Source organism: Muscardinus avellanarius (assembly GCF_963383645.1).
Source record: "Muscardinus avellanarius genome assembly, chromosome: 3".
NCBI lineage: Eukaryota > Metazoa > Chordata > Mammalia > Rodentia > Gliridae > Muscardinus > Muscardinus avellanarius.
The window spans coordinates 151,428,665-151,572,843 of record NC_137788.1 but is presented as its reverse complement, the minus strand read 5'-3'; the positions used below and the strand labels follow the sequence as shown (position 1 = coordinate 151,572,843).

The window sequence follows — 144,179 nt, the reverse complement described above, 5'->3', positions numbered from 1 at the left end:
TAGGGATGGAACCCAGGGGCATTCTACCTTCGAGCTGTGCCCCCAGCCCTATTTTTTATTCCTTATTATGAAGCCGGGTCTCACTGAGTTGCAGAGGGCCTCACTAAGTAGCTGAGGCTGTCCGCGAACCACGATCCTCCGGTCTCAGCCTCCCAAATGCTGGGATGACAAGCGTGCTCCACCACGCCCGGCTTGTGATCCGTGGTCACCTACTATGCAGTAGAACCCCAGAGTTTATTTCCCCCGTGTAACTCTAACTTAGTACCAATTGACTCTCTCTTTCCTCTCCCCTCCCTGGCACCTTCCCAGCCTCTGGTGAGCATTGCTCCCCTCTCGACTTAGCCGAGTTAACTTACCTTCCACACGTGAGTGGGTCATGTGCCGGCATCCTTTTGGGCTTCCCAAGCCTTTATCCTGGACTTCTTACTCTGAAGTGTGGGTCATGAATTGAATGTGGATGTATATCGTCTCATTCCCCTGGCCTGCTTAGTTGATCTGTAAGTGTGGTCTGTGATCCATTTGGTACAAATTTCCAGTGTAGAAATAAATTCAGAACCGGACACAGTGGCCCGCTTTTGTAATCCCAGTACTTGGGAGGCCGAGACAGGAGGGTCGCAGGTTCAGACCAGCCTCGCAACTTAGCAAGACTTTCAGCAAGCTAGGGAGACCTTGTTGCAAAACAAGAATAGAACGAAAAAGGGCCAGGTGCGGTGGCACATGCAATCCCCGCGCTTGGGAGGCGGAGACAAGAGGATCGTGCGGGTTTGAAGCCAGCCCTCGCTGGCTTAAGAGACCCTGTTTCCAAATGAAAAATTTAGCCCGGAGGCAGAAGGGTTTCCAGGAAACCCCAGTACCACCAAAAGAATAACAACAACAACAACAACAACAACAACAACAACAACAACAACAACAGAAAAAGAAATGAAAAAGGGTCAGGGGCTATTTTGGACTCAATTTTTGTATTAAGTAGCAAAGCCTTATCCTGTTCTGTAAAATCTCGTTAACTTGGACCCTGTAATTTGTTTGAGCACCAGGGATAGAACCCAGAGGCATCCCACCTCCAGGCTACACCTTCAGCCTGATTTTCTTTCTTATGTGGAAACAGGGTCTCACTAGATTGCTGAGTGCTTCGATAAGTTGCCAAGACTGGCTTTGAACCTGTGATTTTCCTGTTTCAGCTTCCCAAGTACCGGGAATACAAGTGGGCACCACGACGCCCGGCTTGGACCCTGTAATTTAAATTTGTATTTTGGAGGCACATTGGGTAAAGTTAATCCTTAATAAAGGCCATTATTTACTATAATGCGCTAATTACACGTTTGAATCATTGTAGCAGGTCAGCTACAACTTCTTTTTGGTGTCTTATTGGCTCCTAGTTTTAGGTTATTATATCTTCATTAAAGTAGTTAAGATTTAAGCTCACTAACTTGCCGCTAAATTATCTTTCCCAAACAGTTAGAAATTAGTTGAAATTGTAAACCATAATTGCTGTTGTAATTGTAGTGAAGTGTATGCATATTTTCTCCGCATTTGCTGCAAGAGATTATGTGATTCAGAATCCTTCCCATCTAGGGAGTGTGAGTGATTCGAATCTTAGCGACTGTTGGTGGGTTTTCTTTCTTAAGAGCTGTATGTTGTATTTCACTAGACCAACCACATACAGAGGTGGACTGTCTTGGACGTCTTAGCCGTTCCCGCTCTTCCGCCCCAAGTAATACCGTGGTCTCTGTTGTGTTTCTGCTTTTTGTCCTGTCTTAACATGCCAGACAATTACTGGTTAGCCTTGTGCCTTTCATCCTAATCATTATACAGAGCCGCTAGCATCTGAATACTCACTACATATATCATGCGTCCTGCTTGATAGCCTGACATGCGTTACCTTACTATTTATAATAATAACTATGTGAGAAGTACGGTTTTTATCCGTGTGTGTGTGTGTGTGTGTGTGTGTGTGTGTATCTGTCTGTCTGTCTGTCTCTCTCTCTCTCTCACTGGGGATTGAACCCAGGGACATTCTACCTCCAAACTACACCCCCAGCCCTATTTTTATTCTTTATTTTGAAATAGGTTCTTGCTAAGTTGTGGCGCGCCTCACTAAATAGCTGAGGCTGTCCTTGAACCTGCAATCCTCCTCAGTCTCCCGATTCCTGGGATTACAAGCGTGCCCTACCACACCTGGCTTTTATCCGCATTTTGTAGGTGAAGACGTGGAGGCTTGGAGGCTTTATATACTTGTGTTAGGTCATAGAACTAACAGATTGAAAGGTCAGATTCAAATGATGTCTGCCATCAGAACTCATAAATATATATATATTTTTTCTGAGGTGCTAGGGTTGGAACCCAGGGGCATTCTACCTCTGAGCTATACCCCCAGCCCTAAATTTTTATTCTTTATTTTGAAACAGGGTCTCACTGAGTTGCCTCACCAAGTAGCTGAGGCTGGCCACGGACCTGTGATCCTCCTGTCTCAGCCTCCCAAATGCTGGGATCACACGTGTGTGCCACTGTGCCCGACTCAGAATTCATATCTTTTAATTTGCTGCACCAGGACTGGGTCAGACATTTATCGTCAATTTTCTAACCAAGTTGATAAGCACTTAAAAAAAAGCTTTTATTTTATTTATTTATTTCTGTGGTACTAGGGATTGAATGAAGGACATTTTACCTTTGAGTTACATCCCCAGCCCTGTTCTATTTTTTACTTTGAAACAAGGTCTCACTAAGTTGCTGGGGCTGTCCTTGAACCCCATGATCTTTTCTGTCTCACCCTCACAAGTACTTGGCTTTCAGGCACGCACCACCACGTCTGTAGTCGTATTAACTTCAGCGCTTACATAAAAACTTCGAGATGGAGGGATGGCTACTGATGAAATGATGTTTACTTTGCCTGTTATTGTTAAGCTGACTTGATTCGGTGGGCCTAAGGGGCAGCTATTTCAAGCCTGTAGGTAATCCTTTTGGGATACAAGTAAAAATGCCAGAATCGGAAATAGTTTAAACAAAATGTTCTGCTTGTAGGTAATAAGAAAATCAAGTAAATGGTAAAAAAAAAAAAAAATCGATTACTGGATTCTTTGAGCAATAAATCAAATGATAAGAGATTGGAAGATCTCTGTGATTGTGTTTGGTTGGGAGAATTCAGGCAAATGGAACAGTTACTGAGCCAGATGAAGCTGGGCGTGGTGGTGCACACTTGGAATCTTAGTGCTTGGGAGGCTGAGACAGGAGGATCATAGGTTCGTGGCCAGCCTCAGCTACTTAGTAAGACCTTCAGCAACTCAGTGAGGTCCTGTTTTAAAATAAAGAATAAGAACTAGGGCTCAAAGGTAAAATGCTCTTAGGTTCAATCCCCAGTACCGCTAAGTTAAGTTGGGCATGGCAATCTCAGTACTTGGGAGGCTGAGATAGGAGGGTCTCAGATTCAAGGCCAGCCTTAGCTATTTAGCCAGGCCCTCAGCAACATAGACCCTGTTTCATAATAAAAAATAAAAAGGGTTGGTGGTGTAGCTTGGAGGTAGAACACCACTGGATTCAATCTCCAGAAAACACACACAAAAGAAAAACCAAGCAAAAGACAGCAACACACACATAGTTGAGAGGATCAGATTATATATATATATATATATATATATATATATATATATATATACACACACACACACACAATTTTCTTTTTAAAAATGTAATACTGTGTTCCCATGTTCATGCTTTTTTTGAATACTGTCTTAATAGGTGGCATAATTCTTTTGGAGGTATCAAGTTTAACCAGTTCTCTATTTTTATCATTATTATATTTTGGGGATACTGGGGAATGAACCCAGGATATCCTACCTCAGAGCTAAGCCGCACCTCTTTTTATTTATTTATTTTTGTGTGGCCTAGGGACCTCACCTGGGGTCTTGCTAGGCTGCTGAGAGCCTTGCTAAGTTGCTGAGACTAGTCTTGAACTTGTGATCTTCCTGTCTCAGCCTCCCAAGTACTGGGATTGTTCCCCTGAATTCACACATTTCTTTGATAAAGTAAAATTGCTAGGTTAAAGTTTGAACACTTACAAGTAACTTTGTACTGTTAAGTGTGTTAAGTCTGATCTATAAGTGTGTGATCAGCTGAGTGTGTTAGTACTTTGCTCCATTTTTGCGAGCCGTGGCAGTTTGCTTTATCTTGATTTATAGGTGGAGTATAATACCACCTCAAATGCAATGAGGTTGTGCCTCTTAAAAATACCCCGAATGTCAAGCCAGTCCCCAGGCTCCTTGGACTTTCAGTTCTGGGGCCTTCCCAATTATCCCTTCATGCATTAACCAAGCTTCCTAAACGCATGGGTGTTTGTGTTAGACCAGTGCGGTTCCATTAAACCCAGGATGCCACTGAAAAACGAGGCAAAATGAGCTTGGAAATTCCCTGTAAAGGACAGAGAACCCCCAACCAAGCTATCCACGTTTATGGTGTTGGGTGAGCAGCCTTTATATATTTAGCAACTACTTTGGCGGAACCAGTTTGTGCATCCAGAAGAACCAGTCAGCGCCTCTGTGCCCTTCCTTCCATCACAGCAAACACCTTGGTCACCCCCTCCCCTTCGTCCTGTCTTTTGGCCATGACTAGCTGGTTCCCAGCTAGCTAATAGGTTACAGACTTTAGCTCCATGTATAAATTGGGCATATTTCTGTCTAGTAGATGAAAACTTTTGCTTACCTAAAATTTCTCTTTTCCTGGAATTTGTCATGTGTTCTGAAATGTCCCTGTTATGCTAACTAAATAAGTATGTTGTAAAATCATGGATTTTCCCCAGGAGGGACCTGACTTTGATACTCCTGAGTTGATGCAAAAATCTTAAACAGGCAGTCGTCCTGAGCGTGAAATGGCTTCTGTCTGTATTCATCAGCAGACGTTGCTTTGTTTGGCAGTGCGCAGGTGAATCAGTCTGTACTTAGTCTTCATTTGAGGTCACTCAGGTACCACAAAGGGCGGACACTCACAGTCCCAGGGACGTCAGCGGTGCCTACGTCGTCGTCACTCTCACGCTGCTTTCTTTCCTAGGAAAGCTGCCTTCCCAGAGCCTTTAGTTGTCCTTGCCATCTGTGTGAGTTTAGTTGTCTCTTGTCTCGGCCTCTACCAAAGTGTTGGCTATTTAAAAGCCAAGGATAAAGTTTGGAGATGACTTAATTTGGTGCAAATTTTAAATAAAATTCTAGAGTGGTTTAAACGATGTACGTGGGATTTTACCAAAGGGGCTGATACAGCAGTTGCAAGAACCAATAGTGTGACAGGAGGAGAAACTACAAGAAACATCTTAAGATCTCTTAAGCCGAACATTCTGGTGCCATTGGAAGATTTGAACATTTCTGCGCGGATGTTTTTGTGGCTATGTTTTCACATATGTACATACATAGGACGGGAATTCCTGGGTTTTTAAACTCTCTTTTCGTAGCAGCTGTGCATTTTACACTTCCAGCATTATAGGGGCATTCTAGTTTTATTTCCACATTGTTAGTACTTGGTACTGTGAGTTGGTATCATCATGGGCATCCTGGTGGGTGTGAATTGGTAATGTCTGGTAGTGGTCAACATTTTTCCTGTGCTTATTTTCCATTTGTCCAAACCTTTTGGCTAATAATATTTTCATTCTTAATGAGTTGCAAAAGTTCTTTCTGTATTCTGGACACAGGTTATTTATTTACATATTTATTTATATATTTATTTATGGCAGTACTGGGGATGGAACCCAGGGGCATCCTACCTCAGAACTATACCTCAGCCCTATTTTTTATTCTATATTTTGAAACCGGGTCTCACTGAGTTGCAGAGGGCCTCACTAAGTACCTGAGGCTGTCCGCGAACCGCGATCCTCCTGTCTCAGCCTCCCAGATGCTGGGATTACAAGCGTGCACCACTATGCCCGGCATAGGTCCTTTATTACAATAAATGATTTGAAGATATTTGTTCCATGGCTTGCTTTTCCATTTTTAAAAATTTTATCTTTTGAAAGCGCAAACATCTTAAAATTTTAAAACAATTCTGATAGTTTAGTATATCTTGTTTTCTTCTATAGATCATATATTTTGTTTCATAGCTAAGAGCACTTTGCTTTAGCCAAGATCATGAAGATTTGCCCTAAGTTTTCTTCAAAAAAATTGTATGGTTTTGATTCCTTGTTTATGTCTGTGATGTCTATCTGCGTTAATTTTTGTGAACTAAGTTGTCTGAGTTCATTTTTGTGAATACGTTTTTGAATCTCCTTTTTCTAGTGCCATTTCTTGAAAAGGCCCTTAAAATCTTTTTCCTTCAGGCTATATATGGGAGCAGAGCCTCACTTTTCTGACTGACTGGGAGAGGTGGGTGTAAGGGTCTTTTTTGGTGGGGGGGCTCTTGGCATTGTTGTAATCACTTTGCTTTGATGGTCTACTTTTTAAGAAGACAGCCACATGACATTTGTAATAATGGTTGGCTTTAGCGCTTTAGTTAAGAAGCGCTCTGTTTATTCTCCTCTTGAGGGCGATTATGAAATCTTATCTTAACACAGTCAGGGGTGGGTAAGCCTAATCGGAGTAGACACTAACCTCGTGAATGTTAGACACAATTTTTACATGAAAATGATGGGACCCTTCTTAAAATGTTGATTTTCTTTTTCTGGCAGTTGATTCTAGCTATATAAACATTAATATTTGTTATAGAAAAGTTTGGGCATTACCAAAAATAAGAAGAAGAACTTCTCCATCTCTGCCATCCTGCCTTTAGCGCGGCAGCATTTTAATTTCATATGATTGATGTAGGGACTGTGGACTGTCGTCCACCTCATTGGAACGATTCGGATCTACTGTTGGATTCAATTTTGTTTTCTTGTAGTTCTCAGAAAGGGGAAAGGGTAGGGGCTAGTACTTGGCATGTATCCATTGTGACTCGGGCCTTGTACTTCACAAAGCTCTATGAAGTGTTAAAATCACGTTAAAGTAGTATTATAGATTTATTCCCTCTCTACATTCGGTCTTCCTTCTTTTTAACGGACTTGGTTAATAAAGTACCCAGTGTCGTTCAGTTAGTGTGGGATAGATCTGCAAACCAGGGGCGCAATTCAAACATTTTCCAGTTAAAATCGTTGATCTATGTTTTCTTTTATGGTTTTAAAAGCTATTGAAGCTGGATATGGGGGCATGTGCCTATAATCCAGTACTTGGGAGGCTGAGACAGGAGGATCGCAGGTTCAGAGGCTGGCTGCAGCAATTTTAACAAGACCCTTAGAAACTTAGACACTGTTTTAATAAACAAATATAGCTGGGTTTAGCTTCGAGGTAGAATGTTCCTGGGTTCAATCCCCAGCATATATATCTAGAAAACAAAACAAAACCAAGAATGAAGCAATTCTCCTGTTCATCCTTTTCTGTGGCCTCTGCTTTTTTTCGGTTAGAATTAGAAGCGTCAAGATTCCCCTGAGACTTGCCTCTTTTCTGTGTTGTTTTCAAAGACCCTTAGTTTTTGTCTTTTGTTTTCAGTGCTGGGGGTTGAATCCAGGGATATTCTACCTCTGAGCTACACCCCCAGCCTTTTTAATTTTTTTGTTTTGTTTTGTTTTGAAACAGGGCTTCTCTAGGTTGCTGAGAGTATTGCTAAATTGCTGAGGCTGACCTTGAACCTGCGATCCTCCTGTCTCACTTTCCAAGTACTAGGATTACAGGTGTATGCCACCACACCCAACTATAAAACTTGAGTTTTTAATAAAAAATTACTTGAATTGGGTTGACTTTGTCAGCAATTTTAATTTATTAGGCATTAACTAATAATTAGCAGTGGATTCCCCAGGAAGCCACTCACTATATCTGTTACATGGATTGTCTCCTTCCCAGAAATATGTTTCTTGTGATAATAGTCAGAGTTTCGGCCACAGGGATGAGAGAGTGGAGGGGGTACTGAAGGATGAACCTAGAGGTCTTCTACCTCTAAGGTCTCAGCCTCCCCAATGCCGGGATTACAAGTGTGCTCCACCATGCCCGGCTATTAAAATTTTTAAGTATGAAATAGGATTTTGCTAAATTGCTGAGGGACCTCAATAAGTTGCTGAGGCTGGCCTTGAACCTGCAATTCTTGCTCAGCCTCCCAAGTACTGGGATTATGGGTGTGTGGCCGCCAGACCCAGAAGGGATGCGTTTGTAAAGTGCCTGTCTTGTCTTTGCCATATCCTTATGTCTCAACTCCTCACAGTTTATTTTTTGTGCTAACAGGCAAGAAACATCAATTTTAGTGTACTCCTCTTTTATGGGGCAAGGTAGATATTGATTTTATGATCTTGGAGCTTTGTATTTTCTTGGTTTAAAAGGAGCTATTTGAACTTTCGGGGCCTTCTTGATAGCCGGAACTTCCCATCGACACCCTTTTTCTATCAAATAGCACAGCATGTTATAATCTGTTGCTCATTCTGTTGCCATGGTACCCTTCCTGAAAACAGAAAGGTGGTTGATCTGTTTGTGCAGGAATTCGGGGTTTTCCCCTTCATTGACATTTGCTGGTAGAAATTTTTCACTTAGTGATTCAGGCAAAGGCTTCAGGCTGTAGTGAATACAGAGGGTTGTGGGATGTTTGGACTCTGGATAGTTTTAAAGCAGAATTCTTAATATTAACCCACTCTGTTAATCACTAAGCTATTGCATTTAGCGATATAGGGCTTTTCACTTAAACTAGTTACTGGTTCTCTGAACATCCTGGCAGGTATTATACGTGGGCTGGACATCAGAACACAGGCTGGCATGGAGCACCTGACTGCTCCCCCGGCTTGTTCAACAAACAAACGCGAAGGCAGCCGAAGGCCACAACTCTGCCCATGGCCTTGATAGAATATACATGGGCCCATGAATCCTGGTGAGGAAGGACGAAGGGTGTGCTTTATGGTGTGGAAACGCAACCCTACAGTAAAGGGAAAGGGCTGGGCTTTTACCTTTTTGTTCTGGTGCAAGTTGCTGGGGCCTCCTTTGACTTGATGGCAGAAGGTGTCCACACAGCAAGCAGTTGAGAAGAAAATCACTTTCACTCATTGCCAGTTTTGCTTATCGTGTGTTCAGCAAAGTTGGTAAGAAAGCTGTTATTGATTTAATACACGGCCAACCAACAGAGCGCACTCCCTTTTGGACCTTGAGGAGGGCTGCAGAGTCAACTGTATTCTTTCTCAGAAGACGCAGCCACAGAAGCTTCACGGAGATAGAATTACAATCCGGTTAAAACCGAGGAGGACTCCGGCTGCAGTTCCTGGGGCGCGGGCCGCTCACTGTGGCCGTCTACTGTTCTTTTTGGACCTTTTACTTCTCGGAGGCTTTCTCTGCCGGCCCCTCTGCCTTGGGGATTCTATTACCACCGAAGAAGTTAACTCTTCACATGGCGCGGTCATCATCGCCAGTTTGCAGTCTGTTTTACAGCTGAGAAGTTTCCCAGAGTCATGCATCTTGTTTCCCCATTTACTGTCTTGTTTTTCCTCAAGCTATGTAATACTTGAAATGAGCCCTTCTCTTTTTTTCCCCTTTATATACGTAATCAAAAAGCCCGCATCCTCTCATCTCTGATAAGTACTGGCAAGTTAGCTGATCGAAATAGTTCTTTGGAATGAACCTCCTTAGGGTTATTTGTTTTGTAATATGCTGGGGAATTCTGATGAACATTCACTTATCACAGTGTGTGGGCATTGTGTTTGCGACCCCCACAGTACCAAAGAAAATGGGGAGCCACTTGGCACCTTACTGCTGAACCAGGGCTTCGTTTTTGTGTGTGGTACTGGGGATTGAGCCCCAGGGGCCTTCTACTTCTAAACTACACCCCAGCCCCCTTTTTTAGTATTTGCTTTTGAAATGGTCTCACTAGGTTGCTAAGAACCTGCAGTCCTGTCTCAGCCTCCCAGGTATTGGGATTCCAGGGGTGCGCCAACGTGTCTGACTGAGGGGCTCTGTTTCTGAACCCATGTTTCTGGGTTCACAGTGAGCTGGAGGCTGTGGTGGCATTCCTGAGAGTGAGCCCAGAGAACACTGGCTGGTAGGTTCTAGTTTGAGAGAGAGAAAAAGAAAACTGATACATCTTAGGGTTTTCAGTAATGATTGGTGCAAAAGTAATTCAACGAGGAAATTTAGTTATGTAGGATATTTTATTTCTCCAAATGTCTTTGTAATTGTGTTTTCTTACGTGCCTGTCATATTATGGAAGTAGTTTATGTGTCAGTCTGCTCTGATGAGCATTTATTTAGTTACTTCTTCCCTGGGACTCCCATAGCACTGTGTCTTTGCTTTTATTATAATATTTACTTATAATATTGACTTGGGGAGAAAGATATCAACTACCTCTGGAAAAAAGTCTACCTGATAACCAAGTTAAGGCAGGAATGGAGAAAGCCGAGGATTTGTGTCATTGTCCTGGCGCTGTACCTGAAGCTCCTTCTGTTTGACCCAGTTGTCCAAGTGCCGTGCCTCGTGAGTGGCCGGGGATCGTTAGTTGTGTTGACAGCAGAAAATAAAGATACTAATTTGTGGATGGGGTTTGGCTGTACTGCAAAGAAAGCCAAGGGGTCTTTGGAAGGATTTGGCAAGAGAATTGACGCTCATACCCAACACGTGGTGGAGCTGAATGCGTGATGGAGGATGGACCCATGCTTCCAGAGGAGAACAGTGGGGAGGCTGTGTCCTGGGGAGGGGACGAGGGCCTGGGTAGTAGGGATGGCTAAGTAGCAACTGTAGAGGAAAATGACTAGGATTTGTCAAGGCACGACACAGGCAGTGAAGAAGAAAATAGTTACGTGAGAACTTGACATGAAACACAGTGATAAGGGTTTAGAAGTAGAGAAGACAGCCGGGCGTGGTGGCGCACGCTTGGAATCCCGGCATTCGGGAGGCTGAGACCAGAGAATCACGGTTCGCGGACAGCCTCAGTTACCTAGTGAGGCCCTCTGCAACTCAGTGAGACCCGGTTTCAAAAAAATGAAGAATAAAAAATAGGGCAGGGGGTGTAGCTCGGAGGTTGAATGCCCCTGGGTTCCACCCCCAGATCCGCAAAAAAAAAAAAAAAAAAAAAAAAAAGACAGACTGGGTGCAGAACATCCACGGGGGTCTGGAATGTCGAATGTCACCTGGTTGCAGTTCACCGTTAGGGTGTGCAGCTTGGGAAGAAATTTGGGCTAAGGAATCAGTATTAAGAACAGTCTGTATCCAAGCAGTGGTTGAAATGGAGGGAATGGGACGAAAGGGCATTTGTTGGATTGAGGGCAGTCTGGATTGAGGTGTACGGCCCAGGACCCATACCTGTTCTGTCTCTCCATTTTGCTCAGCTCTTCCTAAAGTCTCAGGCTTAGAGAGGACTACATATAAAATCTATCGTGTCATTAAACATTTGTATAAATAAATAGTGTGCCCATAAACACAGTATAAATATCTGGGCTTTGCTGGATGTATTGAGAGGCAAAGTAGCCTGTGACTAGAACCAGGATTCCTGGGTTCTAAGCCTTTCTCTGCTTGTTACCAGCCACCCCTTACTGGTTGGACGTCCTTGGACGTTGCTTTCCACGTGTCTGTTACCCCTTTGACTCTTCTGTAGAGTAGAAAGAACCCCTATGATGGCTGCGAGGACTAAATGATTTCTCACTGTAAAACCCTTTAACGGAACGTGGTCCATTAGCGGTCACCATCATGTGCTCTGAAAGCTGTTCAAAATAGTAATAGCAATCAAGTACATTTGAAGTTTAATCGCTTGTAATTAAAACTGCCTCAAAAGTTTTCATTTTGCTGCGAGAAACTTTAAAGCCAGTGAGCAAACATTCACTCAAGTTTCTTCCCTTTTTTTCTGGCTCTGGCTTGGGAAGCTGGAATCTCCTTTATGCTCTTCTTGGTTGTGGGTGAGGTAGGGAGTGTAGTGAAATGAATCCTGTGCTTTCTCCCTATCTCTCCTCATTGTGTCCATCTGTGTGTTGGCTGCTATGTGACCTGAACCGGGGTTAGGTGGCAACTTGTATTTCACCGAATTTTTTATATTTCTGCTCCTCCTAACTAGCTGCTATGATCATTAGCAATTTTCAGAACGGGCCAAAAAAGTACTATTTGATTTATTTATTTATTTATTTATTTATTTATTTATTTATTTATTTATTTATTGCGGGGGTGGTACTAGGGATTGACCCATGGGCATTCTCCTCCCAGCTACACCCAGCCCAATTTTTTTTTTTTAAATTTTGGAATAGAATCTTGCTAAGATGCTGAAGGTCTTTCTAAAATCCGACGATGATCTTCCTGTCTCAGCCTCCCAAATACTAGAGTTACAGGTGTGTGAAAAGTAATACTACTGTATTTTGGAAAAACCCGCCTTGGTGGTGGTAGGGGAGTGTGTAGCCAGGGCGTGAATCCAGTTTAATTCTGTCACTGAACAAGGTCACTTTTTTTCCTTTTCCATCAGGCCAGAGGAGACTGAAATTACATGATTAATATTTCTTTTTAGTGCCTATACTGCTTTTAGCAATAGGTCTCAAAAGGTAAATGTGTCCTAGCAACAAGTGTAGAAAACAGGGAAAGGCGTTTCAACATAAAGTAAATTAATTGACGTTTTAACATTTTTAAAATTATAGAGTATCATAGTAACTTAGTTAATTTAGTAGAGAAAGAGGATGGTTATTTTGGCCGGAAGCAAAAATCCAGCATATAACATTTGACCACCCTGATTTCTTTTGGGGAGCTGGGAGATACCTGGCATTTAGCATCGTGCCTTCCAAACTGGGGTATGTGATAGCTGTTCACTTCGAGCTGATTATCAGAGAAGTTTTCATGAAAGCAGGTTTTTCTTTTTCTCCCCAGCTAAGATTTTTTCCCCCCCAGAAAACTGACTCAAAGGGAAAGTCTGAGGTCATTTAGGTAGGGCTCTTGCCAGTGTGGATTGCTGGTTAATGAGTATTTGAGGACTCACTGTGCAGTCTCAGAGCTGTGAGCCTTGCTGGGAAAAAGCACACAGGAATTCACAATTCCTCCCCTCCCCTCCCCTCCCTCCCCTCCCCTCCCCTCCCCTCCCCTCCCCCTCCCTCCCTCCCTCCCTCCCAGGGTTGTTCTACCACTGAGCTACACCCCAGCCCTTTTAATTTTGAAATAGGGTCTTGCTAAACTATTGCACAGTGGCCTCAAACCTGGAATCCTTCTGCACTGGGATTACAGGCGTGTGCCCCCTCACCAGCCACCACCTTCTCTGCTCTACTCTTAGTGAAAGGTCCAACTCTTGGTTCCTTTCACGCAAGGCAGAAATTTCGAAATCGTCTGTGACGTTCCTTTTTTCTTACGCCATGCGCTTCAATGTGTCTTGCTGCTCTTGCTATTCTAGGTACCTACCGGTCGACCCCTTCTTCATCTCCAGCACTGCGGTCCTCGCCCAGCGCTTCTCTCTCCCCTGCTGCCCAGCTCCAGTAGCTGGGATCCCTGTATCTCATTCACTCTGGTTATGATAGAACCAAGTCACCCTTTCAAATGAGCGCCCGGCGCCCTTGCCCTTCAAGACCAAAGTGCGTGATGAGGTCCAGGTGGCCCTGAATGCTCTGGCACCTGTACTTCTCCGAGCAGCATTTCACAGCGCGCCCTCTGTGCTCTTTGCTGTTGCCGCGATTGTCTTTGCATCCTTCATCTTCACTCATTCTCTTCTGCGGTACCATCCTGTACCTGGAAGAGTCTTCCTTATTTCCTTTGCATGTCAGGCATTCCCTTTAGAGCAGTTCTCCCTCAATTTCTTTAGCCAGGTAATCTCTCCCTGTTAGTTCTTTGTAGGATGCCATGCCTTGCTTCAGTGAAATATTGTCACACTTTGGTATTTTATTTATTTATTTATTTATTATTTTATTTATTTATTTATTTATTTATTTATTTATTTATTGGTGGTACTGGGGTTCCTGGAAACCCTTCTACCTCCGGGCTACACTCCCAGACCTGTTTTTTAATATTTTAATTTGGAAACAGGGTCTCTTAAGCCAGCGAGGCTGGCTCCGAGCCTGCGCGATCCTCCTGTCTCCTCCTCCCAAGCGCGGGGATTACAAGCGTGCGCCACCACGCCCGGCACACTTAGGTATTTCTTGTATGGCCGTTTGATTTTTGTCCCTAGTGGACTGGAAGCCCTTTGAGAGGGCAGAGCAAGGCTTCTGAGGACTCAGCAGCTTCTCCAGAAGACCTGTCCAGTCTCCTGGCGTGTAGCGCAGACTCTGATGAGTTGAAGACCTTTATGTAACTAGGAGCATTCTAATAAGTCTAAAGTACAAACGTTTGTGGCCTGGATAGAAACAAGCACACTTATGTATTGAAAACCAAGAAGTATAGTTGGGGAATAGCATGGACTGATGTCAGGATAGAGGCCTTAAACTGCATCTCGAAGGATTTCGGATAATATCCCTTGGGCTCAGAAAGTTGGTCATGCCCACGATACTGCAAACCCGGTAAGCGAGGTTCCCTTTTTGGCTTGGAACAAAGTCTGTGCCAAATCAAACAACGCGTGGGAAGGCTGTGTCATAGATTCCATGACTTCACTGGGTTTTGGTGGGCTGCCTGGCAGGCCTTCATATTTCTCTTTTTTATGTGCGTGTGGTACTAGAGATTGAACTCTGAGGCATTCTGCCTCCGAGCTACACCCCCAGCCCTATTTTATGTTTTATTTTGAAACAGGATCTCACTAAGTTGGGGAGGGCCCCACAAGTTGCTGAGGCTGGTTGAGAACCTGCGCTCCTCCGGTCTCAGCCTCCCAAGTACTGGGATGACAAGTGTGCAGCACCACCCCCTGCTGGGTCTTCTTATTTCTTATCTTGCTTTCTGAACTTTATGTAAGGAAGAAATGGGAAAATGGATTAAACTACAAAAATTGAAGGCGTAGTCAAAATGATAGAACATTTTATTTGATTTTTAAAATAATACATATATTTTTGGTAGTACTAGGGATTAAGCCCAGGGGCTTTCTATCTCCAAGCTATACCCTTCCAGTCCTATTTTTATTCTTTATTTTCAAAGGGTCTCACCAAGTAGCTGAGGCTGTCCCTGAACCTCGATCCTCCTGTCTCAGCCTCCCAAATGCTGAGATTACAAGTGTGTGCTACCACTCCCAGCTAATTTTTTTGCCTTTTTTTTTTTTTGTGTGTGTGTGTGGTACTGGGGATGGAACCCAGGGGCATTCTACCTCAGAGCTACACCCCCAGTCCTATTTTTTATTCTTCATTTTGAAACAGAGTCTCACTGAGTTGCAAAGGGCCTCATTGAGTAGTAGCTGAGGCTGTCTTCGAACCGGGATTCTCCTGTCTCAGCCTCCCAAATGCTGGGATTACAAGCATGTGCCACCACACCCGGCTGCTTTTTTTTTTAATTTTTAAATTTTTTTATTTTTAAACATGGTCTCACTAGGTTGCTGAGAGCCTTGCTAGGTTGCTGAGGGTGCCCTTGAACCTGTGATCCTCCTTTCTTAGCCTCTTCTAAAATAATAGATTTATTTAAAAAAAAACCCTTCTAGCCAGGTGTAGAGGCTCACTCTTGAGAGGCTGAGACTGGAGGATCACAGGTTCAAGGCCAGCCTCTGCTACTTAGGCCCTCTGCAAAATAAAAAATAAAAAAAATTGGGCAGAAGGTATACCTCAGAAGTAGAATGCTCCTGGGTTCAATCCCTAGATAGAACCACATAAACAAAACAAAACAACCTTCAGTAAAATTGAAAAGATACGTTTGATTTTTTTTAAACTCTTAAAAAGTAGTTTTACTGAAATATAATTCACACACCATGTGATTCATCTATTTGAAGTGTGCTATTGTACAGTTAGCTCTGTGGCCTTTTGCAGATTGCATTCAGAGTTGTTCTATGATCAATTTTAGAATATTTTCATCACCTCAGAAAGAAACCCTGCACCCCCTGGCTGTCTTCCTGACCTAACATTTAATGAACTTTTATCTTGAATAACTCGCTCAAGCTCTCTGCAGCTAGTTCATTTTTTTTCTTGTTGAAATCCAGCCAGATTATCTGCTTTCTTGACTTGCCATCCTATTGACAGAGGAGAGTTTGTTGGCTACCAAAAGTCACAGATCTCTTTCTGTGTATGTTCCTTTAAGAGAGTTTTTATTTTTTCTGTCTATTTGTGGCTTTTTGATAAAGGTCTTGGATGTTTTAACAGAAGTGCAGGGTTTACATGCATCCATATTAAATTTCATCTGTGTATACTTGGCTTCTCATCTTTTCAGCCTTTTTGGTTTTTTTGGTGTTTTTTTTGTCTTCAAGCTTTTTTCTTTTTCTTTCTTGCTTCCTTCTTTCCTTTCCTTTCCTTTCCTTTCCTTTCCTTTCCTTTCCTTTCCTTTCCTTTCCTTTCCTTTCCTTTCCTTTTCTTTTTTGTGGTTCTGGGATCAGACCCAGGGCCTCATGCCTGCTAGGCAGAGGCTCTATCACTGAGCCCCACCCCCAGCTTTTCCTTTCCTGTGTTAGTGTTGTTAATGAACTTTCATAGTCTTAACCTATCAGAATTGGACAGAGGTAGGGTGAAGAAGGTACTGTTGCCTGTACAAAAATGTTTCTTTCTTGTAGATACCCATCAATGCTTTTTCATTATTCTTGTAGATACTCATCAATTATTTTTCATTATAAAACTATTACAGGGTTGAGGTTGGCCACAGGGGGATTGAAGATGTACTTCCCCCCTCCCCAGACAAAAGCATGTGCTGGGGGAAGGGGGGGGTGTTCAGTTGTACCAGACTTAAACTGGTCATCTTAAATCAGTTTTTTGTTTTTTTTTTTAGTTTTTAGTTTTTCCAAATAGGTGATTTGGATACAGGTTATACTGAAATTCAGAAAGTGTTTTTTTTTTTTAATTTCTCTTGGATAAAAAAAGCTATTAAACATCTGGCATGACTTATTTGTAGTCACTTTTTGCTGGGCTTTAGATTATTGCTGGGCTCTCCGCAGGGCTCACAAACTGTCCAAGTACGGGGGTTATAGGTGCCCCACAGTGCCGCTCTCCTCTTCTCTCCTGCTCCACACGGAACCCTGTATATTAATTATTTACTTATTTTGGTTCTGGGCTCAAACCCAGGGGCATCTTAGTTCAGAGCTACATGCCCAGCCCTATTTTATTTTTATTTTGAAACAGATTCCACCTAGGTGGGTGAGAGTCTCATTGCTTGCCACAGGTGTCCTCGAACCTGCAATTCTCCTGTCTCAGCCTCCCAAGTACTGGGATTACAGATGGATGCCACCATGCCTGGCGGAACCCTTATTATTTTGAAACAGCATCTTGCTGGGGTGCTGAGGGCCTTGCTAATTAGTTGAGGCTGGCCTTGAACCTGTGATCCTTCTGTGTTGGCTTTCCAAATACTGAGATGACAGGTGTGCACTACAGTGCCTCGAACCTGGATCCTCCTGACTCAGCTTCTCGAGTACTGGGATTATAGGCATGTGCCACCATGCCTTGCTCTTTTATATTTAATAATCTTCTTTCCGGATTCAAGAGAATTCTCTCCTGCCTGGGACAAGCTGCTCTCTGAAGTCAAAACACTTTGGCAGTGTCTCTGTGTATTGGACTGTTAACTCTATATATTTATTATATATTGTGTTCCTCGGAGTTCACTCTCGTAGAAAAGGAGGAAATATAGGCAGGTGTGGTAGCACGCATCTGTAATCCCAGTGTTTGGAAGGGTAAGGCAGCAGGATCACACGTTCAGGAGGCTTAGTGAGGCCTCCACAACTTAATGAGATCTTGTTTCAAAATAAAAAATAAAATAGGGCTGGAGGTATAGGTCAGAGGTAGAATGCTCCTGGGTTCAATCTCCAACACCACACACACATCAAAATAAATAAGTAGCCGGGCGTGGTGGCGCACGCTTGTAATCCCCGCGCTTGGGAGGCGGAGACAGGAGGATCGCGCAGGTTCGAAGCCAGCCGCGCGCGCTGGCTTAGGAGACCCTGTTTCCAAATACAAATGTAAAAATAGGTCTGGGAGCGTAGCCCGAAGGTAGAGGGGCTTCCAGGAACCCCAGTACCACCAAAAAAAAAAAAGTAAATGTTAAAAAGAAAAAGGAAATACAATGAAGACTCTTTCTGTACTTCCTTTTGTACACCACCACCCTCAGCGGTTGGTCTTAGATCTTCCTTATTTGTCTTGCCTCAAACATAGTTAGAAAAACAGAAAAGCACTGTTTGTAGTCTGTTTTATTTCTTTAAGATTCAACTCAATTTTGGAGGAAAGAATTATTGCCCTTTGTATTTTTTCATTCCGAACTCTGTGTTTGTCCTCCTGGTAAGCAAACCCCAAGGTGTCTAATTGTTTAGCCACGTGGATGTATGCAGTGGACATTTGAGTTAGACTTTTGTGTTTTGGTTTGGAGATAACTGTTGATAGAGTGTTGGACATGAATACTGATCCTGACCACTCTTTCTTAATCAGAATCGAAATCATAGAGCGAACAGTAAGGGCCTCAGACTCTCTAGGACACACACAGCCCTCACTTTTATCTTCTTACAGCTCAGATTGGCAGCTTTCTCCTCCACAGCGATTGTGCGCATCCCATGTCAGGTTGCTGGCTCTGAGTTCTTGTTCAGCTTAAAGGTCCCGTGAGCTTTTGGATCTGGGAAGGTATTGCTAACAGTAAAAGCCATAATCTCTCAACTCCGCACCAGACCTTGGCGGTGGCTGGGTAGCCTGCTTACACTTGTTTACTCCTGGCATCAGTGATTAAGAAAGGTGTGATCCCGTCTTTACCGACCAGGAACCTGGAGCGAGAGACCCAGAGCTCCTAGGAGAAATTCATTCAGTATTTGCGTTTTTGTCAGTTGTTAAAAGGAGTTTATCCTTTTAAATTCAATTTTAATGTACATCTATTTGACACTAATGCGCATGATTTTTCTCACTGCAGTGCCAGGAGCTTTGGAGGATTAAAAAGGAAAAAAAACCCAAACACATTCTTGGCCTTTACTGACTTTCTAGAAATCAGGATGGGAGCATGCAGTCAGAATTTGTTTTAGAAGATGTTACCTTTCTTTTGGGAAGCCGTGGGCTGGTTCTAGTCGGCATTGTACAGACGCAGAACCCCAGGAGAGGCGGGTGGAGGTCGTCTGTCCCTGCACCATGGCGCCGGGTTGTGGCACCTGACCCCTTACAATATGGCGCTCTGTGCTTGGACACAGCCGTTCCCTCGGGCCCCGCCTGTTCAGCAGGCCCGTGTGCTCTGTGCAAACCGAGCAGGCTAGGCGCTCTCATTTGCTGTCTGCTATAGAATTCCGCCTGTGGGGGGAGGATGACTGAGTTGTGATTACATTACTTAATTGTAATGGATGTTCTGTTTGGCCTTTCTAAAGCCAAGCTTCATGAAAAGAGATTGCGGTATTCGCCACAGAACTTGGCCCCTTCGTGGGGTGTGGCATGTACTGCCATAAAGTTTTAAATAAAACAGTAGCTTTTAAGTATCCTTTAAAAATAGGTATCTCATCCAGATACATGTAGTGGCACACGTTTGTAATTCCAGTACTTGGGAGGCTGAGACTGGAGGATCACAGATTTGTGGCCAGACTCATCAACCTAGTGAGACCCTGTTTCCAAATAAAAAAAAGTAGGGCTGAGGGCCCTGGCTTTAATTCTTAGTAAACACACACACACACACACACACACACACACACACACACACACACACCTTATTTTTCCTGATATTTAGAAATATATGCTTATAACAGAAATACTAGAATATGGGAACTGATGGGAATTTTATAATTATGTAGTAAAAAATAAAGTTACCTGTAATGGTACCTCTAAGAAATAATCACAATAGACATTTAAGCTTGTTCCTTTTTTCTTTTTCATTACTATTTTTACTTTGTACTAGAATGATACACATCTGTATTTGTTATCATTGTACATTAATTGTAATTAACATACATGCTTTATCATTTTTCTTTATCATTTTAATTTATACATCAAAATAACTACAGTCATTCTAACGTTACATAGATAATTTCTAAAGTTTTTTTTGTTTTGTTTTGTTTGTTTTTACGGGTCTGGGGCTAGAACCCAGAGACATTTGACCTCCAAGCTACACCCCATGCCCAATTTTTTATTCTTTATTTTGAAACAGGGTCTCACTGAGTTGCGGAGGGCCTCACTAAGTAGCTGAGGCTGCCCGCAAACCGCGATCCTCCGGTCTCAGCCTCCCGAATGCTGGGATTACAAGCGTGCGCCACCACTCCTGGTTCATTTCTAAGTTTTTAATGTCATAAAATCTTTACAATTAAAAAAAACTGGCCGGGCGTGGTGGCGCACACTTGTAATCCCCATGCTTGGGAGGCAGAGACAGGAGGATCGCGCAGGTTCAAAGCCAGCTGCGCGGGCTGGCTTAGGAGACCCTGTTTCCAAATAAAAATGTAAAAATAGGTCTGGGAGTGTAGCCTGAAGGTAGAGGGGCTTCCAGGAACCCCAGTACCACAAAAACAAAAAACAAAAAACTTTTTTTTACGTATGTGTTAAATAGATTTCTGTTCTTTTGAAATGTAGAGAAATCATTTGAATAGTTGGTAGTTTTCAGAATTGACACTTTTCTCCTCAAAACTCTTGTATTTTTTGCACTTTGGACAAACTTTTCTTAAAAGCATTAAGCACTTCAACAAATTACTTCAAAATAAACTTTCCATGGTGACTTGGAGCTGCCATTGTATTACGGGGTTTATCTGGCTGTGTCGCTGGCATAGGCTCTTGTTTGCGGTCATACCAACGTCTCCTGCTCCTCTCACTTCTCTGGCTCGCCCCTCCCTGCCCGCCCTCCCTCCTTCCCCATGGTGTATGCTTTATTTTTTTAAAATATATTTTGCTAAATATATTTTATTTTTATATTTAAATATATTAACATTTATATCAATCATATCATTTACATTAATATTTATATAAATATTAACAATCATATCACATATATTCTATTTTTATATTTATATTTATATAAATAGTTTTATATTTATATTTATATAAATTTATTATATTTTAAAAGATATTTTATTTTCATTAATGCTTTTCCCTGGCTGCTCTCTAAACATCTGCTTTCCGTAAAGTGTGACGCCGAGTCCTCCTTTGCCTCATGTTCTTGTCCAGGTGATCCCGTCTCTCTGTGGCGTCAGCTGCTGTCTGTGTGCTAGTGGGTCTCACAATAGTGATTGGAATAAAACCTTTCAGCAAGTCTGTCTGAATCGCTCATTGTCGAGCGCCGCCTGCTACTCTTGTCTGTACAGGGCGCCTCGAAAGCAGTCTGTTTGGGGTTTAACACAAAATGCTCACTTGTATGTTCCTTAAATTATCATCTTTCGGGTCAAGTAAAAAAATCTTTCTAGACTCCTACTTAGACTTCCAAATGCATCACTCCAGCCTCACTATGCAACCTTCAAAGGTCTCTCGGATCTGTTCATTTCTGTCTCTCTTGGCCTCATCTATTTAACTCCCTGTCTTTTTGTGTGTGTCTGTGTGTGGTACTGGGGTTCCTGGAAGCCCTTCTACCTCCGGGCTACACTCCCAGACCTATTTTATTTTTGGAAACAGGGTCTCTTAAGCCAGCCGCTGGCTTCGAACCTGCGCGATCCTCCTGTTTCTGCCTCTCAAGCGTGGGGATTACAAGCGTGTGTCATCACACCTGGCTAACCCACTGTCTTTTATTATCTCTTTTTTTTTTTGTACTGGGGATTTGGGGATTGAACCCAGGGGCTTACAACCTCCAGGATACACTCTCAGCCCTCTTTTCTTTTCCTTTTCTCCTTCCTTTCCTTCCCTCCTTCCCTTTCTTCCCTCCCTTCCATCCATCCATCCATCCATCCATCCATCCATCCATCCATCCATCCATCCATCCATCCATCGAAGGCGGGGTCTCACTGCTAAGGCTGGCTTTGAACCTGTGATCCTCTCATCTTAGCTTCTCAAGCGCTGGGATTACAGTTGTGCCCCACCATGCCTGGCTTTGTCTCCTCCAATACACCGGTACAGTTGCAGTCTCCTCCCAGCCTCCTCCTCCCGCACCGACCTTTTCAAGTCTGTTTTCACATCACAGTTCCACAGGGCTTTGGGGGGCATGTGTGTCATTGCTATTTTAATACAGACTTTAATGACTTTTCATTGCATCTAAAGTCACATCTGAGTTTCTTAGCAGTCTATAATTAGTTCTTTACCTTTTTGGTCTTATCTCCTGTTTCTATTGCAGGTTGAACTTTTTGCAACCAAATTTCTAGCAATTTTCTGAATATTTGATGAAATTTATATGTTTGTGCACATGCACATTAAAAAAAAAAATTCTGCTTAGAGCCAGGCATGTTGGTGCACCTTTGTAATCCCACTACTTGGGAGGCGAGACAGGAGGATCGCAGGTTCTCGGCCAGCCTCAGCTACTTAGTGAGGCCCTCTGCAACAGTTCAGAGGTAGAATGTGCCTGGGTTCAGTCCTCAGTAACACACACACACACACACACACACACACACACACACACACACACACACACACAGAAATCTGCTTAGAAAGTACATTATCCTTCCACATAGCTGGTCTTTTACCCATCAGTTAAATGCCTGCTTTAACAAACCAAGATTCTTTGGGGGAGAACAATCCGAAGTTGCCCAATATCTAGGACACAATAAATAACTTAAATTTTCATAAACAGGAAAATGTGACCCATTCCAAAGAGAAAACTAATTAATAGAGTGATCCCAAAGGTTTTAAAGCAGTTATTATTCCTATACTTAATTACGTATAGGAAGATCTGTTGTAGTGAAAAGCTCCCAAACCTCAGCAGAGAAACTGTAAAAAGGGAGACTCTGAAATAATTTTAGAGGATAGGTGTAGCAACCGAACAGAGATTACAGGAAAAAAATCATTGAATTTATAAGTGCAATCTGATCTGAAGACTAGGAAGAAAAGAAATTGGAAGGAAAATAGGACCTCAAGAAATGCAGAACAGCTTTTAGAAGGCTTTAAGGTGCATGTGATATAGTTGCAGATAGAAGAGAGTAGAATGAAAAGAATTTGAGAACTGGAGGATAAGCATTTTCTCAAATTAATGAAGAAATTCCTTAGAAAGCATTACTGTTTGGCATTGCTTCCGAGAATCAAGGATGCTCTTCTTACACGTTGAGCCTAGGAAGGAGTGAGGCTGAGTCTCCTCCGGCTGCCCAAACCTCTGGTTCTAACAAGCCTGACTGATTTCAGACTCTTTCTGGGTCTTAGAGTCACACTGTTAGGAGATTGGCAGATGAAATTGTGGCCAACCCTGAATTGCACAAAATGCTAGAATATGGTGATTTAAAAAAAAATATGCGAAGGCTGGTACCTTTAGTAAACACTGGGTCTTTTTGTGTGTGTGTGCTGTTTCTCGCTCTCTCTCTCTCTCTTTTTTTTTGCTACCCTCTTGTTTTTGAGAAAGGGCAAAAGGGAGACCACTACATTTGAGCTAGTCTGGCTACATCAAAGGCAGTGGGTTCTATTGGTACCAGAGTCAGCTTTGGCAGAAACAGCCTCTGGGGAGGCTTTTGTTGAGTCTTTGCTTTGTTCTCCTAGGCCATGTTACGGGTGGCAGTGCCGGGAGTCACCGGGTAATGACTTGTTAACCCGCCTTGGATGCAATGCCTTTGCCATATTCCTGTGATCAGAACCTTAACCTTTTTAAGGAAGGCATACTTTTGTGCCCACTGCAGCTGCTGTGTACTGATGAGGCCATAGTGGCTGTTAGGATTTTGAAACACTGCCCCAAGCTTCTTTTGCTCACTTCTTGCCCTGGCCACCTCTGGATCTCCCGTAAGGTCGCCCCCTCCCCCTGCCCTTATATCTAGCAACGAAAGGGTTAAAATCTGGACAGGGGAGTGGGCGCCTCTGCTGTCTTCATCCAACTGCTGACTTCCTTCTTCATAAGTATTCCTCTCCTTTTCCTGGCCCTCTTGTGACTGCGCCCATCCACGTGTGTGCACCAGTCATAAGTATTGGAAATTCAGTTAAAATGTTTTAGGTCGTACAGTACAGCATCTAAAAAGAGCTTTAGGGTCAGAGCGATTTCAGAGTTTGCCACTTGGAGCAGGGTACAAGTTCTTTGAGCCTTGATGTCCATTTTCTTGTAAAATAGGGTAATATCTACTTCCGAAGACCTTTCGAAGCTTAAGAGCATCTGCACACAATAAGCCTCGCACAGAAATAACTACTTCTTTTATTTCTTTTTGTTTTTGCATAGCTCATGCTGTGCATTTTTATGTTTTTCAGTTTTAAGGGAAGAATTTCAAAGTGGGAAGTTCAAACTGGTAGATTCTTATCCACGTATCTTTACAGAAGAGAGGCTCCGTTATCATTGGGTGACTCAAGATGACGCACCTGTGTGTCAGGTGATGCCTTAGCCGAGACTGAGGCTTATATCAAGATACCCCCAGCAGTAAAGTGAACGTAGGCCAGGAGAGATTATTATTATTTTTTTTGGTCCCATTCCTCTTTCTTTTTTTATTAGATTACATATAGCTAATAAAATCTGAAGGGCTAAAATATATACTTTTCAATGCTGGGTGTGGTGGCGCACGTTTCTAATCTCAGAGCTTGGGAGGCTGAGACAGGAGGATCGCGCAGGTTCAAAGCCAGCCTCAGCTACTTGGTGAGGCTCTCAGCAACTTAGTGAGAATCTGTTTCCAAAAAAGTATAAGATAGGTCTGGGAGTACAGCCTGGAGGTAGAACAGTACCCCAGTACCACCAAAAAAAAAAAAAAAAAAAAAAGATATATATATTGTTTTCTCCTAGACTTACTTATCTTTAGGGGTTGATTACTTTTTAACCTTGCTGTGTGCCTGTGTATGGAATTGCATTCTGTTCTATAAGAGACCAGAGGTTTCAAAAGGTAAATATTTGGATCTTAGTAATTTTTGAGTCCTTTTAAGGATTTATTATCTTATTCCTCTTCCTATCTACTGGCCAGTACTGCTATGTACCCAGAATAGACGATTTATTTTACTTAGTGATAATAGTAAGTTGAATAAAACTTAACACTTTGTGCATGTGTCTGCGTGTTTGTGTGTGGTGCTAGGGAATGAACTCTAGGGGTATTCTACCTCCAAGCTACATCCCCATCCCTGTTTTATTATTATTATTATTATTATTATTATTATTTTTATTTTTATTTTTTGGTGGTACTGAGGATGGAACCCAGGGAACTTCTGCCTCCGGGCTACACTCCCAGACCTATTTTATATTTTATTTGGAAACGGTCTCTTAAACCAGCTGAGGCTGGCCTCGAACCTGTGCAATCCTCCTGTCTCAGCCTCCCAAGTGCAGGGATTACAAGCGTGTGCCACCATGCCTGACTCCTGTTTTATTATTTTCGAACAGGGTTTTGCTAAATTGCTGAGGCTGGCCTCCAACCTACAGTCCTGTTTCAGCTTCCTAAGTATTAGGATTACCGGTGTGTGTCACCATGACTACCTGGAAAAAAACTTTTTTCTTGGTGGTACTGAGAACTGAAAGTAAAGGCTTCTACCTCCAAGCCACACTTGTAGCCCCATCTTATTTCTTTTTTTGAAACAGTTTCATTAAGTTGCTGAAAGCCTTGGTCATTTGTTGAGCTTGGCTTCAAATCTGATCCTCCTGTCTTGCCCCTCCCTAAGTACTGGGACTGAAACAGGGTCTTGCTAAGTTGCTGAGGGCCTTACTAAGTTGCTGCAATTGGCCTCTAACCTGTGATCCTCCTGTCTCAGCCTCCCAAGTACCAGGATACAGGCCACCATGCCTGGCGGTTGCTTCATTTTTAAATCATGAATTTTTTTCACTTGTCAATGGATTAATGTGAGGAACAGCCTGGTACCTGGAACAGAGTAAGCAAACTCTTTACAGGTTCTAGCAAAGATGATGTGATATTTCTTCACAATTTGTAAGCTGTCAAGACCTAGAATTGTTAACTTTTGGAAGAACAAATGAGAAGGACCCCTGAGGGGCCCGATGTTGGGGCTTACCTGTCAGTGAGGTCCATTTTTGCTGAGTTTGGGTTCTGAAAGCCAGTGAGCACAGGTGTTTACCGCTAGGTGATCAGTGTCTGCTTGAGAGACGTTGAGTGTGTGTGTGTGTGTGTGTGTGTGTGTGTGTGTGTGTGTATGTGTAGTATTTAAAAAATGCTTGTGGTTGAGCTTCAGAAATGGATTTCAGCATAGCTGCACAATTCACCATAGCCAAACTATGGAACCAGCCAAGATGTCCATCAACAGATGAATGGATTACAAAACTGTGGGATATGTACACAATGGAATTTTACTCAGCCATCAAAAAAAACTCAATTACATCATTTTCAGGGAAATGGATGGAACTGGAGGACATTATGCTAAGTGAGATTAGTCAGGCACAAAAAATAAGAAATCAGATGCTTTCCCTAATATGTGAGAGTTAGGGAGAAAAGAGGAGCAAACAAGTCAACCTAAAGGAGGAGAAATGAGGGGGGAAGAGGAAAATCTCTAAAGCTCACAATGTACTTAAACATATCGAAGTCAATCACTAAGCCAAGCAAGGGAGGGAGGGACGGGGAGGGAATGGGGTGGGATTTGGGGAGGGGTTAAATCAGCGATGAGTACATGTTTGTACACACAAGTTTTTTATCCCAATAAGTTGTATGAATATAATGCACCAATAAAAAAAAAAAAAAGAAATGGATTTCAGATGCCAGGAAGATGCTTCTAAGGGGAGGATGAGATCAGCTGGTATAATTGGAGCTACTTGATAATCCTTTCGCTCTGTTCTCCAAACATTTGCAGTGTTCCTATTTCTGTACAAACATGTGTGCTTGGAAAATGACCGCGTCCCGCCATAGACACTTCATGTACCCAGTGGGGGAGGGCGGGAGGGGGAGGGTCGGAGCGGTCGCCTTCAGCGACAGAGCCAGGTCCGGGCTGTGGGCTGTCCTTTGGTTCAACCAGCAGTGGGGGGATGATAGAGCAGGGAAAGAAAGGGGAAACAGGACTGTAAGTTTCAAATTGAAAAACCCTGACCCCTGAGCTTTGGTCTCCATCCTGTAGCAGCTCAATATCTGTCGCCTGTGGCTGCTTCTGGCTGGTGGGGAGCCAGCCTCGAAGACAGCTGTTCTTGACCCCAGATTCGAGAGTTAAAAACAATCCTCCTTCATCTTCAGTTGCCCGAAGGGAGATTTGGTATTATTGAGGTTTTAACTTTAAGCTTTTTAGCTTCTGGTCGAGAGGGCTCCGTTCCTTAGAGATTCTGTGTCGCAGGCACTAAGGAGGGAGAATGTCAATTGCTAGTTGTCTGCCATCACCGTTTTTGTTGTTGTTGGTGGTTATGTGATGTCAACTGTGCCTGTTTGTGGGGTGACAGCAAAAAGACACACGGGTCACCTAAAGTTCTGTGCACAGGCTGTGGCATTTGAGCTGCAGCGGTGCTGAGACAAGAGGTGACTAACCTGGTTTGTACACAGAGGAGGAAGCCTTCAGTGAGCGCAAGGCGGTGCCCCTCTTCCTCCTCTTCTTGACCCTTCTTTCTGAGATGGAGCCACAGTGAGTTGGCCCGGCTGAGCAGGTCCCATCTGGGTTCTCGTCGTGAGGGAATTTCTTTCAGGAGACAGTGGAGATGAGAGTGCAGCCACATTTACTAGGGTGCGGGGAAAAGCAGCACAGCCCCTGAGAAGAGGGTTGGGGTCCTGGGCCTGGGTCACTACTGCTGAGGGATCGCACTGTGGCTGAGACAGGGGCCTCTGCCAATCTGCCGCCTCCCCGCTGCTCCCTGTGATGGCTCTGTTGCTCCCCTCCTCTCTGCTGCTGGCTCTCTGGGGGAGGTCTGCTTAGACTGGCAACTCATCTGGTTGGTCTGTTTTTGGGAACCCATTTTGGAACAAAAGCCTGATTGGTACTTGGATCCAGGGTCTCATTGGTCCGGTTTTTTTTGGCTGTACTGGGGATGGGACCCAGGGGCATTCTATCTCCAGGCTACACCCCCAGTTCTATTTTTTTATTCCTTTTTTTTGAAACTGGGTCTCACTGTAGCTGAGGCTGTCTTTTGAACCGCGATCCTCCCGTCTCAGCCTCCCCAATGCTGGGATTACAAGTGTCCGCCACCGCGCCCGGCTGATGGGTCTGTTTTTGCAGCTTGGGAGGCTCCTTCTGTAGGCCAGCTCCTTCCTTTAGGGGCCCCTAATAGGCCAGGATTCGGGGAGCGCTGCTGCTGGGGGCTGTGACGCTAGGGTGTGGAGGACTGGACCCACCACTGCTACCCCAGCTTATCGCCATGACTAAAGCCGCCTGTCGGTTCTTCCCTTGGCCTGGGTTACTTAGTTGGTTGTGTTTGGTTTGTGCCTGGGCCTTTGGAGCCACGTCAGTTCTTTGGGCTTTTCAGATCGGCTTGAATTCTGGCCTGCATCTAACCATGACTAACCTAGCCCAGAACCAACTGCCGGCTGCGGTGGGGGCCTTTGGTGGGGCCGTTTAATTTGTGTGGAGAATCGGAAAGTCAAGGCCTCAGCACTCGCTGGGAGTTTATTTGAACTATTTATAGTTAGCTCTATCTACATTCTCTGTGTAGAATGTGCGTTCAAATAGTTGTTGAATTAGTTCCCTTTGTTGCATTTCAGACACCGCGTGTTGGCGCACTTACACCTCCTCCTCATCCCCTTCCACCCTGACTGCTTTCCCGGCGGCCTGGTCCCTCTGAACATACAGGAGCTGCCCGCTCCTCACTCCCCTCCACACCCGGCTCACAGCCTGCAGAGCCGTAGGTTTACCTCGAGGGCACTCAGCTCTGAAATCATTAGTCTTTTTTTCTTCATTTAATTTAGTTTTTCATTGAGAAGGATTTTCGGAGAGTAGCTAGTTGTGTTTATTTTGTGCCTGTTGTGATCAAATTATTACCACTTGGGACCAGTAATGGACAATATTGTAACTTGATTTCCTATCTCTCTCTCTCTCTCTCTCTCTCTCTCTCTCTCTCTCTCTCTCTCTCTCTCTCCCTCTCTCTCTCCTTCTCGTGCGTTCTCTCTCTTTCTCTATTTTTTTTTTTTTTTTTCGGGTCTGGGGATGGAACCCAGGGGCATTCTACCTCGAGCTACACCCCCAGCCCTATTTTTTATTCTTTATTTGGAAACAGGGTCTCACTGAGTTGCAAAGGGCCTCACTAAGTAGCTGAGGCTGTCCGTGAACCGCGATCCTCCTGTCTCAGCCTCCCAAATGCTGGGATTACATGCGTGCGCCACCACGCCCGGCTGTAACTTGATTTTTTTTTTTTTTTTTATGGAACACCTACGTATATATGGATCTTCTTAAGAGTAGTCATTTTAAAGAAAAGGGCATTGTAAAAGAGATGCCTAGTTATATTTTTGTGTATTTTCAACATATATTAAATATTTGAAGCTTCACATGCATAATAATATAGCCCGTTTCCACATTTACTAGAAATGACAATTTATCATTTTGCATTTCCATTATATAAATGCCATTTATCTCCATACGCAGCTAGAAATGTTGAAATATTTTAAAGTACTACATATGGTGTGTGTGTGTGTGTGTGTGTGTGTGTGTGTGTGTGTGTTACTGTGAGTGGAACCCAGAGTTTCTACCTCTATACTCCCAGCCCTATTTTATATTTTATTTGGAAACAGGGTCTCACTAAGTTGCCGAGAGCCTCACTAAGTAGCTGAGGCTGGCTTCGAACCTGCGCGATCCTCCCGTCTCAGCCTCCCAAGAGCAGGGATTAAAAGCGTGCGCCACCACACCTGGCTACATCTGTATTTTTAAATTACTTTATCTTTTTTTTTTAAATCTTAGCTTAAGAGGGAAATATTAAATTGCTACGTCTAGCCCTCTAGGAGCTTACAAGGAATTAAGAAAATCCAAAAATTCAGGGAATAATCACTAACATTTTTCTTCTGTTATTTCTAAATTTAGAACTGTAATCTTACTGAAACTTAGCCTTGTAAGAACTTTTTAAAGCTTTGATGAAAAATTATTTCTTAAATCATTCTTATTAGGCAATTTTCAGTGAATTGGTGAAGTTATGAGAATTTGTAAAGCGTGCTTTGCTTTTTGGACACAGTAGATAACTGAACTCAGAGCAAATCTTACAGTTCTTTCTTTTAGGATTAAGTACATGTGTTTAATGCAACAGTATATACAAATTGAAGGTGAACTATATTAATATGTAAGCAGAGAATTACAGCAGTGTCGCTTAGTAATGCCCTACATGTTGCATGGAGGAGAAACGAGGAAGAGATTTATTCTTCCATGTATTAGGGGGACAAGGAGCACATCTCTTATTTCAGGACACTCATTGTTTTTCTTTAATTAGATTTTCTACTAAAATGTTAATCCTGTTATCATAAGTTCTATGTTGATACAGCAGTTAGATTGTTAGAAGTAGGGATAGCCGGGCGTGGTGGCGCACGCTTGTAATCCCCACGCTTGGGAGGCAGAGACAGGAGGATCGCACAGGTTCGAAGCCAGCTGCGCTGGCTTAAGATACCCTGTTTCCAAATAAAAAAATATAAAATAGTTCTGGGAGTGTACCCCGGAGGTAGAAGGGCTTCCAGGAACCCCAGTACCACCAAAAAAAAAAAAGAAGTAGGGATGATTTTCAATGTGATTTAGCGGATTCTAGTTCATTGCCACAAAAATTTATCATTAAAAAAATTATTTGAACTGGGTGTGGTGGCACTTACACGCCTCAATCCCAGTACTTGGGAGGCTGAGACATAGGATCACAGGTTCGAGGCCAACTGGGCAACTTAGTGAGACCCTGTTCCAAAAGAAAAAAAGAACTGGGGGTGTAGCTCAGAGGTAGCATGCCCCTGGGTTCAATTCTTGGCACCACAAAACCAAACCAAAACACACACAAAAAACCTGCTTATAAAGAGATCGAGAAGGACTCCAAGGGATATATTCTAAGCATGTCTTATAAAGAACCCCCCCAAATTTCCCCATTAGATAAAATTTTTCATTTGAACAATTAAAAAGTATAATAGGGGACTGCTGAAAATATTGGTGTTATTCCTATAGTATTTTTCTAAGTATTTTTTCTAATTATTTTTAATTTGAAGTGTGTACATATATGTGTGTGTATATATGTATATGTATGTATGTATGTATGTATGTATGTATATATATATATATATATATGTAGGAATGAACCCAGGGGCATTCTATCTCTGAGCTACACCCCCCCCCCCAGCCAGTTTATTTTTTTATTTTTTTATTTGGAAACAGGATGTCACTAAGTTAATGCGAGCCTCGGGGGGTTGCTGAGGCTGGCTTCTAACCTGTAAAACTCCTCTCTCAGCCTCACAAGCACTGGGGCTTGCAGGCGTGCACCACTATGTAACATGGAAGGCAGCTTCTATCCTCAGGACACGAGAACCATTTTTGTAATTTTTCGCATCCGTTTCTGACCTCTTCTGCTGGCCACTGGTGGAATTCATCTGATAGTGCCTTTGTCACATAATGTATCCGAGAAGGTATGCTTTGTGTCCCCGGGAAATCATTCCTGACAGAAAGGCCACCGGTGTGTCCAGGTGAGGGCCGCAGCCCAGCGATGTCTGCATTTGTGTGCGGGCCCCTTCGCCTGTATTTAGCCTGGCCACATGGTTTCTAGTTGGCTTAGCCCACTGGGCTGCTTGAGTTTGGAGGACAGAAGTTGTAGGGAATGGAGGAAGTATAAAGGCTCGCCGGATATCTATTTTAACCCCTGCAGAAGTTAATTTACATACAGCCCAGCTGCATATGAGTTTTTCTAAACTTGAAGTTTATTCTTATTACCGCAGGGATAAGAGCGTCAGCACTTATTGAATTTATGGTCTCGCTCTTCCTTGTCTGGACCTCCAGGCTGCTCCTAGTTCCGTTTCCTTTGGATAACAGGATACAGCTGGGGGCAAAATTCTCACCTGTGGAATGGCCATTGGGATTTTTCTTCTCCGTACAGATCTGTGCAAAGCAGCAGAAACCATTTTTGCAGGAAACCACAGGCCTGTGTGAACACCAAAAGAGAATTGAGATAACATGTGTATGTGTTCCTCTTCCCAGAGGTACCCACCATCCTGCAAGACCCTGCGCGCACTGCCGCTGCCCCCTCACTTTGAGGTTGCCCCGTTACATGATGCTAAGTTCCCTGAATTTGCTGTTCCCTATTCTCTGGCAGACTAAACAGATCGCTTCAGGCTGGATTGCTTAATACTTGGCAGGATCCGTACCGTCTCTAATGAACTACTAGATGACCCTTCTGGCACTAGAGAGACCTTTGGTATTCTGATAGGTTGATTTCTTATTATAGCTGTAGCTATGGATCCCTTGCCGTCAAAACTAGGGTACAGAAATTCTGATTAATGTCTGCCTGTGATGTTCCTGTCAAATTTTCCTTTCGTATTTGTTGGGGGCTCAGCACTCTCCCAGATGGCGTGGCCTTTGTGGTAGTGGCCGAGAGGGGTGCTGCAGAAGACAGCTACAGTGTGGTACTCTGGAGTTCAGTTGGGGAGAGAGGCACGCAGAGAAATAGTGAGGAAAAAATGCTGGATGGTGTGAGATCAGTAATAATTCTGTATCAAAATCTGCAAGGGTAGGTGAGCACAGACGCAGGGGTGGGACCAAGCATAGTGCTCGCGAATGGTGTGTGCAGGGTTCGGGTGAAGGTATGGGTACGGGAGGGATGATAGCTACACCGGGCTGCGTAGATACGGGACCGGGAACACTGTTCAGAGGAGGAAGGGCTGCTGAGGGGTGAGTGTGAGTGGCTTGAGAGTTCAGCAGTGGTAAATGGCATGTTTCATAGAGCACCCTAAGGGCTGGGATCTACATTTCCCTTCATAATGCCTTCATTTAGAATTTGAGATCAGCTGCAGTAGTTATCATGTGCACCAGGTAATAGCAACAGGGACATATTTATTTCTTTAGTTTGGCAGTACTGGGGATTGAACCCAAGGCATTCCACCTCTGAGCGACACCCCCAGCCTCACTTTTTATTTTTTATTTTGAAACGGGGCCTTAGTAAGTTGTGGAAGGGCCTCACTAAGTAGCTGAGGCTAGCCGAGAACCTGTGATCCTCCCATCTCAGCCTTCCAAGTGCTGGGATTACAAGTGTATGTTACCACGCTTTGCTTTAAAAAAAAAAAAATTTAGCCGGGCGTGGTGGCGCACGCTTGTAATCCCCGCGCTTGGGAGGCAGAGACAGGAGGATTGCGCAGGTTCGAAGCCAGCTGTGCGCTGGCTTAGGAGACCCTGTTTCCAAATAAAAATGTAAAAATAGGTCTGGGAGAGTAGCCCGGAGGTAGAAGGGCTTTCAGGAACCCCAGTACCACCAAAAAAAAAAAAAAAAAAAAAATTATTGGTGCATTGTAGCCATACATCTTAATAAGGATAATATGGTAGAGACACACACGCACACATCACTCATTTACCCCTTACTTGCCCGCTCCCACCCCATTCCCTACCCCCTCCCTCCCTCCCATGTTTGGCCCAGTGATTGACTTGATAGGTTTGTGAATGGACGTCATGTACATTAGGGAATTTCCCCTCTCCCCCCTCCCATCCCTGTCGGTTAGGTCTCCTTATTTGCTCATCTCTGGTTTCTCCGTCTTCATCTGGAGTTCCTATGACCCTTTTTCTCCCTAGCTTCCCCATCATAGGGAGAGCATCCAATTTCTTACTTTTTGTAACTAATATCACTTAGTATAATATTCTTCAGTTTCATCCATTTTCCTCTAAATGATGTGATTTTGTTTGTGAGTAAAATTCCATTGTGTACATATCCCATGGTTTGCAACAGGAGCTTAATTTTTTTTTTTTTTGCAGTACTGGGGGCGGAATCCAGGGGGCATTCTACCTCCAAGCTATATCCCAGCCTTATTTTTTATTCTTTATTCTGAAACAAGGTCTCACTAAGTTGCAGAGGGACTCACTAAATAGCTGAGGCTGGCCGTAAACCTGAGATCCTCCTGTCTCAGCCTCCCAAGTACTGAGATTACAAGCATGTGCCACCATGCCCGGATACTTATTTAAGTTCTTATTTAATAAATGTGTTAACTTGTTTGCATTACTTACCACTGCATTAAACATTTACATGTCTTCCTTTTTGTCTTGTGGTACTGGGGATCAAACCAAGGAATACTCTACCCCTGTGCTACACCTCCAGCCTCCACTCTCTCTCTTTTTTTTTTTTCTAAATTTTGAAACAGGGTTTCACCAAGCTCTGGCATGCCTCCCTGGAACCTGTGAGCCTCTTGTCTTGCCTCCCAAGTATTGAATTATAGACCTCTACCACCATACCTCACTTATTTCTTTCTTTATCCACATTATAGATGAGGAAAATAAAAGCTTGGCAATTAATCCACTTGTCCCAGAAAATATAGCCAGGGTTATAATTCAGATTCAAGCCTGTCTGTCTCCATTTTTGAATTATGTTGCTTGTCTCATAGCCCTCTTTTAGGGCTTCTTAATGTAATTTTGTTTTTCTTTTCCTTTTTCTTTTTTTGCAGTACTGGGATGGAACCTAGGGGCATTCTACTTCGTAGCGAAACCCCTAGCCCTATTTTTTATTCTTCATTTTGAAACAGGATCTCACTGAGTTGCAAAGGGCCTCAGTAAGTAGCTGAGGCTGTCCTCGAACCACTATCCTCCTGTCTCATCCTCCCAAATGCTAGGATTACGAGTGTGTGCCACCATGCCTGTCCCTTAATGAATTCTTAAGTGATGGAAGGTGGTCTCTAATCCAGTAGAGGACTTTTCAATCTTTTAATATCTTCATAATTCACCAGATGTGGGTAGTGTTCATCTGTAATTCCAGTAGTTGGGAGTCTGAGACGGGAATATCGCTGGTTCAAGGCCACCCTCAGTGACTTAGTGAGACCCTGCTTCAAAATTAAAATAAGAAAATAAAAGGGGCTGGAGTATAGCTCAGAAGTAGAATGCCCCTGGGTTCAATTCCCAGTAAATCTCCCCAACCAAAAGCTGTTTAATCTCTTTCTATTTATCATGGTGGCTTATTAATGGTTGATGTAGAATAAATATACGTTTGTTGTTGTTAAATAGAGGAAACTTAGGTAGCTTAGTTGCTGTGCTGGCCCTGTGTGTAGAAGCCAGTGTTCAGGCCTCTGGGCCCCACGGTTCAAAGCTCTCTCCTTTGGGGACTAGAGGTTGGAAGCGCCAGAAAAACTCCGAAGGGTAAAATGTATCTCCCAAACGGATCATGTTCTAGTGTTGTGTTTTTCTCTCCCTTCCTTGAGCCCTGGCAGGTCAGCATTTGAGTCCTACGCCATAGGAAAAGGGATTGGTGCCTCGGAAGAACCCTTGTAAAGAATAGCGTACTGCGGGGTAGGAAGAGGGGGTGCTCAGAATGAACCTGGCGTTTGTGGAGGGTGAGTCAGGCGCAGGCGGAGCGAGGGGAGATTTTCTCAGGGTGATAAGGTGCTGGCTCCGGGTCTGCAAGCAGAGGCAGGCAAGCTGGCAGGGCTTCTTCCGGGGAGCAAGGCTGGTGAGGGCTGCTGCCGAGACCCTTATGCCCATAAGGTTTTGTGACTGGTGGGCTTTGGCGGGGAGTTGGGAGGGGGACCCCAGTGCCTGGGCGCCCCGATTGGGAAGCCAGCAGTTGCCCGCTGCCCTTCAGGGGAGCCGTGCCGGGGATGTGGATTGGTTGTGACCCACAGCAGATTCTTGGCTCTGTCTGGGGTGCAGTTGAGGTCAGGTGAATGCAGACATCTCCCACTGCTACTTTTTGTGAATCTTTGAAGCTGCGATTGTGAGTTAAGGCCATCTGAGCTGATCTTGAAGTGAAGAGCAGAAGCCTGTGTTGATGCCGTCGCCCTTGACTGGCGGTGGTTCTGCCTTGTAGAGCCAGGCCAGGGTAGTTGTATATTTTCTTCTCTCTCCCTTCCTTGGTTTCTGAGGCTGGCATCTCTGAGGAATGTGAACTGACTGGTGGGTGTGAGCTGTCTCCCCACTCCTTCCCGTCGTCTGCCACTGGCACCTTGGGCTCATCTGTAGCCCCTCCGGCAGCTCTCGGGGCTGTGTCCTTTCTTGGATTTGACGTTCTGGCTCCGTGTACCTTCCTTGTCCATTTGGTGAAGCTTGCCCCCTCCACCACGGGCTGGCTGGGCCTCCGCCTTCTCTGGGGAGTCAAATGCCCCTCACCGATCATGATGACCCGTCTATTATAGTTCTCATCAGCTGTAATCTAAAGATCTGTTTACATGTATATGGTCCTTATTAAATTGACAGGGGCTGTACATGATTTATCTCTAAAGCTCAATGACTAGTACATGGAATATCCTAGAAGCCCAGAAAAATGAGAAAAAAATCTACTAGTATGGAGTCTTTATGCTCCAGACATTGAGTTTGATAAACATAAGTAAAGGAGACACCACACACTGAAAAGATGATAGTGTGCTCTTCCATATGACTTTCAGAGTAAACAGTAAGATGAGTGTAAGAAAGTCAGAGTTCTGAATTTTCAGAAATTAATTTCTTTATTTTAAATTCCTTTAGTAGTTATTATAAGAATTGTAACTTTTATTTCACAACAATTACTCGGTGTGAGCGGGGCACTATGGCGCACACCTGTAATCCTAGTACTTGGGAGACTGACACAGGAGGATCCCAAGTTGGAGGCCAGCCTCATGAACTTAGGAAGAACTTTTTTCAAAATAAAAAGGAAACAAAAAAGGGCTGAGTGTATAGCTCAGTGTATAGCTCAGTGGTAGAATGCCCCTGGGTTTTATCTCTAGTATCACCATCAAAGAGTTACTTAGTTTGCATATATATATGTGTGTGTGTGTGTGTGTGTGTGTGTGTGTGTGTGTGTGTTGGTTCTAAATTCCTGATGATTCTGCCTATTGGGTAATCCAGCATTAATAAAAATAAATCAAATGGGTGAATTTGGGTGTTTTTGTGTGGTTACCTTTTTGTTTTACTGTTAAGTATTATTCTGTGTTGCACTCTCTTCCTGACCTACCCACCTGCTGCGGAAGCCCCCTCTCCAGTTTGTGATCAGTGCTGTTTCTTTCTTGGTGGTAATACCTACTGTTTCTTGTGATAGTTGGGCAGAGCAAGTCTCAAAGCAGTTGTTTTCCAAAGTGTGTGGGCTGTGATTCCAAAGCAGAAACATCTCCTGCTCTGGTCTGCCTGGCGGCGGCGGCATGCATCTGTATTGCTTGACAAGGCCCCCAAGTGAGGCTCACGTGCAGTATGGTTCAAAGTCACTGCTGAAAGCCCACTGTCCAGTGAGTAATCGATGCAGCTATAAACAGAAGGAAAACATTCCCGAGTGTGCCGTAAGACTCCCTCAGTCCCTTATTCAGAACTGTACTTGGTACATGTGGTATTTGATACGTCTTTGTTGAGCTTGGCATCATCAGCAGGAAAAGCCTATTCATTCTACCCTGCTTCTTTCTCTTTTGTTTAGACTCCAACTTCCCCAACCAGAACACATGTTTACAGCCACCAGCCCGTACTCCTTAGGAATGAAGGAAGGTCCTTGGGCCCTGTTATTTCCTTGAGGAAGAGCTGAGCATTGTCTCTTTTACAATATTCGCAGCACGCATTGTCATTTCCACGCTAACGGTCCCTGGAAGTTTTTGTGGGTTTCAAGGGCCTGACTGGAGCCCATCTTAGTAGGGCCTCTGGCTCAGGGGATTCACTTGAAGCACATTCTGTCTTGAAGTGTTCTGATGGTAAAACTCTTTGTTTATACTTGGATGAGTCCCAGGCAGCTGCACTTCCCCTATTGGGACTGGGGGAGGTTGGGAGGTGGTGTGCGCATCTTTTTTTGTGGATTTGGAAGCTTCCTTATTGTGAACGATGAAAAAAAATGTTAGTCGAGTTGATAGTTTGTCAGAGCTGGACAAGCTGGTCTGTAGAAAATATACTGAGGTCACCAAGCTCGCTGGTACTAGAAAGTTAGTGGTATGATTACCTGCTGGGATGTCGGGCCCGTGCCCCCCCCCCCCAGCTTTTTTCAGGGACATTCATTATAGTCAGAGCATCTGCTAAAGCCATCTCTAGAGCAGTAACGTGTGCGGACATTCTCAGTTTAACTTTCCGTAGTTGGTTCAGGGGGCCTTTAGTAAAGATGGTGGACTTTTTTTTCAGTTTTGCACACTTGGGAAACGATCTCTTCTTACACATTCCCAGTTGTGATATGTTGAAAGACAGAGGAGTTTACAGTGGATATGCTCTGTATAATACTTGTTTCCTGGTTTTGTTCTTGTTTGTTATTTAAATAGTTACGGTTAATAAACAGATCATTTAGGAATGAAAATTCCCCGAGATACAGACACTTAACAATTCAGTATTTATTTCTTCAGATTCTTTTTCATGAGTATTGTGTTATGATTCTAGAATTATAATTGATCCACTAAAATGTTTTAAAACGTCGGATAGTTTTGGTACCTGAAGGTTTTCCTTTTGATACTTGAAAGTTCTTACGTAGGCTGGACGTGGTGGCGCACGCTTGTAATCCCCGCCCTTGGGAGGCGGAGACAGGAGGATTGCGCAGGTTAGAAGCCAGCCGCGTTGGCTTAAGACCTGTTTCCAAATAAAAAAGTATAAAAAATGGATCTGGGAGTGTAGCCCAGAGGTAGAAGGGTTTTCAGGAACCCCAGTACCATCTTACATAGTTAATCTCAATTTGTACCCAAAAATTCTGCAAGCGGAATTTAGCTTACACAAGCTGGGTACGGTGGCCCACGCTTATAATCCCAGGACTTGGGAGGCTGAGGCGGGAGGACGGCAGGTTTATAGGCATCAGTAACTTAGCAAGTCCCTCTACAACTTAGTGAGATCCTGGTTCAAAATAAAAATTAAAATAGGAGCCAGATATGGTGGATCACACTTGTAATCCCAGTACTTGGGAGGCTGAGATAGTAGGATCGCAGGTTTGAGGACAGCCTTAGCAAGTAGTGAGACTCATCAACCTACTGAGACCCTATTTCAAAATAAAATAAAGGAGCCGGGCGTGGTGGCACACGCTTGTAATCCCCGAGCTTGGGAGGTGGAGACAGGAGGATCACGCAGGTTCCAAGCTGGCCATGCTGGCGTAAGAGACCCTGTTTCAAAAATATAAAATAGGTCTGGGAGTGTAGCCTGGAGGTAGAAGGGCTTCCAGGAACTCCAGTAGCACACACACACACACACACACACACACACACACACACTCCAAAAAAAAATAATAATTAAAAAAATAAAGGAGGGCTTGAGGTAAAAACCCACAGGTAGAATGCCCCTGGCTTTAATCTCCAGCACCCCACCAAAAAAATCAAAACAAAAAGAGGTAGAATCAGGGGCCCCTGTTCCGCCTGAATTGTGCTCAAAGCGCTATACCTGCTTTATATTTTAATTCTTCCACCAACCCTAGTTCGAGAAATTAGGTTCTTTCTATAAAGGGACTGAGAGATTCAGACAAGTTATTTCTGTCAGATCATATCGCTAATGTGGATTAATTCGAGTTCTTATCTCGAGCGTGTTGTGTGGCGCCCTGTGACATTCTTGTATTGAGGTGTGCATTTTAAGTGAGAGCATCCTGGAGGTGTGCAAAGCTCTGTTGAGTTTGGCCACGCTGCTATGGGGTATCCTCTTAGGTTTTGACTAAGGGTTGGCCTCCTGTGGCCTGCTGGTTGAATTTAGCTTATTGGCTCTTTTGGGAAATAGTCTTATTGGAACACAGCTGCATTTATTCATGTGTATATTATGACGGAGATAACCTACATAGCCTAAAGAATTTGCCACCCAGTTACAGACGGTTCTGTTGACCACTGCCTTGTTGAGGTGTCCGTTTGCAGCTTTGAAGGTTTTGCGTTTATTTGCCCTGGCACGTTGGTAGACGCTTTCTGACTGCCTCTACCCCGGGCGGGCACAGCAGCCGTATCATTTCATGCCTGCGTCTCTCTGTGGTTCCTGCGTAAGTGATTGAGTTTCTGTATACTCCTTTGTGGGCAGCATGAATTTGAGGGAGTCCGAAACTTGTGCTGCTGTTTATCTTTGTAAGCACCGCATACCCAGCTCTGGTACGTTCTGACGATAGTGTCAGCTCTGTACCCTAGGAAGAAGAATTTGGTAGTTTCTGTTGAAGAGTAGGAATTGTAGGCACAGTCTTTGCTTCTCTGAAACACCATCAGAGATTGATGTGTGGACGTTGAGGGAGAACATTAATTATATAAATGAGAGAATTGGCTTAAAATGGGGTGAGTCTTGTTTAAATATAAAGAGAATGTGTCTCTTTTATTTATTTATTTTTGCTATTGGGAATGAGCCATGGGGCACTCTACCTTCGAGCTATACGCCCTATTTTTAATCCTTTTTTTTTTTTATTTTTGTGGTACTGGGGGTGGAACCCAGGGCCATTCTACGTCCGAGCTACACCCGCAACCCTATATTTTTATTCTTTCTTTTGAAACAGGGTCTCACCGAGTTGCAGTGGGCCTCACTAAGCAGCTGAGGCTGTCTGTGAACTGAGATTCTTGTCTCAGCTTCCCAACTGCTGGGATTACAAGCGTGGGCTGCCACACCTGGCATTTTAATTCTTTATTTTGAAACAGGGTCTCATTAAGTTACAGAGGGTCTCACCAAGTAGTTGAGGCTGGCTACAAACTGGATCCTCCAGCCTCAGCCTCCCAAGCACGGGGACCGTAAGCGTGTGCTATCACGTCCAGCTAATGTGCCGCTCTTACACAACAGTAAACTGTGAAGTCTGTTTTCCTCAGCGTCATCAAGTGGAAATGTGGGCAGAGTCATTCTCACAGGAACAATTCGTATGCTCTTAGTTCTTTTACACTACTCGTATTTAGGACTGCACAACACAAGCAGGTTTTATTACCGCGTGGTGGATTTGGTGAACATGCTTAACCCCATAGCATTTAGTCTTTTTAATTTTGGTATTTCCTCTTAGGCGTCCACATGCTAGGCAACCTTTGTGGCCTTTCTCCATGTACTGGCTGTTCACGGAAGAGCCCCGGTTGAACTCGAGGATTTGCTCTAATCATTAGTAACCGCGTAAGGAAGACAGTGTAGAGTTTTCTCTCTTAACACTCATTGGATAGATGCAGTGTTCTTCATTAGCTTTCCCTTTGGGAAGGCATGACCAAAAGATCTGTTGACAAAGACTGGATTGTTGATGGGGGAGGCACATTCTGGTATTAGAATTTGAAACTGAGCTGTCTTACTTTTTGGTGTTGATATAGTTTAAATATAAAATATTCCTAAGAAAAACGAGTGAAAAAAGGTCCAGAGATGAAATAATTGAACTAGGACTCTAATCTCATCAGTGGATAAACTCACTTGAAAGGATTGACTGGGCGGTAATTTACTCGTGTGGGTGTGGCCAGGAGGGGCGTGGCCAGGGCGTGGCCCGGAGGAGGCGGGACTGGGGCGTGGCCTGGAGGAGGCGGGACTGGCCTGGAGGAGGCGGGACTGGGGCGTGGTCTGAGGAGGCGGGTCTGGGGCGTGGTCTGGGGAGGCAATCTGTTCTGTCCTGTCTCTGCCTTAGTAAACTGCTGTCCTCTGCCACAGGGCGCGCTACCATGATGCCTGCCTGGGAGTCGGCCGACTGTGAAGGGCACCTCTGAAAGTGTTGAGCCCAAATACAGCTTTCCTCCTCTGTGTTGTTCTTGTCGAGTATTTGAGCACAGTGATGAAAAGCGGACTAAAATAGGTGTTAATTACTGTTCTGTGTGTGTGAGGTACTGGGGACTGAACCCAGGGGCATTCTGCCTCTGAGCTACACCCTCAGCCCTATTTTTATTTTTTTATTTTGAAACAGGGTCTCTTACTAAGTAGCTGAGGCTGGCCACAAACCTGTGCTCCTCCTGTCTTAGCCTCCCAAGTGCTGGGATTACAAACACGTGCCACCACCCCTAGCCTTGTCTTTTATTTTTAAACAGGGTTTTGTCAAGTGCCCAAGAAACTGACTAAATTGCTGAGGCACTGGCCTCAAACCTGTGATCCTCCTGTCTCAGCCTCCCAAATACTAGAATCACAGACATATGCCAACATACCCTGGTGAAAATTGTGTATGTGTGTGTGTGTGTCTGTCCATCCATCTAGCTAACTATATATATCACCTTTTTTTTTTTTTTTTGCGGGTCTGGGGATGGAACCCAGGGACATTCGACCTCCGAGCCACCCCTCCTACCCTATTTTTTATTCTTTATTTTGAAACTGGGTCTCACTGAGTAGCAGAGGGCCTCACTAAGTAGCTGAGGCTGTCCGCGAACCGCGATCCTCCAGGTCTCAGCCTCCCGAATGCTGGGATTACAAGCGTGCGCCACCACGCCCAGCTTCATCTTTCGTTTAATGGAGAGTAAGTACAGTATCAAACATAAATCCCTGCCAGGCATGGTGTTGCATGCAGTACTTGGGAGGCTGAGACAAAAAGGGACACGGATTCGAGGCTAGCCTCAACAACTAGTGACATCCTGTTTCAGAATAAATAAAAAGGAGTGTGTGTGTTAGGGGTGTATGGCAGAGATAGGATGCCCCTGGATTCAGTCCCCAGTATTCTCTCCCATAACAAAAAGCTCTAGGTAAACCCCTCCCCCTATGTCAGCACAGAAGATGCCTGAAAGTCGCCTGGATTTACGTGTCCATTTCTGGAGCCTTCGGCTCATTACTTTGATTCCTTCTGACAGGTGCATTCATTTGGCCACTTGTTTTGCCAGCCTAACAATGACCGGGCTCTTTGGCCGGTGTGGGCGGTCAGACACTTTGCCATTCCTCTTTAATCCTTCCATCAGCAGCTCGCATGGGCCTGTGGCTGGATGCTTCTGGATGAGTTCAGGTTCACCTAGCGCAGCCCTTCCTCAGGGCTCCCGAGCCTCCGCTCCCTCCTCCAGTGCAGGGCCCGCTCAGAGAGTAGATGCGGTGCCCTTCCTCCCTCATCCTTAGTTGGCGCTGGCAAATCATAAAACAAAAGGGCCGAGACGCCTCTGGTTTGTTGCCAGAGGTTCCCGCAGTCCTTATGGATTCCCCAAGTGTTAATTTCTGTATAGGCGTCTCTGCTATTTCTTGTGTGTGGTCTGGGAGGAACATTTCATCTGTTAGGGCACACTGACCACGGATTTGTAGGCAAGTCTAAACAGGACCCAGACAGCGGATTAAAAGGCCAGCGAGCATACTGAGCTAATTTAAAATTAAATACACATTTGATCCATCAAGAAAGGACTTTCACCCATGCTTCTGTTTGAGCGTGAAATACACTTGCATTTTTTCACTAGAAGAGCTGGTATTGGTACATTCCCAGGCTTGGTTTAGGTGTAGCTTTCTTAAGGTGATTTTAACACCTAATGGTACAAAGTCTTAATTGAAGGCGGGCAGGAAGGAAAGTGCCCCAAAGCAAGAGGCCTGCTGCATTTGTGTGTGTGTGTGGGGGGGGGGCTGAGTGATGGGCACGCGGTGCCCCAGCCTTGGTGGGGAGCCGCCTGCTGCTTTGGGCCAGCAGGACACAAGGAACCGTGGCCTGCAGCCCGCGGAGATGGTCAGGCTTAGAAGCCTCATTATGGATTTTTTTTTTTTTTTTGACAGTACTTGGGGATGGAATCTTGGCCCTATTTTTTTATTTTTGAAACAAGATCTCACTAAGTTGTGAGGGCCTCACTAAGTAGCTGAGGCTGGCCATGAACCTACGATCTTCCTGTGGCAGCCTCCCAAGTACTGGGATTACAAGCGTGCCCCACCACGCCCGGCGAAGAACCCGCTGTTCTTCAAGAATGGACTCTAAGGTCTTGGAAGTCTTCTCCAAAGTTAAGGTTTTGGGGAGAAGTCACTGAGGGACAGAAGTCGGGGACTTAGCTGTTAACTTTGAGGAGGGTGATGGTGTCTAAGCTGTTGGCAGCAAGCTTAGCCTCTTTAAGGGGCAGGCGCGTCGGGAGCTCCGGGGGCTGTCTCCTGTCGTGTATCCCCTGTTAGGGCTGGGGAGAAGTCCTGTGTAGGCGGCCTTGCTGTGAGTTTGGGGATTAAATACCCTGCTGGTAGTTGATGCCCTTTCTGTCGCTGTGAAGCCTTTTGTCCTTATTTTTCAGTTGGGAAAATCTTTTTCCCCACTTGATTAAGTCTGGATTACAAGGAATTTTGCGATCCTTAAGCTTCCTTCCTTCCAGCCCTCTACGAAGGGTGGATACAGTAATCTTCGTATCCTACTCATAGGCCCGTGGGTGCTTTCTTATAATTTCGATGACAGCTTTAAATTTTCTTACTTACTTTTTAAATTTCCCTTTCAGTGTCCTGGGTCATGAAACTTAATCCACAGCAAGCTCCACTCTATGTGAGTAAATGGAATTTTTCTTTTTTTTGTACTTAATAATTATGATGTTTATTGGTATGTTATCTACCTGTATGTTTTACGCATGCATTACTAGGTTGCATGTACTAGAATGCACTTATATATGTTGCTTACTAGTTATAATAAACCCACACTCTCTTGTGATAGATTATTAAATATTTATTCATCTAAACATCAGGAGTTTAATTTGATTAAGAAAACACTGAGTGACTAATATGTGCATAGAAAAAACAACACTGTAGGGCTCGTGAGATATGAAAAAATTGCCCTCAAAGTGGAAGTGTGGCTCCTTCTTTTCCCCACAGTGCATTTCTGCAAAAGCAGAATGTAGCCGGCCCCACTGCCATTGGGCAGTACCCCGAGTGGCAGCTAGGTGGCACTCTGCCATTGGCGAGAGTGCCCTTACCTGAGGACTCTGGGTAGAAGCTGACAGACAAATGATTCTCCCTGAAGTGAGGGAATTATGGGGCAAAACACATCAATGGACAGGTTGGGGCTGGGCAGGAGACACTCCAGGTGACTTCTTTTTATTGTTGCAGAAGTGAGCTGGCTGCACTGGGTAGTAAAAGGTGCCTGCCTGTTGGGGAGGGGCCCGCTGGCGTTATCAGCAGTCAGAGCTGCAGGAGGCCAGTGGCCAGGGGTTGCTGTGGTCTGGGAGTCTTTCTCTGTGATAAGATTTGAGGCCAGGCCTTGAAGGATGAGGATCACTTAGTTGGTTGAAAAGTCCCTACCATTTGTTTAGGACAAGATGCAGGTGGTAGAGGGATGGGAGGTCGTGAGCATGGGGCATGTTTGCTGAGAGGGGGCTTGGAAATTCCTGCCCAGCTGAGTTGGTGTTGGGAAATCATGAGGGAGATCTCGAAGAAGGTGGTTGCAGCTCAGTTCTGAAGGAGGATAGCGGGGATTTTGTTACCGTTGAGGAGCCATTGGTGGTGTTGTTTTGAGTACTGGGGGTTGTACCTAGGGGTGCTCTACCACTGAGCTATATTCTTTTTTTATTTTTTATTGTTTCTAAATTTGAGAAAGTCTTGCTAAATTGCTGAAGCTGGCCTTGAACCTGTGATCCTTCGGTCTCAGCCTCCCAGTTGCTGGGATTATAGGTATGTGCCACTATGCCCAGCAGTAGTGTATATTTTTAAAGCTGTTCATTTTCTATCTTTATTTTTAACCATACTGTGTTAATGGTAGTCATTTACCTTTCCAACGTGGGCATTCGTGTAACTCTTTTGCGTAGTTTGCTTTTTTGTTAAATGTAACATATAAAGAAAATATGTTCCTAGAAAATATTTCACATACTTATTTTCTTTCCAAAGTACTTGGAAACGATTGTTTACCAGTGGGTTCGCATGTAGACTAAACACCTAGATTTTTCTAAAGCAACTTTATTAATTTACATATGATCAATTTTCCCTTTTAAAGTGTATCATTCATGGTTTTGAGCATACAGATTGATTATCCTTTGTCTGAAATGGTTGGGACCAGAAGTGTTTCATGTTTTAGATTTTCCCCCTTATTTTGGAATATTTGTATGTGTGTTTATGTGTTTATCTTGGAGGTGGGACCCAAGTCTAAACATGAAATTATTTTGTTTCCTATATACCTTAGACATATAACTTAGACATATAGCTTAGACATATAGCTTAGACATATAGCTTAGATATATAGCTTAGAAATACAGCTTAAAGTTAATTTCATAAAATATTTAAATAATTTTGTATGACACGAGGTCAAGTGTAGATTTCCCACTTGGCATTATGTTGGCACTCAAAACTTTTTGGATTGTGGAGCATTTTGGGTTTTGATTAGGAATGCTCAGTCTATATTTCCAGTTCTGAAATTAGGATCATTATCTAACTTTAGGATATTTTTTATCCCCCAAAGAAAGATCATAGCCATTAGCAGTTATCCCTGGACTCCTCACAACTCATGGTGACTTACTTTCTTTTCCTTCCTTCCTTCCTTCCTTCCTTCCTTCCTTCCTTCCTTTCTTTGAGCTACCTATAGAACCCTCTTTTTAATTTTTTTTTTTTTGTGTGTGTGTGTAGTACTGGGGATTGAATTCAGAGGCATTTTACCTCCGAATTCTACCCCCAGCCCTATTTTTTATTCTTTATTTTGAAACAGGGTCTCATAAGCTGTGGAGAGCCTCACTAAGTAGCTGAGGCTGGCTGTGAACCTGCCATTTTCCTGTCTCAGCCTGCCAAGTACTGGGATTATAGGCGTGTGGCACCACACCTATCATATATTTTTTTTAAATTTTGAAACAGGGCCTTGCTAAGTTTTGGAGACTGGCCTTGAGCCTGCAAATTTCCTGTCTCAGCCTTCCAAGTACTGGGATTACAAGTATGTGCCACATGCCTGGCTGCTTTGTCTTTTTTATTTATATATTCTGCAGATTTCACATACGTGCTATCTGTAATATGTGGACTTTTGTAACTAGCTTCTTTCACTTAGCAGGTTTTCAAGATTTATCCATTTTAGAGTATGTGTTGCTACTTAGTTCCTTGAAAAACATTTTTGTTGTTGTTGTTGTTGTTGTTGCACTGCAAATTGAGCCCAGGGTGTTCTACTGCTGAGCTGTGCCATCACCCCCCAGGCCCTTTTTAGTTTTTGTATTGAAACAGATTCTTCCTAGGTTGCAAATTTTCCTAAGTTGCTGAAACTGTTCATGAACCCGGTCTCTCTCGCTTTTTACTGCGCCAAAACCTAACACCTGTGGTCCTCCTAGCTCAGCCTCCCAAATATTGGGATTACAAGTGTGCACCACCATGCCTGGCTGACTGGATTTCTTTTTATTGGTGACTAATATTCCATTGTATGGCTATATTGCATTTTATTTCTGCATCCATCAGTTGATGCGCATTTGAGTTCTTTTTATTTTTATGAATAGTGCTACTGCAAAGAGCACAAAAAATTTTTTTTGGGGGGGGCCGGAAAATGAAAATTCCCGTTTATATAATATCTGTATACTTACTATTTTGAGAAATTGCCAAACCGTTTTTCTCAGTGGCTGCTAGCAACGCATGAGGTTTTCAATTTCTCTTTGTCTTTGCTAACATTTCTTATTAGCTCACTCTTTGATTGTAGCCATCCTGGTGGGTATGAAGTGATAGCTTATTGTAGTTTTAGTTTGCATTTCCCAAAGAGCAAATGGTTTTTAGCATCTTTTCAAGACTTTATTGGCCATTTTATATAGTTTTGAAGAAATGTCTGGTTAGATTCCCTTGACCATTTAAAAACTGACTTGTCTCATTGAGTTGCAAGGGTTCTTTGTATATTCTGGATACAAATCTGTGACCATGTTTTGATTTGCAAAAATTGTCTGATATTCTGTGGGTTGTCATTTTCCTTTCTTCATAAAGTCCTTTCTTTCCTCCCCCCACCCCCGGGTCTGGGGATGGAACCCAGGGGCATTCTACCTCTGAGCTACACCCCCTGCCCAATTTTTTATTCTTTATTTTGAAACATGGTCTCACTGAGTTGCAGGGGGGCTCACTAAGTAGCTGAGGCTGTCCGCAAACCGCGATCCTCCTGTTTTAGCCTCCCGAAGGCTGGGATTTATAAGCGTGCGCCACCACTCCCGGCTCGTAATGTCCTTTGAAGTTAAAAAAAAATTCATTTTGATAATGTCTAGTCTATTATTTTTTTGCCACTTGCACTGTTGCTATCCCACCTCAGAATACTTAAGTCAAGGTCAGAGATCTGCAGTGTGTTCATCTAGGGTGTGTGTGTGTGTGTGTGTGTGTGTGTGTGTGTGTGTGTTAGGGTGTGTGTTAGGGTGTGTGTGTGTGTGTGTGTGTGTGTGTGTGTGTGTGTGTGTGTTACTGTGGATTGAACGCAGGGCCATTCCACCTCTGAGCTACACCACTATCCCTATTTTATTTGTATTTGGAAACAGGGTCTCTCTAGGTTGATAAGAGCCTCACTACTTGCCAAGGCTGTGCTTGAACCTGTGATTCCCCTGTCTCAGCCTCCCAAGTACTGGGATTACAAGTGTGCGCCACCATGCCGGGCCATCTAGAAATTATATATTCTCCATCTTAATCCCCAGAAGCTGTGAATTTAATTGACACTGTAAAAGGGCCTTGTGTGCCTCCAAGATACACTCCCAGCCCTATTCTATTTTTAATTTGGAAACAGGCCCTTGCTAAGGTGCTGAGAGCCTTGCTAAGTTGCTGAGGCTGGCTTTAAACCTGTGTTCCTCCTAAGTACAGGAATTATGGGCATATACCACCATTCCAAGTTTAGATACAGATAATCCTGAACTGAGAAATATCTTTTAGTGGATGTGTCTCTAATGTTTCAGAGTGAGCATAGGAAAATTTGGCTTTGCTCTTTATGTTTTCATGGCTAAATTACTTTTTTGGGGAGAAAAATACCAACATGTTTTCAGAATGAGTCCCATTTGTGAACCTAAGGTGTGTTCGATGTAACGTAAGAACAGCCCTCTGGTCTGATTTGCTCTGAATGCTACTGGTGTGTGAACCTCAGATGTGTCCCCTGGAACCTTGCTAGATGACCACCCATGAGGAGAAGGGCTCACACTGAAACAGTACCTAATGGTTGGAAGAGTTCATTCCCACAGTATTGGTCGTTTGGTTTTCACAGCGAGGGTAGAGGAAGCCTTGATAATACCTTCCCGAGGAAACCTGAGCTCAGGTCGGCTCATCTACTAAGTGGCCAGGGTAAGGTTTCCCTAGAAACTGTCACTCCAGATCCATCTCTCTCTTTTCTAGATCAGGCTGTCTTACTACATCCACAGCAATTCCATAAAACAGGAAAACCTCACAGAACTTCGTAATATAGATTTAAGCAAATAAAACCCTTTTGAAAATACATAACTCAGGATTAATCTTCCATTTCTCCTGTCTATAAAAATTTAAAGCATTTAATTTGAAATAAGTGTAAACTTGAAGACTACAATAACTTCCTCTGTTCGTCTCGTTAACATTTAATCACATCTGCGTACCGTCGTATGTATTATGCATTTTTTATCGTACACATTACATATTTTTATTTTTGAGCCATGTAAAAGTTGTAGACATTAAGCCGGGCATGGTGGCACACGCTTGTAATCCCAATACTTGGGCAGAGGGAGAAACTATTTCCAAATAAGAAGAATAAAATAGGTCTGGGAGTGCAGCTCAGAGGTTGAATGCCCCCCGGGTTCCATCCTCAGTACCACCAAAAAAAAAAAAAAAAAAAAAAAAAAAGTTGTAGGCATTACACCCCATTCTCTCTAAATATTTCAGCATATATTTTCTAAGATTAGGTTCTTCCATAACCACAGGACAGTTAGCAAACACTCTTCTTATATAACTGTGAGCCTATACCCAAGTTCTGATCATCCCACTAATGCCCTTTGTAGCATTTTTCTGTCCTCCATAGTCCAAGATTTAACTCGGCGTTTTATATCTCTAATCTCTTAATCAGTAATAGTTCCTCTGTTTAGTCTCTTCAGCAGTAACCATTCCTCTGTGTTTGTCTTTCACGACATTATTTATTTATTTATTATTTATTTATTTATTTATTTTGGTGGTACTGTGGTTCCTGGAAGTCCTTCTACCTCCGGGCTACACTCCCACACCTATTTTTATATTTTTATTTGGAAACAAGGTCTCTTAAGCCAGCGAGGCTGGCTCTGAACCAGCACGATCCTCCTGGCTCCGCCACCCAAGCGCAGGGGTTACAAGCGTCCGCCACCACGCCCGGCGTCCTTCATGATATTGACCAAGCTATGGACACTCTTTTAGAATATAAGTCACTCACTTTGTAGCAGTATGATGTTTTTCTCTGATTCTGGCAGAGTTCTACATACATTATGTCCCTTTGGTTTATCACAGAAGAACACTGGATGTGTTCAGTTACTGGAGATGTTAACTTTGGTCCCTTGGTTAAAGTGGTGTTGAATTTATGTAATTTATCTGTTCCCGAGAAGCTGGGCATTATAAGAAGACGGGTGAGGAATTGCTTCCTTTCCCCCTTGGAAGTTGTTTCTGGTCCGGAAGTGCCTTTTGCATATTGTATTGGCCTGAACCCTTGTCCTCTGCAAGGCGTCCTTGAACGTAAGGGAAAGGGCTAATGTCGGCAGAGAGCTCACCGTGACTTAACACATCGCTTGAGGTTTGAACAGAACATTGCTATACCTTTGTGGATACATAGAGTTTTTAAAAGAAGGAATTCTCAACTGAACTTTATAACCGTATTTAATGTGAATAAAGCAGGCCCTGGATAAGCCTTCAGAAAGCAAGTGAATGGAAAGCCCGGAGGCAGAGCTGACATTTTAGTGAGACTCGCTTCTTTTCAAAGAGCAGTGGTCTTTGAGTTGCTCACTTATCTCTCGGGTTTCACTTACTTTTTTACGCTGGGTGGGCCCTGAATAGATAGCGATGTTACCTTTGTAGATGAAGATGTTGCTAACAAGGAAAGGGGTGTCGATTATGTGACTTTCCTTATAATTGTAAGGAAATGCTTACATTATCCCTATAAAGTGTAGCTGAGTGTTTTTTTTTTTTTTTTTTAAACCTTCTGTCACTGGGACGAGATACCTAAGAAAATTAACTCGGAAGGAGGAAAGATTTATTTTGGCCCCATTTCAGAGTTTTCAGTTCATGGTTCCTCGGCACCTTGGGCGGGCGGCCAGACTGAACCTCACCCAGGGAGCGCGTGGCTGAGGAGAGCTGCTCACCTATGGCGGCTCCCAGAATCCTCTGAGAGCACGGGCCCAGGCACCTAGTCCTTCTCACGGGTCCCACCTCTGAAAGGTTCTGCTGTTTGCTAATAGTGCCAACAGGCTGGAGACCAAGCCTTCAGCGTGTGGCCTGGGGGCAGTTTAAGAGCTAAATCATAGCCAGACACTCTGGTATACCCCTGTCATCCCAGTCTTTGGGGCTTGAGATAGGAGGATCCAGCCTCAGCAACGTAGGCCCTGCTTAAAAAAATTTAAAAGCCAAAAGGTACTTCAATCCTTAATACCCCCCCCCAAAGTCTTCATCATCATGACGTCTTTATAGAATTGTATTCTAGAGATGTATTTTGTGAAACATGTAGTTGAAAAGCATGCTAGGAAGTGTATGCCTGCATCTCTCAGGTTCTGAATTCTTATCTTTAGTTCTTAGGGGACTTTTGAGCAGAGCCACTTGTTTGCAACACATCATGTATTTTTTTATGAGCTTAGTTCATGTACTTTTTGGCTCCATAGTTCTTTTCGCTGCTAAAAAGTATAGCCAAGCGTCGTGGCGCACGCTTGTAATCCCAGCATTTGGGAGGCTGACCTGAGGATCGCGGTTCCTGGACGGCCTCAGCTACTTAGTGAGGCCCTTCGCAACTCAGTGAAACCCTGTTTCAAAATAAAGAATAAAAAATAGGGCCGGGGGTATATAGCTCAGAGGTAGAAAGCCCCTGGGTTCGATCCCCAGTAAACACACACACACACACACACACACACACACACACACACACACACACGGATAATCTTTTCTCCCAGGGGATAAGAGATTAGGGGTATGGTCTGATCAAAAGCCAAGCTCATGAAGGAATGGTTTGTATTTAGACCAGATCGGGTGGGGCACGTTCTGGGCAGTGTGGCCATAGACACAGGCTGGTACTTAGGAAACAAACAGAATCGCCCCTCCCCTTCCCAGCAGGACTGGACCTGGCCCCCAGACACTAGTGACAGTAAATAAATCCTCCTCCAGGCTGACAGCTGCAAAGGAAGCGTGGATTTTAGACCCACAGAGGAGGAGGAGACATTTTTGGATGTCTCTGAGGTCAAGGTACAGGGGCCAGCAGGTGTCAAGATCAGGAGATTGGGACGGACCCCATACTTCATACGCCAGTGAGACTCACTCCTGCCGTCTCGGCACTTACCCAAGCAAACGTGTCACAGTTGGCTTTGCATGTGGGCGTGGCCTGCAAAACAGGCCAGGCCGGGTGAAAAATTTAAGTCATTGTATTTTAGGAGATGGTCAAGCTCCGTTTTCTGGAAGAGCGAGGAAACTGAACAGTAAAGAGTCTAGACTGAGGACTCGCCTGCAGCCTCACAGGGACTGTGATTATCTGGTCCGGCGGCAGAATTTGCCTGTCAGTAATTAGACTCACCACTCTGCAGAGGGCAGGTCAAGTTGAGACAGCCCAGCTAATGAGTTGGTTTACATTTTAGACCTAGGCTACATGCACAGAGAAGTTATAAGAAGAGAAATAAGGGGGCTGAGAGAAAAAAGATGTAGCAGTTGGAAGACAAGGGAGGAATATTTGAAAGAACGTGGAGTCCCTCTTTTGGCTGTGTGAATGAGTAAGAACTAGAATGTCTGTAAACTGTGGAAACAACACAGCGGGGAGTGATGGGTATGCCTGGAATCCCAGTATTTGGGAGACTGAGACAGATAGGAGGGTTGCAGGTTCAAGGCCAGTCTTCGGCAACTTAGTGAGCCCCTTAGCAACTTGAGACCTTGTCTCAAAATTAAAAATAAAATAGGGCTGGGGTATAGCTCAGAGGTAGAAAGCCCCAGGACTCAATTCCCAGTACATCCTTCCCCACAAAAAAGTAACTTTTGACGTTGGGAAGTCAGTGATGGTTATTCCAATAAAGTACATAGTCAGATACTTCATCTTTTCTTCAAGAGGATGGCGATTTATTATCCCGGCTCAATGAGCCTCGGGTTGAGGCCCTGGAACAGTGAGGCCTTTTTCTTGTAAAGTACAGCTCCTGCTGTCCTTTGATGCATTTTCGGTATTATAATCATTTTCTTTCCTGGTTTTCCAAAGTGTTCTATTGGACTTTGGATAGTTAATGGTTAATGTCATTGATAGCTCTAGCTGCAGAGAAGATTGCTGGCTCTACAACTTACCCAGATAGTTCATATTAGATGCCAGTTATCCACTAACTAAGATGACCATAAAAACTCATTTCAAGGGAAAAACTTAAGATACATTTCTCAGATTCCTCAATTATAATCGTTCCTTCCTCAGGTTTGTCTGTCAAACACATCTCCGAGTCTCTTTCTCAGGAAAGCCCAAAGGCACTTCCCCCCTGCAAAGTATATACTTAAAAAAATACATTAAATGTATTTAATTTGAGATTCTCAGAGGTGAGAAGTAATTCAGTTCCAAGACATGCTGCAAAATATTATATTGAATAATTATCATTACCCGCCATATGTTTGGTATAAAACCCACACTCGTTAGATTTTCTAGGGGAAGAATGATTCAGATTACACATTCCCAGAACCCAGCAGATCTGGTTTATTATGTTTCCCCCACGTCTTTCTTCTTTAGTACCAAATGTTTTGGCGTGTGATACCTTCTGCAGGGAGGCAAAGCCATCCTCACAGTAGAGGCACAGTGTAAGAGAACACCTGGCACTGGATACCTTTTGTTGTTTAGAACGGGCAAGACACAACCGCCTCTGGTGGTTTTAACTGTTACTAGAGAGCCGGGCGCGGTGGCGCACACTCGTAATCCCAGCACTTGGGAGGCTGAGACAGGAGGATCTCAGGTTTGAGACTAGCCTCAGCTACTTAGTGAGGTCCTCTGCAACTTAATGAAACCTTGTTTCAAAATAAAGAATAAAAAAATAGGGCTGGGGGTGTAACTCCAAAGTAGAATGCCTTTGGGTTCAATCTCCAATACTGCAAAACAAAACAAACCCAAAAAACCCAAACTGCTATTAGGATAGGAAGTATTCCTTATGGTCCTGTTCTCCATTTTCCCAGGAACTGAAGCAGTAGGCTAGGGTACTGGGATTGGTCAAGAACCCATTTTTGGGCAAGATACTGTGGCCGGAACTTAGTCCACATTGCCTGATGTATCTTACAATAAGCACATAGGTTTGATTAGGGTTCCACTTTTTATCCAGGGAAGTGAGGGTTCAAAGGGGTCTGCTATCAGCTACAGTAGACAGAGGGTTCAAGTCTCATGAAAGGCTCAAAAGCCCACTTAAAGAAGGGAAATCAGAAGAACGTATCTGTTGTATTTGCATTTAAATAAAAAAACTTAGAATGATATTTTATAATCACATTGGGTTCTTACACAACATACATTCATTCACTCATTCATCGGTGCTGAGGATTGAACTCGGGACCTTGCACATGCTAGGCAGGTGCTCTACCACTGAGCTAACCCTCGCAGGATTCTTGTTCACTCTGGACTTGGGTTTCTAGCCTCAGTGAAGACTTGGACTTTGTGCAGTGGATTAATGTGGTCTATTCATGTTAGTTAGGGCAGACCTCAGGGCCCCAGCAACACTGGAAGATGCCAGGGCAGATACTTTGTGCAGAGGGAGAGGATCTATCTACCTACCTATCTTGAAGTACCAGGGATTATCCCTGGAGCATTCTATTTTCAAGCTATCCCCCCATCCCCAGTCCTTATTTTTCTTCTCTCTCTCTCTCTCTCTCTCTCTCTCTCTCTCTCTCTCTCTCTCTCTCCCCCTCCCTCCCTCCCCCTCTCTCTCTCTCTCTCTCTCTCTCTCTCTCTCTCCCTCTCCCTCTCCCTCTCCCTCTCCCTCTCTCTCTCTCTCCCTCTTTTTGCAGGTTTGGGGATGGAACCTAGGGGCATTTGACTTCCGAGCTATACCCTCTGCCCTATGTTTTTATTCTTTATTTTGACACAGGGTCTTACTGAGAGTTGCAGAGGGCCTAAGTAGCTGAGGCTGTCTGCAAACCACAGTCCTCCTGTATCAGCCTCCCAAATGCTGGGATTACAAGCGTGTGCCACCACACCTGGCTCTATTTACCATTTTGAAACAGGGTCTCACTAAGTTGCTGAGGCTGGCCTCAACCCTGCGTTCCTACTGTTTCAGGCTCTAAAAACTGGGAATGCAGGTGTGTGCCACCACACCCAGCTAGATTATCTCTTGACGAATGTCACACAGTGGTCTTCTCTTAGGGTCACCAGTCTTAACCAAGGGAAGACCTCATCTTTGCTAATCAGACAATTTATAAGCATCCACGCAGGGGGCAAAGCTCTTTCCTGAAGATGAAGTTTCGTTCTACTCGGGAACACTTAATCAAAAACACCTAAGCGCTTATTAAGAGAAGCTCGAGTAAAAATGAGAGCAATAGTAATTCAGACACAAAGTCCCTACCCCCAAGACTCACGCAAGAGAGTCAGCGGGGAGCTGCCCCGACTGTGTGGCTGCACAGTCAAGTCTGCAGAGCGGCCGAGGTGGAGAGGGTGGAGCCGTGAGTCCACCCTGCCAGGAGCCTGGCAGGCTCAGGGCTCACGGAGAACTCTGCGGCAGGCAGACCTGACCCACGAGTGGGAGGGAAGCAGTGTTATTCCACATGGCAGCGGCTGCATGTGAGTTGGGAGTGGCTTACCTTCAGCCAAGGGCCCACAGCCTGGGGTTTTAAAACTCCCAAATGCTGGCATCAAGATACTGCTTTTATCTCTGGCCCATCACTTGCTGTGGCCAGTCTACACCCTCATTCCAAAACCCGTGATCTCCTCAGTTCTCTTTGCATCAGGACCTGCTTAGCATCTACTGTCAAGTAGATCTGGCATTACGTATCCACAACAACACAGGAAGAACTCATGGCCAATTCTAATGACACAAAATATTGTGAAACATACTGTGAAGGGTTAACTCCCTAAATTAGATGATCCTGTGAAAATCACTACTACCTCTTACTAAGAGTTAAGCCAGGCTGGCCGTGCCTGGTGGCGCAGGCCTGTAATCCCAGCAATCAGGAGGCTGAGACAGGAGGATGCAAGTTCAAGGCCAATCTCCACCAATTAGCAAGACCCTGTCTCAAAATAAAATATAAAAAGGGCTGCAGGTATAACTCAGTAATAGAGAGCCCCTGAGCTCCATCCCCAATACTGGGGAGAAGGGGAAAGAGATAAGCAACCCTATATCAGTGCTGGCCAACAGAATTTCAGGGAATGATGGGACTATTTTCTAGGTGCAATGTCATGTATGGCAGCCAAGAGCCACAGGTGGCAGGTAGAGTACTTCTCAATGAAGGAACCGAATTGTTAGTTGGACTTAACTGAAACACTCCTGTGTGTCTAGTGGCCAGTGACAACATCATCTCATCACAAGGAGTTCTCCAGCGTTTACTGTCCATAGCACCTGATAACACCACACCCACATCCATCTCAAGAAACTCCGCCTCCTCTTCTCGCTCTGCCCGCCCCCATCCTCCCTGAAGGTTCCCAGTCATTCTGCCAACACCTCGTCCCTCTGCCTTCTGAGCTTCGATGGCTACACAGCTTGTGTGGTGCAGGTACTGCTTGTGCTGTCTCTGAACTACTCATGTGTCTGAGCCCCTTCCTCAAATGAAGAGCCTCCTTTAAGACCAGACCGCCCACTCGCCTGACAGGCACTTCATAAATGCCCGCTTTGGAAGAACTACACATCTCAATCAGAACATTACACTTCGGTTTTCAGTGGACAGCAAGACTTCTCTTGCTAGTACCAAAAGGAACTTTTAATCCCTCTCACTGTTATTTGAAAGCGTAGGAAACACCAAAATATTATTAAAAGCATTTATAGACAGGTCCTGAAAAGTCTTTGACCTCTGTCCTTTTTTTTGCCTCTTCTGAAATGCCAAGGAAAAACACAAAAATACTACTCATAAATATAACGTCCACTAACCTGAGAGCAAGTTTCCGGAAACTTATTAAGAAGTCCAGCGGAAGGACACTGAAAGCCTTGCTCTGTAAAACCATCAAAAGCTGAACGGAGGAACACGCGACTTCCTATTTCTGCTGGCACTATCGACAAATTGCTGTTACTCAGGTATAGTTCTTAGATCTGGCTGGACAAGGCCACAAGTCCACAAAATATTGGAGCAGACCCATCAGAAATGCACTGCTAAGGCAAGGCAGGCAATCCACTTCAGAGATCAGGGAGAGATAAAGTACTTCGTAGGCGCAAAACATAACCTAACAGCCGAAGTAGATTCACAGTCCAGTTATTCCAGCTCCGGCCATGGACACACATTTCCCAGGAAGAATGATAAAGCTGTGTCTTCACTCAACCGGTCATCTTCTCTGTTCACAAGGAGGCAGCTGAGAACACTGAGTTCAGATAAAGTACGTTTTAGGGCTCTTCAAAAAAATTGATTTCTACTAGTCATACTTAATTCGTAATTTTTTAACTGACAAGTTTTACAGTCTAGCAAAAAAATAGTTTTTATTCCTCACTTGGGAATCTGCTACGCCACTTGAAATGCGGCTGGTAGCCACCTTAAAGAAGTTTTATATAGGTGTGTTTGTATAGGGCTGTGAGAATGTATTTATGTCAGTATGGGTGTGGAAATCAAAGTTTCCTAAAAGGTACGCAAAGTTATCAATCGGGTACTGGGCTGGCCGTGCACATCTTTGGTACTTTTTCTCATTCCTGGCGTTTCTTCTCCTGTTTCCTCTTGTACCCCTCCCTGTGTACTCAGGGTCCTTACCGTTAAGTATGACGAGCATCACTTGTACTCTCAGAATTTTGTTTGTTTGTTAACTCTTTTAAACCAAGAGTGGTTGGCTCTTGTGCACCCTTGGAGCCGTTCACAAAGCCCTGTGTTGGGATTAGCTGCTGACCCCGTGTGCTATACAGAGCATCTGGCACTGGGGTGGAATTCTCAGCTGTCTCTTTGTTTTGTCCACAGAAGGAAATGTGAGTTTCGTCTTACTGCTCGGGCGATGGTGCATTCCTTTTTTGGTTCGTGGGACCCACCAGTCTCGTTGTGGGCTCATCCCCTGCCATCCGCACTATCTTCTTGAATTTGTCACACGCAGGGTTGATCTTAACCTACTCTGTGAACACAGCATCCTCAGTCACCTCTGGCATTCCTAAATCCTCCTTTGAGTCAAGCCTCTTAGGTGTTGCTGGCACCATCTAGTTTGTCCTATCTTGTATGATGGTCAAGAGATCCCAAGGAGAATGCTCTTAAGAAGCTACGTAAGAAGCCAGCATCTCTTCTACACAGATCCTTGTTTTCCAGATCTTTGAAATTTATTTTATTCCTGCCGTGTCTATTTTTGCTAATCAATAAACTTGCTCTGTGCTTACATTTTGTCCCTGTCTTGGGATTAAAAGTAGTTCTTCAGCCGGGCGTGGTGGCGCACGCTTGTAATCCCCGCGCTTGGGAGGCAGAGACAGGAGGATCGCGCAGGTTCAAAGCCAGCCGCGCGTGCTGGTTTAGGAGACCCTGTTTCCAAATAAAAATGTGAAAATAGGTCTGGGAGTGTAGCCCAGAGGTAGAAGGGCTTCCAGGAACCCCAGTACCACCAAAAAAAAAAAAAAAAAAAAAAAAGTAGTTTTTCTCCTTGACCGTGAGACAGCGATGGGTGTTTTATGAAATGGTGCGCTGAGATTCCAACCCCGGTTTCTCTGGTGAGTCTGGGCTGGTGGCATTTGCATGGCGTGTGTGCATGCGGTGGGGGCGGCGGAGTGCATAGTAAGTGGGGATCACAGGCACCTCCGCGTATTCGACCGCTAATGCCGATCCACGCTGCCCTGTGTCTCATCAGTCATCTCAACAAGCTCAAGGCATAACTGTTCTTTCCTGTCTCCTAAAGACGAGACCGTTTCCGAGGACTCTTGTCACTTGCTGAGGTCAGGCAGCGGGGAAGGGCAGGGTTAGAGTTCACATCAGGCCTTTCTAACTTCAGAAGCCCGGGCTCCCAATGAAGGCTGTGCAGACATGACTACTGTCCGTGTGTTCTTACCCCTGCATGATGGTGTGGGCAGGAAGTAGACTGTCGCTCAGGATTTATATTTTACAAATAAGGTTACCAGTGGGTGTTGAAAGGCAGAACAAGACACGGAGTACTGGAATTAGTTGGGAGGAAGGGGAACCGTTCAGGTGAGACACTCAATCTTTGTGATTACTGTGGTGGACTGGAGTGCTGTGGGGCACTGGTTCTTGAACTTGACTGCCTCTTGGCATAGCCTGGAAGGCTTATTGAAGCATAGTTCGCTGAGCTGTACCCTAGAGTTTATTTGCTTATTTTTGTGTGTGCTGGGATTGAACCCAGGGCCATTTTATTTCCAAGCTACACCCCCAATCCAGTCTATTATTTATTTATTTATTTTTGCGCGGTACTGGGGTTGGAACCCAGGGGCATTCTACCTCCGAGCTACACCCCCAGTCCTATTTTTTATTTTTTATTTTGAAACAGCAGGGTCTCACTGTTTCAAAGGGCCTCACTAAGTAGCTGAGGCTGTGCACGAACTGCGATCCTCCCGACTCAGCCTCCCAAATGCTGAGATTACAACTGTGTGCTACCACGCCCGGTTTACCCCCATTCATTTTTTAAAAATTAATTAAATTTAGCTGGGTGTGGTGGCGCACGCTTGTAATCCCCGCTTGTAATCCCCACACTTGGGAGGCGGAGACAGGAGGATCGCGCAGGTTTGAAGCCAGCTGTGCACGCTGGCTTAGGAAACCCTGTTTCCAAATAAAAATATAAAATAGGTCTGGGAGTGTAGCTCAGAGGTAGAAGGTCTTCCAGAAACCCCAGTACCACACACACACACACACACACACACACACACACACACACAAAATTAATTAATTTTGTAGTTCTAGGGATTGAACCCAGGGGCATTTTACCTCTGAGCTACACCCTTGTTTTTATTTTTACTTTGAAACAGGGGGTCTTACTAAGTTGCAGAGAGTCTCACTAAGTAGCTGAGACTAGCCGAGAATTTGTGATCCTCCTGTCTCAGCCTGCAAAGTCCTGTGATTACAAGCAAGCTCCACCACACCTGCTTTTGTTTTGTTTTTGAAACAGGGCCTTGCTAGGTTGCTAAGGGCCTCTAAGTTGCTGAAGCTGATCTCGAACCTCCCAAGTACTGAGTTTATGGGCGTGTGCCACCACATCTGGCTTTATTATTATTTTTTAAAAATTAATTTGAGCTGGGCGTGGTGGCTCACGCTTGAAATCCCTGCACTTGGGAGGCAGAGACAGAAGGATCGCGCAGGTTCGAAGCCAGCTGTTCTGGTTTAGGAGACCCTATTTCCAAATAAAAATATAAAAAATAGGTCTGGGAGTGTAGCCCGGAGGTAGAAGGGTTTCAAGGAACCCCAGTACCACCCCCCCAAAAAAAAATTAATTTGAGATGCTGAGGACCAAACCGAGGGCTGTGCAGATGCTTGGCAAGCGCTCTACCACGGAATCACACCCCAGCCCAGGTAAAACTCTTAAAACAGTGTCTGCACATAGTGAGCAGCATAAGATGAAAGAGCCATGATTGTGCACTTCAGATAAGAGACTTAATGGATACGATTTGTACTTTTATAGAGCAGATAATGAGTCATTGGATAAAATTTTTACCTTTATAGAGCTACAGTCTAGCAGCTCCCCAAAGGGATATGAATTATTTGCTAAAAGTATCAGATTGATGAGACTTCAAAGCAGTGGTTCTCCTCCAGTTCTGTAGCTTCCCTTCAGCAACCCTTCCTTTGTATTTGCAACTTCTCTTCCTGATCTCCATGTAGTTGACAGGTCCCCAGTTTCCAGTGTCTCCTCTTCTCTCCCCTTTCCCCTTCCCCCTTCCACTCTTTCCCTTCCCTTCCTTCACCCCCCCCCTTTCTTTTCTTTCTTTCTTTTTTTCTTTTTGGTGGTTCTGGGGATGGAACCCAGGGCCACTCTCCTCCAAGCTTCACCCCCAGTCCTCTTGTTCATTCTTTATTTTGAAAGGTTTCACTAAGCTACAGAGGGCCTCACTAAGTAGCTGAGGCAGGCTGTGAACTGCCATCCTCTGAGCTCAGCCTCCTGAATGCTGGATTACAAGCGTGTGCCACCACCCCCGGCCTGGCATTTCTTCTCATACTCTCACGATGGCTTGTGTGTTCTTAATAATGCCACGTAGACAGAGGTGACGGAGGGTGACCTGCTGGGCTCCCGTACGTAGGTGCTCATGTCCATACCCAAACCTGGTGGAGCCCTCAGTTATGGGAGACTTTAATCTATCTGTGGTGGGCGAGGCAAAATTTATATTAGATCGGGTAAGGAAATAGTTCCCTCGGGAGAGGAGTCCAGATTTCTCCTCGGTGCAGAAAGGCCGGGTCATGTTTCCAGCCTGGTGAGCCTACTCTGCTCTTCAGGAGGATGACAGGTGTGTGGAGAAGGGAGGCCCAGCAGCGAGGTGAGCAGTGAACGTGGGCCTCAGCTGTCAGCTGTTGGGCATAATCGTAGCATAGCAGAGCATTTGGAGAGGCTTTATGAGGAAGAAGAGGCCTCGGAGGTGAGCACGGACTAGGTGGTGGAGACAGTACATGTATGTGGCCATAGGAAGGGCGTGCCTGGGAGGTAGAATTTGATTCTGCTGGCCATCCAGGAGCTGCAGGGGACTGACTTGGGCAGAGTTTTGCAGATTCTTCCGCGTTTCCTCGTGTGTGGAGCGTTCAGCCTAGAAGCCTGCAGACCTGGCTTCGTTGATGACTAGGGAGGAGCACCCGGAGAACCAAGGATGCTAAGTGACCAGGAGAGCTCGGGAAATAACTGAGAGGCGGAAATAACTGAGAGGCGGGAGAGGACGGAAGGCCAGGGGGTGTGAAATATATTTTATATATATATGTATATATGTGTGTGTGTGTGTGTGTGTGTGCGTGCGTGTGCGTGTGTGCGTGTGTATATTTGTGGTACTGGGGTTCCTGGAAGCTTCTCTACTTCCTGGCTACGCTCCCAGACCTATTTTTTATATTTTTATTTGAAAACAGGCTCTCTTAAGCCAGCTTGGCTGGCTTTGAACCTGCGCGATCCTCCTGTCTCCGCCTCCCAAGCGCGGGGATTACAAGCGTGCGCCATCACGCCCGGCAGGGGGCGTGTTTAATGACAGAATATGCTCCTTTCAACCAGAGACAGAATTAGCAGAGTATAAGTTTCAACTATTTGCTTCCTGGAAAGGTAGAGAAACACGGAGGGAGGAGCGCAGAAACAAGAGAGACTGATGTTACCTAATGACTTCCAGCCCTTTCATTAAAACGTTTTGCAAGAACTAATAAAAATCCTGTGTTCTCTGCATTTCATATGAAATATCTGGTCCTGCTACAAAGGAGAGTGTCTTTTTTTTTTTTTTAAGCGTTGACCTTATTATTCTAGCAGTTCCAGAGATTGTGTAACAGTCCTAGGAGGGAGAGGGTGGGTTTTATTTTATTTTTAAGCCACCAGGAAACCCAACACTTTCCAACCAGTTTAGCTTTGCTTAACAAGAGGAAGAGGAAGAGGAGAGGCAAAGTTGAAGCAAAGAGTTTATATATACACTTAGAGGGTGTGTGTGTGTGTGTGTGTGTGTGTGTGTGTGTGTGTGTGTTTGTGTGTGTGATACTGGGGATGGAACCCAGCGGCATTCTACCTTCGAGCTACACTCCCAGCCCTATTTTTTATTCTTTATTGTGAAACAGGGTTGCACTGAGTTGCAAAGGGCCTCACTAAGTAGCTGAGGCTGTCCGCAAACTGTGATCCTTCTGTCTCAGCCTCCCAAATGCTGGGATTGATTACAAGCGTGCCCCACCACGCCCAGTGTCTTAGAAATTTTAAGAATGCTTTTCTTTTAAAGGAACATTTTTTTATCCAGGGGAATATTTATTACGTGATTTCCAATCTTATAATTTAATTTCTTTTCTGTCTTAAATCTCAAAAGTTCTTTCTTGTTGGGGACAAAATTAAAAACTACTTCATAGAGAATTGGGCTCCGTGGGTTGGGTTTTTTGAGCGCCATCTGCTGGCACTATCTCAATGGACCAAATAAGTGGTTCCTGGAAATCATTGAAGAATTTGCCTGTAGTTGGCATGGTGGCTCAATTCTGGTAATTCCAATATTTGGGAGGCAGAGACAGGAGAATTGCAGACTTGCAACCAGCCTCTCATCTTCTTAGTGAGGCCCTCTGCAACTTAGACCATGTTTCAAAATTAAAAAATAGGGCTGGGCGTGGTGGCGCATGCTTGTAATCCTCGTGTTTGGGAGGCGGAGACAGGAGGATTGCGCTGGTTCGAGGCTTAAGAGACCCTGTTTCCAAAAATAAAAAAAAAAAAAATAGGTCTGGGAGTGTAGCCCGGAGGTAGAAGGGCTTCCAGGAACCCCAGCACCACAAAAAAAAAAAAAAAAAAAAAAAAGAAAGAAAGAAAAAGAAAAGGAAAAAAAAAAAAGAAATAAAAAGTAACCTTAAATGTCACATTTGTTTAGATGTTTTCCAGTAGTGAAATCATTCAACCTAAGTTTTTATCTGGAATAACCTTAGTTAATGGTAAAAGTCAGTAAATTTCAGTTGCTTTCTGTTTATGTTGCTTGAGGGGCATTGAGGAATCTAAGGAGAGCTGTGTAAAGCGGCTTCGCAACCAAGGTAGAGTGGGCTTTGTCCCCAGGAGAGTGGAGTGTATCTGGATGCTTTTCACCAGAGAGAGACCTGGGTAAAGCCTATAGAGTTTAAGAGTTTAAATAAAGAGGAGCCATTCCACATGAAGTCTTCTTGTCAGTAGTCCTTTTGAGTCTTAGTTATATTTTAAGTGTGTGGTTTTTTAAGGAACTCTGAGCCAAACATACAGCATGTTCAGAGCATTATAGCTCTTTAGATTTTTCTTTCTTTCTATTTTTTGGTGGTACTAGGAATGGAACCCAAGGGCCTTCTACCTCTGGGCTAAACCTCCAGACCTATATTTTATTTGGAAATGATCTCATTAAGTTGCTGAGGGCCTAAGTTGCTGAGGCTGGCTTTGAACTAGCGACCCTTCCGTCTTAGCCTCCTAAGTACGAGGATTATAAACGTGTGCCACTACGCCTGGAGATCTTTTGATTTTTAATCCAATCATCTTATTTAAGATGCTGTGAAGAGAGAAGCAAATTGTTTACAGTTAGAGTCCAGTTAGGAATTCATTCAGGGAACATTTATTGAGCACTTTGGGCAATCAGACACACTGTAAAGCACTGATAATATGTCATCAGATAAGACAAATGTGGCTCCTGCCTCCCCCAAGCTTACATAATAGGAAGTGCAGGAGGACCTTAGATACATACACAAGTAAGCTAGGGGACTCATAAACACACACATACACCGCTGGGCATGGTGGCACGCGCTTGTAATCCCAGTACTCGGGAGGCTGAGACAGGAGGATTGCAGGGTCACGGCCAGCCTCAGCTACTTAATGAGGCCTTCTGCAACGTAATGAGCCCCTGTTTAAAATAAAGAATAAACAATCAGGCTGAGGTTTAGCTCAGAGGCTAAATGCCCCTGGTTTCCATCCCCAGAACCATAAAAAAAAAAAAAAAAAAAGAAAGAAAGAAGAAAGAAAGAAAGAAGAAAAACCTGCAATTCTCCCATCTCCCAAATACTGGGATTACAGGTGTTCAGCATCATTTTGGCTAGGTCAGGGCTCTTTTTTTTTTTCTTCCATGCCCGAGGGGGTGTGTATCAATAGGTGTGAACTACTGGGAAATTTATAATTTCCTTCCCTCCCTCCCTCCCTCCCTCCCTCCTTCCCTCATCTGTGCTGCTCTCTCTAGGTGGAGGGACTCTAGTTCTCCAGGTTATCAAATTAATATAATACTGTTAAAAGTTTAGACTAGGGGTTTAGCTCTCTGGTGCAGCACTCGCTAGCATGCAGGAGACCTGGGTTGATCCCTGGCACCACCAGAAATCACAAACTTAATGTTTATTAGGCCGGCGGCTTGCAGACTACACCGCGGGAACCAATGGCTCACTGCCTGTGTTTGAAAATGAGGTTTTATTGGAACACAGCTCTGCCTGTTTCTTTGTGCATTGTGTGCGTCTGCTGTTGCACTACAGAAAGCACCACTAAGTAGTCACAACAGTGACCATATATTCCACAGATCCTAAAATATTTACCCTCTGGGTCTTTACAGAAGAAGTTATACTAAGGACAGCCCCAGGTCATGGAGACCCTGATTTGTTTTGTTTTGTAGCCTATGTTTATGCAAAGAAAGACTGTACACTTCAGCTAGCACCTGGTCTTTAGAACTAAAAGGCAGTGTATGGTGTTACCTGATACCAAAGCTTCCAGCCCTTCCCTGGCTCTGGAAGCCACGGTGAGGGCAGCGCGAGTCTCCTGCCTCCCTCTCTCCCCTTCAGCTCAGGGCAGAGGGCCGGCCGCTCTTCTGGTGAATCAGTTTGGATTTCCCCAGAGCCCAGTGACAGGTGGTGGCTCGGTGGCCAGGAGTGCAAGGCCGTGGGGACAGGTGTGGGCGGCTCCCTTTAGAACCCTGGGGAAGCCACAGCAGGCGAGGCAGGTGCACCGCCTGCGCGCCCACAATCTGGGAGACTGGGCTGCCTCTGCTGGAAGCGCAGGTCCTGCGAGAGACATACGGCCGAAGGAGTGTGCGCAGGCTTGCCTTCCCACTGGCTGGGGAGGGGGCTCTTTGTTTGTGGCATTTTGCTCTATTGCTGTCTCGTTATCTTTTCAGACTGCTGTCATGTCCCAGCTAGACCACTCCTGAGAACTTCCTAAGATATCATCCTGTTACGTTCATTTTCTTGTAGTAGTCTCAGTCAATCTCTCTCTCTCTCCCCCCTTCCCCTCTCCCCCTCCCCTCCCCCTCCCCCTCTTCTCCCCCTCCCCCTCTTCTCCTCTCCCTCTTCCCCCTCCCCCCCTAACTGGGTATCTAAACCAGGGACAGTCTACCTCCAAACCCCAGCCCTATTTTTTTATTCTTTAATTTGAAACAGGGTCTCACTAAGTAGCTGAGGCCGGCTGTGAACCTGTGATCCTCTTTCTCAGCCTCCCAAGTACTGGGATTACAAACCTGCGCCACCACACCTGGCTCCACAGTAATTCTTTTAAGGTTCACATTTTTTAAAAAGTTTTAAAATTTTTTGTTGTTGTGTTTGGAGATTGAACCCAGAGACATTGTATCTCCAAGCTACACCCTCAAAACTTTAAAAAATATTTTTTGTTTTAAAAGAGGGTCTTCTGTGTTCTGGAGCATTGGCTAAATTGCTGAGGCTGACCTGAAAACTGCGATCCTCCTGTCTCAGCCTCCTAAGTACTGGGATTCCAGGCATGTGCCACCATGCCTGGCATAAGAATAAGTTTTGTTTTGTTTTTGTAGTACTGCGGATGGAACCCAGGGACATTCTACCAGGCTCTATTTTTTAATTCTTTTTTTTTTTTTTTTTTTGGTGGTACGGGGGTTCCTGGAAGCCTGTCTATCTCCGGGCTACACTCCCAGACCTTTTTTTTTTCTTTTTCTTTTTTTTTTTTTTTTGGAAACGGTCTCCTAAGCCAGCATGGCTGGCTTCGAACCTGCGCGATCCTCCTGTCTCTGCCTCCCAAGCGCGGGGATTACAAGCATGTGCCACCACGCCCGGCCTATTCTTATTTTTTGAAACAGGGTCTCACTGAGTTGCAAAGGGCTTCACTAAGTTGCTGAGGCTGTCCGCGATCCTTCTGTCTCAGTCTCCCAAACACTGGGATTACAAGCGTGCCCACCACGCCCGGATGAACAAAGAACTAAGATGTGAGTCACATTATGTCACTGTTCTTACTAAAACCCCCAGCAGTTAGGGTTCTTACTAAAACCACCAATGGTTTAGCATCACACTTAAAAAAACAAACAAATAAACAAACCCCCACTCCACCTGCACGTCCTCCATTGTCCTCCATGGGGCGTTTCTCCCTTGCCTCCTCCTGACATTTGTCTTGCCCCGTTTCCTAGCTCTTTCCTTAACTAGATTCATTTGAGCTCAGCTCTGACTTCTTAGGAGCGTCCCCCGGCCGCTCTGCATGAGAAGCCTCCTGAGCCCCCATCCCTCACGGTCCCACTGCTCCTAACAGAGCCTTCTCTCCAAGGCTGCTCGCTGACCCTTGGATACGCCTGGCCTGTTAAAACACCTCCTGAGGGCAGGGGCCTTGTCTGCAGTGTTTCTATTCCAGTTCTTCAGTTTCTGACTTACTCTGATCAGTAAATGGATGACTTAATTTCATTGATAGATAAGAAGAGTTTCAGGTGTTTATATTTCAAATCCATAGGTATTAATGGACTAATTCTGATCCTATTCTGGAGCCGTTTTTGCACTATACTGTTATATATAGTGGGGTTTTTTTTTGGTGAAGGGTATTTTTTTTTTAAACCTGAATGAAGGGTACAGACAAAAGGATAAACAGATTCATTTGAAAAATATTATCACATATTGCCACAAAATTTTGAAGCTGGGAGTGGTGGCGCACATCAGTAGTCACAGTACTTGGCAGGCCGAGACAGGAGTATCAGATTTCAAAACTAGCCTCAGCAACTTAGGAAGACCCTGTTTCAAAAATAAGAGCGAGGGATGTAACTCAGTCCTTTGTTTTTTAATTACCCTATGCGGCTGCAGTGACTGTGTTCCTGAGTGGTGTGTTCGATTTAAGAATTGATGGCTGCTAGGTGGGCTTCCTGTACTTGGGATGCTGAGACAGAAGGACCTTAGGCTCAAGACCAACCTCAGCAACTTTGTTTTAAAACAAAAAAATTAGCCGGGCGTGGTGGCGCACGCTTGTAATCCCCGCACTTGGGAGGCAGAGACCGGAGGATCACGCAGGTTCGAAACCAGCCGCGCGCACTGGCTTAGGAGACCCTGTTTCCAAAAAAAAAAAAAAAAAAAAGTAAAAATAGGTCTGGGAGTGTAGCCCGGAGGTAGAAGGGCTTCCAGGAACCCAGTACCACCAAATAAATAAATAAATAAATAAATAAATAAATAAATAAATAAAATAATAATAATAAAATAAAAAATAAATAAAATAAAACAAAAAATTAAAACAAAGGGCTGGAGGTGTAGCTTGTAGGTAGAATGTTCTCGTGTTCAATCCTCAGTATAAAAGAAAAGTGGATGCTAAACTACACTGAAGATTGTTGTGTTTGCACACATTTATGTTTCTCTTGCTGTCTAGGGCTTTCTCTCTGTAATGTGCTAACAGCTCAGACCGACCTGAGTTACCCTGAAACAAAGAAGCTACTTTGGAGAGTAAGCAAAGAACCAGCAGAGCCGCACGGCTCCGTCCAGTGGTTCGGGGCGTCCCTGGCAGGCTTTTCTGGCGGATGGCGGCCTCATCATACAGTTCTTCTACTAGTTCTGATTTTAAAGTCTTGGAGGTGCTACTTTGCCATGACTGCACTTTATAAATTTGCCTTCCATTTCCCTCGAGCAGTCCAGTAAATTAGGCATCCTGGCTGGAGCTCATGTGTCCTATAATTAAGGTTTGGGTGGTATTCTGCTTTAGAATTTCACTGTAAGAAAAGTCAGGGAGTAGCACTTTAAGAAACAAGGAGGTCGGTGCTTCTTTGGGGTGTGCTAGTGTTACATGCCATTTTGGAAGGTCCATTAGATCGGGCTTGACAGCTGTTTCTGGAATGATTCTGGATTAGTGTGGAGTCTCTCTCTCGCCTCCTTCCACATCACACTTGTACACTCATTTCAGGTTTTTCTTTCAAACAGAATTGAATTGGGCAAGAATTTGTATTCCTTGGGCTCCATCGTGTCTCGTGTTGGTGATGAGGCTGTGGGAAGAAGTCTCTGCCCTGGCTTTGTGCAGGGAGCCTTAGCGCTCCTCCGACCCTCCAGGCCCCACCCTTGCCTTCCCAGCAACGTCCCTGCCTTTTACTCCCAGTGTGGGGATTGAGGCCCTTGCAGGCGCCCCACCCCTGAGCTGCATTCCCTCCCCTTCTCCATTTCTTTTGGTGGTCGAGGGGATTGAACCGAGGGGCATTCTTCCTCTGACCTATACCCCTAACCCTTTTGTTGTTTTGAAACAGGGTCTCATTACATGCCAAGGCTATTCCTGAACTTGCGATACTCCTGTCTAGGTCTCAAATACTGGGATTACAGGTCTGTGCCACTACACCCAGCTCCCACGCCCCTTTAAATTTTGAGGTGGGGTCTCACTCAAAATTAAATTTTGAGGCTGGTCTTGAACGTGGGATCTTCCTTCTCCAGCTTCCTGCTTCTCGTACAGCTGCAGCTATGACATAAGTGCCCTCTTTCTTAGGAGAATGCACCCCAAGGGGGCGAGAATTGTCTCTGTGCCTTAGTGTCTGACATAGTGCTTCGCCTAAGTACTTTCCAGTACTTATCCAGGTGAAGGAAGTGATTGCTAAACCAGTGTTAATTTTGGAACAGGGTCTCACTGAGTTGCAAAGGGCCTCACTAAGTAGTAGCTGAGACTGGTCTCAAACTGTCATCCTCCTGTCTCAGCCTCCTAAATGCTGGGATTATAAGCGTGTGCCACCACACCCTGCCCCAAACTTACTATTCTTATATGTAGCATCTTTCCTATTAATTAATTAATTTGGTGGTACTGAGGTTCCTGGAAGCCCTTCTACCTCCGGGCTACACTCCCAGACCTATTTTATATTTTTTATTTGGAAACAGGGTCTCTTAAGCCAGCAAGGCTGGCTCTGAACCAGCGCGATCCTCCTGTCTCCACCTCCCAAGCACGGGGATTACAAGCGTGCGCCACCACGCCCGGCTTTATTTATTTTTGCTCTCATAGTGTTAGTAGGGATTGAACCCAGAGATATTCTACCTCAGAGCTACTCGCCCAGACCTTTTCTCTTTTGTTTTGAAGCAGGCAATGGCTGGGTGGTTGCTGAGCGTCTTGTTGTACTGAGGAGTCTGTCCTAGAAACGAACTTTCCTGTCTCAGCCTGCCAAGTACTGGGATTATAGGTGTGCATCACCATGCCCGGTGTATTTTGAAAAACAAAACAAAACAAAGACAAAGCATTTTCGTTTCCGTTCAGCAAACACCAATGTCAGATCCTCTAAGGACCTCTGGAGCTTGCAGAGGTGAACCAGGTGCAGCCTTTGCTCCAGCTGCACCCGGGTGGCATTTTGCAGGATGCCGGTGTCTGCGTGAGATAATCTGAGTCTTGAGCAGCACTGGCACAGCGTTCCTCCACCGAAGCTTTCTTAGTCACACCCTTCAAGGTCCAGGTTGCACCATCCATCTCTGCACCTAGAAAAGCCGGTGTCTGCGCCGACAGCATCTATCACCTGCCGTTCTGTCTGCGTACACGTCTTTCTCCTCGGGCCCAGGTAGTATCTGCCCCGGTAATCCAAGTACTTGGTTGATAACAAAGACACGATACATTAAACATAAGGCACTGTGTACTTGTTGAGCTGGAACGGATGAATGACTGAGGTTGTAGTAATGAGAACAGAAGGGAAGGCAGCGAACCCATTAGTATTGGGCCATTAAATAAGCTCTTACTAATTAACTTATCTACTGGCTGGACTGGAATAAAAATATTGAAATAATAAAGTAAAATGCATTAAAGGGAGTGTTTCAAGGAGCAAAAGAAAGCACTTTAAGGCTCATTTCATAGCAACATTAGTGTTTCATATAATGTTAATGTTGAAAAGGTAACCCCCAAATAATGGATGGGAGTCCTGTTTATACTTATGAGCAAAAAAGTCATTTGAAAAAGTCAGAAGTCATTTGAAGATCTTTTCACTTTCCCTGTTGCAGATAAGCTTCATACTTAATTCGTTCAGATCAACAGTTGTATCTTGCCTACATTATAGCACCCTCGAAAGGCTTTTTACTGTTATCAATATATCGCTAACAACAGTGTGGTTAAAATCAAAAGATAACTGAACTATTTTAAATGGTAAGGGATTTGCTGGATCATAAATCTTGGAAATAATACTTGGTTGAGTTTAGCAACAAGTCTCAAAATAGAAAATAGGTTTTTTAAAATTGGGCTGTGGAGGGCTCGGTCGTTGGCTGTACCACACATTAGCAGGTAGGTCTATGGTACATCTCACAGTCATCCTGGGCAGGGCTTGAGCTGGAGTTCTTCTTGCATCCATGGGACCAATTTTGTTGTATCTGGGTTTGCGTTTACCCTGAGCATGAGCACACCTTCTCCCTGAGCATGCGCACACCTTCTTCCTGCCCTCCCTTCTCCACCACCTCAGCACCCTCTTCCTTCTACACTAGATAACCCTTTTGCTGTCTGCTACTTGCTTGTCCCTTGATACGCATTTCTCCTATGTATGTATGTATGTATGTATGTATGTATGTATGTATGTGTATCCAGGGCCATTTTACCTCCAAGCTACATCCCCCAGCCTTTAGTATTTATTTATGCATTTATTTATTTGCAGTACTGAGAATTGAACCCAGGGTCATCCTACCTCCGGGCTCTCCTCTCCTCTCCCAGCCCTATTTTTTTTTTTATTCTTTTCTTTTCTTTTCTTTCCTTTTTTTTTTTTTTTTTTTTTGCGGTACTAGGGATGAAACCCAGTGGCATTCTATCTATGAGCAATACCCCCATCCCTATTTTTTATTCTTTATTTTGAAACAGGGTTCACTAAGTTGCTAAGGCATCACTAAGAAGCTGAGGCTGGCTGTGAACCTGCAATCCTCTGTCTCAATCTCCCAAACACAGGGATTACAAGCATGTGCCACCATGCCGGTTTTAGTTCTTATTTTGCCAAGTCCTGAGGTTGCCAGGGCTGGCTTTGACCTTGCGATCCTGCTGTCTCAGCTTCCCAAATACTGGATTGCAGGTAAGCACCACTGTGCCTGGCTGACAGTTTCCTCTTTGTGTATATCTCCTTTTCTTCCATGTACTATCTTCTGGACTTACCTTCGGGGTCAGAAAGAGTGGGAAGAATACACACTTTGGAATTCTGTTTGGATTTGAATCTTGACCCTTTCTATCCTAGTTCTTAGGGAAGCGATTAAACATTCTCTGGGCTATACCTTTTTCATCTCTAGAATGGGGATAGAGACTAGTGATTGCAGTGCAGCTTATGGTATTTGGAAAGTACCTGCTCAGCCTGTGACCTGCATCATGTTTTTCAGCAAATGGCAGTGGTCAGCAAAGATGAGTCTTCCTTCTTTTTAAGCACACTCTTGAGTAATACTAATTTAATGTCTTACATAATGCTACTATTGATAAAAATGTCTGCAGTGGGGCGTGGTGGCACACACTTGTAGTCCTGGTATTTGGGGGGTCGCAGATTCGAGGAGACCAGCCTCAGCAACTTAGTGAGACTCTCGGGAACCCAGCGAGATCCTGTTTCCAAACAGAAAGCTTTTCTTGGGGGGCTGAGGGTGCAGCTCAGAGGTAGAATGCTCTTGGATTCAATCCCCAATAGCCCCTCACCCCCAACACACACACACACACACACACACACACACACACACACACACACGTTACTGTGTTGTGTTATTTATTTTTTATATCTTTGGGTAAGGAACACTTGCATGACAGTAAGTGCAGGCGCTGTGGTCTTAGTAAGGGCAGGGTACCTTGAGAACTTAACAGAGCTTGCCGTTAATGGTGGGTCGTCTTACACATCTATGCCAGTAGTGCTTTCAGCATCCCCAGTTCTTAATTTCTTCAAAGCCTTTTGAGTTAGGAAAAAATTTAGCTGTATGTTTTTGAAACTTTTTATTTAGAAATAATTTTAAAAGTATTAAAAGTATTTAAAAATAATTGTATAAAATTTGCCTAAAACTAGTGTGACAGGTACTCGTACACCCTTTACTTGGGATTACACCTGTTAGCCTTTTACTCTGCGTTCACCGTTTGCTCTCCATCTAGCTACCTGGCGGTCTTCTCCTAACTGCCAGTAAGTGACGTACCTCCTGGCTCTTTGTTCTTCTGATGCTTCAGTATGTAGCGTTCTCTGTAATCACAGGAGGGTTAGAGATTGCTTTTAGCTGTCATGTCTCCTTTTAGCCATCTACTGCCTGGAACACGTTCTTCCTTTATCTTGCGTGGCGTTGACAGGTTTGGAGAATACAGCGTCCGTTCTTTTTTAATAGACTGTTTCTCATTGTCTGGAGTTCCTTGTGAGTGGATTGAGGTTTCACATTCCTGGTCAGCACCGCATCGGTCGCCTTTTGTCCTTCTCAAGAGGCGCACAGTGTCCGCCTGTCTTTATTGGGATGTTTATTTGGATTACCTGGTCCAGTGTTGGCAGATTACTTTTCTGAATAAATACTACTTTTTCTCTTTTGCTATAAGCAGTTTTGGGGGAGACACTTCTAGATGATGTAAATATCTTGTTCTTCTGTAGAATTTCTTCCTAGAATAAGAATTCATTGATAATTTTTGCAAGAATCAGCCTTTACTATTTATTACAGTTGCGAAATGATAATACTACCACTCGCAATCTCTCCACCAGTACCGGGCAGCTCTTACTGCTCTACTATCTGTGAAATTGCCCCACATTCTTCATTAATCTGTCTATACTCTTAGCTTGGACTTGTGACTTCTTTTAAAACTCTTATAATTCATGAATTTTCAATTATTTGCTCTCTAAGCAGCCCTAGATTTGCCCCAAAGAAGCCACTTGCGTGTGACTTGTGTCCTGGAGACATTGTTTGAGCACTTTTCTGAGGAATCTCGGTTTCTTTTCACGGAGAATGGTGTTCTTGGATGCTAGGACCTGTGAGTGCTCTGTGCTCAGCGTTTCTGGGTGTGTCCCTCTGGTGTATGACTTTTTCCTTAGTGGCATCCAACGCTCACTGTGATGACTTTCCCAAGGGTACGACTGTATTTCAGTCTGTATTTAGCCTATGGAAAAGCTATCTCTAGCCATCAGCCTTGGGTGGCTTCAGGAAGGGACTGGACAAAACACTACCAGTTGCTGTGCTATTGTGTTTAAAGGGATGAAGTCAGCTGGGTGTGGTGGTACACGCCTGTAATTCCAGTACCGGGGAGGGACACGCTCAGCAACCTAACAAGACTCTTGTTTAAATGTGTGTGCGTGTGCGTGCACACACACACACACACACACACACACACACACACACACACGACTGGGGGTGTAGCTCAGAGGTAGAATGCCCCTGGGTTCAAACCCCAGTATCAAAATGGGGATGGGGGATGAAGCCAGTTTCATGAATTCGAGTCTGGGGATGAGAATTTTGTCTTTCCCTCTTTTGTAATCATTGCCATCTCACGGGAAGGCCATGTTGGGAGCAGTGCTCTGTAGTTATTTATTTCTCTCTGTTTTCACTTTCCCCGTATGTGTGGTGGGTTTATATTTTGTCATTTTGCCAAATTGGGAAATGGCTTTGGAAGGCCCACGAAACTTTTTTTTTTAAGATTCTTGAATGAAAAGTAGTTTTTATTACAATTTCATAATCCCGGGACCTTGAAAGAATGCCTTTACATATGCCAGGTGTGGTGGCGCACACCTGTAATCTCAGTACTTGGGAGGCTGAGACAGGAGGGCCGCAGGTTTTAGACCAGCCTCAGAAACTTGGCAAGACCCTGTTTCAACATAAAGAAAAAAGAATGCCTTTACACACACACACACACACACACACACACACACACACATATACATATACATATACATATACATATATACATATATACACATACATACATACATATATATATATTTTGCATATTTTAACTTTGAATATTTAATCATATTATAAATTACTTGAGCAAATGTTTCATAGAAACTTTACTTTCAAATGATTTCAGGTAAACAGAAAAGCTATAAAGAAATTCATATACCTTCAATTCATATTTGCTGTTAAAATTTTGTCACATTCGCTTGTAATCCCCGCGCTTGGGAGGCAGAGACAGGAGGATCGCACGGGTTCGAAGCCAGCCTCAGCTACTTAGGCTCTCAGCAACTTAGTGAGACCCTGTTTCCAAATAAAATATAAGAAAAAAGGTCTGGGAGTATAGCCCGGAGGTCGAAAGCCTCTGGGTACCACCCTCCCCCCCCAAAAAAAAAAAATTGTCACATTTGCATAACCATTTTATTTCCATATTTTCCTGAGTGGTTTGAGAGTGAATAGTAGATATCATGCCCTTTCACTCTAAATATTTCATTGTTTATCACCTAAGAACAAGGATATTCTCTTAAATAGCCAAAGCACAGATATCAGAACCAGGAATTTTAACACCGGTACTGTGTTCAATTTGTAAATTTCCTCCAAGTCTTCCAAGTTGTTTTAATGACAGCTTATTTTACCATCAGTGTTTAATCCAGGGTCATGCATTGCACTGAGCTGGGAAGTCTTTTTAGTCTGCTTGAGCCTGCAGCAGCGCCTCCATCTCTAATTCCTACATGAGTTTTTAGGATTACAGGTACTTTTTATATAGGAAGGTCCCATGCAGCCGCCTCCACAGAGGGTCTCATCCAGAGCTGTCCTTTATTTTGGCGTCCTCGCCGCTCCTCGCGCCTGGCCTTCTCAGGCCAGCTCAGGGACCCTAGCTGCCTGGCGCTCCTATGGCAGTAAGTACGCATCACTCGGCCCAAAGGCCAAGTCTACTGTTTGTTCTCTGACTCTGAGCGCAGAGAATGCGCCTTCAAAGAAAACAGTACTTAGTTTCAAGTACCTCTGGAATTCAAATTTCAAGGGGCCGTGAAGTGAGCCCTCTCTTTGTAGCTAATATTGTGGGTATAACACTGTGGTGACTTAGTGTTTTTCAAAAACTATTAAAGGTATGAGGACAATTTAAAACTTTTGTCTCGAGAGTGAAAAAAGAGGCTGATATTGAAAGCTGTGTTTAAAGGATTTCCCTTATCTATCTCCTCTGCCCACAGTAAAGGAAAGGCCCCAAATATCTCTAGCATGGGCACAAGGAATCTCCCTGTAAGATACTGGGTCTCAGGCAGAGAGAAAAACTTTGAGCTAGAAAAGGAAGTTAGCTTCTTAGGATTCTAGGTTAGAAATCCATGTGAAAAAATTTCAGTTAAAACCCAAGTGAGCCGGGCGCGGTGGCGCACGCTCGTCATCCCAGCATTCGGGAGGCCGAGGCTGGAGGATCGCGGTTCGCGGGCAGCCTCAGCTACTTAGTGAGGCCCTCTGCAACTCAGTGAGACCCGGTTTCAAAATAAAGAATAAAAACAGGGCAGGGGGTGGAGCTCAGAGGTCAGATGTCCCTGGGTTTCGTCCCCAGACCCATAAAAATATAAAAAAAATAAAAATAAATAAATAAGTAAAAATAAGAAACCCAGGTGGACCAGGTGTGGTCGTACACACTTGTAATCCCAGTACTTGGGAGGCTGAGACCGGAGAATCTCAGGTTCAAAGAAGCCGTGGCAACTTAGCAAGTGAGGCTCTCAGTAACCTAGTGTTTCCAAATAAGGAATAAAAAAATTGGGTGAGGGATGTGGCTTGAAGGTAGAATGCCTCTGGTTCAACCCTCAGTACAGAAAAGAATAAAAACCCAAGTGGAGGATCTATCTAAAGATTCAGGTGTGGCGAGGGTAGCGGGGCCTGCGAGGCCGGATCAGAGCCTGCAGTGCGGCATCCACAGGGAAATATCACAGAAAAATCAAGAAAATCAGATGCTTTCCCTAATAGGTGAAAGCTAGGGAGAAACGGGTAATAGGAGGAACTCTAGTTGAAGAAGGGGCCCTATAGAGGAGCAATTAAGGTGACCTCTCTGAGGGGATGGGAGGGGGAAGAGGGAAACTTTTTAAAGCCCATGATGTACTTAAATATATCAAAGTCAATCACTAAATCAAGCGTGGGATCCAGGGAAGGGGAGGGAATGGGATGGGGATTGGATAAAGGCTAATTGGGTGATATGTGCTTGGATATCCTCACAAGTCTTGTATTCCATTGAGATGTTGGACTACAATGCACCAATAACAATATATTTTAAAAAATAAAGATTCAGATGGTTCCCATTAAGATGTATGACTACAGTGCACCATAAATAAATAACTTTATTGTCTAAAAGTAACACAAAAAAAGATAAAGATTCAGGTGGCAAATAAACCATTCAGTTGCCATGGCCCGTTATCGTCCAAAAGTCGCCCTAGACAGTATGTAAACAGGTGGGCATGGATCCCACTAAAACTGGTTACGGACACTAAAATTCAGAGTTGATAAAATTTTCACATTAAACATCTTTTTTTCTTTTTGGCCATTTGAAAATGTGACCATCTTTCTCAGCTCATGAGCCCTACAAAAAATAAGCAGAAGGCGGAGGAGGCAGGATGTGGCCTGTGGGTCAGTTTCCAACCTCGGCAGAAGAGGTTGATGCTTTTGAATTTTCATTTGCACTTTCTATTCCAGGACAGAGTGTTGTTTCAATATCTCGAAGTCGACTCTCCTCATACGTGCTACAAACATTTCAACTGGTTGTATCATGCCAAAGAATATTAAAACATTTTACCAGCTTAAATGTACCAAAATGGTTTCCAAGAGCGGGATGTTTGTAGAAGAGAATTCTGAGCAGTGACTCAGTTCGTGATCATTCTTTCTGGTTGTCAGTTTGTGATCATTCTTTCTGGTTGTCGTATTCCTTGTGTTACGCTGCTTCGGAACTTGCCAGCTCAGTAGTCATGTTAATAACTAACGTTAATGCAAAATAAGTTAGTTTATTTGGGATAATGGTTCATTCTGACTTGGTGGTACCGGGGTTCCTGGAAGCCCTTCTACCTCCGGGCTACACTCCCAGACCTATTTTTACATTTTTATTTGGAAACAGGGTCTCCTAAGCCAGCGCGCGCGGCTGGCTTCGAACCTGCACGATCCTCCTGTCTCCGCCTCCCAAGCGCGGGGATTACAAGCGTGCGCCACCACGCCCGGCCCTCATTCTGACTTTTTAAATGTCGCATTCCACAGATCTGAGCCCCGACCACATGTAGGGAATTTATCCCTGCGGATAAAAATGAGAGAGAGGTACTTAGAGATTTTGGAACTGCTTGGCACTGTTTCCAGAATTGGCCTCCTGGAGGGTCCTACGTTTAATTCTATGAATTTTGGTTTTCAAGACTTAATAAAAAACTACCTTCTGCTTCATTATGCTTGTGGGCTTACTAAGATATGGCCACAGGGTGGCATGGTTCTCTTTCGGACTGTATTGTTGCTAAAACGGAAAGGAAAAACTGGCGTAAGAAATGAGAAATTTTTCACTTTGATGCTAAAATGGCTGGGTTTTCTCTAAATTTTTCCCCCCTCATTGTTCACTAAGATTTAAATAACCCTAAATTTCAATGCCCTAAACGTTGATGCTTTCAGACCTTTTGTTAGCTTATGATTACAACACAAATTCTGTAATATTTATAGAATATATTTACATATAATATACATGTTTACATATTTAAGTATATAAATATATAAAAACACAAATATATATATAATAAAATTGGGCATTCTACCTCCATACTACATCTCCAGCCTTATTTTTATTTTTATTAAAAAAAATTTTTTTTTTGGTGGGTCTGGGGATGGAACCCAGGGACACTGGACCTCCGAGCCACACCTCCTGCCCTAATTTTTGTTCTTTTATTTTGAAACCAGGTCTCACTGAGTTGCAGAGGGCCTCACTTAAGTAGCTGAGGCTGTCCGCAAACTGCGATCCTCCGGTCTCAGCCTCCTGAATGCTGGGATTACAAGTGTGCGCCACCAAGCCTGGCTTTATTTTTATTTTTAATTTGAATCAGGGCCTCTCTGGGTTGAAAGTCTCACTGCTTTTAAGGCTGTCCTCGAACCTGTGATTCTCCTGTCTTAGTCTCCCAAGTACTAGGATTACAGGCATGTGCCACCACACCTAACTTAGAGTATATATTTGATTTTGCTATAGATCTCATGTTTAAAATATCAATGTATTAAAAACTGCTATAAAATATTCATAACTAAGAGACAAGATTTTTTTTGTGTGTGTGTGGTACTAGGGATTGAACCCAGGGGCATTCTACCACTCAGGTTGAGAAGTAGAATATAACCTTGGCCCTATTTTTCTTTTTAAATTTTGAAGCGGGATCTTGTTAACTTTTTGAGGCCCTTGCTAAGCTACTGAGGATGGCCTTTAACCTGCAGTCCTCCTGTTTCAGCCTTCCAAAGACTAGGATTACAGGTGTGCACCACCATGCACTGCTTATCTTAAATATTTATTTTTTATTTTTTGTGGTTCCGGGGATTAAACCCCATAGGCACTGTACCTTTAAGCTACACCTCCAGCCTGGTTTTACTTCTTATTTGGAAACAGGGTCTTGCTAGGTTGATGAGGGTCTCAGTACTTGCTGAGGTCATCTGAAGTCCTCCCGTCTCAGCCTCCCAAGTACTGGGGTTACAGGCGTGCACCGCCATGCCCAGCTCGTCTTCCCTTTTCAATAGCTCCAAAGGCACGGGCAGAGTCATTGCCATACAATTTTTATCTAATTACAAAGACTTGAATGGAGGGATGGATAAAGAATAGGGATGGCAGATGGTTAGAAGACACAAACGAAGAAGATAACCTCTTGTCCTAAGAGATGGAGAAGAGAGTGGACTCTGTTCCAAGGGTTTTCATTGATTAGCTTCAGGGTGAGAAGGATCATTTCTATCACAGTCAAGGAGAGGAGGGTTAGTGGATCTAAGTGAAGTCTTTGCAGGGAGAGCTGCCTGCAGATGCACCTGGAGCCCAGCGCACCCTCTTTCTTTGCTCCCATTTTCAGGCAGGTCTGCTGAGGCTCTGCACTTTGTTGGACAACGGATGGACGTGGTAGTGATTCTTGATGTAAAATTCAGAGAGCGATTGCTGCAGCTGGCACACAGCAGCTGAGGAGCATCCTGGCTCTGAATGTGTAACTTACCCTCTCTCCTCTGCCTTATTTTTCACCCATCCCCTTTAACCTTTTCCTTAAGTAAATACACTGTTTTCTCGTTAGTTGACTCATTTGTGTAATCACTTTCACTAAGACATAAGCTGAAAGAGGACTAAGATCCATTTTCAGGTTTATTCATTTATCTATCTATCTATCTATTTATTTATCTATTTATTTATTTTGTGTTCTGTTAGTGTTCACATTCATCTGAACTTACTCCAACAGTAGCAGTTTCACAGTTTAGATGACACGTGTGTTTTTTCCTTTAATCCATTTCGTAAAGCCAGGCCCCCACCTGTAAGTGGAACCTTACGAGTGCGAACGCGCTCTGTCTTTTCCTCTCCTAGGGCGACTGTGTAGTTACGGTGCTGCTGGCTGAAGAGGACAGAGTTGAAGATGATGTCGTGTTTTACTTGGTGTTCTCGGGCTCCACTCTCCGTCACTGTGCGAGCACTCGGAAGGTCAGCGCCGACACCTTGGAGACCATTGCTCCGGGTAAGACCCAGTCGCACCTTTTCTAGCCTCAGCTAGTTCTCAGACACCTTCTTCTGTGTCCACTGTGTAAAGCTGATAGAGTGAACCGGAGTGGTACAACTTGGTCTTACCTGATCTACCAAACCTGAAACGAATTAGAAATAAAGTGATGGTATAAATCGAAAAATAAAAATCAGGATCAGCACAGAGTATTTATTGAAGTGTTGAGATTTGCTGAGAGTGGTGGCGCACGCTTGTAATCACCACGCTTGGGAGGCGGAGACAGGAGGACCGCGCAGGTTCGAAGCCAGTCTCGCTGGCTTAAGAGACCCTGTTTCCAAGTAAAAATATAAAATAGGTCTGGGAGTGTAGCCCGGAGTTAGAAGGGTTCCATCCCCAGTACCACCCCCCCCTCAAAAAAAAATGTTGAGATTTGGAGAAAATTGAAAATGCGTGGAAGATAGAAATTCTTGCATGGCACTGAGGTGGGACTGCAGATTCCTTTCTGAATTTCATGCTGACAAATTAGTAATACAGCTCTCATGCTCTCCTATCTGGGATGGAAAAACCTGAGAAATTTTTCATAAAGCCACATTTGCCCCCAAATCATTATGGAATGAGAACCACTATTGCATTTATGAGCTTAACAATTAAAAGTTAAGCATTTACTTACTGGAAATTCTTGCAAAGTCATCAGGACATGGCTACTTCTGACAGGAATGGATGGCACAGTAATGTGTATCAGTTGGCCTCTCCCAGCGTCTGGAGATGTATTGATTTGGGTTCGGAGATGATCTTCTGTCCCTAGTGGATCTTGCTTTCAAGTTAACAATTGATGAATTTTCTCATCAGAATTCAAAAGGGTGCACAGTTAGAGGGAACTCCAAAAAATTCCAACAGTTCACTGTTACTCTTTAGAGAATGGCATGTTACTGTTGGACTATCTGCCTTTTTTATGGGTTCTCCCTTGTGGGCATAGGTTTTATAAAAGCAGTTTGAATGTCTGGCCTTGCAAGTATTGTATCAGCTTGCCAGCTTTTCATTTCTATGCCATTTCATATACGTTAGCTTTTTGTCCAGTAGCTGTAAATTCTGGAAATTATACCACATTTAAGAACCAAGATTATAGCCGGGCGTGGTGGTGCATGCTTGTAATCCCAGCATTCGGGAGGCTGAGACCTGGAGGATCGCGGTTCGCGGACGGCCTCAGCTACTTAGTGAGGCCCTCTGCAACTCAGTGAGACCCGGTTTCAAAATAAAGAATAAAAAATAGGACAGGGGGTGGGTGTGGCTCGGAGGTCGAATGCCCCTGGGTTCCATCCCCAGACCCGCAAAACAAAACAAAACAAAACAAAAAAACCCAACTTTCCCTAATTGGAGTAGCCACCAGCTCTCTAGTCTCTTGGGCCTGCCAATCACCTTAAACCTAGTACCACAATAAATAAATAAATAATTAAAAAAGAACCAAGATTATTACTATTGAAAGTTATAGTTATTTACCTACTTTGGCAAAAATGATTTTGAAAAATACGAGATAGACACTAGACAGTCCCTAGAATATTTCACCTTGATTTTTAGGGATAGGACATATAAGATGATAGCACAGATACTGAGTGTGTGTGTGTGTGTGTGTGTGTGTGTGTGTGTGTGTGTGTGTATTACTAGGGATTGAACCCAGGTGTATTATACCTTTGAGCTACACCCCCCCCAGCCCTATTTTATTTTAATTTTGAAACAGGATCTCACAAAGCTGTGGAGGGCCTTGCTAAGTTGCCGAGGCTGACCTTGAACCTCTGATCCCCCTGTCTGGGCCTCCCAAGTACTGGGATTACAGGTGTGAGTCACCATGTCTGGCACAGATACTGATTTCTAAAGTATTGGGTGTCTTCTTTGTAGCGAGGTTCTTGTTTCCTGTGCTGTGCATCTGAACGGAAAGGCTTATCTGGAACTTGAGGTCCACTCCAGCCGGTGCCAATCAGTATTACTGGCCATTCATTATGTTTTGCTAATGGGAGGAAACGGCTCCTTCACTAGGTACAATCTATGACTGGGGAAAGAATGGTCATCATTTTTTATCAACGAATTCCTTCCTGAATTAGGGAGACTTTACGATGAAAGATTGTGTGTGTGTCCTTAAACAATAGAGAATACAGATTGACAGGAAAGGCCAGCTAGGACACAGGTATAAATTGGGGTCGTAGCTGTGATACTCAGCCACAAGCTCCAGCAGAGTCCGGTCCATCGGTGGAGAGGGATGTGCCTGCAAGCACCTACTGCTTCACTTGCAGGGAGCTCACGTGAGGAGCGGTGGCAGGCAGTTACTCTCCTTGGAGTCACGGACCCTCCGTACTCACATGACAGCCTGGGCTCTAAGTGCGCAGCAGATCCTGGTGCACTCCTCCAGGACGTCTTTAATTCTACTTCCCATTTCTTCTCTTGGCTCTGATTTTAATCCTTCCTTCCTTCCTTCTTTCTTTTCTTTTCTTTTCTATCTTATGGTGGTATTGGAGATGGAACCCAGGGGCATTCTATTTCTGAGCTACACTCCCCGCCCTATTTTTTATTCTTTATTTTGAAACAGGGTCTCACTGAATTGCAGAGGGCCTGAGTAGCTGAGGCTGTCTGTGAACCATGATCCTCCCCAGCTTATCCTATTTCAATTTTTTTTTCTTTTCTTTGTGATACTGGGGGTGGAACCCAGGGCCTTTTCTATCTCCGGGCTATACTCCCAGACTATTTTATACTTTGTTTGGAAACAGGGTCTCACTAAGTTGCTCAGAGCCTCACTAAGTTGCTGAGAGCCTCACTAAGTAGCTGAGGCTGGCTTCGAACCTGTGCAATCCTCCTGTCTCAGCCTCCCAAGCACTGGGATTACAAGCATGCGCCACCACGCCCGGCTTTATTTATTTATTTATTTTCTTTCTGCACCGATTCTGCTTCCATGTGAGCAGGCTGCAATTCCTAGTCATTTGAGCTGACCACGCAGGAGAAGAAAAAGAGCTTTGTGCCTTGTTCTTGCTTTTAATGGCACGCTTCACCCAGGTTGGTGGCTCTGAATTTTCTTTGAGTTCTCTGTATGTAACACTGTCAGCATTTCACAGCATTTTAATTTTTACTAAAATCAGATGATTGATTGACCTTCAAGAAAGGCAGCTACTTCTTGACATTTGCCTGTAACCTTTTATCAGATATTTTCTCTAGGTGGGTTGGGCTATTAAACATTCCTAAGTTGTCTCCTAAAACAAAAACAGAACAAAACTTTGACTTCATTAGTGGAGTTAGTCACCCCCCACCCTCCATTTTTTTGTTTTCTTACTTTTGGGGCATATTTTCTAATAAGAATGTTATATGGTAGAGATATTGTGAAGAGGTGGAAAGGTGTTTTAAAGTAACCCTTTCTTGCCTGCCTACCATAGAAGGAAGGCAGTAGATATAAGTTCCCCCTTTAAAAAAGTTTAAGAGTAGTAATACCTTGGGAGACAGATAGTAGACATGTTGACTTTCTACTTTTTCTGCCTTTGAATTGTTTGAATGCGGTACGGTGAGCATGCTACTTATATAATAATTTTTAATTTTGAAGACTGAAGAGGATGGCCTTTTAAATAAATCCACCTTTGAATTAATTAGCACTAAAGACAGACCAAATTTAATAATTAAATGTTACATTCAAAATACTTATGCAAAGCTGAGCGTGGTAGTGCACGTTTGTAATCCCAGCATTTGGGAGGCTGAGATTGGAGGATCGCAGTTCGCAGACAGCCTCAGCTACGTAGTGAGGCCCTCTGCAACTTAGTGAGACCCTGTTTCAAAATAAAGAATAAAAAATAGGGCAGGGGATGTAGCTCGGAGGTCAAAAGTCTCAGGGTTCTATCCCCAGACCCGCAAAAAAGCCAAACAAACAAACAAACAAAAAAATACTTATAAGATGGCTAGTTCAAGAATATAATTTGCTATGAAGTATAGCCTGAAATGGAAATATAGCTCTATTAATGAAAGATGTTATTACCTTTGTAATAAATGAAAATAAACTATCTCATTGTCTCTTCAGGGCAAACAAATTTAACCCTAAATCACATTTAAATTAACCAATCATCTTCCTCTAGAGATGAAGTTGAGATTTTTTCTTTAAAGATCAATGTAGGATTGGTAAATAATGTAAAGAAATCTGTGTATCCTTGGAAGATATTTATTACTAGGAGGATATAGAGCACTATTTTATTGTGTTCACTTTTTTTTTTTTCCCCCCCGGGTCTGGGGATGGAACCCAGGGGCATTCGACCTCTGAGCTACACCCCCTGCCCTATTCTTATTCTTTATTTTGAAACTGGTTCTCACTGAGTTGCAGAGGGCCTCACTAAGTAGCTGAGGTTGTCCACGAACCGCGATCCTCTTGTCTCAGCCTACTGAATGCTGGGATTACAAGCGTGCACCACCACGCCCAGCTTATTGTGTTCACTCTTAATAATGAAATTGAAGCTAGACAAAGTGAAACAGTAGCTTTAGAATGAAAAAAAAAAAAAAAGGAACAGTGTGTTTAGTAGATTCTGCACGCTGATCTTTGGAAAGCCTTGTAGCATCTTTCATAAAATAGTCTTGTTTCAGCATGCCATTTACTTTTTTATATTTTTTCAGTACTGGGGATGGAACCCCAGCCCTATCTTTTATTCTTTATTTTGAGACCGGGTCTCGCTGAGCTGCCGAGGGCCTCACCAAGTAGCTGAGGCTGGCCTCGAATCGCGATCCCCCTGTCAGTATGTCATTTACTTTTAAAATTCACAGCAAGAGCTCTTTGACAAAAAAAACTACAGACCTTCACTGATCCAAAATTAGACTCAAAACTTTCATTTTCTTTCTTTCTTACTTACTCATAAGGGAAGGTACTCTATGAAGAAGTTTGCAAAAAAAAAAAATGTACTATTCTTGCCATTTTCTGGAGTTGCAGCCTAGGTCTCAGTAAGTGGTCCTATAGTTGTGGCACGATGCACTTTCATGTCCTGTGAAGATTCTCTTTCTAGCAGCAGACATCCAGAGAACACCAAGTTGATAGCATATTCGGAAAGAAATTGTAAGATGTTAATTGGTTCAATCAGAACATCCTGATCCCTTCCCCACTACCCAAGTAATGAGCTAATTTTTACTTGACATCTTATTACAGTCCCCGTATTCCAAAGTGCTTCTACTGCAGGGCCGTCTTTATGCAACTGTGAGTTTATATTTATTTATTTTTGGTGGTACTGGGGGTGGAACCCAGAGGCTTTCTACCTCCGGGCTATACTCGCAGACCTTTTTTTTATATATATTTTATTTGGAAACAGGGTCTCACCAAGCCGCTGAAAGCCTCACTAAGTAGCTGAGGCTGGCTTCGAACCTGTGCGATCCTCTTGTCTCAGCCTCCCAAGCGCGGGGATTATAAGCATGTGCCACCACGCCAGGCTGTGAGTTTATATTTAAAACACTTAAAATTGTAGTCTTAATGCAGGTTGGCACATATAGTGGTTCTACTGGGAAAACAAACTAAGAACTAGTGGATGGGGGGGGGGGATCTGTTACCTACTACCCCAGTGGGAATGTTCTGAGGACATGATCTATTTCACCACCTTGGAACTCTGACCACAGCACCGGAATCCTCGGGCTCACATGACAGCAGGGTCCATAGATCCTCCAGGGAATATTAAAAAACACTTTTAATCCTTACATATAAAGCACAGATCTACATAATATAAATATGTGGCATATCAATGGTATTAAAATTTCATGGAGTGGAAAATAGAGAAAAATGCCTAAGAAGACTCCTTGGAGGGGCAGTAATGGGAAAAACAGTCGAGGAACACGATCTCAGGGGCATAGGCTAGAATGTAGATCAAAGCCTTAGCATCGGTACCTTCCTTTCCCCAGATGCACAGAGACGGCTCCTTCATGTGTCCGCTGTTTCTCCCCCTCTGCTTCAATGCTCCCGTTCATGTAGAAACTCCTGCAAACTTTTGTGTACCTGCAGTTAGAGCATCCCTAAATTAGCAGCAGGTGTATACTTCACAAGCCTTTTTAGAGTGTGGGTCTGAAGACTGAATGTGTCTTTTAACCCTGTTACGCACACTGCAAAGGGAAGACAGACACCAAATTCTTAAGTAGTTAGATGCCAAGCTGAGTAGGAAGGACCTGATTTTTATATTTTCCCCCATCGACTGCAAATGCATCCTTTCTCTTCGAAGCTGACATCTGTGCGGGACTGCGCCTGGCTGGCCCAGCGAGTACTCGTAGGGGTTCCTATTTGGAGAGCTGATAAAACAAAGTCCCAATTGTTTAATCCCCAAAAGAGAAGGCCCGGATGGGATGTGTTCCACTTTTAGCTTAATAGGAAATGAAGTCATTCTTGGGTCATGCTTCAGCAGTTTTGTTTATCTGTAGCAGGATTGTTTCCATGGGTGCAGATGCTTCGTACAGTGATAACAGGAGCCTGCAGGAGCGCTCGCCCAACCTTACGAATGCACACTGCGACTTGTGAGCTTCAGAAAGGTGTGGCTCAGATGATTTGAAGAGGACCAGAGTGGTCAGGCGTTTTTGTGTACTCTTCTCTGTGTTTTCCAGCTCAGTAGAAGTGTGGTTGGGCCGTGCTGGCTGGAGAAGCCCTGTAAAGTTTGAGGGATCTGGTTTCCTTGAATTACCTGAACAGGAGCATTGTAGTAGCTGATAACAACACCAGGTTTAGAGACCCATTTTCTGCCAAGTGCCCTGTGCATGACCGTCTCTTACATTTTGTAACAATCCATCCATTGGTGGTGATCTCATTTTATGTTTAAAGAAAGTATCTTCAAGGCCAAGTAACTTTCCCAGGAGAACCAAGCCTGTCTGCGCTGGAGTCTGGGGTTCAGATCTAGTATTATTCTGACTCGGCAGCGCCTTGCCAGCATTCTTCGGCACCCCTGCAGTTCACTCAGCGGGAACAGATGTCTCCCACCTTAGAATCTGCATTATTTTTAGGTTATAAATGAACTGAATTGATAGTGGGATAAATTAGAAGGAATTTAAAAGATGCGGATAAAATTTGGGCCAAAGTAAAGTTGGGGCCATCAACGTTTGCCTCTTTAACAATTGATCTCTCTTCCTCCCTCTCTACATAAGCTAGGGAGGCTTCCTTCAGAAGCTGAGTAAAATTTTCCAAACTTCTCTTAAAATAAAAAAGATAGGGATGTTTATGTTCCTCTCGTTACCAGGAAATTGAGTGGAAGGAAAAGCATGCTGGAACTCGCTGGGAATCTAGCCACTCTTCTTCCCTGCTGCAGCTTCTGTTTTTAGGCTTATTGTTGAATTGTGCTTATTGTTGAATTGTGCTTATTACTTCAAATGTGGATATGATTTTCCATGAACTGTCTTTGTGATGTAGTTGGAAAGCGTCGTCAATACCCCGCGGCCGTTGTGTACAAAGGCAGCCTGAAGACGAACGGCCCCTGCAAACACTCATGTCTCTCCAGCTCGTTCAGAGCAGTAATACGTCGATGTGCGCATGTGTAGGGTTTTAGTTTTATTTCTGGGTTCATATTATGTAACTTTTAAAGTAAACGCTGTCCTCCCCTCTCCAGATGCTTTGTCTGTAAGGTTATAGGAATTAAAAACTAATCCTGAGAGTCTCTTGAACCTAATGGAAAACATGGATATAAGAGAGGCCTTGCCAACTTCGCGTGATTTCCCGATGTTGGGGTGAAGTGCTGAGTTCACCATCAGTAGTAACTCTTCCCATTTATTTTTTTGGAGATGGAACCCGGGGGCATTCTACCTTCGAGCTGCACCCCCTGCCCTATTTTTTATTCTTTATTTTGAAACAGGGTCTCACTAGGTTGCAGAGGGCCTCACCAAGTAGCTGAGGCTGGCTGTGAACTGTGATCCTCCTGTCTCAGCCTCTGGAATGCTGGGATGACAAGCTCCCTCTACCTCGCCCGGCTCCCATTCATTCTTTAATGAAGAACTATTCAAGAACCCAAAGTTCCCGCTCCTCTTTAACCTTGGGGTTCTCTGTAGGCCTTTAATCATACCAAACAAAGTCCAGACTTAGGGCATGGTTTACTTACAGTGACGCATCATCTCTCCTTCAGGGACTTTGCTAGGTCTGTTTCATGGCCTGACATTCTGCCTTTTCTCATCTATAGCTTTGTTTTAGTTAGGCACAAACAGAGCTGGTAACAGGTTACTGTACATCCTTCTACCTGCTAACAAAGTCCACCGAGCACCACACAGACCCTCAGCTCTCCTCTTGGCCACCGTCCCCATCCCTCCTTCTTCTTTGCCTCTTCTGCATCCTGCCCCAAAAAAGCTGCTGCTGCTGCTGTTGTTGTTGTTGTTGTTATTATTATTATTATTATTATTATTATCAATATCATTATTATTAATTATTTTATTTACAGTACTGGGGATTAAACTCAGGGACATTTTACCTCTGAGCTACACCCCAGCCCTATTTTTTTTTCTTTATAAGTTTCAGGGGGCCTCACTAAGTAGCTGAGGCCGTCTACCAGCCTAGATCCTGTCTCAGCCTCCTAAGTAATGGGATTCCAAACGTGAGCCACCACACCCAGTTTAGGAAGCTTTTATTTTAGCAGTCCCAGGAGAATTTCTTTTTTTTCGTTGGTACTGGGGTTCCTGGAAACCCTTCTACCTCCGGGTACACTCCCAGACCTATTTTATATTTTTATTTGGAAACAGGGTCTCTTACGCCAGCACGGCTGGCTTCGAACCTGCGCGATCCTCCTGTCTCCGCCTCCCAAGCGCGGGGATTACAAGCGTGCGCCACCACGCCGGCCCGGTGCCCAGGTGGATTTCTTTGCAGATACTTTTGCACTTCCCGGCTTTGATTGAGACACTGTTGCTTCACCATGTCTTGTTGTTGTGTGTGCACTTGCATACAGAAGGTGATTTTTTAGAATTATTGAAAAAAGCCGGGCGTGGTGGCGCACGCTTGTAATCCCCACGCTTGGGAGGCGGAGACAGGAGGATCGCGCAGGTTCGAAGCCAGCCGCGCGCGCTGGCTTAGGAGACCCTGTTTCAAAATAAAAAAAATGTTAAAACAGGTCTGGGAGTGTAGCCCGGAGGTAGAAGGGCTTCCAGGAACCCCAGTACCACCAAAAAAAAAAAAAAAAAAAAATTATTGAAAAATAAATTTTTGGAAGCTAAGGCCTTCACAAATGCTAGGCAAGTGCTCTGCCACTGGGTGATATCACCAGCCCTTTCAGAGTTTTATTGTGAGCTATTGCCTTGCTGAGTTTCTCAGGCTGGCCTTGAAAATGTTATCCTCCTGCCTTAGCCTCCGAGTAGCTAGGATTACAGGCGCAGCACTGGGCCTGGCCAGGAGGTAATTTAGCAGACCAATAAATGTTTACTTTTTTTTTTTTTTTTTTGAGTCTGGGGATGGAACCCAGAGGCATTTGACCTCTGAGCTACACCCCCTGACCAATTTTTTTTTTTTTTTTTGGAAACAGGGTCTCACTGAGTCGCAGAGGGCCTCACTAAGTAGCTGAGGCTGTCCGCGAACCGCGATCCTCCTGTCACAGCCTCCCGAATGCTGGGATGAGGAGCGTGCGCCACCACGCCCGGCTCAGATGTTTACTTCTAATGGCTTTGTGACTCCCGCTTTGATCTGAGTATTCAGGTTTCCATCTTTGCTTAGGCTTTGGGAAGGAGATTGTTAAGAAAGAATCGGGGCTTTTTTATAGGTAAGGCCAGTGACTTATTATTTTGGGTTACCATAATATCTCCTCTAAGGAATAGCGAGGATAAGTATTGAAGGCAGAATTCAACTAGGAGCCCAGGTTACTCTATAGCATTATTGTGAAATTAATTATTTCCGTCTTTATTGACCTTTAGTCATATAGTTAGCTCAGACTAGGAATTTATAAATGTCTAATTCAGAATAAACGAGGCAGCTGGGTGTGCTTGGGGTATGTTTGTAACCCCATGTTTGTACTTGGGAGGCTGAGACAGGAGGATTGCAGGTTTGAGGACGGCCTCAGCAAGTAGCAAGACTCTCAACTGAATGAGACCCTATTTCCAAATAAAAACAAAGTAGGGCTGGGGGGCGTGGCTTGGAGGTAGAATGCCTCTGGGTTCAATTCCCGGTACCATCAAATAAATAAACACATGCACACGCAGCACTTAGCATTATTGGCTGCTACCCCTCCCCTCAGTTTGGGAGTGGAGTGAGGCCCTGTATGTTGTCTTGGATGATAATATTAAAGAATCTGCAAACTGTAGCTCTTCACGCATAAGGCTTATAAAGTAGATTTGACAGTGTTGGGTTATCACGTATCCCATCCACACAGCTAACGAGTAAGAAGTAGGCCTTGAAGCTGGCCTTGCCACCTCGGGTAGTCTAGTTAATTTCTCCCTAAAACTATCTCTTGTAGTAACAATCCCATCCCTGGAGCTGACCCTCTGCTGCCAGTTTTCTATTTTGAAAGTGGTTTCCTGGTATGGTGGCGCACGCTTGTAATCCCAGCATTTGGGAGGCTGAGACAGGAGGATCGTGGTTCGCAGACAGCCTCAGCCTACTACTTAGGGCCTTTCCAAATCAGTAAGACCCTATTTCAAAATAAAGAATTAAAAAACAGGGCTGGGGTGTAGCTCGGAGGTAGAAGGCGGGGTTCCATCCTCGGTACTGCCAAAATAAAAAGGTGGCTTCCTGTGCTTGAGCTCTTCTACCTCTCGTGCCTGGTGGGCCCCAGGCTTTGGCGGTGGGAGGACCCTTGGTGTGGTCAGGGCGCTCCCTCGTGCTGTAATGAAGGCGCTGAGGCCCGGAGTGCAGGCGAGCCGCCGGGCACAGCCGCAGCAGGCCGCGGCGGGCCTGGAGCCTCCTTCCTGTGTGTTCTTATTCCCTTCCACAGCACGCTTACTCCATTCTGTAAGCCATCCCAAAGAATCCAGCCATTTCGGGGGTGGGCACAGACTCCTGGGCACTGGAACTTGGCCTCGGATATTAATCCTGCCACATAAGAGTTCGTAACTTTAAACAAGTTACTTGACATTTTGGGCCTCGGTTTCTTCATCTGAGAAGTGACGGTAATACTAACCTCTACGGTTATTATGAGAAGCAAGCGATTAATCATTTGTGAGGAACTCAGAATAGGGCCTGGCGGAGAAGCGCTTACGAAATAAGTAAGAAAAGGAGAGTTCTTGGACTTGAATTCTGAGGGTTGCAGAGAAAAGGCCTTGGGGTTTAGAGAGTTGGAGACAGGTTGGTGTCAAAGGTCCTTTTTATATATAGGTTCTTTATTTGGATTATTTGATGTGTGTGTGTGTGTGTGTGTGTGTGTGTGTGTGTGTGTGTGTGTGGTACCGGGGTTGGAACCCAGGGGAATTCTTCCTCTGAGCTACACCCCCAGCCCTAATTTTTTATTCTTTATTTTTGAAACAGGGTCTCACTGAGTTGCAAGGGGCCTCACTAAGTAGCTGAGGCCGGCAGTGAACTGCAATCCTCCCATCTCCGCCTCCTGGATGCTGGGATTACAAGCGTGAGCCGCCACGCCTGGCTTATTATTTGAGATTTTATTTATCCTGTTATTGGCATGTTATAATTATACTTCATACTGAGGATCAAATTGACACAAACGTGTGCGCATACGCGTGCGCACACACACACACACACACACACACACACACACACACACCTACTGGGCATTTTCTCCCCACATCCCACCCCCTCCTCCCTCCTGGTACATGTTTAATGGGATTGGTGGTGATGACTTCATAAATGGACATACTATTATTTGAACTATTTCCTTCCTCAGCTCTCCCTTCCCCCTTCCACTCTTCTTCTGCTCTTTTTCCTCCTGCTTATCTGAAGCACCTTTCGTTTTCTGGTTTTCTCTCTGGCTCCCACCCACTAGAGGAAGCACGTGGCCCTTGACCTTCTGCGCCTGGCCGATCTCACTTCGCACCCTATCTCTAGTTTCACCCCATTTTCCTGCAAGTAGCACGGTTTTGTGTGGATGCCCTGGTAGAATTCCCTTGTATGTACTTACCACAGTTTCCTTATCGACTCGATTTGTCTGTTGGCAGACACCTGGGCTGGTCCCGGAGTTTGGCTGTTGTGACCGCAGTCAACATGGGCGTGCGGGTCCCCGTCCTGTGCTAATGTGGACTCTCGCGAAGACACCGAGGAGCGCTGCGCCTCACGGTGGTTCCATTCCTAGTTTCTTGTAGCCACAGTAATTTAGACTCCCGCCAGCAGTGCCTAAGAGTTTCTAATTCCCCACATCCTCACCAGCTTTTATTACTGTTTATGTTCCTGATGAGTGCCATTCTAACTAGGGTTAGATGGAATCTCAGTGTAGTATGGATTTGCATTTCCCCGATTGGTAATGATGTTGAATAGAAAAGCATCTGTTCTATTCAGTTCAGTTGCCCGTTTTTTGATGGGATTACTTTTTATTATTACGTGTTTTGAGTTCTTCATGTATTCCAGATATTCGTCCTCTATCAGAGGAGTATCTGGCAAAGATCTCCCATTCTGCAGGCTCTCCACACTTGAGCGTTTCACGGAGGTCCTTCTTGTTTTTTTTTTTTTTTTTTTTGGTGGTGCTCGGGTTCCTGGAAACCCTTCTACCTCTGGGCTACACTCCCAGACCTATTTTATATTTTTATTGTCTCCGCCTCCCAAGCGCGGGGATGCCAAGCGTGCGCCACCACGCCCGATTCACAGAGGTCCTCTTAAACTTTCACTTCCTTTGTGGAATCCTCCCGCCTTTGCCTCTGTGAAGCGCACCGCTCCCCACCCCTCAGATGCACTGCAGGTGTTTCCTACACGGCTGCCCCAGTCTAAGTTGCAGTTGTGTACAGCTTGAGTTTCTATGTACTGTAAAACACTGGAGAGGGGAGAGAGAGAGGCGGACAGACTGTGTGTGTGTGTGTGTGTGTGTGTGTGTGAGACTGAGCATGAACTCGGGGGCATTCTACTCCTGAGGTCCCCCCAGCCCTTTTTATTTTGTTTGACACGGGGTCTCACTAGGTCGCTGAGGTTTTGGCCTCAAAGCTGTGATCCTCCCAGGTCCTGAGACAACAGGCGTGTGCCTCCACGCCCTGTGAGCCTCTTCCCTTGCTCATCTTCGCCTTCTGATCACAGTGCCCACACTTGGTGGCTGTCCAGCTGCTAGTTGTTGGACAGACCGAGTCAGATGTTACAGAACATTTTAAAAGAAACGCTGTCTTCCAGAACAACGCCCCGACCTACCGCCCGAATCAGCTGGCTAGTTTCTGCTGACAGCGATGGCTGTGTAATTAAGCAGACTGCCCTTTAAAAAAAGGTTAATTTTCCCCCCCTCATCACATTTCATAAATTAAGTGTACAGATTCCATGGAGAGCAGGCAGAAGACGCTTCAGCTGTCTGTGGCAGTCATAGAAAGACTTCGGCTTGGAAGGCCGTGTATCTCGTGGAGTTAGGGTTTGTGCAGACTGCCCTTTGTGACTCTCGGCCTGTTGTTCTTGCTAAAGAGTCCGACTGTTCTACGTGTGAGGCTCCTTTCAGGCAGGAGCTCTACGCTGCCCTCCCTTCTCTGAAGGACAGTGTGGCACAAGTTCTTTGTGTCATGATATGAAAGGACATGCTCTTTGGCATGGGCCTTGACTTGGAATAATGGATTCTGCTGCTTATTAGCAATGTAACCAGGGCCAAGTTATTTTAAAATACTCTTTTTTTTTTTTTTTTTTTTTTTTGGTACTAGGGATTGAACCATGGCTTTCTACCTCCGAGATATTTCCCTAGCCCTTTTTAAAATCTTGAAACGGGGTCTTAGGGTTGCTGAGGGTTTCGCTAAGTTTTGAGGCTGGCCTCTAACCTGAAATCTTCCCGTGTCAGCCTCTGAAGTCCCGAGATTGCAGGTGTGCGTCACCACGCCCAGCTGAGGGTTTATTGTTTGTCAAACGTCAAATGGTCGATATTCACAGCCTATTGCATGATGCTGAAAACTATGTTCCAGGCATGAAAAGTGGGATACACCGTTGTTTGCTCTTCCCGAAGGGAACTCGTTCATGTTTACAAGGAACGGTTGAAAGAGCTGGAAAATGGATTTACGGAAGGTTGGGGGCAGGGGGACACTGTTAGAGCTCAGAGGAAAGAGGGACTTCTTTTTCTTTTTCTTTTTTTCTCCTTTTTGCAGGACTGTGGATGAAACCCAGGGGCATTGCACCTCCGAGCTACACCCCCAGCCCTATTTTTAGTCTTTTTATTTTTGAAACAGGGTCTCACTGAGTTGCGAAGGGCCTTCCTAAGTAGCTGAGGCTGTCCGCCAATCGCGATCCTTTGGTCTCAGCCTCCCAAATACTGGGATTACAAGTGTGTGCCACCATGCCCAGGTCTCCTTTTTTTTTTTTTTTTTTTTTTTTTTTTGAGGTTTTGGTGATGGAACCCAGGGGGGCCCCCATTCAACCCTGGAGCTATATATACCACTGCCCTTTTTTTTTTTTTTTTTTGGTGGTACTGGGGTTCCTGGAAGCCCTTCTACTTCTGGGCTACACTCCCAGACCTATTTTATACTTTTTTATTTTTGGAAACAGGGTCTCTTAAGCCAGCGCATCTGGCTTCGAAACTGCGCGATCCTCCTGTCTCCGCATCCCAAGCGCTGGGATTACAAGTGTGCACCATCAGGCCCGGCTGCCCTATTTTTTATTATTTAATTTTTGAAACAGGATCATCTTTTTATTTTTGAAATAGTCTTACTGATTTGCGAAGGGCCTTGCTAAGTAACTGAGGCTGTCTGTGAACCACGATCCTCATGTCTCAGCCTCCCAAGTGTTGGGATTACAAGTGTGCGCCACCCCTCCGGGTGAGGGGTTTCTTTTAAGAGGAGACTGTGTCATGCAAAAGGAGCTAAGAGACCCCCACGCGTCCTCACCTGGGGCCTGATACAGTTCTCTGTGCCTCCTGTAGGTCACGATTGCTGCGAGACGGTGAAGGTGCTGCTCTGCGCTTCCAGAGAAGGTGCACCTGTGTCCGTGGTGGCTGAGGAGGACTTCCGCTTCGTCCAGGATGAGGCGTACGACGCGGCTCGGTTCCTGGCCACCAGCGCCGGGGATCAGCAAGCTCTGAACTTTACTCGCTTTCTTGACCGGTCGGGACCTCCGTCAGGGGATGTGAACTCCCTTGACGAGAAGGTCTCCCTGGCTTTCAGACACCTGAAGCTGCCAGCAGAGTGGAATGTATTGGGGCCGGATCAGACTTTGCACGGTGAGAATTTCCCTGACCCGTGACCAAATTCTGAGTTTAGAGCATCTCTGTCTTGGTATAAGGCTGCTTTTATATGGTCACTGAAAGGTTGAACTGGGGGTGTTGGGGCTTGGGGAGACTGCGAAGGAGGCAAAGCACCCACCGAGGTAACAATCTGCTTTAATCTGAAAGAACTCGGCACCTTCGGGTTCTGGACGAGGTCAGCAGGTCGGGGAAGGGACCAATGAGCCATCCGCCTGGAGAAGTTGCGAGTAGTCCGGATTGGCCCGCAGAGTTGCCCATGTGGCAGGCAGAAATGATCTTGCTTTTAAGCCGGTGTTTTGGGGGGTGGGACTAAGCGTGGGACCGCTGATTCTTTTGCGACATCTGTAGTCTCGCGATGTATGTCTCTCTCTCTCGAGGCACCTGGACTCTTGCAATAACTTTGCTTCCAGGCTTCTGCCTCCTGTCCCCGCTGCGAGATCACATGGGGAGGGGAGGGACCCGACTTATCAGTCATTGCATTCATATCTTCCCCACTTGTTGGGGGGGGAAATTTGAATTATTGTAGCAAAGTGGTCTTGAAGAAGTCTTTTAAGATTCTTTGACTGATTCTTTGGTGGTACTGGGGTTCCTAAAAACCCTTCTACCTCCGGGCTACACTCCCAGACACCTATTTTTTTATATTTTTATTTGGAAACAGGGTCTTTTAAGCCAGCAAGGCTGGCTTCGAACCTGCGGGATCCTCCTGTCTCCATCTCCCAAGCGCGGGGAGTACAAGGGTGCGCCACCACGCCCGGCATGAGCAGGGTTTAAAAAAAATTTTTTTTAATGCTTTTTGTTTTATGGTACTGGGTATTGAACCCAGGGGCATTCAGCCTTCAAGCTGTACCCCAGAATGCCACTTTAAAGGCATGTCTTCAAGGCCACTTTGCTAGGTTCTCACTAGCTTGCTAAGGCTGGCCTTGAACCTGTGGTCCTCCTTCCTCAGCCTTCTCAGGACTGGGATTACAGCTGTGCACCACCATACCCGGCCGGCCTGAGCTGTTAATCTTGTCCTCTCAGTGAAATAGCCCCAGGGAGCACCACGTGGAAAGCTGCACAGCATCTGTCCTCAGGGCTGAAATTCGGCTTGGTCTCCTAAGCTCTGTTTTTGAAGAGGAGACCAGCAGGGTAGCGTTGTGGTGTTGACTTATGAAAGAGCAGGTTTTTGTTACTGTGTTCTGACGTTCTCTAGAAATTGTTGGAGTTAGAGGAAAGGAGTTGGCAGAGGAGCACGCCAGGGAGACAGGAGCGCGAGAGCAGCGTTGAGAATCGGCCCCGTGCTGCAGTAACCAGGGTAGTTTCACTCCCACCGATTTTTATCTCCTGCCCGTCCATATACAAATTCTCTAAATTAAGGGCTTCGCCTTTCAAAAACACTGGTGTAATAAGTACCTCTGTATGTCTTTGTAATCAGGCAAGGGATTTCCCACATAATTATTCTCATCGCAGGGGACTTGTGCTAGTTGTGATTACACAAAAGTATATTTTTAAATGTCCATCAAAACATCTGTATCGAGCCAGGCGTGGTGGCGCACGCTTGTAATCCCCGCGCTTGGGAGGCTGAGACAGGAGGATCACGCAGGTTCGAAGTCAGCTGCGCTGGCTTAAGAGACCCTGTTTCCAAATAAAAAAGTATAAAAATAGGTCTGGGAGTGTAGCCCAGAGGTAGAAGGGCTTCCAGGAACCCCAGTACCACAAAAAAAAAAAAAAAAAAAAAAAAATCTGTATCAAGCTGGGTGTGGTGGCGCATGCTTGTAATCCAAGAATTTGGGAGACTGAGACAGGAGGATCGTGGTTTGAGGACAGCCTCAGCTACACAGTGAAGACCTCCACAACGTAGTGAGAGTCTGTTTTAAAATAAAGAATAAAATTTAGGGTAGGGGGTATAGCTTGGAGGTCGAATGCCCCTGAGTTCCATCCCTAGACCTGCAAAAAAAAAAAAAAAAAAACTGTATTGATAACTGGAGTCCATAAATAACCACCTGTCTCCCTCCCCAGTATGAATCTCCAATGGAAAAATGACTCTGATCAAAACCATGTCTAAAGCTGGGCATGGTGGTGTACGCTTGTAATCCCAACATTTGGGAGGCTGAGATAGGAGGATCACGGTTCGCGGCCACCCTCAGCTACTTAGGCCCGTTGCAACTCAATGAGACCCTGTTTCAAATAAAGAATAAAATAAAAAAAAATTAGGGCTGGGGTGTAGCTTGGAGGTAGAATATCTCAAGGTTTCATCCCTAATACTGCAGGGAAAAATAAAGAGAGAAATCAAGTCTGAAACTTTTGGACTAGCATGTCCTCCCTGCTGGACCTTAGCTACCTTATATTTAATAGGAGGAAAGTGTGTGCGTGTGTGTGTGTGTGTGTGTGTGTGTGTGTGTGTGTGTGTGTGTATAGTTTTTATATGCACCTAAAGTTTCTGCTGTATAAAATTGCTCAAGCAGTATTGGCATAGGCCAAAAAAAACTTGAATACTTTGGGGAAATACAAATTAAATGACAATACTAAGCCCATTGTGGTGGTGCACGCTTATAATCCCAGTATTTGGCAGGCTGAGACAAAAGAATCACAGGTTCAAGGCTAGCCTCAGCAAGTACTGAGACCCTCATCAACCTAGGTGAAACCTGTTTCAAAATAAAACTAGGACTGGGGTATGGCTCGGCTCCTAGGTTAAATCCTCGTTACCAGAAAAATAAAATGACAATACTACCATCGCTCACACTTAGTAGAATGGCTAAGATAAAAAAATACCAAGTGCTGCCAAGGACGGAGGAGAGCTGGTGGGGGCACAAGCTTGGCAGAGCCTAGCCTTCTGATGGTAAATGTCGAGTTGCCATGGGATCCAGCAGGCCCACTTTTGGGTTTTCACTGTACAGAAATAAAGGCTTATACCACCAAAAAGTCTGTTCACAAATGCCCACAGCAGTATTGACCATAATCACCCAAAATGGAAACAACCCGGAGTCCCCAGGCTGAAAATAGAAACAAGCCTCCCAGCCACAGGGCAGAATACTGCTCAGCAGGGAAAACGGAGCTAAGTCTTGATAGGTGCAACAACTTGGGTACATTTGACATGCTTTTTGCTCAGTAAATGTCACTCTTCAAAGGCTTTGTACTTACAGGGCTTCATTTTATAAATAGCAATTTCTTAATGTTATTCTGGAAAAGACAACATTGGAGAATGCGCTGGGAGCAGGAGGAGGTTCTGACGAGGGAATTCTTCCAGGAGCAGCGATGTTTTGTATCTCGTAGTGGAGGTGGCTCTGACAACACGTCCATAGGCTCAAGCTCATGGGACCAACCCCTTCCTCAGAGTGAATTTTGTTTTACATACATTATAAAATAGTCATTAGATAACAAAATAATGGAATAAGTTAGGTACATACTGCGCAAGGCGGATGCAGACGGGGACTGGCTGGAGCTGTCAGTCAACAGCTGGAATTAGGAATCTGCTTCCAAGTGCTTGGTTCCCGTGGTTGCCGGAGCTGTGGACCAGAGCTTAGGAACGCTGCGCCGGCGCTGCCAGGCAGAGTGACATGGGCGATGAGACAGATCCTTGGCCGGCTGCTGAGGGACAGATGGAGTGGAAGGGTCTCTCCACATTAGTCATTTGCACATCAGTTACTTTTAAAAAGGTATTTAAGGGCCTAGGCACGGTAGCACACGCCCGCGATCCCGGTATATGGGAGGCTGAGATGGGAGGATCATAGGTTTCCCGCAACCTCAGCAACTTAGCGAGTCCCGGCTGCAAGATAGAAGGGCTGGAGGTGCTGTTCAGAGGCTGAATGAACATCGCTGAGATCAACCCTCGGTACTTCCCTCTCCGCCAAAACGGGGGGGGGGGGCCTTTAAAGGAAAATGTACGCAGTAAGCTTGGAGATTAGAAAATAATCTAGGTTAACAGGGCACCTCCTTACGTAAGTAGACCACTTGCTGTTGAAAGCTGGGGTGTGTGCAGGCGTTCCAACCCAATTATCCTACAGAAGAGTCATGTAAGGTTTATGGCTAATCCCTTTACCCTTTAATTGTTGAGACGCAGCGCCTTGGAGCATTTTTACACGTCACTGGCTTTTTCTGAAAACAGCTCAGATCGCTCCTCAGAAAAAGTGCATGGGGGAGCCTGGCTGCAAGCGGTGACGTGCGTGCATCTCAGCCTCCTGAGCACAGTGTGAGCACAGTGACATCTCCGTCGAGATTTGACACTTTGAAATGGAAAAATGGATGGGTGTGTGAGTCTGACAGTTTGCTTATATCCTGGCTTTATTGCACCAGTTTGTGGAAAATATTAACTCTCTGTGTCACTCCGTTTCCTCATCTATAAAATGGAGGAAAGTGTAGTCTGATAGTGTGGGACGGCTTGCGAGCTAGTTTCATTCGTTCATTTTTTTATTTTATTTTTTTCAGTACTGGGGATGGAATCCAGGGGCACTCTACCTCCGAGCTACACCCCCAGCCCTATTTTTTTATTCTTTTGAAACAGGGTCTCACTGAGTTGCAAAGGGCCTCACCAAGTAGACGAGGCTGTCCTCAAACCGCAGTCCTCCTGTCTCAGCCTCCCGAATGCTGGGATTACAAGTGTGCGCCACCATTCCTGGCTGCAAACTAGTCATCTCAAACATACAGTGATCCATACTCAGCAACATTTTAGAGATAAACAGACATTGGTGAGCTAAGACAGGGAGGGTCGTATGCCCCTTGAGAGCCAATGAGCGGATGGCCCTCAGGACAGGCCCTTCACGGCGGAGGCGGAGTGAAGCTGTCTTTATTCTGCCGTTATTCATTGTTCATGTTTATCTTCACTTTCAGCTTGAGCAAGGGTGGACAGGTCCTTTTGAGTTCTTCCAAGTGATCCCTAATTCCTAGTCAAATGAGCTGGGTGGGCTGGTGTACACTTGTAATCCTAGTACTTGGGAGGCTGAGACAGGAGGATCTCAGGTTCGAAGACAGCCTGAGCAATTTACTGAGGTTCTCAGCAAAACCCAGTGAGACCCTATTTCCAAATAAGAAATTGGTCTGGAGGTATAGCTCAGAGGTAGAATGCTTCTGGGTTCAGTTCCCAGTATCACCAAAACAACAACAACAGCCCAGCAACAACAAAAAACCAACCAGGTGTGGTGGCACACACCTCCCAGGCCTTGGGAGGCTAAGATAGGAGAACCATATATTTGAGGCCAGCCTCAGCAATTTAGACCCTGTTTCAAAAATACAATATAGCCAGGTGTGTGGCGCACGCTTATAATCCCAGCATTTGGGAGCCTGAGACAGGAGGACCGTGGTTTGCGGACACCCTCAGCTACTTAGTGAGGCCCTCTGCCACTCAGCGAGACCTTGTTTCGAAATAAAGAATAAGCCGGGCGTGGTGGCGCACGCTTGTAATCCCCGCGCTTGGGAGGCGGAGACAGGAGGATCCCGCAGGTTCGAAGCCAGCCGCGCTGGCTTTAAGAGACCCTATTTCCAAATTAAAAAAAAAAAAAAAATATATATATATATATGTATGTATATATATATATATATATATATGATATGTCTGGGAGTATAGCCTGGAGGTAGAATGGCTTCCAGGAACCCCAGTACCACAAAAAAAAAAAAAAAAAAAGAAAGAAAAAATAGGGCTGGGGTGTAGCTCAGAGATAGAATGCCCCTGGGTCCCATCCCCAGCACCATAAATAAATAAATAAATAAATAAATAAATAAATAAATAAATAATAAATCATTGCTGGGCATGCTGGTGCACATCTGTAGTCCTTGTACTCAGGAGGCTGGGATATGAGGATCGCAGGTTCAAGGACAGTATCAGCAAACAGACTCTCATCAACCTAGCAAGACCCTGTTTGAAAATAATAAAATAGGGCTGGGAGTGTAGCTCTTAGGTAGAATGCTCCTGGGTTCACACACAGACACCGGACACACACACACACACACACACACACACACACACACACACACACACACGACGGTACTAGCTGGGTGTGGTAGCACACACCTGCAATCCCAGTAATTGGACGGCTGAGAAAAAAGGACTGTGTGAGGCACGTCTCAGCAATTTGCAAGAACCCTGTTTCAAAATAAAAAGCAGTAAGAATATAAAGAAACACGGGCTGGGGGTGTAGCCGAGTGGGTTCAGGCCCCAGTGCCCCCGCACATGCGCAGAGCCCGCCCCGGGCTGCGCCTCTGCGTGCGGGCCTCCGCCCCAGTCCCTCCCGGTGTGGTTCCCACAGCCTTCCAGGGTCCGCTCGCTTGCCGCGGGAATCGCCCTCGCTGGACCCGTGTTTGTGTATTCGCTGTCATCACTGCCAAGGGACAAAATAACGGAATACAGAGAGAGCGGTAGTGGGTCTGTTTTCCTTGCAAAGGCTGAATGAAAACCGCCGACTCCACAGCAGGTCGCGCCTTCTCTGGGGTGGAGGTTGGGGCTTTGTGGGGGTCTCTCTAGTCATAGTTAAACAGGAAACACTGGCAGTTGTGGTGCATCGGGGATCGAACCCAGGGCCTCCTGCACGTTAGGCAAGCGGTCTACCACTGAGCTACATCCCAGCCATGTGCTGCTGCTGGAATACACTACGGTTCTTGGTCTGTGTATGTTTTATAGGGAAACATGTAACTCTGAAAGATATATTTTGCTCAGACAATTAGGTAGGAAATAAGGCAGCTCACTATAAAAAGCAAAGGTTGAAAAATGTGTCCATTCCTGTTGTGGCACATAGAGAAATACCTGAGGATTTCAGAGCAAGGGGGACGCACGGGGCTTCAAGAAGCCGGAGAATGCTCCGTGAAGAAGCTAATACCCAAGGGCCAGGTGTGGGGCACACACCTGTAACCTTGGTACTTGGGAGTCTGGGGCAGGAGGATGGGAACTTGGAGGACAGCCTCCACAACTTAGGCTCTCCACAGACCATTTCAAAATAAAAAATAAAAAAATAAATAAAGCTAGGGGAAGTGGGGCATGGTGGTGCACGCTTGTAATCCCAGCATTTGGGAGGCTGAGACGGGAGGTTCCTGGACAGCCTCAGCTACTACTTAGTGAGGCCCTCTGAAAGTCTGTGAGACCCAGTTTCAAAATAAAGAATAAAATACAGGACTGGGAGAGATGGAACGAGAGAAGGCAGGCACAGCCCCGGCAGCGGAGCAGTGCGCAGCCTTGAGGGGCCGCACACGGGCCCCTGGGTGCCTCGGCTCCCGCCGCTCCAGGTCGGGCACAGGAGGAGGGCTAGGAAGAGCGAGCGCCCTGCTGAGCCTAGAATGTGATTTGAAGTCCAGGAAAGCAGGGAGCGAGAGGAGAGCTGGCATTTGTTTTCTTTTTATATGCATTGATTGACTTTTGTGGTACTGGGGAGTGAACCTGGCGTCATTCTACCTCCAAGCTACACCCACACCCCTTTTTACTTTTTGCTGGGAAGCAGGGTCTCACCAGGCCTTGGAGAGGTTTGCTAAGTTGCCGAGGCTGGCCTCGAACCTGTGATCCTCCTGTCTCAGCCTCTCTGACTGCCGGTGAGAATGCGCACTTAGGGAGTACCTGCCACAGCCCGTGTCTCGCCGACATTTGACCCTCCTCCTCTGGTTTGTTACAACCCTGGAGTGAGGGGGTGGTCTCCACACTAGGGATGAGGAAGGTGAAGTCCAGGGAGGCAGGTGAGTCATGCCCGGTTGCACAAATGGTAAATTCCAGGTTTGAGTCCAGATTCTCCTGGCAACAAAACCCTTCCTCATTCCGGCCCGTTCCAAGCGACTCATAATCCCAAGAAGGAGCCATCACCTCAACCGAAATGAGCCCGGCACGCGTTTGCCTTTCTGAATTATTAGTGTGTAGCCTTAGTCTTTCTTATTATGCCTGAAGATGCATTTCTTTTTCTCATTAAATAAGCAAACAAAAAGCTGGCAGCCGCAGCAATTTGATATGCCCTGAATGTGGGGAAATAAAGAGTTCTGTGTGCACTTAACAAGTCCAACCTGTTTTTAGGGTTTCACTGGCCAACTCCTGTCTGAGTGTTTTTTTTTTCTTGTTTTTTTTTGCGGGTCTGGGGATGGAACCCAGGGGCATTTGACCTCCGAGCTACAGCCCCTGCCCTATTTTTTATTCTTTATTTTGAAACCGGGTCTCACTGAGTTGCAGAGGGCCTCACTAAGTAGCTGAGGCTGTCCGCGAACCGCGATCCTCCATCTCAGCCTCCCGAATGCTGGGATTACAAGCGTGCGCCACCACGCCCGGCTTCTGAGTGTTCTTTTTAAAAGTAATTATAGCGTTTATGATATGTCCATCCGCGTTCTAACAGCTCTCTCCTTGGGTCCCCGTCTTGTGGGGCCGCATTCTTTTAAAGGAAAAGAACCTGTGCGGGGTCACCTTTATAAAGCTCCCTGTGAAGTTGGTTGAACAAATGTTAAGTTAAAACACAGGGACAGTTTGATTCTTTTGGGGGGGACTGTCTCCTCGTGAAGTTTTTGCTTCCTATGCTTTTTTCTTGATTTATTTTTGTTGTTGTTGTTGTTGTTGTTGGTTCTAGGAATTGAACCTAGGGGCGTTCTACTGTCAAGCTAGCCCCCCTCCAGCCCTTTTTATTTTGTTATTTTGAAACAGGGTCTAAGTTGCTGAGGCTGGCCTCAAACCTGAGATCCTCCTGTCTCAGCCTTCCAGGTATTGGGATGATAGGTCTTCGCCACAACACCTGGCAGTTTTGTTTTTACATGAGAGCTGATCCTACCTGGCCACCATAAAGTTGTTTGTCCTTTGTGTCGTAGCTTACCTTCAGATCTTGGGTCCTTGGAGGCAGTGAGAGATGGTTACTTATGTCTGTCTGCTTTCTTCTTTTCTTCTTTGCTGTTATACTTATTTTCGTGTTCTCTTCCATTTAGATGGTGGCCCCCGGGAGACACTCATGCATTTTGCTGTGCGGCTGGGCCTGCTGCGGTTGACCTGGTTCCTGTTGCAGAAGCCAGGTGGCCGGGGAGCGCTCAGCATCCACAACCAGGAAGGGGCGACGCCTGTGAGCTTGGCCTTGGAGCGAGGCTATCACCAGCTGCACCGCCTTCTGACTGAGTGAGTGCCCCTTCTCCCTAGGCCCCGCCTCTCCTCGCCAGCCCCGCCCCCGTCCCTGGTAGCCCCGCCCACTTGGCAGCTCCCCGAGAGTTTGCCGCAAACGCCAACCACAGCTCTGTCTCTTGGCTTCTGCTGGAGGTTCGGAACCTCGCCTCTGCTCAGTGCTTCGAGAGACACAAACGTAAGTCGCGTCACGCCTCTCTCTCCCCGGCCTCCCGGCATGCAGTGCTTCTTACCTCTTAGATATTTTACTGAAAGCTCAGTGAATCTTGTCTGCGTGGGTAGCAAAACATCGCCAGCATCTACAGTTCATCTTGGTTTTATATAAGAGGGAACAATTTTCCTATGCCACTTGTTTTATTTTATTTTATTTTTTTGTCTCTATGTCTTTAAGACTTGAAAGAGTTAATTACAGACTTCCATATTATACCTGCTCATAGAAATGGTGGTAAGCCATTGAATCTTGGTGTGGATGTAATTGCCGCGAATGAAACTGAGAGCAATGGGCTCTTTGTATCAGTACCAGTAAAGAGCGATTGAGTCATTTTGGACGTCGTCAGTAGGAAATCCTGTTTGTGTCTGGGTTCGATTGTTCTACCTTCCGACTCTTTAAAGAGGCCGTCGGAGGAAGGTTGTTAGTCAAAACATTTGCAGAGTTCTTTTCTTCTTGTATAAAGTGATACATAAACTCCTAAGAGCAGCCAGCAGTTCTCATTGAAATATTTATAAAAGGCAGAAGTTTCTCTTGTTTGATATATTTTTATTGGTTTTACAGCCATCTCTACCACATTATCTGAATAAGAATAAACCCCATTGAATCTATTCTCTCTTTCTCCCTCTCTCTCTCTCTCTCTCTCTCTCTCTCTCTCTCTCTCTCTCTCTTTTGGTACAGAGGATTGAACCTAGGGACATCCTATCTCTGAACTACTCCCCTGGGCCTTTTTAAAATTTTTTTGTTGTGAAACAGTTTCAGTAGGTTGCTAAAAAGTCTCACTAAATTGCTGGGGCTGGTCTTGAACCTGTGATCCTCCTGTCTCAGCCTCCTTAGTACTGAGATTACAGATAGGCACCACTACACCCAGCAGGATCTGTGTTCTTTAGTGATTGAGAGACTCTTGTAAACGGCGGCAGTATTTCCAAATTCTCAGGTGTTTTTTTGCTCACACCAGTTTCAATTTAGTCCATTTTCTGTTTTATCATTTGTAGCTGCGTGTATCCAAGGTAGTCTGGAAGCACCTTGAAGAGATCTCAGAATATAATGCTATCAGAGTTGTGGAAACAGTTTTCTTGCTTTGTCTGCCAAGCCTATAAACTTTCCTGGTCAAGCCAGACGGAAGGTTCTCTGCAGGCAGCTTTCTGCTGGTGCTGCGGACACAGTGGTGGTAGGAGGGGCCTCCTCATCTCCAATGGGCTTCGGACATCTGAGCTGTGTGTCAGTATTCCAGGGAGTGATACCTTCCACTCCTTCCTGCTGCCCATCTGGCCAGGGACTGGATTCATTCTGCCCTTCTCGTGGTCTCAGGAAGGGAGGCCTTATTTCAGAAGTTGAAACAATTAATTCGGTATAGTTATTGTCGTATGCCCATCAGTTCCTCTAAATTTGATTTTATAGCCCCAGATGTTTTCTGGGAATCGGAGTTGGTTAAGGACGGCCATCCAGATGGGGAATTGAAGCGATCACAACGGCATCCTTATATGCTAGAAGGGGTGTCATAAGACGGCTCTTAGAGCACAGCTTTAAGAAAACTAGAATATTCTTAGAGAATTTCTGCTTGCTTTAAAGCCCTACCTCTGTTAGATGTGGACAAGCCACTTACTTGCTTTTGAAGACAGAGACGTAAGGGAAAATCAACTTGAGAAATCTCCAAGTAGAGGACTTTGATAAGAGTATGGGCAGCATGCTGTGGGTCTGGTCCTGCACTCGGATTCTTCTGGGCTGCTGCTGCTCTGAGGTCTGGAGAAAGTGCTGAGTCACAGCTGGTAATTCAAAAACCTAAGGTGACCCTGCTAATTCCCTCTGCCTTGCTGTGGTACTGCTTGCAGACATGGATAGGATTTCAGCCGTATCGAGTCAGAAAAGATCAGTTTTTTTTTAAACTGACTTCCGTGTGTGTGTGTGTGTGTGTGTGTGTGTGTGTGTGAGAGAGAGAGAGAGAGAGAGAGAGAGAGAGATTGATTTAACCATTTATAGGTATACAGTTGGCAGTGTTGTTGAACCATTACCCCTATCCACTTCCGAACTTTGTTAAAGCCCAAACAGAAACTCCACGCCCATAAGGTACTAAACATCCCTTCCGCCTCTTTCCCCAGCCCCTGGTTACCTCTGTCCTACTTTCTGTCTCTAAGAATTTGCCAATTCTGGGTCGGTCGCACAATTGAGAACCACGCAATATTCGCCCTCTGTCTTCTTTCACAGAGCACAGTTCCTCAAGATGCATCTGTGGCATAAAATGTGTCGGGATAATCATGTATATTTCAAATTAGGAAGAATAGATTTGAAGTGTTCTCAGAAAATCAGTAGGTGAGGTGACAGATGTGTTAAGTTGCTTGATTTAGATTTTCTACATATATATATATATCAGCATATATATATGCTGTAGAAATATAATATACACACACATATATATATCAAAACATCACATTGTACTACATAAATATATAGAAGTATTGACAATAAAAAAGTTCACATGTAGGCCGGGCATGGTGGTGCACGCTTGTAATCCCAGCATTCAGGAGGCTGAGACTGGAGGATCGGGGTTCATGACCAGCCTCAGCTACTTAGTGAAGCCCTCCGCAACTTAGCGAGACCCTGTTTCAAAATAAAGAATAAAAAATAGGGCAGGGGGTGTAGCTAGGAGGTTAAATGCCCCCAGAGTTCCATTCCCAGACCTGCAAAAATAAATAAATAAGTAAAAGTCCACACGTAGCCAAAAGATGGAAATAACCTAATTGTCAATCAGGAGATAAACAGATAAATAAAAGGTTAACACAGAATGGAATGTTATTCAGCTCTAGAAAGGAAAAAGACCATCTTTACCAGATGAGGAAACAGATCCAGAGAGGTGGAGTGATTGGATTAGAGGAGCTGGGTAGAGGCTGGAAATAGAAGCCAGCTCTCCTGGGAGGCTGCCTTTCCTTCTTGGGCTTTTTACTCAGGGGCCTACAGATGGGCTTCAAGGGTTTGTAGCTTTTGAAATAATAAGCAAGAGTCTCCCCGCTGTGTCCTGCTATCCCTCTAATATTTACTCAAATCTTGGGACATTGGAAGTCAAGTAACCTTCTTTATAGCCCCCTCAAAATACATTCCATGAAACTTTGTTATTTTTTGTTCTGAATTTAGGCCAGATTCTTTTTGTGTTTCTATGTCAAGGCTGCTTCTGAATAGTTTTTGGTACTTAGGATTGAACCCAGGGCCATTCTACCTTTAACCCTTAGCCCTTTTTATTTTTAGAAGTAGGGTTTTTTTGAAGATGCCGAGGGTCTCGCTAAGTTGTGGAGGTTGGCCTGGAACCTATGATCCTCCTCTTTCAGCTTTCCAAGTACTGGGATTACAGATGTGTGCCAACACATCTGGCTTAAGTCTTATTTTGATCAACAATCCATTTTGATAAACCAAGTCTCACTTCTGTATGAAAATGTTTTGCCTTGTGTATCTGCGTGTGCGTGCGTGCGTACGTGCGTGCGTTACTGTTGATTGAACCCAGGGCTGGTCTCCCTCTAAGCTATACCCCAGCCCTAATTTATTTTGCAACAAGGTCTCACTAAGTTGCTGAGGCTGTCCTCAAAGCTCTGCTCCTGTCTTGGACTCCCAAGTACGAGGGTCACAGGTGTGCGAGGGTCAGAGGTGTGCGAGGGTCACAGGTATGCGAGGGTCACGGGTGTGCGAGGGTCACAGGTGTGCGCTGCTGCCCTTGGCTGTGATTTGCTGTTCTTAGAGGCAGATGAATTCTCTAAAGCCTTTGTTTTTATTTCTATTTGCACTTACTTACTTACTTACTTACTTACTTACTTACTTACTTACTTACTGGCATTGGGAATTGAACTCAGGGGAATTCTGCCTCTGAACTATACCCCCAGCTCTGTTTTCTATTTCTATTTGGAAACAAGGCCTTGATGAGTTGAGAGTCTCAGTACTTGCTGAAACTGACCTCAAACTGGCAACCCTCCTATCTCAACCTCACAGGTACTGGAACTACAAGCGTGTGCCACCATGCCTGGCAAGCCTGTGTCTTCAAACAACTCTTGATTTTGATAGGAAATCTCATTAGATAGTAAGCCTATTCAGGACATTTTTGTCAATTTCCCTTTTTTATAACTTAGGATTTTTAACTTTTACTTAGTACAGTGACAGGGAAAGGAGAGATTTTATTGACCTGTTGCTGTTTTATTTTACTTCATATTTTAATTTTACATTATGAATAAGAATATATTTATGATCTGAAAAGTTCACCTTAAATAAAATATTAGCACCTGGGTGTGCTGGCGCACACACTTTTGAGGCTGAGACAGGAAGATTGCAGGTTTGAGGACAGCATCAGAAACTTAGTGAAACCGAGCCTGCTTCCAAATCAAAATAAAATAGGGCTAGGACTGGAGCTGAAAGATAGATAGAATGCCCGTGGGTTCAAGTTAGCAGCTTCATAAAAAGTCTTAGCCCCAGGAGATGACAGCTAGGCCTGCTTCTGTTTCAAATAGATGTACAGCCTTTGCCCCGATTTGAAGACCCCATCCCAGGTCACTGCACTAGTTGGCAATGGATAATTTAGGAATAGACATGGCAAGGGTGGCATTAGAGTTGGCTGAAGAGTATTAGACCCAGGTACCATCAGAGCTGGCCGATAGCTCGCGTATCACAAAGGATGGATTTTGAAACCTGGGTCACTTGTGGGGAAGGTCCAGGTGGTTGTCAAGTCTGCAAACTCGAAAGCCATATCCAAGCTTGCATTTTGGCCCTGCCATTTTTAGCTTTGTTGTTTCGGGTATATTAAGTTGATTTTCTCTCTTAAGTCTCTCTTTCTTCATCTGATCATAGAGGATAATAATATTCACCTCTTGCAATGATGGCCAGATGTCTGGTACATGTAATGTGTAAAATCAGGGCTTTTTAGCCGGGCGTGGTGGTGCAAGTTTGTAATCCCCGCGCTTGGGAGGCGGAGACAGGAGGATCGCGCAGGTTCGAAGTCAGCCTTGCTGGCTTTAAGAGACCCTGTTTCCAAATAAAGATATGAAATAGGTCTGGGAGTGTAGCCCGGAGGTAGAAGGGTTTCCAGGAACCCAAGTACCACCAAAAAGAAAAAAAAAAAAAAAAAAAATCAGGGCTTCTTGTTCAAGTTCTCCTTATTCTTCTGGGTATGAATATTGAGTTTGAAGAGAGGTAGTAGGGTATGGAGAAATTGTTTGGCAATGAAGAGCTTACTTAGAACGTAAGCTTCCTTGCCAGGTGTGGTGGTACATGTTTATAATCCCAGCATTCAGGAGGCTGATACCGGAAGATCATGGTTCGCGGACAATCTCAGCTACTTAGTGAGGCCCTCTGCAACTCAGTGAGACCCTGTTTCAAAATAAAGAATAAAAAATAGGGCAGGGGGTGTAGCTCGAAGGTCAAATGCCCCTGGGTTCCATCCCCAATGACAACAAAACAAAAAACAAACAAACCCCCCAAGTATCCCACTTGGTAGCCTGCAACTTGGGGAGAGTCAGTCCAGTCTGAGTATCCTGCATCTCATCTGCGCGGATAATACTGTTCTGCTCACATCACCAGGTTGTTGGGGCTGAATGAGATTTGTGCAGATCCTTTGTCAGCACACGGCGATCTATTTGAAAGTTTCTTATAATCATGTAATAATGACATCTGTGAAATTCAGTCCTTTGATCAGTGAAACTCAAAATCCAGTTGATTCATCTCCTAAAACTATATTGTTCATAGTTTTTATTTTCGTTTTCTGTAAGTTAGAGAAATAAGGAGCATTGTAGCTAGAGCAGTCGATGTTTGAATGCAGGATCGACCTCCGTGAAGCTGAATCATTTTGAATGATGTCTCAATCTTACCAAACCGCAGTGCCTTGTGTGTGACCTGAGAATAAGAAGGCTGTATTCAATGGATTGCTCTGAGAAATATTTGACAGAATCTATGAAGAAGGCATAACTTAGTCATCGGTATAAAGGTTACCCATTAACTTTTTTCCTTTATGCCTATGTCAACATTTCACACATTCGTGAAATTTTGCCAAGATCTTGAAGCATTTTTAAGCCATATTAGGATGTCCTTACTTGATAAGAGTTTGCTATTATTTCCTGGTATATTAGATACTAGTATGTGTGTATGAAGAGGAATACTGTAGATTGAACCCAGGGGCAGTCTACCTCTGAGCTATACTCCTAGCCCTTCTTATATTTTTATTTTGAAATAGGGTCTTGCTGAGTTGCTGAGGCTGGCCTTGAACACACTGTCCTCTTGTCTCAGCCTCCCAAATACTGGGATTACAGGCATGCGCCACCACACCCATCTTGTCCCTCCCTCCCTCCTTCCCTCCCTTTCTCTCTCTCTCCTTCCCTCTCTCTCTCCCTCCCTCCGTCCCTCCCTTCCTTCTTCTCTCTTTGTGATGCTGGGGATTGAACCCAGGGCTCCATACATGCTAGGCGAGCATTCTACCACTGAGCTGTGCCTCCAGCCTGAATAGTACATCAAGTAAAATTAGTTTGGCTTTGTGATATGTGCCTGGAGGTGATGGAGCATGGAATTCTGGATTTGATAGACAGGAGGATCACCGGTTCACAGCCAGCTTCAGCAACCTCTTGAGGCCTTCCGCAACATAGTGAAACCCTGTTTCAAAATAAAAAATAAAATAGGGCTGAGGGTGTAGCTTAGAGGTAGAATGTCTCTGGATTCAAACCCCAGTACCACCACCATCAACAAGTACAACAAAAAGAATCCTGTTTTACAGCGTGGTCTCCCTTCCATAAATAGGATTTCTTTTAAGAATTTCAGATCTGGAGTGTTGACACAAAAGCGCTAAAATACTTCAGTTGTCCTAAGAGCCAGCTTAAAGGTATATGTCCTCATAAACTTTATCTCACTTTTAGTATCAGTTCAACAAATCTTTATTTATTGAATAGCTGTGCTACACTAGAAACCAAGTGGGCATCTTACAGATATTATTTTATTTCAACTCTTCAGCAACTGTCCTGAAGTTAATTGTGTTTTATGGATGAAATACAGAGACTCAAAAAGCTAATGTAACCCCTCAAGTCTATAAAGAAAGTGTTAGAGCTACTGTTACACAGACAGCTGTGGGATTCTAAGGCCCATATTCTTTTTTCTACAAAAATTTAACAGAGGCAAAGAACGTTTCGGGAAGAAGATGGAGGATAAAGTAGCACTTTCGAGTGGCGTATATGTTTTCTATTTAGCCCCATCCCCTTTCCTGAGGAAAACAAGGTATTCGCTATAATGACTCATTCATATTACCCACCATACGAGTTGTATTCATTTTTACTTTTTGGTACTGGAGATTAAACCTTTAAGCTACACCCCCAGCCCTATTTTATTTTTTATTTGGAAATAGTCTTGCAAGTTCTTGAGAGTCTCACTAAGTCGATGCAGCTGACTCGAACCTATGGTCCACGTGTCTCAGTCCCCCAAGGCCGGAACACACGAGTGTGAGGTATGGCTGGTCGCCCTTGAGCTATCATCTTACATTTTGATTCTCACTGCAGCCTAATGAGCAGTGAGTTCTACTGTCCTTATATTGTACTTGAGGAAACCAGAGGGAGAGGACTGAAGAGTCTTGCCCAAGGTCACAAGGCCTCAAAGCACCAGAACTGGGCTGAGGCCCAAGTCCACTGGCCTGCTTGGGGAGGCGGCGCACAGGAGCGGGCAGAGCTCAGACCCGCCAGGCAAGCACCAGGTAGGTGCTGGGTCCTGGCCTCTCGAGACAGGCAGAGGCTGCTTCTGGGGGTCGTGCCTGTGCGCCCTCAAGTCCATCTTTTGAGATGTTTATGTGGGAAGCCAGGACCCAGGGTTGGGTGGGAGAGCGGCCACGCGAAGGCACATATTTCATAATAGAGGCAAGTGCTGTTGTGCAAGGCGTCTGTCAACACAGTGAGGGCCTCTTAGGGTCCTCCTCAAGAACTTGGCCAAGGGCCTCAGCGGCCTGTCTGGTGCAGAACAACTTTGGAGCCCTTGCTTCTGCTCAAGAGGAGGGACGGTGAACAGAATGTACAGAATTCTCTTCAAAATGGCCAGCGAGCAGGAGTTGAACGGCCTGACCTTTTTCTGGCCCGAGTCTCATCCATTTCTCTTCTTAGGCATCCACCTGACCCTCCTTGCTGTGGTCTGTGTGGGGTGAGGATGAAGTGGTCGGGCTGGATGGAGACCAGAGGCGGGGCGCGGGCACTCACGGTACTAAGTACGAATGCCTGCTTAGAGTCCTGCACCGTGCGGCTCCGTGCTCTGCCTGCTTTCTTATTTGAAAAGCCGGGAGCAGTAGCACACACTTGCAATCCCCGCGCTTGGGAGGCTGAGACAGGAGGATCACACAGGTTCGAAGCCAGCCTCAGCTACTTAGTGAGGCTCTCAGCAACTTAGTGAGAACTTGTTTCCAAAAGAAATATAAAATAGGTCTGGGAGTATAGCCTGGAGGTAGAAAGCACCTGGGTTCCATCCCTAGTAACACACACACACACACACACACACACACACACACACACACACACACTCTAAGGTGTAGGTGGCATGGCTCGCCCAAGGCCATGCATTGTGCATAAGCCTGTTGCAAGTTGCATTGTGCATAAGCCTGTCTTTAAATTGTTTTGACTTTTGTGAGGAGGCATATTTGGTAACATTGTCAGGCTTTTAACCAAATTAATTTGATTATGATTTACAGATCTAGTTTTCAGTGTCTTTTTTTCCTTCTGTAAATTTTCAACTGGATGACTTAAGAATTTTTTTTTCACATTTATTTATTTATTGCAGTGCTGGAGATTAAACCCAGGGGCATTCTACCTTTGAGGTTACACCTCTAGCCCTATTTTATTTTTCATTTTTATTTTTTTGTTTTGAAACAGGATCTTGCTAAGTTGCTGACGCTGACCTTTAAACCTGCGGTCCTACCGTTTCAAGCCTCCCAAGTACTGGGACTATAGCCATGAACACCTGCTTATTTAAGGAATGTTGACATTTCATTTTTCTGGAGCCATTCAACAAGTAGTAGTCTCAGGATTGCTTTACCTGACAATAGGCATAATATTACAAAATGCATTTCAACTCCGAGCTGTACGCACAGCCCTATTGTATTTCTTTTATTTTGAAACAGGAGGTCACTAAGTTATAGAGGACTTCACTGAGTAGCTGACGCTGGCCACGAACCCGTGATCCTCCCATCTCAGCCTCCCAAGTACTGGGATTACAAGCATGCGCCACCACTCCCAGCACAAAATGCATTTTCTGAGGATACTATTTATATTTCTTTAACAATAACTGGTATCATTTACTGTGTTTGGGCCACGCATTTTGCATATTTTCTCGTCTATTTATCTTTTCTCGACTCTTTGGGGACGGGACTGTGAACCCCATTTCACAAAGAAATAGCTATAGCTCTTTATAGGTAAGTGGTAGAGCAGAAATTCCAACAGCTCCAAAGAGCATGGACGTTTACTCTGCTGTGGACTGAGTTTCCTCCAAGAGTTGGGAAGTTACAGAGCTTAATTTGTGGTGAAAAATTCTCTATGGCAACAGCGCGTGATTTTGAAAAGACTTGTTTCTGACTTCACTGTAGGCTTAAGGGAGAGAAAATGCTGACCTATCTGTCATAAAGGGCTGGATAGTTTGTATGCGAGGAAACGAAAGATCAGCTGATAACGTCTCCCCTCCAAAATCATGCCTGTAGTCACCACTCACACGTTACTCGGTAAAATTTGTAGTCGCTTTAAAAACATGCCAACTGAAAGACTTGAACATTTTGCCATTGTTCATTTATTATTAGCAGAAGTAGAAAATACCCTTAAGCAAGGAAAACAAATAGGTGTGTTGAATAAACATATGGGCAAAAGCATTATTTGACCAAGGTTGATTATCATCAGCATGTAATGAAATTGTGTGATAAAAAAGAAATATGAGTTGATATAAAATACAACTAATGCTCTACATTTGTTAAAATTTAACCGTTCTATTTTTGAAAAGTTTGACCATATATTAGAAGGACAGTAAATGCTTAGCATTACCGGCTTTCAGATTGTTCCCAAATTGTTAAGCTGCGTTTACTCTTTCTTCTGACATCTATCATCCCTCTCACTAATTGAACTATACAGAGAGCTATAATTTAGGAAAATTTTTTAATAACATGCTTTCTAGAAGGAATTTTATTTTATATTTTATTATTTTTATTCTTCTTCCTTTTTTTTTTTTTTTTTTTTGGCAGGTCTGGGGATGGAACCCAGAGGGCATTCTGCCTCTGAGATACACCCCCTGCCCCTTGCCCTATTTTTTACTCTTTTTTATCTATTTATTTATTTAATTTATTTTTTGGGTGGTACTGGGATGGAACTCTTCTACCTCCGGGCTACACTCCCAGACCTATTTTACATTTTATTTGGAAACAGGGTCTCTTACGCCAGCAAGGCTGGCTTCGAACCTGCGCGATCCTCCTGTCTCCACCTCCCAAGTGCGGGGATTACAAGCGTGCGCCACCACGACGGGCTCTTTTTAGTGTTTGAAACAGTCTCACTGAGTAGCTGAGGCTGTCTGCGAACCGTGATTCTCCTGCCTCAGCATCCCGAATGCTGGAATTACAAGCGTGCGCCACCATGCTCGACTTTAGTAGGAATTTTATATTAAGATTCTTAGATTGGTGAATCACAAAAATCCTTTAGCTGCTAAAATTAGTTAGCAATTTTTGATAAGGTTTTGTTTAAATATTTAAGTATCCACAGGCCTTAATAGCATTTGTATTTTTGAAGTATCCTAATTAATGTCTTGGTTTTGGCATTGATTGATGAAAATAAAAGGTTTTTGAGTACCTAATTTTCAAACACTTTTTCATACATTTATATCTGCATTGGTGATGACTTATTATAATTGCTGTACATGATTTTTGACCATTTTTCCTTATAAATTTGCATGGTGACAGTGTTGATATTCTGCATTTATTTATACAGACAGCTATAATTTAGGAAAGTTTTTTTATTTACATACTTTCTAGAAGGAATTTTATTTTATATTTTATTATTATTATTTTTTTTTTTTTTTTTTTTTTTTTTTTTGCGGGTCTGGGGATGGAAACCAGAGCATTCTACCTTCTAGCTATACCCCCAGCTCTAATTTTTATTTTTTATTTTGAAGCAGGATCTCACTGAGTTGCAGAGGGCCTCACTAAGTAGCTGAGGCTGTCTGCGAACCTGGATCCTCTCTTGTCTCAGCCTCCCGAATGCTGGGATAACAAGCATGCGTCACCATGCCCGGCTCTGCATTTATTTATTTTGCATACAATGTGAATAAAGCCGGCCATGGTGGTATATGCCGTAAACCCGTACTTGGGGGACTGAGACAAGAGGATTGCAGGTTCAAGGCCAGTCTCAGAAACTTAGTAAGACTTTAAGCAACCTAGCAAAACTCTGTTTCACAACAAAAAATAAAAAGAACTGGGAGTGTAGCTCAGAGGTAGAATGCCCCTGGGTTCATCCCCAGGACCAAAAATGAGAGAAAGAGAGAGAGAGATACACAAATAATTTGCAAATAGAACTTGCCCTTTAAAGATACATGGCCTAAATATAGCACAGCATCCACAGTTTTTAGAATTCATTGTACTTAATGTTGTGAAGGCTAGTTAACAAAATAATAAAAACTCAAGTTTGTATAGAGCCTGATAGCTATAATTCTTCCTCATACCATTTACATTTCTTTTTACAAACATTTGTCGGCTTAAGAAAGATAAGATGTTCTTCCTAAAGCTGCCTAGCCAGCGCCTTCTCTGGGTTATAGTGTCAAGCCAGTTCACTACTTAAATATTTGAAAGCTCTCGCTTTTGCACACAGCATTAGCAGTTTCCACAATCTCTGTTTATTTTATCATTTTACTCTTATAATAAATATCTACGTGATGCTTTGGCTAGCTAGTAGAATTTTTGCATCAAAAGCGCATATGAAGATTAGTCCTTTCATTGATGTAGCGAATGCTTGCAAAGTGCTTCTTTCTTGAGCAAGAGATTTCTCGAGTTGGTGGTGCAGCTTTACTGATGATGGCACCGCGGCGCTCACTTGGTGACTGATCACAGTTGTACGCGCAGTAGGAGTACACCTGGCCTTAAAAGCGGCAAAGCTGAACTTGGGTGCAGCCCTGCTCTTTAGTATCTGTGGGCCTGAGTTTTCTCATCTGCAAAATGGAAGAAGTAACAAGTGTGCCAGAGATCCATTAGGATTAGGTGAGAGCATGCTTATCAAGTTGGCAGAAACTCAGCCTGCCCCTTCATCTGGAGAGCTACAAAAGAGGGCTCACTGGAACGTCTTCAGCTCTGCATGAGAGTGACATCCCTCTTCACCGCCACCCGGTGTCACACTGTTTTCTGCTCGGCTTCACCCCACAGTTTTAACACTATCCCTTGAAATCCATTTGGGGAGGTAAATAGTGGCGGGTATCTTAGGAGCAGTTGCCTAACAGGCTCCCCAAGGAGGATCCCCAGGTGTTCTCCTCCTACTTCTTTTTTATTTATTTAATTAACTTATTTATTTATTGTGTGTGTGTGTGTGTGTGTGTGTGTGTGTGTGTGTGTGTGTGTGTATTTCTGGGGATGGAATCCAGGGGCTTTTCTACCTCTGGGCTATATACTCCCAGACCTATTTTATACTTTATTTGGAAACAAGGTCTCACTGAGTTGCTGAGAGCCTGACTAAGTAGCTGAGGCTGGCTTCGACCTGTGTGATCCTCCTGTCTCAGCCTCTCAAGCCGGGGATGGCAAGCATGCACCACCGCGCCCGGCTCTACTACTTCTTTAAGTCTAACACTCAGCACCTCCCTTCTGTTTCGCCTGTCGGAATGACAGCAGCCCTGGGGTATACCACGTCGTCACAATGTGCTTTGCGTTTTGGGGGTGCAGGCGCTCTGCATTTGTGTTCATCTGATCCTCACCACAGAGTCAGCGTTCCTAACTTCACAGAAGAGAAAAATTGAAACGCAGAGAAAACAGAATCCAAGACCGCACAGTGGTGATGTTGGCGTGTGGCATAAAACTGGGTCTGTCTCGGTTTCCAGCTTATGTTCTAACCATGATGGCGTAAGACTTCCTGCTATCAATTATTCGAAGGACAGAGAGTAGAACAAAGCGCTGGTGACACGTGGCGTGATCCGTGGCTGGCGTCCTGGCCGTTTCCTTTCTTTGGCAGGCTCCCTGTGCTATGCTCAGGGAAGGTGCTCGTTCTTTGTCCCTCGCTGTGGTTTATGCCTGGTTTGACCTTTTCCCCCAAGGGCTCATATGTTGGAGGCTCAGCGTCCTTGAGGTGGTGATGTTTAGAGATGGAGCCTAATGGAAGGTCCTCAGGTCATTGAGGGGCACGGTCTGGGTAGTTATCGTAGAATCCCTAAAGTGTGTTTTTATGTTTGTTGGTTTTTATTTTTGTTTTGTGGTACTGGGAATTGAACCCAGGGACATTCATCTCCAAACTACACCCCCAGCCCTATTTTATTATTTATTTGTTTGTTTATTTATTTATTTATCTATTTATCTATTTATTTATTTATTTATTTTGGTGGTACTGGGGTTCCTGGAAACCCTTCTACCTCCGGGGTACACTCCCAGACCTATTTTTTATATTTTTTTATTTGGAAACAGGGTCTCCTAAGCCAGCGAGGCTGGCTTCAAACCTGAGTGACCCTGCCGTCTCTGCCTCCCAGGTGCGGGGATTACAAGCGTGCGCCACCACGCCCGGCTTTTTGTTTTGTTTTGTTTTGTTTTGTTTTGTTTTGTTTTGAAACAGGGTCTCACTGGGTTGCTGAGGTTGTCTTCGAACCTGCGATCCTCTTGTCTCAGCCTCCCAAGTACTAAGATTATAGACCTGCAGCACCACACCTGGCTCCCTGAGTTGGTTTTCATGAGAACAGGTTGTTACAAAAGCCTGGACCTGTTCCCTGAATCACTACTTCCTGTCTGGCAGTATGATCTCTTGCTTTTGTGGGTGTTTATACCTTTTTTTTTTTTTTTTTTTTTGCGGTACTGGGGATGAAACCCAGGGGCATCTACCTCCGAACTACACCCCCAGCCCGATTTTTATTCTTTATTTTGAAACCGGGTCTCACTGAGTTGCAGAGGGCCTCACGAAGTAGCTGAGTCTGTCCGCGAACCTGCGATCCTCTTGTCTCAGCCTACCGAATGCTGAGATTACAAGTGTGCGCCACCACGTCTGGCTTGTTCATGCCATTATGGTGTACACCCTCCAAAACTGGGAGCTAAATAAACTTTTTTCTTGGTATATACCCATTCTCAAGCATTTCATTGTTGAAATGAAAAATGAACTAATATACTCCCACCTCACAAGAAAAAGGAAGGAAGGGAGGGGAAAACTAAAAGTTTCTGTGCTGCTGGGCGTGGTGGTGTATGCCTGTAATCCAAGTGCTTGGGAGGCTGAGACTGGAGGATCACAAGTTCAGTGCCAGCCTCAGCAGCTTAGCAAGGACTACAGCAACTTGGTGAGACCTCCTTCCCTCCCTCCCTTCCTTCTTTTCTTTTCTTTTTTCATTTTTCTTCTTCTTTTTTTTTTTTTTTTGTACTGGGGATGGAACCAGGGGCCTTCTACCTCTGAGGCTAAACTCCCAGATCTATTTTATATTTGTTTGGAAACAGGGTCTCACTAAGTTGCTGAGAATCTCACTAAGAAGCTGAGTCTGGCTTTGATCTCAGCCTCCCAAGTACTGGGATTACAAGTGAGAGCCGCCACGCCTGGCTGTGAGACCCTGTTACAAAATAAAAAAATAAAATGGGGCCGGAGGTTCAGAATTGTAGTTCAGATATAGAACTCCCCTGGGCTCAATCTCCAGTACCAAAGTATCAGTGCCGAATGTGCTTAGTGAAGCTGTGTACACAAATGCTTAATGCTAGGTTAAATGTACTTAACTTAGCACCGTGTCCCCAACAGACAGCCAAGAGGTCGAGCGGGTCTTCATTGCTCGGTGCCCCCTCCCCTTTCCAGAATTTAGCTTCTCCAGTTCCATTTCAGTGGGGCTGGGGTTACTTTGTAGAACTAATTGGGCTTTTGCAATGTTATGGTGATGTGGTTTCATGGAAGATAATGCAATGGTCCTCAAATAAGGAACTAGGGCAGTTCCTTGTCAGAAGTAGACTCGAGCAAAACATGCCTTTGGGGAGGGCTGACCCGACTGCTTTTCTCTGCTTCTGAAGCTAGAGCATGAAGCCGGAACTGAAATGGGCTTGCGATATTCCCGGTGCTTGGGCAGACCCCTGTGAGTATAAGTTTCCAAACCGGGGCGTTGTTGATCTTCATTGTTAACTCTCTTAAAACTTCACTGGCTTTTTGTTCAACTTCAGCAAGAAGCAGCTTTGAACTTCTCCTGAATGCTGAGTGGAGGTAGGATTGGAAAACCGAGTTGACCCAAAGTTTTATGTTGTTTGGTGGTGGTTTTTTTGTTGCAGTATGGTCGACAGGGTGGGAAGCCAGACAGGTTAATTGGTTGTCGATAGTTGCACAGCACCTAGGATGCTGGGGAAGAAGTTGAAATTCACGCTGGGCCCACTGACTTCCCTCGCACCGCATGTATATGTGTCATCTGTGGGCTTGGGCGAGCCATGGATGCTCCTTCTGGATGCTCTAACCCATCTCTGAAGAATGACGTCTCTTTTGTGTTACTCTACACTTGAGAAGCTCGCTGTGGAATCTAACATTTTATGAAAACAGGAACACCTAATGTATCTGATTCACTTCTGAAAAATACCACATCAGACTTCTAGTTGGTATAATTTGAATGTGGGGTTAATTTCAAACTGTTGTAGAGGTAGGCGCCATTGCCGGTAATGCAGAGAAGCGTCTCAGTTTGAGGATTAGATCTAGGTGGACGTTCCAGCCTTTTCACCGACTAGCTGTGTGTCCCTGGGCAAATTATCTCCAGGTCTCAGTTTCCTCACATGTAAAATGTAGATACACTGGTGCCTGCCTTCAAGGTGGACAGGATTAAAATAGATCATATTGTCTGATACCAAACTGAGTAGTTAATATTGTTAGCTTCCTCTTGATTGTTCTTTTGCCTTCTCCTTCTAATATTTTTTTAGCATCACAAGAATAACATATTTCCTACCATCACTAGAACAAAGAGCAGGACTCGCATAGCCCTGAGTCTAAACCCTGCACAACACCCAGACCCCACGCTGTAGCCTTTCCCCAGCCCCGTGGCTTTCCCTGCACAGCTCTGCCGGCCGGCTCGTTGCCACCCCAGGATTTTACATTTGCTGTACTCTGCCTGGTGGTTTCTTTTCTTTTTATAATCTACTTTAATTGGCGCATTGTAATCTCACATAATAAGTTTAGAATGATGGAACATACATGCACACAGACCTTGGCGAGCTTCCTCCCAGCTTCCTCCCCACTCCTCCTCCTTCCTTCCTGTATGTGATGCTGAGATTGGCCTTGATAATTGTGTATGTGTACATAACATTAGTGGAAAGACTTCACAGCGTGCGTGCACGCACACACACGCACACACACGCACACATATGCCCCTCTCCCCTAGACCCCCTCCATGGCTCCTCTGGGGCTCCTCCTTCCTTGAGTCCCTCTTGTAACCCGGTGTCTTCCTGGCTTCCACGTGTGAGCGAAAACCTCTGACTCTGCCTTCTGTGTCTGGCTAATCTCACCCAACACAGTGTTCTCCAGGTCCATCCATTTTCTTGCTGATGACATAATTTCGGTCCTCTTTATGGTTAGTAGAATTCCACTGTGTGTATATTCCACAATTTCATAACCCATTCACCTGTTGATGGGCACCCAGGCTGGTTCCATGATTAGGCGGTTGTGAATTGTGCTGCTGTAACCGTGGTGTGCACGTGTCACTGAAACCTGGCTTGGATTCCTTTGTAAACATCTACTGCTGGTTTTTCGTCACAACAGCTTCACTGCTGGATGTCGCATCACTGGGGCGGGTCAGTTTTCTTGTAAATCTCCAGAGTGCTTTTCATAAAGAAGCCAGATTGTACCTCTCTATTTAATATAAGCTCTATTTTAGTAGGAACCATGGCTCTTGTAGTTCTTCATCAATAATATTAGAAGAGACAGCATGAAGATCTATCTGTTGAATGTTTGAATAAATAAATGTATAACTTGGACCTTTAACTTTCTGGAAATGCGGTGTCTTAAAGTATGAATTTTAAAGCAATATAGAGAAGATGAGGCTTCAGATAGAATGGTATTTTCTTTTTACTGGGATTTTGGAGTCATTTTATCAATAATATATATATTATATATTATATATTATGTATTACATATTACATATTACACATATTATATATATATATATATATATATATATATATATATGCATTTGGAACAGTCATTGATATAGCGCCTCCAATTTGTACCATCCAGAGATATTGCCAAATATCTCCCCGGGGGCCAGCTTTCTCGCGTGAGAAGTACTGGTCTACAGAGTTGCCAGGATGGCCGCTGTTGCCGTCCTCTGCAGCAATCTCCTTTTCTGCCAGGGCTCCTCCAGCCACATCTTGTGTGGGGAAGAGTGAGCTCAGAAACCCCTGGAAAACTAGGGACAGCCAGATGGTCACCACAGCGAGGACCTTAGGAGGGTAGGAAGGAATAGCGTAATTGCCATCTAGATGGTGGATAGAGCCCTAAAAGAAAATGCAAAAGTAGAGGAATATTGTCTGCACAAGTTGGATGGTCCTGAGCCGCTGCTTACTAAGAAAGGAGAAAGGTCACCTGGGAATGAAGTAGCCAAGGTTAATGGTGGGCTTTTGTGGAAAGTGCAGCCTCTGTCGGGGACGGAGTGATACACAGGTGAATAAAAGCAGTACCGAGCAGCAGTGAGATCTGACTGAATAAGGACTTTAAACAAATTCATAAAAGCTAGATGTGGCATCGCACACCTGTCATCCCAGCACTTGGAAGGCGGAGACAGGAGGATTGCAGTTTTGTGGCCAGCTCAGAAACTTGGTAAGACCCTGTTTCAAAATAAGAAATAAACTAGGACTGAGAGTGTAGCTCAGAGGTAGAATGCCCCTGCGTTCAATCTCCAGTGCCCCTCACCCCCCAGAATAAATAAAGACATTAACATTTTAAGGTAGGCGTCAATAACCTAACCCAGTCACCCCAACACTATTTGCATTTTACTCTCTAAGTTTGATCTACATTTATTACCTTTTTTTCCTCTTTTTTTTGTTACTGGGGCTTACACCCAGGGGCATTCTATCTCTGAGCTCCTTCCCCTCTCTGCCCGCCCGCCCGCCCGCCTGCCCGCCCGCCTGCCTGCCTGCCTGCCTGCCTTCCTTCCTGCCTTCCTGCCTTCTTTCCTAGGGGCATTCTATCTCCAAGATATATTCCCACCCTTTTTATTTAATCTGAAACAGGGTCTTGCTAGGTTGCTTAGATCCTCACTTAGGTTGCTGAGGCTGGCTGACCGCAAACCTGTGATCCTCCTGTCTTGGCCTCACAAGTACTAGGACTACAAGTACGCGCCACCACATCCTACTTATTTTTTATTTTTAAACAGTGACTTATTAAGTCGCTGAGGCTGCCTTCAAACCTGTGCTCCTCCTGTTTTGGCTTCCCAAGAATTTAGGATTATAGGTGGGCGTTACCGTGTCGGTCTACTTCAGTTATTTTTAAATGTTTCTAGATCTGTCCTTTAATTTACCAGTTTTCTAGGTTGTTTCCAGTTTTTTAATTCTGTTATGCCCAACGTTGCAGTACATTCTTTTGTTTTTTTCAGTACTGGGGGTGGAACTCAGAAGCACTCTACCTCCGAGCTACACTCCCAGCCCTATTTTTTTTATTCTTTATTTTGAAACAGGGTCTCACTGAGTTGCAAAGGGCCTCACTAAATAGTAGCTGAGGCTGCCTGCGAACTGTGATCCTCCTGTCTCAGCCTCCCGAATACTGGGATTACAAACATGCACCACCACGCCCAGCTCTCAGTAAACGTTCTTACACATAGAATTTTAATAGATTTTATTGGTGGACTCAGTAGAGGTTTTTGCATAGGGCTTATGAAATCCGTTTACCTAAATGTTATCTACCACACTTGAAATTGTAACCTTCATTCCTGCTTTACTTTCCTCCACAACACCAGCCTCTAGGTGTTTTAACTTATCTCGATTGCCGTTTTCTTAAAACCTTACGGAATATAGAGGCTCCCAACAGGAGGGGGTTCCAGTTGGCATTGGCAGGCCCTTGAGTAGGACCTGACACCTCAATTCTTGTGAGTAAATGAATGACTGGGTGGTGGAATGAATGAATGAGGGCTGGGAGGCGCTCAGACCTGGCGCCAAGCTGGGTGTGTGCGAGTGTCAGTAGCAACAGACACTCCTGGAAGCCATGGGAAAGCCGCCCCAGCGGTGGCAGGTCTTTAGAGGAACTTGGATGCAACTGGATTCTACAGGGACAGTGAATTGGGAAATCTTAGCACCTGGAGGTAACGTGACGACCAAAACACATTCCTCTGGAAGGACAGCGGGAAAGAAAGGTAGATAAGCAGGGGTTGGAGGAGGGAGTTCCCCAAGGTTTAGACAATACGAATGAAACGGTCTGTGAATTGTTAGTGGCAGGGCTGGTGGGACGAGCGCCGCCCCTCTATAATCGCCCCTCCCTGGCAAACAGTCCCCTCGAACTTGATCTATTTAATTCACGGAGGTGTGGAAGTCAGGTTTTGCCTCCGAAGGTCTCTCTCTGTTGGGACATGGCTGTAGGTGGTAAGCTGAGCAGACAGGCCGATAATGCCTGTCCATAAAGCCGATTCGGTGGCAAGGTGGACCCCAGCTGGAAAGCTGCGTTTAGAGAGAAGTTCTCTCCGTATTTGGTGCGGCCGATTGATCTCTTGAGCTTTTATTTGATTATCTTTGAGGTGCTTATGTGTGGAAAGTCATTTTACATAGAGAAAAGTAATTTGGTAAATACACAAAACATTTGTCATCACATCCGCTACTCTCTTTTAAGTAGCTGTTAGGCAACCACTTGAATATGGAAACTGCAGTGGGCTCTGTGCAGCCTCAGTTGTTGATCTGAGTCAGGGCGTGATTTTCCATCATCGTATAGGTTTTGCACCATCACACATTTTTAGCCTTAAAATTGCATCTATTCTAAAGTGAGTTGGTAAGGACAGATAGGATTTAATAGAAAAAGCTCCAGAGAGACCGCTGAAGCACTCTCTATTTGCCAGCGGGTAGCATGTTTTTTAACTTCTTAATTCTTAGTTTCTTCCATTTCCAAACATGACGGCGATCTGAAATATAATCCTCCCCCCCTCACCCAAATTCCTCTTGGGGGGGTTCTCAAAGATATTAATGAGGTAGGCATGGTGTCTCTCCCACCTGTTGAAAACTTGGAGCGCTCTTGCATGGGTCGGAGTGACTGGTTCTTCCCTTTCCAATATAATTAGCACATGGCAGAAACGACCTACTTAACACCAACTCTTAATGAGCCTTGATAGTATTGAAAACCAGGCTGCAATCATGTTGCTTACGCTTTCTCATTATGCATGTATTACTTGCGAGCTTGTATAAACCAAATATTTGCTATAGAACCCCTAAGGAGCGATCTGATGAGCCATGGCACATATATTTACGGTGTTAGACCTATGCCTGGGAGGGAGAATTTCTGTATTCACCAGAGCTTGCTTTGCTTGCAGGGAGGATGCCGGAGAGCCAGACTCCTGGAGCAGTTTATCCTATGAAATCCCCTACGGAGACTGTTCTGTGAGGCATCACCGAGAGCTGGACATCTACACGTTGACCTCTGAGTCCGAATCACATCATGAACCCCCCTGTTCCGGAGACAGTTGCACTGGAAATATTTTTAAACTTATGAGCATCCAACAGCAACTAATGGTGAGGGGGAAAAAATGTTCGTTTTCAGGGATCCGGGTACGTCTGCTTGGTCCATTGTCCCCAGTGAAGCTTGATATGACCAGAACATAAAAATGGGTTCTCCAATGATCAGGAAACCTGGGAAACAGTGGTACTAGATGCTACCCCTTGTGATACAGAAGCACGGTTAGGGTTGGGGCAGGAAGGATTATTTTATTTTATTTTATTTTATTTTATTTTATTTTATTTTATTTTGCGGGTCTGGGGGTGGAACCCAGAGGCATTCAACTTCCAAGCTACACCCCCTGCCCTATTTTTTATTCTTTATTTTTGAAGTGGGGTCTCACTAAGTTGTGTGTGGGGGGGCTCACTAAGTAGCTGAGGTTGTCCGCAAACCATGATCCTCCCGTCTCAGCCTCCCAAATGCTGGGATGACAAGTGTGCGGCGTGCGCCACCGCGCCCGGCTAAGGAGGGAGTTTTACATCGCTTTTTGCCAGATTTCTGAAGCGGTGGAAGCTACACAGTTTGTGAGGCTGCTGCAGTGTGTGAAGCACACACGTTGCGGAGACAAAAATATGTGACAAATACAACTGAAGTTTCCTGGCATGTGAGGTCGTCTGTCTGTGCTTGGTTCGACTCGATAGAATCAAATGAGGAAAAATAGTTCCTGAGACCGTTGCTAACGAACAAGGACCAAGTGGACTCATCCGTGAAGCCTCTCATAACAATTTTAGTGAGCGATGATAGTTCACTATATTTAAACTGAGAGTTGCATGGTTAAAAAAGATCACTAGAAAATTAAAGGTTTTCTAATCCACTCAAGCCTTACAAGATAAAGTTGTTGCCAGACATAAAAACATTACAGGCCCCCCGAGAGCATTTGTTATGGGTAGTATAGACGTCATATGGGTGCATCTCGCTTGGCCACAACATCTGAAAGGCTAAGTTTAGATAATTTTTCCGTCCAGTTTCTTTCAGAGCTGATTCGATTTGGAAACAGCTTGATGATAATTTCTTTAGGTCACTTTAGGTCAGCTCAATGCTGGAGGCTTCTCTGGGAGCAGGCGTGTTTGTGAGACAGCAGGGCAGGAGTCTTCGTGGTAGGCTTGGACAGTGTGCCTGCCTCTGCCTGTTCCAAAGCAGTACTTTTATTCTTTGATTGGGCTACAAGGAAATCGGATTTTCCCCTCGAACTCTTTTTACTACGTGAGTGATAGTCCCTGCGAAATGAGCGGTTCACAGGTGTCAAACCTATGAGCAAGGTGTCGTTGATGGAAAAGCGGGAGAACTTAAAACTGGGAGGGAGGAGCAGGTGTCCGAAGCCGCTCAGGTTCTTGGCGCAGCAGCACTTTTCTCTCCAGGTCTCTGCTCTGAAATATTCACTCCGTCAAGTGTCGTGACCTGTTTTCATCAATTTTAGGACAGGGGGTGTAGCTCGGAGGTCGAAGGACCCTGAGTTCCATCCCCAGACCTGCAAAAACAAAAAAATAAAATTGTAGAAATTATGACCTAAAAGCAAATTCATGAGAGATCCACTTTTATTTTATTTTTTTCTATTTTTTCCTAAGCTTTGTCGACATACACATGGGATTTTTGCACAAATAAAATCTTCAATTAACTATAATTTTAATTTTTAATCTTTTTTTCAGTACTGGGGATTGAACCCCTAGGGGTGTTCTACCTCTGAGTTATACCCCCCCCCCAGCCCTGTTTTTTATTCTGTATTTTGAAATGGCCTTACTAAGTAGCTGAGGCTAGCTGTGAACCTGCAATCTTCCTGTCTCAGCCTTCCAAGTACAGCACCACCATGCTGGGTTTTTTTTCTTGATGTATTACAAATATTTTATTCTGCTTGTGCTGCAGTATTATCATTATCATTTATATAATGACATAATATTCCTTCTTTTGAGTCAGTGAACCATGATTGTCTTAACCATTCCCTTTGTCGGTTATATTGTTTACATTTAAAAAAACAAAGCTACAAAAACTACTTTTGTGATTACTTGTACTGACATCAAACCACAGTGCCCTCCGACAATAATGAAAAGTTAGATATTAGTAGTGTTTTAGGTTCTCATTTACTCAATATTCAGTATTAGATGAGCAGAGGAATTGCTTTTCTCAAAAAGTCTTAAGAATACCACACATGCCAGTGTTATTGAAATTATGAACCACCATCTAAAGCTAGATTGGGTACAGCGTATTTGGTGGCTTATAGGGCTCTGCATAACTTAATACCTGTTTAGAGCACAAGAGCATCTGACTGCATCTTTATTTTGTGATTTAAAAGGAGTTGATGAGGCCGGGCGTGGTGGCGCACGCTTGTCATCCCAGTACTTGGGAGGCTGAGACAGGAGGATGACAGGTTTGAGCCAGCCTCGGCTACTTAGTGAGTCTCTCAGCAACTAGTGAGACCCTGTTTCCAAATAAAAATATAAGATAGGTCTGGGAATGTAGCCCGGAGGTAGAAGGCCCCTGGATTCCATTTCAAGTAAAACACACAATCTTCAGTACCACAAAAATAAGTAAATAAAAAGTTTATGAAATCAGTCTAGAATCTAAGTGCTGAGATTACAGGTGTGCACTACCACACCTGGCTCATGGTGCTTATTTAAAAAAAAATAAGATTTTCCTGGTTCAATTTTAATCTACTTTCTAACATAAACCCAAAATATAGAAAACAGTTACTTCATATATCCTAAGCCACTCTTAACCCCAGTGGAGAGAAGAAAGTGATAGCAGAAATGAGAGAAAATCCATTTGCGTTTGCTTACGAGCTGCTCACGTGGCCTGAGAGGGCCTGAAGGGCGGGAGGTCTGTCGGCAGATTGTGCTGATAGGTGTCGGTGACATCCTTGACATCCTTTCTCACGGACAGCTTTTAAAGTATCTTTGGTTTCTTCCCAGAAAACAAACCTCAAGCCGATGGACAACCTCATGCCCTTAATGATGACAGCACCGGACCCTTCCAGTGTGCCCCGTGCCCCAGGGACAGACGGCGAGTTGCTTCCCCGTGCGCCCGAACCCTCCGAGAGCCAGGGACGTTCTCCACCCGAGGAGACCCCGGGCGCTGGGCGCCGCCAGGGCCGCCCTGTCGGACAGACCCAAAGTTCCTGTGGCTTATCAAGTGTGGCCGGGGAAAGGAATACAGACTGTTCTTATAGGAAGAAAAATAAAGGCGGGGAGAGAAAAAGGGAAGAGGCGGAGCCAACGCCGTCTGTGGACTCTGGAACTGTGTCCCCACCCGACTGTGGAGCAAAGGGCGCTGAAGGCCAGCCTTCCTGTGCAAACACAGATGAGGAAACTGGAGCAAAGTCTTCTAGAGCCGCGAACCAGGAGTCTGGGGTCCAGGGCGGCAGCGTGTGGCCAGGAGACGAAGTCGCAGAGCCAGGCCCGGCCCGGCGTTCCTCTGGAGGGGAACTGGCAGGTGGTTCAGCATCAGATGCCGGTGCGGCCAAGAGCGCAGGGGAAGGGGAGCCAAGTCTCGTGTGCCCAGCTGCCCCTGGACAGGACAGTCCACTCCAAGCGGGGGAAAGTGCAACGGGGAGACTTGCGAACTCTGAGAGCGGCTCTGCTGGAGCCTCCAAAGTACACATAAGCGAGCCTGTGGGTCCGGCCAGTGTCCCGAGCTGTGTCGCTCCCACGGGTGCCCCTGGTGATGACAAGCCTGCCAAGTCTCCACTTGGATTTAGTCCTGGAGAAACCCCCACTGACAAGTCAGCAGGGACCGAAACTTCCAGGAGAAGCTGTGAGGAGGGCGCTGATGTCCCCGGAGAGCGGAAGTCTCTGGTAATCCCAGCTTCTGCAAAAGACAAGAGTTTGGATCAAGTAGAGTCTGAGACTCCCTTAGCAGGCGGATTCGAGACGATGGAACCCTTGAACTTCAGCTTTTCTGGGCTAGGAGAAGATGTAATGCCAAACCAGGAATCAGACACAGACTCATCTCATGCTCAAAGCCTAAACAGCAAATTGCTGGTTAATTCTACCACTGGAGACGACAGACTTTGCTCTGACCCTGCATGTCAGCAGAACACAGCGACTTCTAGCGGCGAGGCGGTAGCACAGCACTGTGATGACACTGTTAGCGGGCCCCAGAGCCCCGCGGCCGGGCCGCCCGCCACACAGGGCCCGCCCGCTGGCGACTGCCCCGGAGACCCACGGGGGAACCCAGCCACTTCTGACACTGTCAGAGCTACCCAGGCGGGCGTGAATGTTTGTCCTCTTGAAGTTTTAGATGAAAAGGGCCAAGGAAAAGATGTGAAACTAGATACATCTTTAGCAGACAGGCTCCCGGCGGTTTCAGATCTGCAGCTGGTCACCCCTAAAACTGAGAAAAAACTGGTCCCAGCCCAGGCAGTGCCACCAGACAGCACTTTCTCTCTGGCAAGCACTCCAAGCAGTGAATCAGTAACCAAAGATGACGTACTTTCTCCTGTCCCCTCCCAGAAAGAAAAGGGAACAGCAACTCCTGAGCTCCATAGGGCTACAGCTGGGGGAGATGGCCCTGCCAGAGAAGATCCGAGCCACTCTGATAAACAGCCCCTAGAGGACGGGGCCGCAGGCCCGTCCACACCCTCTGCTGCTGGCACGCCTCAGCCCAGCATGGGGAACATCCTAGGACTCAGTGGGGAGCAAGCAGGTCCTGGGCCCTTGGCCGCTCCTGAAGTTCTGACTGACCCTTCTTCACTAAGCGTGGATAAGGCCACGTTGACCTGTGGTTCAGTTTTGACTGGCGGAGGAAAAAAGGTTCCAGAAAGCTCTGCAGCTCAGAGACGCGACATCAAGGATGAAGCCGTGACTTGTTCCTCCATTCAGGAAGGCACTCTTTCTTCTGGAACGTGTCAGAAAGAGCAGAGCGTGCCACCTCCCGGACAAGAGACGCCAGGATTCCATGAAAGCCCTATCTCGGCGGCCTGTGCTAAGGACGAAACGCTTCCGCAGAGCAATTCAGCCGGCACACCCTCTGCCAGGCTGAAGGCAGGAACCAAACATAACACGGGAGTGGCCCCACAAGTCTCCCTGCTGACGGAAGGTGGGGCCTCACACGGCCCGCTGCCACCGGGAGCAAATCTGGCTGCAGACTCGAGGCAGAAAGGCTCGGGTGTGGGGCAGAGCAGCCCGCCTCTGTTGCCAGGTCTGCTGCCAGATGGACCTGGGGCTCCTAACTGCAATCAGCCTTGGGCCTTGGATGTTGGCATGGACAACACTCACTCCCAGGGAGAAGCCAGTGCCCACAAGGCGAGCGGGAGTGTATCCATAGATATTAATGCTCTACCAGGGGCTGCTGGGCCCAGAAGCAAGGATGTATCACGCAACACCCAGGATGTCTCAACTTCAGAAGGTTTGTTGAGCCAGGAGAAGAATACGACCCTGAGTTTGCCAGGAGCTGTATCAGACAAAGGTGTGCCCACAGAACAGGCAGCTGCAGTTCCAGAGATGGTGCCTCTTGCTTGGAAGACAGGACAGCAGGGAGCAGACCGTAGCTGCGCCACGGGCGACTCCCAGGAGGCTCAGAGGAATGATGAGGCGGCTGCCACGGAACTCCCTGCGGAGACAGGGCTCTCGGCACCCTGTGACAAGGCCCCTGCAGGCATGAGGGAGGTCACACCGGCCCCAGCCCCAGGCGAGGAGAGGAGTCCCCCCTCTCCAGCTTGCACACTCTCAGCCCAAGCTGCGTGTGTGCCTACAGGAGCAGACTTGATAGAGGAGGCTGCCAGTCGTATAGTGGAGGCTGTTATCGAACAAGTCAAGGCCTCCGCAGCGCTGATTACCAAGGGGGAAGCCAGTCACGTGGCACCATCCAGTCCGGGGTTGGGCCCTCCGACAGAGCAGCCAGGGAATGCCTGTCCACAGAAAGCCAGCCTTGCTCCGCTTGAGGAGACCCCGCAGGCGGAGGACGTGTGTGAAGGAGCCACAGAAACCCTTGCAGTACAATGTTTTGTTGGAAGAGAGGAAACAAAGAAGACCGTTCTGCTTATCCAGGGGCCTGAGCCAGCAACAGGTAAGTAAAGCGGAAGAGGAGGGGGACAGTTTAAGCAACGAGACTCCCTTTACAGACCGGGCTGTCCTGGTAAAAATATAGGCAGGTTTGTTTTTTAAGATCCTGCTTGCTCATTGGTTGCCGAGTGAACACCGGCAGGAGACACACGTCATCTTGGGGTGGGACAGAATTTGCTTCCTGTATTAGAGACTCATGGCTTGATTGTTTAAGCCTAAAAATGCTCCTGTCTGTCATGCTGAAAGGTAATGCCTAGATGACAGATGCCCAAGACTTGATGAGGGGATTTAGCAGATGTTTTTATTCCTGTGGCCTAGTCCTTTTTTTTTTTTTTCCCTATCATTGTAGAAAACATTGTTGAAAAGGATGTGTCTTATTTATATGCCCCCGACTCCCTTTCTCCCTATCATCCTAGTCTGTCTGCTGTGCAAATTTAGAGTCAGAGTGTTTTCGTGAACAGCTGTAAGTATTGTCTTAAGCTGCCGGCCCATCATCCACAATGGCAGTATTAGGTCATTGGCTTGGTTGAAGGGGACTCCCTCTTTTTCCTGTCTGAGGAACACACCTCCTGTCCTCTTGCCTGTTGCTTTGGCCAGTCTGGAAAGCCAGGACCCTGCCCAGTGCAGGGGATAGGATGCAGGATCTCCGCCCCAGCCCAGACCGCTGAGCCGCTGTCACCAGGCAGACCTTGTATCTGCTTATCTCGGCGAAGCAGCTGCACCGAGCCGATCGCTCTCATAGCAGCCTGTTCCGTCTCTGGGCAAGCGTGTCCAGAGACAGCGAAGAGAAACCGCTATCGCTCAGTGGAAAGGAACTATCTGAACAAGACTGCTCGTTGGGGTTTGAGACTGAAGCTGAAACTGGAGTTGGGCTCAGTCTCACTCTTGACTTCTGGAGTCTTTAAAGGTCAGTTGGATGCATACTAACACCACCTGCTCCCAGCTGTAGACAGAGGACCTGTCTCCATGCCGGCTCCTAGGCTTTTGTAGGTAAGAGGGAGCCTGTTTGTCTTGATTATTTGGTTTGAATTTTTTTTTTTCTGTTCTTTTTAATTTTTGAAGATCTTTTTAAGTGGAGTTCATGTTAAGAGTTTGGGTTTGGGGTGTGGAGAGAAACAAACAGAACAAAAACAAAATGAAGTTGCTTAGGAAGGGGAGCCACTCAAATGCAGTGTTTATTTTCCTGGTAAAGACATTCTGGCCATTTTTAACCCTTTCCCTACCCCCCCACGTGAAGGATTTAAGGCACTTGGAGGTAGGATGTTTGATGGCTTCAGTTTTTAGATTTATTAATGTTTTAGATTAGGAGTGATAGACATGTGTTGGCCGCTGTCTCAGAATTTAAATGAGTAGGTCTCTAATTTTTTTTTTAAGGAAGGCACAACAACAAGTCTATTTTGGGGGTCCTGGCAGGTTGGCGTTTTAGAAAGATGGGAGTGGCTGTAAGCTGATGCCTGACTATGTTCTTCTCATTTGGGTACTTGGTCCTTGGCCACACCAGCTGGAATTATTTCTTCTTCTGGCCACATGGATTTAACCCCAGCAACTGTGCGCTATCTGGTGTTTGTGTCCGCAGCACTCAATTTGTTAGAAAAGACAAAAACGGAATGTTAGGCTTTAGTTTCTAAGAGTACGTAACTTCAGTAAAGACACTAAGAGCTGACGTTTAAGGTTTTAAAGTTTTGAGATGAAATACAGGAAGTTCCAACAGTGTGCATGGTTTGGGGGTTGGTATATTTTGTGTAGGCAGCAGGTTCCTTGTTCTGCTACCCAGAGGAGGTTGGGTGCTAAGGGTTTCAAACTGTAGAGAAAAGTAGCCAATGATAAAGAAATTGGTGCTTTCGTGAGAAAATGGTCAGAGTTGGGAAAAGTCCCTTTACACTTGCCCCAAGAAAAACCACCTGAGTCTCATCCTCGAGCCCTGGGGCATTTTCTGCGAAGTTCACATTCGCTTGTACATTTGGACATACTTTGAGTGTGGAGATGTAGCTTTAGCCGCTGATTTGAGAGGAGCCCGATGGAAAGAAGGGGATGTGGTCTTCACCCATCAGAAGCATTGATCTCAGTGCTTAGGAAGTGGGTGGCGTGTGACTGAGCTGCCTGGTCCCTCAAGTTTGCTGACACTCTCAAGCAATCACTGTTTACCATGTGACTGGGGCTCTTGCCAAGATGCATTATCTTCTGTGGATGGGTACAGGAATGTAAAAATCACATCCCAGACGAATAAAATTAAAAATCAGTACCCTTTAATCCCTCTGATTTACTTAGAAATGTTTTCATCCAGAGATAGTTCTAAAGGCATCACCCAATAGGATTAAAAAAAAAAAAAAAAGGTTTACATCTTATGAAATCTGACAGATTTTGGTAATCTGGGCAAGAAAACTTGTTTACCCATTTAAAACTTGCTAATAGCACTATATAAGGGCAAAGAAAAAAAGATTTATAATTCCCTAACAGGTGAACACTTACAGTTCACTTGTTAGGGCATCTTAACTTTCTCAAATCAAAGATCACTGGGCGTGTCGCCTGTGCTACCAGTATAAAACCTTGATGACATTTACTCTTTGGCAAACCTCCCTTCTCTTTGGTATCAGGAACCACAGCGGTGGCATTGCTCGATTTCTAAAGGCCCAAGCAAATTTTTCACATGAAAACAAGATGATAGTTGCATTTGTATTTGGATTACCAAGGTGAGGTCTTTTTTTTTTTTTTTCCCCAGTCATCTGTTCCTTTTAAAGAAGTGTCAGAAGCCTAAATTTACCTCGGACATCATTTTGATCACTTCCTTCCTGTATTTGTTTAACCATATGGTGGTGAAGTAAAAACCACCACAGTTTGGTCATGAGTATGGCTGGCAAGAGGACAGCTATAATTCAAGAGGAAACATGCCTAGAAGCTTTTTTTTTTTTTTTTTTCCTTAAAGGAATTGCTGGGTTTTTAACTATGTCTTGGTTTTGGAAAAAATAAAAATTGAAAAATAGTGTGCTGGACTAGTCCAGTCTTACTGATTGTTGTGATGAATGGATCAGGAAGGTGTGTAGTGTTTGGATTTTGGGGTTTTGGGTTTGGATTTTTTTTTTTTTTTTTTTTTTTTTTTTTTTTTTTTACTGGGGATTGAACCCAGGGGCACTGGACCTCCAAGCCACACCCCTAGGCTTGTTTTATTTTTTTTATTATGAAGCAAGGTCTCATGAAGTTGCTGAGGCTCTTGCTAAGTTGCTGGAACGGGCCTCAAGCTGGTGATGCTCGTGTCTCATCCTCAATACCTGTGGGATGACAGGTGTATACCACCACGCCCAGTTTATGTTCTGTATTTTTATTTTATTTATTTATTTATTTATTTTTGGTGGTACTGGGGTTCCTGGAAGCCCTTCTACCACTGGGCTACACTCCCAGACCTATTTTATATTTTTATTTGGAAACAGGGTCTCCTAAGCCAGCGCACGTGGCTGGCTTCAAACCTGCGCGATCCTCCTGCCTCCGCCTCCCAAGCGCGGGGATGACAAGCGTGTGCCACCACGCCCGGCTATGTTCTGTATTTTTAAAGAAAGTCAGACTTGTCGCACGGGCTTTATCTATTTCTTGGTCACTTATTTTATTTTATTTTTTTGTCTTCTGTTTTAAGGATGGCTAGGTAGACTTTTTGAGGATGGCGAGGTAGACGACCAGCTTCAGTTGTGAGTTTGTTTCCTCACGACTTATTTCCATTTCCAGATGCAGGTCAGCCCATCCGCGTAGATTTGTGGTGAGAATTGAATACACACTGGCCCTTCCCCAGCTCCATCTGAAGGCTAGGGAAAGCCCCACAGCCATGTGATAAAGGAGTAGCTTGGCGTGGGGACAGAATGACACCAGCTCCAGACACAGAAGAACATTCTCCATTTAAGGCAAAAGCAAACAAAACACACGAAACCTGCAGCGTGTTGTGTAAATAGTAAGGCGCCGGGATCGGTGTTTTCACATGTGCTCACTCTCCAACCCCCTGTTCTCTTAAGAAATGCCAGACGCGAAAGCTGGAGACGAAGTGGATTTTTCCAGTAAGCCCAGAGCTGGTTCTGTTTCGGAGGAGGTGGCCGCAGGGAATGGAGCCATCGTCACAGCGCAGCCGAAGCAGGGCCTGAAGACCCAGGAGGTAAGTGGCTCAGAGTGCCTTCAGCTTGGTGTGCGCTGCCTGGCTTACGTATGGCCTTGGCTTTTGTTATGGGGTGGGAGGCCCCGTGCTTACCTCTTCTCTCCTGTTCTGTTACAGAAGCGTGGGTGTGGTTTGCAGCTAAGCGTTCAGGAGTGGTGTGTACCACCCAGCAAGGTCCTGAATATCGTGAGGTTGCCATGAAATGTGTTTCCCCTATGAACACAGACTTTAAAATTGATCATCACTCAGAGCTCACACTATGACTTATTCCAAAAGGGGATCTCTAAGCCTTCTTAAGTTTGACCTTCTTTGCTTTATATAGTAGCAGCAAAAATGAGGTTTTACTTTAGAGCTCAGCAGTAACCATCTAAAAATATAAGGTACATCACCTTTAGCAAAGAAGAAAAGTTTAGTAAGTGTTTTTTGGTACCAGCATTATTGGGATATAATTTACATCCTGTAAAAAAAATTTTTTTCTTATTTGTGGTACTGAGGATTGAACCCAGGAACATTGAGCTTCTGAACTCTTATGTTCTCAGCCCTATTTTAAAATTATAATACTAGTAATTATTATTATTATTATTAATCTTGAAACCGGGTCAGAGTCTCACTAATCTTCCTGTCTCAGCTTCCCAAGTACTGTGATGATACAAGCATGCGCCACCCGACCTGGCTACAGACTGTAAAACTGACCCATTCAAATAAAGTGGCTTTTAATATATTTACAGCCTAGCGCAGTTGTCACCACTGATGTTCTGACTCGACAGCAGATAGCATCACCCCAGAAAGAACCCCATGGCAGTTAGCAGCCCTCCCCCTCCCGCCAGCAGGCGCCGACCTTCACTCTGCTCCTGTGAACGTCGTATAAATACAACTGCACGGTGTGCGGCCTTCTGTCGCTGGCTGCATCCATTTACCATGGCGTTCTCAAGGTTCCTCCTCATCGCTTCAGTTTGTTTTATTGCGAGATACTCTGTTGTATGGAGGTATCGCATTTTGTTGTACATTTGGATTACTTCCCATTTTGACTATTATGAATATTATAGCTCTGAGCATCTGTGTACAAGTTGATGGGGACACAGGTTTTCATGTACCGAGTAGTGGAATTACTGAATCATAAAGTAATCCTGTAGTCAATATCCAGTAGAGTCTTCAGAATATCTTTCTTGAGAGTCTCTTGATTTCTTTTGGTTTGAAGGTGGTGACTTTTAAAGCAAAGAAACTTGTTGAAGGGAGACAGTACTCTGAGCTTGGATTTCATGGCCATCAAAGAAAAACCTTTAGAAAGCTGAAAGTCAAGCTCGGGGACGAACCCACATCCCGCCCTTGGAAAGCCGGTGTCTGTGGGCAGCCTCCATAGTACGCTGGTTTTGCTCTGCAGATGGCTAGCTAGTGTGTTTTTCTCTCTCAAAGTTACCCCAGTAGGTAAACAGAACTGTCCTGTCCCAAACTTTGGAGTGTATGAAGAGATAAGCGAGCCCCGTTTTATTTGGAGTGCAGTGGTAGGAAGGTGCTGACTGTTCTAACCCACCCTAATTGTTACAGATAATATTCATGACTAATGCCCGGTGACTACTCCTGTAGCAGGCATTTTTCAGATAAATGTTGCTTTTGCTCCTGGGGGGGCGGGTGAGAATAATGCCCTATGTGAGTAACCACTTCTTTGTTCCAGAAGCCTCTCAGAAAGGGAAGGAACAAACTCACATCCGTGAATTCACATGCAGTTGATCTTAGTCCTCCACCTCGACAGGGTGGTGCTCGGGGTCCCGGAGCACCAGCTGATGCGCGGCTGAGGCCCAGGGCTTTCTGATGGGCGCGGTCTCTATTTTAATTGTATTTTCTCTGCTATAAAGAAACTTGCCAGTTTAAAGCTATTAATTTTTTTAAAAGGAAACTTTTTTAAAAAGTACTTTAAAAAGCTTAAAGCCTTCTTTTAAAGTCCATTCTCCAGCCGAGTGTGGTGGTGCACGCTTGTAATCCCAGTTTTCGGGAGGCTGAAACCAGGAGGATTGCGGTTCGTGGCCAGCCTCAGCTACTTAGTGAGGCTTTCCACAACTTAGTGAGACCCTGTTTCAAAATAAAGAATAAAAAATAGCACAGGGGGTGTAGCTCGGAGGTCAAATGTCCCTGGGTTTCTTCCCCAGACCCGCTAAAAATTTAAAAAATAAAGTCCATTCTCTCCCAGTCCGTTTGCTCAGTTTTCCTCTGGTTTTAGGTGTTGGGATTCTGTGCTCTGCTTGGTCAGCAGAACCTGGGAGAGTCACAGGACTCACTCAAAGTCGGAGCCAGCCAGAAGCAGAGTCTGGGGTCTAGCCGACCTAGAACGTGCGTAGCAAGGCACAGTTCTCTGCCTTTGCTTTGTGGAGAAAGCACATGCCCATAGGGCTTTCAGTTCAAACATGTTCAGGTCTAAGCAATGGGGGTCGTCTGTGTTTTGGTTCACAGCCCTGTTGATGACGTCAACCCTGGCCTGCCTCACCTCCTGTCACCCTGCCAGGCTTGCCCCATTCACTGTGAACTGAAGGGCTAAAGCACGCACACACTTCACTTTTGGCTTATTCTCTCTTGATTTGACTCTTAATATATAGATTTTTCTTTAGTCAAGAAAGAGCAGGATTCTGCAATCTTTTTTTCTTTTATTATCAGTACCGGGAATTGCAGTGTTCTTACCACTGGACCCCCACTTACTTTTCTCCCCTCTTTTTGAGACAGGGTCTCCTAATTTGCCAGAGACCTCTTAGTGAGCAACTTAGCAAAACCCTGTCTCAAAATTAAAATTTTTTTTAAAAGGGCTGGGATGTGGCTTATTGGTAGAGAACCCCTGGATTCAATCCTCCAATCTGTCTCCCAATTGCTGGATTTACAGGTATGGGCCACCACACCAGCCCCCCCCCTTTTTTTTTTGGTAAAGGATAGACTATATATTTTAGACTTTAGGACATTGGGTCTATGTCACAACATATTTGCTTGTACAGTGTGAAAGCAACCACAGACTGTTAACAATGGGTGTGACCGCATCAGTAAAACAGACCATGTCAGCGCTACAGTGTGAATCTCATTTGGTAATGTTCACATGTCATGAAATGTCCTTGTTTTGAATTCTTTTCCCCCATCACTTAAAAATGTAAAATCTACTCTTTAGATTTTCTTTCACATGCTATACAGAAAGAGGCAGGGGCCCCTGACATAAAGTATGCTGTGTACCAGTGGATATACAGAAAGAGAAAGCAAACAGGTTTCTTCGTTTCCTTTCCTTTTTAAAAATAGTTTCAGAGTTGGGCATGGTGATGTTCGCTTGCAATCCCAGTACTTGGGAGGCCGAGACAGGAGGATCACAGTTCGCGGCCAGCCTCAGCTATTTAGCAAGGCCCTCCGCGACTTAGACCCTGTTTCAAAATTTAAAAATGGGACTGGGGGTATGGCACGGAGATAGAATGCCCCTAGGTTCGATCCCAAGTATTGCAAACAAAATTAAAAGAGAAATAAAAACTCGTTTTGTGGTGAAACCTCTAGTTAGTAGACTATGCATGGGAGCAGGAACCACCTCTCCTGAACCGTCCTTTTGACTCGGCTCCTTAGAGCTCAGCATTAATCTTCTGGAGCCTGCGTTTGCATTCAGAGCAGGGTGAGCTTGCGATTGCAGTTGAGGGTGGTGTTCGGTACCATTTAATCTGGTACTTCTGAAAACTGCACAGCCTGTGTGTTGGGCACAGGGATAGACCAGGCGCTGCTTCACTGAATCCTAGCTTCATCCGCTCATCCTCTTCCAATGGAAAACAGAGCAAATGCGTGTGTGTTACGCTTTGCTACTAGCTTGAAAAATTAGAACAATGGCGAATTTGTGACAGTTTTCTAGTAAATGTAAATGAAGAATCCATTCTATTCTGGAGCCTTATTCAAGCATAATTGTCAGAGCAGAGGACTCTCTCTCTGGAAGGTCCTACCACCAGTCATTTAAAGAAGAAAGCTACAATTGTGTCCTTTGGTCTACTGATTTGATTTCTGTTATATAAATGGAGACTAATTCCTTCCTCCTCAGCCTGCTTGACATGTGCTATAAACCCTTTCTTTAGAGGATATAAATTCTTTACATCATAGTTCATAAAGAAACGTGGCAGCTGGGTGTGCTGGCTCACACTTGTAATCCTAACATTTGAGAGGCTGAGACAGGAGGATCGCAGTTCACGGACAGCCTCAGCTACTTAGCGAGGCCCTTTGCAGCTCGTGAGACGCTGTTTCAAAATAAAGAATAAAAAATAGGGCTGGAGTGTAGCTTGGGTTTCATCCCCAGTACCGCAAAAAAATTAAAAAATAAAAAAAAATGGCAACGTCAGGGTTAATGCTTATACTCAAAATAATGCCACATGTATGTGTTAAATGCTACGCATTTCTTCATAGGCTTAACTGATATTTCTTTACTAGTTGGAAACTCTTCGCCACTTGGCAGGCAGTGCCATTAATTTACATATAATGTTTATTTTCACTGATCATTTTATCATAAACTTATGGTTGTAGTTTATTGTTAAGTACTGCCAAAGTGTAATAGTAGTTGCAATTTAATATTTAACATTATCCTCTCTTGCATACTTGGCTGGTTTCAGGGCTCTCAGATTATCTTGTGTTGTCTCCCCCACCCTCAGTGAATTTATATATATATATATATATATATATATATATATATATATATATATATATCAAGTGTTCAAAACAGCCTTGTATACTCAGCATTTTTATTTGTTGTTGTTTCTGTTGTTATCATATTTAGTTTTGTAACTTCAGATTATAGTATCTTATTCACATATTTAAGTAACCAGAGGAATATAGTGGTTCAGACTCAGTACTTTTTTAGGGAACCAGGTACTAGGGATTAAACCCAGGGGCATTCTGTCTCTGAGCTACACTCTCATCCTTATGTTTTATTTTTGAAATAGGGTCTCATTGGGTTTCTGAGGGGGTTGTGATTAGGTTTCTCAAGCCTGCGATCCTCCTAAGTACTGGGGTTACAGGCATGTGCTACCACACCCAGCTTAGACTCAGCGCTTTTTTTTAACCTATGTTATAAAAGCCTTATAATGTATAACATATGTTATAAAAGCATCATACAGTAATTTCAGCTGGGAGGCACACTGAGAGTGTTTTATTTCTGAGACCTTGAAAGTGTAAGGAAACCTTAAAGATCATGAAGGCAGCACATTTACTTTATTGAAGAAGCAGCAGATTCGCAAAGATGAAATAACTCATTTTGTTTCACAACCAGTTAACTTTCAGCTGGACCGGGACCAGCTTCTGTGCTGGTAACGTTCCCATGATGCTCTTTTCCCTGTGGAGTCATTCTGAGGGTAGAGTCTCAGGAAATCCAGTTCACTTGTTCAGGATAGGTTTTTGCCTTGTAAACAAGTATTCCTGAATTATGCATCTGAATATTGAAAATCTAAATCCATCACATTATACTCCCATGCTTTCATGAATCATTGGGGAAATTTCTTGGGCCATTTTAGGATTTAGGTGATTGATTCTAGAGTAGGTCTCGTGTCTTACTAGTTTGTCTGTTTAGCTGCAGTTAAATATCACCAAGATGGTGTTGGCCAAGATCTTGGTTATGGAGCAGAAATTAGAAAGGTTGTCTATAATTAGAAAGATCGTCTAAACCTGGCTTTTTTCCTAAAGCATGATCTGAAGAGGTCTAGAGCTAGACACCGAATGGGAATTGGGAGATGGCATTGAAGTCATAAATCTGTAAAGAAAGCCTCTGTGGCTGTTCGCGGAGAGCCTGGGTTGTGGTGGTTCACAGATTTCAGATTCCTGCTTCTCTCCTCCAGTACTGTAAAGCAACATTTCCATGTGTCATAGGGCTCTTTTCTTTACAAGATGTGGTCAAGTTCATTAGGAAGGAACTCGCCTCCCTGGAGTATCTGTTCCTTGAAGTATCTCTGAAATAATTCCTTTTCCAAATGTTCATTTCAAAGCTTATTAGCCATATGGAACAGTTAATTCTGTGAACCAGTATATCTTGTCAGGATGCCCATGGGCTTAGCAGCCAAATACTGAAGAGCAAATATGTTCAGGGACAACTGTAAAAATCCCATATGTCGAGTATTAGGTTACTGGGAAAGTCTACTCTTTGTTTAATATACTTTCCCCAATCACGAAAGCATTTTCAATCAGAACCACGATTCCCTTTTATAATTATACAGCCGAACATCAAATGAACTGAATTTTTTTTTATTCCTAGTTATTTTTACACTATTAATGCTTATGACTTCAAAATTGTGGTGATCCCATCATTGGCCTCGGACTATTTCCTGTGAATATCTCCTCGAATTCATGGTCCTTTTAAAATGTTCAATGGGATCCCTATGTTTTCTCTTATCTCAAGGGGGCAAGCTTGCATTTCCATCCTTACTCCAGGAGTTTGGTTAAAAACTTGTGTTTCAAGCCCGGTGGGGTGCAAGCCTGTAATATCAGTCAGTACTCGGCAAACTGAAGGGTCTCAGGTTCGAGGCCAGCCTCCACAATTTAGCAAGACCCTGTTTCAAAATGAAAAATACGAAACAAAGACTGGGAGTGTAGCTCGGAGTACGCCCTGGCTTCACTCCTTGGTACCTCCCCCATCCTCCTACCCCGACAAAAGCTCTTGTTGCCTGTGACTATTCTTAGCCTTCACGCAGTGGGAAAATACAGCCGCTTTCAAGCTACTTGATAACTAACCCGACAAGCCATTAACACTGATATTTAAATGGCTTATACATCCCGCCCTGTTAATAGATCTAAGCGTTAAAACGTCTCTCCCATCATATTTACATAATTTGTGGTCTGTGCCACCTAGGGAAAAGCTTATTGGCCTCTTCTTGAGTTGCAGAAGGCCTTCTTTGCATACATTTGGCATTTGAGAGAACCAGGACCCCCTTAATTATCCCTTTTGGGTTGAGAGCTAGAGCTAGCCACGGGGGAACTTACTCCTCAGCTTGTTCAGGTATGTGTTTGGAGACGCTCTAAATCTCCTCTGAAGTGGAGAGCTTCCAGGAAAAATTTCAGTGGCTGCTTCTGCAGATTTTCAGTATAGTTGCGGAAAAGATGTGCATCAGAGAACCCCAGATTGTAAAGCCACTCAAGGCAAAGAACTGCAGCCTTGATGCAAAACCGTTCATACTTCACCGATGTAAGGGTATAGTGTGATGACCTTGCTGTACATTTTTTAAGTGACCTCCAACGGGTACTTAATGTCTCTGGTCTCTATTTTCTCCTTCATATGATGGTTAGATAGGCTCTAAAGCTTGTTCCAGCTCTTAACTTTTGGCTGATGTATAATTCTAAAATGCTTGAAATAAATGCATAAAAAATAATCACACCTAAAAAATAATCACGAGGGGCATTTTTTAACCACACTTACTTTATCAAGATCCTAATAATTTTTCCTTAAACATTTTTTAAGGTCTTTTGCTCTAGGGTATTTATATTATAATCCTCTAACCCACTTTTTTTTCCCCTAGAACTGCTGAATCATAGGTCATCTGTGCATTTTGAGAGACCGTGTCCTCTCTCAGCCTTTCTGCCCCCTCCTCCTCTGAGTCGTATCACTCTTCCTGTTCATTTCTTACACCTCTCATTTCCCCTCTGCTTATTTTTATCTTACATTCTATTGGCAGTCAGTGATAGTAGCTGAGCATAATGGAAAGATTATGGAGCCCAGTGAGCTAAGGTTTTAATTCCACTTCTGCCATTTATTAGCGTGAATAACTTTGCTTCATTTATTTGGAGGTTCAGTGTTCTCGTCGTAAACTTGGGGTATCGATGGCTATTGTGAGAGCTGTTTGTGCTATTTAGCGTTACTATAGTTCTTGGATGTAATAGACATTTATAGAGGAATATGTATAATTCTAATATCATAAACTCTCTCCAAATGATCAGACCCGCTCTTTGGGCTGTGTGGACAAATGATTTCAGACAGGTGACAGTTAAACTGCTGCTGGAAGAAATTGTGCATGGTTTCAGGGTTGGCTGGTCCAAGGCCAAAGCGTCATGGTGACAGGGCTTGGCGAAGACTGTGGCTCGGCTCGGGACCACCTGGAAGCAGAGAGAGGAAGGAAGCAGGATGGTGTAGTCCCAGGCCCTGCTCCCAGCCTCTGCCTCCTCCAGCCGTGCCCCCCGCCTACAGCTGCACCCCTTAAGTCCATTCAGGATGTTAACCCAGCAGTGGATTTGGCAGTGGATGAAGGTAGAGCCCCGACTCGTTTATTTGACTTCTGAACATTTCTGCATTGCCAACACACATGTGTCTGGGAGACAGTCCATCGCCAGACCTCTCCCCGAGAGATCACCTCATCCCACTGAAGTAAGCACTGTGACACAGCGCGCCAGAGGCACCCGGCAAACCTCTCCAGGATTTCTGCTGATTCCCAGCTTTTCTCGTGTTCCGCCATGGAAGCCCCTACTAGGTTCCTCTTGGCTGCTCAGTGATGGCCCTCTATTAGATCTTTTAGCCACACCCCCTCCCTCGCACCCCCACCATACACCGGGAGGAGTCATGGGAGGTACAGCCGAGCATGTACACTTGGTCCTTTAGTTGTGCTTGGTGAGCTCCATGCATCTGCTGCGCTGGTGGCTCTGCAGCACTT

General features: G+C 44.7%; 1 protein-coding gene across 1 annotated transcript; it reads left to right on the top strand.

The window, feature by feature from the left end:
* Positions 1 to 44,144: 44,144 nt before the first annotated feature.
* On the top strand, positions 44,145 to 141,211 carry LOC308260406 (A-kinase anchor protein 13-like; the record flags this gene model as incomplete). Its single annotated transcript, XM_080691698.1, has 10 exons — positions 44,145 to 44,186; positions 80,022 to 80,169; positions 95,058 to 95,354; positions 104,226 to 104,409; positions 125,258 to 125,456; positions 128,343 to 131,436; positions 132,199 to 132,339; positions 135,428 to 135,564; positions 138,540 to 138,626; positions 141,125 to 141,211. The coding sequence occupies exons 1-10, from the start codon at positions 44,154 to 44,156 to the stop codon at positions 141,209 to 141,211; spliced, it is 4,407 nt and encodes a 1,468-aa protein (XP_080547824.1). The 5' UTR covers positions 44,145 to 44,153.
* Positions 141,212 to 144,179: the final 2,968 nt, after the last annotated feature.